This window comes from Cimex lectularius, unplaced genomic scaffold, assembly GCF_000648675.2.
Source record: "Cimex lectularius strain Harlan isolate CLEC.00 unplaced genomic scaffold, Clec_2.1 scaffold82, whole genome shotgun sequence".
NCBI classification, from domain to species: domain Eukaryota; kingdom Metazoa; phylum Arthropoda; class Insecta; order Hemiptera; family Cimicidae; genus Cimex; species Cimex lectularius.
In genome coordinates, this window is record NW_019392695.1 from 1,778,189 (window position 1) to 1,889,610 (window position 111,422).

Below are 111,422 nucleotides of genomic sequence, written 5' to 3' on the forward strand. Positions count from 1 at the left end.
ATGGATTTTCAGAGAGGTGGAAAACAGAGGAAAAGTGAGAAATGGCATTATAAAGGAACCTTAATTGAAATATTTAATATAAATATTTGGGCGTTATTATGGCACCAACGCTGTCCTTTTTTAGGACGAAAAGCTTGCAACAGCTAAGTTTGGATTGAAATTAACGTAGTCAAGTTTATTTTTTATCTCAACCAAGACCTTACAAAAAAAGAATAATTAATTGAAAGAAATAACTTGGTCAATTAGACCACTAAAACATAAATGGATTAATATTTATTTAAAAAGGTGTTTTTAACTACTAAAGTAGATTTGTTTTTCCGGGGGTTCGTAACAGCAGAGGTCATATCAACCCTCAGGGTGCCGATTTTTTTTTTTTTTTTTTTAAAGCCAATTTGTAAGTATGTCGGGTTCGAATGTAGAATTTTAATGCAGTAGGACGGAGTATAATGCGCTATCCGGCATACATGTGGGGATTTACGAGATTTGAATCGGTGGAAAAATTAAATTTATTTATTCTTTAAAAAAATATACTCCTTGCCAAAAAATACGCATGACTATTTCATTTATCACGAGAATAATACAAGCCCTTTCTTATTCTTAACCCGAGAGCTGCACCTTAAATATGTACAAAAAGTACTATTGTTACAAGTATTTCGCCTGCCAAAAATGTTGGCTAAAATAGTTAAATTCTATTATATATAGTGGTCTATTGACCAAATTACTTCTTTCAATTAATTTATCCTTTTATGTAAGGTTTTGGTCGAAACGGAAAAGCTAGTGCCACGAGCGGGATTGGAACCCACAATCTTCGGCTCAATACGCGCTGTTCTAACCACTTGAGCTATCATGATTTCAATCCACTCGGACACCAACTCATCTCAACCTACAACCGTTCGAATTTTCCGTCGTTTTTGCCATTTTTCGAGTGGATCGAAGTCACGATAGCTCAAGTGGTAGAGCAGCGGCATATTTAGCCGAAGGTCGTGGGTTCGAATCCCGCTCGTGGCACTAGCTTATTCATTTCGACCAAAACCTTACATAAAAGTATAAAATAGTTATTAATACGAACATGTTTTGGGCAAAAGATTTTAAAAATGTTTATACCAAGTATGAATTTTATTTTAGAATATATTAAAAAAAATGGGAAAAAGTACAGTTAAAATATCTGCTGGAAGCCATTAAAAAAAAATATTATAATAATTTGGAGGATAAAACTGTTCAAAATTCCACGCCCTGTACGATAGATTAAAACTTAATAGACAGAGGCGACTACAAGTCTGATAAAACCAAATTTAATTTTATGAGAGGAATACTGATGATTCGGGAACAACTGCTGGATTTAAATTTTAGAAGGAACAGCATGCTCGTACAATGTGTTATGTTGGCGCGGTGTAGATGTCGTTCATTACGTGGCGGTCTGCCATGTTCTAAACGAATAAAAGCCTTGGGGAAAAATATATTCCTACCTAATTATTATATATGAAGGAGTGAGTATCACTGTATTATTTGTATAGTTATGTATATAGTGTACGGTTTAATTATTTATTAAGGATGTTATATATCTGGTTAAATAAAGACTGTACATATTAGCTGATTACAACATTAGTTTCGCAACTCGGCAGAAGGACGTCATGTTTCACATTTTTAAGTATTTGGATTTTATTATTTTACATTGTTTCAACTACTAATGTAGTTTACATTTTCAATTGTGGTAAAATGGGTTGTTTTGTCACCATACACAAACTCTTTTTTTAAAGACTCTTGCAGGTAATGTTGTTATATGCACAGGTAGTACAGGTTTATCACAGTCACAATTTTATATTTACAAAAGCCTAATCTTCAGAACTCTTTTCTTTTCAAGTACAACATTATTCTTACACATCTTTTTTGAATAATGAGAACTGCTCCCACACACTGGCAACCCATAGCTCATAACCCCTTGGAAAAGTGCAAAGTAGACTATCCGCCGTACCTCACGCGAGATGGTATCCCGAACTTTTAATATTAGAAAACAAAGAGAAGACAACCTACTGACACTATACTTCAAGTGCTGGCACCATGATAAGTGACTATCAACAATGATCCCTAATATTTTACAAGTATTTACCTGTGGGTACCTTTTATAGTTAAGGGACACTATCATTGCTTTTTTGAGTACATTCACTGACATATAATTATTTTCAAACAATTTGGTCATGCTTTTTAAGGTGTTTACCCTTGCACAATCAAGGTTATCAATGTCATCTGCAGTTATCACCACAGGTCAATCGTCTGCGAAGTGATGGAGAGATACATTATTTTCAATTTACGTTTTAGTGATCAATTGACCAAGTTACTTCTTTGGTTGAGATAAAAAGTTAGTGTCACGAGGGGATTCGAACCCACGACCTTCGGATAAATACGCCACTGCTCTACCACTTGAGCTATCGTGACTTCGATCCTCTCGGACACCAACTCTCTATCTCAAACTACAACCGTTCGAATTTTCCCTCTTTTTGCCATGTCGTGTAATCAGGATTTGATTCTCGGCGACTTATGAATATTATTTTCGATATCAGGAGCAATGCGTTTCTTTAGATCATTTACATATATTATAAATAGGAGCGAGCCCAATTGTGAGCCTTGAGGTACACCATGTTCTATTGATAGTTTTAGTGATATTAGACCCATTTAACACACTGATATCTATCTAGGAAGTTTTTACATAAGTCAAGGGCAACACCCCTTACTCAATAAGCCTGTAACTTGTCAAACAGAACAGAATGTTTTGACACTATGTCAAAAGCTTTACTGAGATGAGTGGTCACAATTTGTACGTGTTGATTTTTTTCAAAGTTTACACATTTTATGAGGTTGGCTATCGACAATACCAATGCCATCTCGGAAACAAAATTTCTCACTAGAGCCCGATTTGAGTTATAGGTCTATAATTATTTGCCTCATTTTTACTACCACTCCCTGGTGTAACAATATACTGCGTTAGAAAATCCGGGAAATAACATTCAGAAACACAGATTAATTACACATAGTTCATTCCCGATCGCTCCTCATTACTTCACTAAATTATTGAACAACTAGTCACTAAAAAATACACACAAATAGCGTTTTTTATTAATTGATATTGAACCAATAGCTCAGTCAAATTTGGCTCTTTGGAACTTTACAAGTTTAAAATCTTATCGCACTTATCCGGGAAAAACGTTCATTCGACTGTTCAAGGGAAAAATGCGATAAATCACTATAAGAATATTACCGTGGTTTTCAAACCGTCCTTCGGCTCCTCTCCTTTTATGTACAACATAAACGGATTAATCACGCGCTCGGAACGGCCCCTACAGTAAACTGTCATAATTAAATATTCACACGTTGCAGGCTCAGGCTAAACTTGCTTAGAAGTTGAAATGGAATGAATTTCAAATGCTTACATGCTCGCGTTTACCTTGGGAGATCGGGCAAAACTGAAACAACTGATTCAATTTGAGTCGGATTCGATTAAAAAAATAAAAAAATTAATGACAAATGGTAATTCTTTCTTGAGAGGGCTTTGTTTTTTGCTCAGCAAGCGATGAAACATGTCATGGCATTTCAAGTCCATCCGGTCAGTGAGCTCATGAGGTACCAATTGAGCTTTTTGACTTTTCCAAGTTATTGAGTGTCTTGAAACTGTGCGTTTGTATTCAGATGTGCTGAGAGTCCTCTGACAGTTTGATAAGGGTTTTCTTCCAGGATAAGCTTGAAGACTAGTTGGAAAGTTTGTAGAAATTAAGGTGGGTACGGATTGGTACCACAGCTCCTTTAATTTATTCAGTCACCCTTATCTTATAGGAGTATTAGTACTGATTTTTGCTAAAGTTTTAATGCATTTGATCAGTTCCTATAAATTGTAGAGCTGATAGAAAAAGCAATTGCGAATGACTCCATCCATAGACCACCAAATCTTCTAGCTTTCTAGATCTAAAGAGAAGCCGTCTGATAATTCAAGAATTAGAATTAAATTAGAGGAAAACGCAAATCTGACAGACTCCAAGGAAGGGGTACTAATGGACGGATCAAAGATGGAGCTTTGGTAGGTGTAATGGGGAAAGGGCCGAAATTAGACGCCAGCAAAATCCTTTGGTCTAGTCCAAATCCGTGCTCAGGAGTTAATAAAGAAGAATATGAAAAGAGCGCAGATTTACTATCGGACACTCAGGCGGCTTTAAAGGCGCTAATTTAGTAAGCTTTCATTTCCGAACTACACTGCAAAAACCACATGGCCTAATGGCCCTAGGAAAACACAAGCTCACTTTAGGTCAGGAACAAAGGTACAGAAGGACAACAGACTGACCAACTAGCCAAAAAGGCGCAGCACTCTACCCGTTACCCAAGGGGCAGGGACCACAACCAGGCACACAGGAGAGTGTGTTAAAGAGCTGGTAAATTAGCTTGAGAAAGAAAAACTACTGAACAAAAGCACCAAATATGACGCAAGCTAATTCATAAATCTCTCAAAAAGAAAGCCAAAAGCACTCCTCTCTCCATCGGCGATTTACTTCAAGAATGCTGTACTAAATTGAAATAAAGGTCAACAAATCTAACATTATTTTTCTAAATATAGGTCACAAAGAACCGAAATTTAACAAGGAAAATATTGATGCTAGCGACTATCGATAATTGAGTGTATCATCCTTAACCATCCCCAAACTTTCATAGGAAAACACAATCCCTATCAGTAATGAATTGATTGGCCAACTACTCAAAGATTGTCACACACCACAGGATCTATTGGGTGAAAGTGGTTTGCTTAAGGAGCTTACCAAATGTCCGGCTGACCCCTTTTGTTTAACAAACACCTACAACTTCTCCAATCTAGTGGTATGTATAACTTGCGGTGGTAGAGTGTTTTGCACATGTTTGTAAAAAGGTTACCTACCAAGTAACCATAATTACATTATTCACTTTGATACGGTAATCGATTCCGTATCTAACCTACAATATTAACTTTCACTTGAATTATATCACAAAAAAAAGAAAATGGCGACCAAAACCATAAAGTGGATTTTCTGGGCAAAAGATCGGACATCTATGGTTGAATAAGTATGTTGTTTTCAATATTTTGGAATCCTCCGGAGCAAAAGTACGCCAAGTGGATGTGAAAATGATATAGGAAAATAAATCTTCCTTCGGTTCCCGGGCGGTAACTTCTGAAAACTTTTCTCTTTACAGAGAATTGGCTCCAGGTGCGAAATGTGATAAGATGTTTATTTAACATCTTTTTATTTAACTTTGTCAGACTGAACGCTAAGCCTAATCCAAGTTTCTGATGTATGTTTGTCTCTGCTGGTTTTTTCCGTCAAATTAACTCTTTTTAACTTCAAAATTAACCTTTTCTTAAATTTTATATTAACCTTTTTAACTTCACATTAACCATTTCATTAATACATTAATAAAAAATAAAAAAATAGGCGACGGTATGAAATATAAGCATGTAAAGTAAGATTTTCAATATAAAATAATTGAGCTGTTAGAAGACCACATAAAAATTTATTACAATTAAATATAAAAATAAAGGATTTTTCTTTTAATTTGATATCTTTTAAATAAAATAATAATAATAATTTGGCTCTTACAAGACCGCATGAAAATTTATTACAATTAAAATTAAGAATTACATAAAATAAAATATAAAAATAAAGGAATCTGTTTTGAATTTGTGAAAGAAATACGAAAAATTGTGTTTTGTAAGAGCCATTTTTTTTATATTTAAAAAATAAATTTGAAATATAATGGAATTTTACTTTATATGCTTATAATTCATACCATCTACGACATTTTAATGCTTAAAAGAAACTGTTAATTTGAAATTAAAACAGATTAATTTGAAGTTAAAAATGGTTAATTTCATATCGAAAAGGGTTAATTTGGTGCGAAAAATAGACCTAATGCTCCTAGGTTTTTAAATTATATAAAAATAAACAAAAAACATGAAAATTGATTACAATTAAAATTAAAAGATATGTAAAATTAAATATAAAAACAAATTATTATACTATTAATTTTACTTTTTTTTATTATCAAATTAATTACTTATTTATAGACTTTAATTTATATATTTTTTAAATCGCGAATTAATAGAAATATTTTTGAAGTATATTTTTTTATATTCAATTTTGACTAACCTTTAATTTTAATTAATTTTCATACGATGTTATTTATTTTTAATTTTCAAATTTTAAAAAATCGTTTTATTACATTCCATTTTTTTATACTTTTTAATTTTCATATAGCCTTCCAAGGGCCGAATTAATTTATATTTAAAAAAATCTCAAATACACAGGAACTTTACACTTATATAATTTATATACCATCTCCTAAGTTTTTTTAATGCTTTAAAGAAAGGGTTAATTTGGTATTGAAAAGGGTTATTTGGTGAGAAAAATGGCTCCTAGGTTTTTAAATTATATAAAAATAAGCTCATCTATTAATTTTACTTTTTTATTATAAAATTAATTACTTATTTATAGAGTTGAATTTATTTTTTTTTTTAACCTGGAGTTAATAGAAGTATTCTTGAAGGATAGTGTTTTATATTTAATTTTGACCAAATTTTAATTTTAATTAATTTTCATTTGATATTTTATTTGGGCACATTTATTTATTTTTTAATTTTCTCAAATTTAAAAAATCCTTTTTTACATTTAATTTTTTATACTTTTTAATTTTCATATAGTCTTCCAATTATTGTATAGTTAAAAAAATCTCAAATTACAGGAACTTTACGCCCTTTTATTTCATACCATTTCGTATTTTTTTATGTTTTATAAAAGGGTAAATTTGAAATTGAACAAAAAATAAAAGGTAAAAAGTCAGGTCCACTAGATTCGAAACAGTAGCCGTTACCTTAAAAATGGTTAATTTGACGTGGGAAAAAATATATGTATCGGCAAAAGGACTCTTCTAGTTGGCTTATAGAGCCATGTTTATGTCCTGATACGACTTCTCTACTACCGGTTATTTAATACTAAAAAATAGAAAGTAAATTAAAATTAAATCAAATTCGAGACCTGTACTTCTGGCGGAGGGTTGGATAAACCATGCTGTATGGTTTATTGGTTTATTTTTATAATTTTATAATTGTGATTTCTTTTCTAATTCAGTCGAGGGATCATAAATTATCATCTAATTAGTATAAGAATGAAAGAAAATCTGTATATCATTAATGCTGATCCGATATGCAATTTATTTTCGCTGTGATCAGGAGCATCTGTTGTGTCTTCTCTAGTTCTAATTAAGATGCGTGCAAAATCGCAGATCAATCGCACATTAATTATTACCAGTTGAAAAAAAAAGTTATGATGTTTTGAAAAGTACTGACATACTGGAGAGGTCTATCTACCTTATGGATCCTCTTTGCCAGTTCCATTTTATCAAGTATTGTTCGACTGGGCAGGTCAAGTGATACGTTTGCGCTACGCCTTCAATCACGTCGACAAAGCATGCGACTTACCTGAGGGTGTGCATGATTGAGGAGGCGGAGTGGTCGGGGTATTCCGGACGGCCGGTGAGGAGGGCGGCTCCGACCTGGAATCCTCAGGATCGACGAGAGGCGACACGGAACTCCTGGAGGACCCGGCCCCCCAACCCTCGGCGGAAGTGGCACCACCTTCTTCGAAAGATTTACTCACGAACTGCGTCAGCTGTTCCATTTGGGCGGAAGTACCGTCCTCGCGTTTCCGAATGGAATGTTCTACGGTCCCCGTTCCGCTGTATCCGTCTACCCTCGCCTTTTTCCTCTCTCCCACCTCGGCCACCGCCTGGGCGGTCCTTCCCGACACCACGCCTATCCCGATCCATGCCCCCTTCGCACTCCCCCCTCGACAAACTCAGGATTTATAGGAAACCCACCCTTACGCACCCGACTAATCGAATCACCCTCGAATTACAAGTGGTTAATCCTCCAGCCGACTCACCCCACCGTGTTACCTTTCCCTTCCATAACAATGACATTACATCATATTCCAGGACCTTTTACCCTGGTAGCTAACCGACCCTGCTCACAGACCTTTCTTCCTCCATTCTACATTTTACAACTTAACACCCTCATTGTCAGTTCGAACGTTCACATTATGGAACAAATCGAGATTATAAATCCCCACCGTCCTCATATTATTGTTATCAAATGTCAAAGGAGAAAGATAGAAACAAGAAGAACAAAAATCAAAACATTTAAATTAATATCAATTAATTTCTCTATTTAGCTGAGGTCTTGGGTAAGATGGAAAAGTTAGTGTAACGAGCGGGATTCGAACCCACGATCATCAGCTCAATACGTCGTTGCTCTGACCACTTGAGTTATCGCGACTTCGATCCACGCGCACACTAACTCTCCATCTCAACCTACAACCTTTTCAATATTCCTCTTTTTGCCATTTTTCAAAGGCCGCGGTTGGAAACCGTGACGCTAACTTTTTCATATCAACCGAGACCTTAGATAAAAAGTATAATTAATCTAAATCTGTCTTTCGCTCAGGGGTCAGTTATGGTGCTCAAATCCGGGGTTTTCAGCAGTATGAGATAATTTTTATCTAATGTCTTGGTTGAAATGTACAACCAAAGTAATAAGCCGCTGCTCTCACCACTTGAGCTATCGTGACTTCGAACCACTTGGACACCAAATCCCAAGGAGACGTGGGTTCGAAACCCGCTCGTTACACTAACTTTTTCATCTCCACCGAGACCTTAGATAAAAAGTATAATTGATTCCCTAGTTTTCGTGGTCCGCGTGACCAATTAATATCTTTCAATTAATTAAGGTTTTTATTTGAGATAAAAAAGTCAGTGTCACGAGCGGGATTCGAACCCACGACCTTCGGCTAGGTACGCCGCTGCTCTATCTCTTGAGCTATCGTAACCTCGATCCACTCGGACACCAACTCCCATCTCAACCCCACCTTTTGAATTTTCCCTCCTTTTTTGCCATTTTTCAAATATCGTGTAATCGGATTGGATTCTCGGCGACAAATGAAATGGCCACGGAGAGTTTTAGTGAAGTGTACTTCATTTTAACTTATTAAATTCCCTAGTTTTCGTGGTCCGCTTTACCAATTAATATCTTTCAATTAAGTAACTAGTGAATTTAATAAGTTAAATAATGTACATCTTCACTAATGCTCTAAAACACCATACGTACCCACACATCCATCATCATTCTCGCAGATAAATACAGTTATTCTTTATCTTTCACAATAATATATACATACATATTAAACTATTTAAAAACTGAAAATTTACAAGGTACGGGGTATTCACTATTCCGCCGATCGCCACTCCTCATTCTTACCAAACGCCTAGAACTAGAAACTAGATCACGGGCAGTCGAGATATTTGGCTACTTCGTCGACAGGCAGTTGGGCAGCAGTCCCAAGTGTGACAATGGCAGTATCTAAGGAAAAAACGTACGTGTTGTACTAAACCGTGATTTATATCTCGTATATCTCAGCTCAAATCAGAAAGAACAAATGTATTGATTTGGTTTTAGGCAAATTACAGACAGACGGGACTTCATCCGATGTCATGTTAATTAAAGCTTATTTATTTCATGTTGTTTCAGGCAAAATTCGAATGGTGGTGTCCGAGGGGATCGAAGTCGCGATAGCTCAAGTGGATAGACCAGCAGGCGTATTGAGCGGAAGGTCGTTGGTTCGAATCCCACTCGAGACATTAGCTTTTTAATCTCCACCAAGACTTTAGATATAAAGTGTCTCATATTGCTGAAAGACCCGGATGTGGGCACCATAACAGAAATACTGATCTAAATTAATTAATTATACTTCCAATTAATTAGGGTTTTTAGTTGAGATAAAAAAGTCAGTGTCACGGGCGGGATTCGAACCCACGACCTTCGGCTAGATACGCCGCTACTCTTCCACTTGAGCTATCGTAACTTCGATCCACTCGGACACCAACTTCCCATCTCAGCTTCACCTTTTGAATTTTCCACCCTTTTTGCCATTTTTCAAATGTCGTGTGATCTGTTTGATTCTCGGCGACAATTCAAATGGCCACGGAGAGGTTTCGTGAAGATATACTTCGGTTTAATTATTAAATCCATTACAGTTCGTGGTCCGATTGACCAATTAACATTTTTCAATTAATTAATATTTATGAAAGGTTTTGGTTAAGATAAAAAAATCAGCGTCACGATGGCTCGGGTGGTAGAGTAGCGGCGTATTTTGCCGAAGGTCGTGGGTTCGAATCTCGCTCGTGACTCTGACTTTTTTATCTTAACCAATACCTTTCATAAATATTCATTTATGCAGAGTATTTGTACTTTCTCAAAGTGTGCGTTTTCTGTGTAGATGTGTTAGGGTTGTGTATCGTGTTGAGAGTGTTACTGTGATATTAATGTGGTTTTTTTTATATATGTTTGATTTTGAAGAAATGGGGAAGGAAGCAGGGACAGAAATTAATTTTTATATGAGGAGTCGGCTTCTTTGAGGTGAAAGGAATCGACAATGGAAAAAGTTAATCTTTTTATGTAAGGTTTTTGGTTGAAATTAAAAAGTCAGTGTCACGAGCAAGATTCGAACCCACGACCTTCGGCTAAATACGCCGCTGTTCTACCACTTGAGCTATCGCGACTTCGATCCACTCGGACACTAACTCTCCATCGCAACCTACAACCTTTCGAATTTTCCCTCTTTTTGCCATTTTTAAATCCCGCTCGTGACACTAACTTTTTAATTCCAACCAAAAACCTTACATAAAAAGATTAACTTATTTCCTATAATAAAGATTAACTTTATGTGTTTAGGGTAGTGATTGTTATGTAGGATATGTTTGTATATCTGTATGTTGTGAAAAGATTCATGGCTCAAGGCAATAATTATGAGTAGTTTATGTTTATTATTGTAATATCCTATGTAATATCGTCTTATCTATAATGTACTGTGCCAACCTCCTCGAGATACGAGCAGGTAGGGTTAATGTGATTCAAGGTACGTTTCTGTTTAGGCAAAGTGTTGCGTAAACTTTATAACGGTGATTTTCTGGATGACGTTTAATGTATGATGAGCCCAAGTTTTGAGCTTTTTCCCCTTTCCAATGGCCTAGTTAGTTAACTGTTGTTTCTGTAATAACTGAAAGATTCTCAGCAAATTCTCGAACAGTTGTTCTGGGATTTTCATCGACCAAAGATCATATAACATCATCGTCTAGGGAAGAAGTCTCTCTAAGACCTTTTTCGTCTTCAATTAAAAAGTCTCCCTCTCGAAATTTTTGAAACCATCTCTGAACATGGTCCCACTCATGTGCCGTCGCCCCAAGCTTCATTCATGTTTCTCGTCATTTGGACACCGTTCCGTCGGAGTTTAACCTCGTAAAACGAAATTACGCGAAATCACGCATTGACACGTTATGAATTATTCTTAAGTAACGAAATCTTCTGAGATAAATAGACATTTTTGTTTGGAGGAAGATGAAAAAGTTTTGACAATCGTACAAAAGAATAATCCATCAAATGTAAACAGATTTTTATATAGAGGGGTAATTGAAAGAAAACATTTTGTATCCACAGGGTATTGGGTTGCATAAAACGAATATCGATTTCCTGGTTTAAAAAAATATATATGTGTAATTTAAATTTGAATCAAATAATTTTCACCTTAGTGTTTGGATCGTTATGAATCCCCTTTATACAATCCCCCTCGACCTAGATTATTCCTGCTATAACTTTTTATTGATGTAGCCCATCTGGCTGTAAGTGATGTTAACCGAGGAAAAAGTCAGACCGTTTAATTTAATCATAACATTTACCGGATTCACCCTAAAAGTGGTCCGTTTTTATGAAAACCACGGTCAACTCGATAGATCTTCATTTCGTGACTGACCCTCTGATCTTGCCCCTGCCAATACTGGCAGCCCCTAAGGACATATGATTCACAATCGAACGAACTGGCCACACATCCAAATATTATCCAAAGAAGAGAACTTTATATAATTTTATATTTTAACAGTTGACGATTTCAGTCGAAGTATTATTAAATCAAATCTAATTTTTATCGGGACCTTTTCCGTTAATGTTCCGCGTTCGGTGACAGAGGTCAGGTCTCTGGGCTTCCGCTCTTATCCTATGTTATTTTATGTTTTGAGTCAACGTGTATTGTTGTACACCACTGTATGATTGTACTGAAATTGTATGTATTGGTGTATTGTGTTGTATACCAGTTGTCAAAGAGTTCGGTAGTTAAATAAAAATGAACTTTCTGGCACTCTACGACGCTACCAAAACCAAGGAATCGGCAGTTCGTTCCTTCAGGAAAAGGGCCATCTTCCACTAGGTTCAGGAGGACGAGGCTGAATTTGGCAGGCGTGCAAGGCGGAAATGACGTTAAGAGTAACACATACAACTCATCAAACTGGCTCAAGACCGCCATATTCGACCATTGTGTTGTTCATATACGCTTAGGTATACTAAATAGTAAGAGTTAAATTTTGTGAAAGATAGTGAAGTATAAAGCATAACACGTTCGTTGATTGGTGCAACTGCATGCACGAAGTCTGTTCGAACTCTATTTTGCGTCTTGTGTCTATTTTCCTCCTATACAGGCTGAGATAGCTACTCGTGTGAGATGAAAAGCCAAGTCCTGAAGGATAGGCAGACCAAGATAATAGGTAGCCATCAAATTATAGATTCATAGTCCATGCAGTAGTGTATATATTGAGTACTGGATGTATATGTTGCATGATATTTATGTCTAACAGAAATCGTGGCTAATTTAAACAGTGAAGAATTTATGTCAGAGCCATACCCTGCCCATAAAAAAAACCGACCACCTGGTTTTTGCACGAAATAATAGCCAACTTTGGAAATGCATATTTTTTCAGCCTTTTAAGTCACAGACCTGCTCTAGGTCTGATTTTTTAGAAGATTAATTTTTGTACTTTCTACGAAAACATCCAATTTGAGGAATTGAGGAAATTGTCTTTGGAACGACACCATATAGCAATCGATACGAATTTTTGATATCTTTCAATTGGTCACCTTCCACTTTGCCCGATTTCTCGTCACTTTTCGAGTTATTCGCGATTTTTGCGCATAAAAGCGTGGTTTTTCACGTGGTCATGGAAAACAAACCGATCCCTCTCCCTCTCCCTCTCCCTCTCTCCCCCTCTCTCTCACCCTCTCTCTCCTCCCTCTCTCTCTCTCCTCCCTCCCTCTCTCCACCCCTCTGGCTCCTCCCTCTTACTCTCTCTCCCTCTCACCCTCTCTGTCTCCTCCCTCTCTCTCCCAATCTGTCTCCTCCCTCTCTCTCTCCCTCTACCTCTCCCTCTACCTCTCCCTCTACCTCTACCTCTCCCCCTTCCCTCTCCCCCTTCCCTCTCCCCCTCTCACCCTCTCTCCCTCACCCTCTCTCTTTCTCCCTTTCTCACCCCCTCTCTGTCTCCTCCATCTCTCGCTCCCTCTTTCTCCCCCTCTCTGTCTCCTCCCTCTCTCTCCCTCTCCCTCTCTCCCCCTCTCTCATGTTGAACCGTTATATTTTCGCAAATTTTACGCTCTACAACTTTCGTTCCGAGGACTTTAAAAAAAAAAAATGAATAGGGAAGCGACAATTCTCCCATTTTCTTACAAAACGTGGTTTTTAACGCGGGCTGCCGATAACTATTTGTAGTAAAGTGAAGAGATCAGGGATGAAGCCGTGCAGGTGAAAGAGGCAACTTGTTTTTCTGCTGTCGAACTTTCAGCTGTATTTGAAGCCTTCTTCAGGACTCTATTTAAGTACAATCAACGTTTCATTACAGATTGCATATATAAAAATTATAATGATAATTCAATCACTTACTTGAAAAAGTATTTTAAAAACTTTACAATCAGTTCGGACATTTGTCGTAATAGAAGGGACCTCATCACGACAATTCAGCTTTTACTTCAAATTTCACAGATGTTGGGGCAATTTGGCTTCGAATAACGTATATGGTAAATTGTTATCTTTTTTTTTATTCTTTTTTCTATGAGCACGTAAAAAACCACGTTTTTTTGCCCAAAACTCGCGATTGAGAAATCGGGCAAGTCTATTTTCCTCCTATGCAGGCTGAGATATCTACTCGTGTGAGATGAAAAGCCAAGTCCTGAAGGATGGACAGGGGTGTTCTTAACAAAGCATTGTGATCTGGTAAAAACCCTTAAGCTTAACGAAATGCTTTAAATAATACTGGACATTCCAGGCCAAGAACATAAAGAAGCCGACTCATTATTACCTTAAACCTTAGACTGAACTGGAACCCATGGTCCGAGTCCATCAAGGTTTTTGACGGGAAAAACTATTGTCTTTCCTCTTGGGATCGAGAAGTGAGTTTGTCCTGTTTGTAAAAGAATTCGTCATTGTTTAATACAAAAGGATCGATTAGCGGAATACTCCATTGCCGAGCGAGCTAAAAAAAACGAGACTTATAAACAATAACTTCCGACCGTTTGTCGTCTCCTTAAGGCCTGGAATGGGCGATTAATCCGAATAAAAGGGTTGACGGCCGGCAGGGCAAGGGCCCGACGATTTGTTTCCAGTCTATTGAATAAAGATTTAAGGTGTTCATTTGAATATTTGTGCCATTCGGGGGCGTCATTAGATTAATGGCCGGGCTGAGCGAAAGCAGGAGTAATTGAATTAAAATTTATATCACCACCTCTCGGCCACAGCGATTAGACACAATCGGAGCCGGGAGTTAAATGAGACGAAAAGAGCCCAAAGCAATTAGAACAAGGAAAGAGTGGCGTTGGGGGGTTTCGACCCTCCATCCTCGACCCCCTTTCATTATACAATTCAAAACAAGAGGATGGGACTTCATTCGATTACAGCTCAGGGTATAAAACTTGGACAACGGAAATTTCCCTCCAAGAATTATAACCATAGTTGCTTGTATAATCACCATTTTTACCACATTAGCTCGACTGAGAAACGACATGCCCTGCACCTTGACATATCGCCTTTAATTATTTAGACCACTAATTTGGTTTTCACTCTCAACATTCCACAACCCAGAAGGTGCTTGGCGTTGTAGACCACATATCCTCATTCTTAGAGAATAAAGAATACTGTAGACCTTCCTAGACGTGTCACAAGCATTTGACCGCCTCTGGCATGAGGGTCTTCTGTACAAAGTAAAGCGCGTTCTTCCAAATACCTTACACCTAATCCGACTACTGTCCTGTGAGTGCGGGAGTGCAACAATGTACTTTGACCACTCTCGTGTCTCCTCTACACCTCGGACACCCCAACTACAAACTCTTCACGACCACGGTGTTCTAATAACCAGGCTGAGATAGAAGACAGAACTGCGAATATCTTGACAGGCAGCCTCATTTCACTCACTATTTTACAAAATAACAAAAATTGTAGTGAAACGGCCAGGGAAATTCGACGTCATATACGCATTTTACAAGACAGAGGATGGAAAATAGCATTGCCTTGGATAAAAGCGCACGCAGGGCATGGGGGAAACGAAGAAGCATACAAACGAGCTAAAGAAGCTGTTTTTTTTTATTGGCCTTATGATCTTTGCATATTAGCCATGACGAATTTTTATACATGTTGTTCAAATTGGGGGTTATCGGGAAAAAAGGGCCAGAGGCGACGGTGGGAATCGAACCCACGGCCGCGGCGTGAGAGTCTCTCATGCTAACCACTCGGCTACCGCGGTCCTTCCCACAAAGAAGCTGTTAGGACATGGAAATTTCTTTGACAGCAATCTAGACCCAATCTACAGTTTTGGTGCCCCTTCCGCAATCATAACACCTCGGTGTATATACCTGCGGGACTATTCGGGGTTTCCTCCATGGATTTCAAACCAAATGTTCCAGGCGGATGCCAGGGAACACCTTGCTGACCATTATATGATTTTTACGGATGGTCCTCTGGTGGAAGGTAAGGCTGGGTTTGCTCTTTACGACTCAGTACGGAGGAAGAGTAAAACATTTTCTCTCCCTGCAAATAGCTCCATCTTCTCTGCCGAATCCATGGCTATTCTAAAGGCATGAGAGTATGTAAAGAAAATAGATGTTAAGAAAATTGCTATCGTGACGGATTCAAAAAGTATCGTCTCCCACATAGAGAAAATAAATACCAATTCGAAACTGGACCATGTAACAGTAAATATTTTGCTAGTGTATAGGAAACTGGTCAACAGCGACAAAATATAACTCTATGCTGGATTAGAGGGCATTCAGGGATCCGTGGGAATGAGCTGGTAGATGTGAAGGCGAAACAGGCTATCGATACAGGGGAATTCTGCGAATATAAATACACAAAAAGCGATTGTAGACGTTTACTCAATGCGAGTTGGCTATCTGAGTGGCAGGAATTTCATAATGGCTCCGCAGGCGGATCGAATCAGTCCAGATTCCCCGTGGTACCCAAGGCTCCGTGGTTTCAAGGATGCAGAGCAACTCGCGACTTCTATACAGTAATCACACGGATCAGAAGCAGCCATGGCTTATGGGGTGCTCATAAATATAAGATTGGCCTGAGAGAATTTGCCAATTGTGCTTCCTGTGATTGTACAGAGGACATGAACCATATAATTATGGAATGCCCAGAATACGAGAATATGAGACTTCTAGAATCTCATCAGTGGCATCGAATCCTTGGTTGGAGTGGCCAGACCTTTTTCATTGGAAACTTTAATTACATCTGGGAGAAGAGACATATACCATCTCATTTATTGTTTCATAAGGGAAAGTTGCATTGAGGTGTAATTCAAAGGTAGACATGTAACTTGGGGCGCGTGCTTCGGCTCGGGTCTCTTTTCACCTGCCTCGCTAAGTGGTGGTGGTATCATGTTTAAAAAAAAAATTAAAAAAAAAAAAAATATATATATATATATAATACATGGGTAATACATGATGGGGTGATACATGGGTAATATAATATCATAAACCCACACACACACAAAAAAAAAAATTTGACAAAAATTCTCATCATCTACATAAAACGAAACTGCAGGGAACAGACCGTCCATAATTGGGGAAAAATGTGGAAAACTTCATCCAAAGCTCTTCGGACTAAGGATTACTTTCCTACTAAAAGGAGTAGACTAGCCACCCCAATTACACTCAACTATAAAACAACAATGATGTTAAGCGGTCACGGCAAACATCGAGAATATCTTGCTCGATTTAACATCGTCGAGTCACACAACTGTCCATGAGCCGAGATTCAGGACGGGGATTACATCGTTTTCTCCTGCACAATGTATGACATCGAGAGAAGCATCCTAGTACGAGGAATCACCCTTGAATCAGAGGACCTTGGCCTCAAACAACTGGTTGAAAAAAATATCTTAAATATTTGTGCAAATTTCTCAATAATATAGACTTTAATGTGTGATGATTAGTGATCGTTAGTCGATGATTATTCGGAAATCGTGAGGTGCGGTCTGGTGTGATGTAGGTAGAAAAACATTTTGGTGTAACTGTGTTTGTGTTCTGCGTAATTGTGCCATTCTTGTGTGTCGTGTTGAAAGTGCCTTGTTGAGTGGGGCACACGACACGCGAAAATGGCACAATTACAACAAACACTTTGAGCCCTGAAGATGATCTAAATAAAGATCGAAACGTTGGCACGATAAAGAAAATGTTTTTCTGAAACCTACATCACACCAGACCGCATCTCACGATATCTGAATAATTATCTCTCAGCAAAACGGATCAATTAAGATTTCTACATGTAGGTGCAAAAACCCATTCCAGGAGGGGGGATCCTGAATCACCCAAAATCAGGGCATCAAGGCCTCCATTCTTGTTCCATACGCCCAAAAAGGTTACTATTTCTTAAAACCCTGCTGTCATGAAAACTGCCTGTTCATGAATGATTTACCTAATAGCATACACAATCGGGACCACATACAATTTAGCGAATGATTTCCGTGACGATCGACAAAGTTGGATTCATACTCATGAGTTTTTTCAGTATTTAAAAGGTTCCATCAATACATCCTATGACACTGGGCATGCGAGCGTCATTCTGAAAGCGGTTCACATCCACAACGTTGTCAGTCCACTTGACAATTACATGAAACAATGCTTCATCCACTGTTATCGCAAATGATCGCTGAAAATGTAAAATGTTATTTTTTTTCTTCTTTTTTTTTCTATGAGTCACGTTTTTTTGCCCAAAACTCGCAAATAACTCTAAAACGATTGAGAAATCGGGCAAGTGACAAATGGAAATCTTATTAAAATTTCCTCTGGATTTCTATAGGGCGCCGTTTCAAAGACGATTTCCTGGCTCCACAGCCCGATTTGAAATTTTCGTAAAAAGTGAAAAAATTAACACGTTCTAGAATTTTTTAATATACCGACGAATGAATGTAGGTAGGAAAACATTTGAAAAAATCTTGTTCAGCGTAAAATTTTCTAAAAAATGAGATATAGTGCAGGCCTGTGACTTAAAAGGCTGAGAAAATAAGTATGTCGAAAGTTGGCCATTTTTTCAAGCAAAAAACAGGTGGTCGGTTTTTTTATGGGCAGTGTATTTCAACCACCAGCTTATACGTGTTGAGTCGACACATCTATACCAATAGACATTCTTCGTGAATTTTAATTTTTTTCGACTTATTTAGCATTGTCGAATAGTCTGGCTTCTAAACTTGCATTTAGGATTCTCGATAGGAGATTCAAGGTAGAATTATGCGGAAAGCCGAAATTCCAAGCCCTCGTGATATCATTGCACAAATACATCGTCATTTATAAACAAAAATTTGTAAAATTTCATTTTTCTCCTGTAAAAGTAAACAAAATCCTTTGGGAGAACGATTTACTATTTATTCACATACCTATTTGCAGTCAGAAAACGCATAGATAAGTAGATGAATCATTAAAAATACCTCTCGTCAATCTCGCCCCGGAATAAAGCCGGGAACACACTTAGCCGATGAAACGCTACGCTGCGCTACATCAATTACACCTGCATGATGGTATCATCTGAGAATTTACATTTTATTAATGAGGTTAGGGAGCTTTAAGTGCTACAAGTTGTGGCGTAAAGATGAAACAGGTCCGACTGGATCAGATTCCTTTAGCAATGGTTGACCCAAAGGTGTAGTTGGTCAGAATATCAAAAAGTTATACCACAAATGTCTAGTAAAAAGGTGAACAGATCAAACAAACAGCTGTATTCTGTACTACGCTGAAACCACGCGCGAGATATTTTTTATCGAATTTTAAGCTGATAAGGAAAATTTGTCGTAATAAAAAGTTTCGGTCCCACCGAGATTCGAACTCGGATCGCTGGATTCAGAGTCCAGAGTGATAACCATTACACCATGGGGCCTTATGGTTGAAAATGTATCGTAGCAATATATATTTTTATTTATCATATGTTCATGTTTTTATTCGGGCACATCGAAAATTAATTAAACAATTTAAAGGTATCGTTTCTTCGCTTGGCTGTACTTTTTCCGGGCTTAAGCTGGGAACACGTTTACTCGATGCAACGCTATGCGACGCTACCCGATGCTACCCGACGCAAATCCAAAGTTCAATTTTCCATAAGATAGTATTACCCAGTGCACATCTGCCCGATGCCACTCAATGCTAACCTACTCTATGCTATGCGATCCCCACTGTTCAGATTTTCATCGGGTAGCATCGAATACAGTCGAAGAAAAAAGAACCGTACACTCATATTTTTATTTCAAACTAGAAAATTGATCAAAACACTGGAATACTATTTTTTGATGTAATGAATTTCACTGACAATCTATTACACGGTTTTGCTCATAAAATTTAACTAACAATTTATTTCATGGTTTTACTCATAAAATTAGGCCATTTTCGTCAAGTAGCTTCAGAACAGGACATTCGTATTTTTTGTGGTGTATTTCAAACTATGCAATTTTGTCGTTATATTAATTAAAACATTCTTATTTTAATGTAAACCAAATTAAACGATTTCAAAAATGCACGAGTTTTTATAAAAATTATTTAATTATGATGGTTAGGAAGAAAATTTATCAAAACACCGGAATAACTTTAATTATAACAATTAAATTTTATTAACAATTTATTACATGGTTGTGCTCATCAAATTTAACTAACAATTTATTTCATGGTTTTGCCCATAAAATTAAGCCATTTTCGTCAAGTAACTTCAGAACAGGACATTCGTATTTTTTGTGGTGTATTTCAAACTATGCAATTTTGTCGTTATATTAATTACAACATTCTGATTTTAGTATAAACCAAATTAAACTAGATCAAAAATTCATGAGTTTTTATAAAAATTATTTAATTATGATGGTTAGGAAGAAAATTTATCAAAACACCGGAATAACTTCAATTATAACAATTAAATTTTATGTTATTTAAATTTTTACTTACTTTTTTACTTTTACTTCACAGAATGATCACCTTAAGCCATGAATCCTTCCACCACAAAAACATAAAGATATACAAACAGATCCTCCAAAACAATCTCTACCCTAAACACATAATCAACAGAATAATCAACAATTACAACTCAACACTAACACCATCCACTATTACTAATAATACTGCATCAAATCTATCAAATATAAACAAACCAACATACATTTCCATGCTATTCATTCACGGCCTATCACATAAATTAAACACATTTCTCTCGTCCGATAACTTTAAAATAGCTTTCAAAAAGTCAAACACTTTTTTCCAAAAATTAAAGATCCCACACCAATAACAAATAAGTTTGACGTAATTTACAAAATCAATTGTTTAACTCTCGGCAACTTACATCAGAATTACATCCCAATATCTCGATAAGAGAGTAAAGCAGCATATCTACGATTGCAAAAATCCCAAACAAAATCCTACAGCACTCGCTACCCACCATTTTGAACACAAACACAATTTCGACTTCAACAATCAAAAAGTATTACACACAGAACAAAACAAACATAAACGTAATTTCTTAGAAACGGTTTATATCAACATAGATAAACACAACATCAATTACAGAACAGATACATGTAAACTCAGTCGCAGCTACGCCAATATCATTAATCAAATTCAATACAGATAACATACCTATATCATCACATTACATTCCACACATCAAATATTTTTCACATAGTCTAATTTCCCAACAATTTAGCTTTCCTTTTCCTATTTATCCCCTTTCTATATAATCCTGAAAGGATAATCGGGCCGAACCATTACCAACACATTTTTTCCCTTCGTCGGCTCTTTTCACCTCTAAGAAGCCGACCGCTTTATACAAAAATGTCTTTTCTATTCCGACATCCTTCCCCACCCCCTTCAAAATCCAAAGTAAATTAAAAAAAATATTCAAAAAATAGTAAATTGAAAATATAAACTATACTCGCCTACTTCTGTGGAAAAAAAAGTCCTTAAGTTTATTTAACCGGCTTCCTCTATTTAGTTCAGCATAGCAAAGATACTTTAGCTAAAAACAGTAGTATAAACACAAAATAGAAAAATCTCACTGGCATTCTCGACACGACACCCAAGAATGACACAAGTACACAGAAGACAAACACTTTGAGTGAGTAGAAATACTTTGATTGAATATAAAAATATATATTTTATGCATTGTATAAATTCCCTTTTTTCAACATCCTAGATGTATTTGTTAAATTTAAACAATGTTTGTATATCCCAGGCCCTGAAGATGATCTCAATAAAGATCGAAACGTTGGCACGATAAAGAAAATGTTTTTCTGAAACCTATATCACACCAGACCTCATCTCACGATTTCTAAATAAATATTTTATACAATTTTTAATTGTTTTCTCTCTATGAATCAGTATTTGAAAGGTTTAATTTAGTTTTTTTTTTTTTTTTTACTTTTCTTCTTTCTTTTTTTTTTTAATAGAATCACGTGAATGATACCCAAGCCATATATGTTTTTGTATAACTTTTCTTTATGAAAATTAGTAATTTTTCTTAATAAAGCATCATTTGTGTGTATGTCGGGTTCAAATGCAGGGCCGCTGGATTCGAACCCAGGACCTTCACCTTACAGTGATGAGCGCCGTGTCAATGCCTAAACCATTGCGGCCACCAATGCCCCAAAAGCATCATATTATTATTATTATTATGAATAGTTTTAGGACTAGCAAAGTACATTGGTCATTGCCAGCACTCTTATTCTTTGTTGTTCTTCTTTCCTTCTCATATTTTCTTCCTAGTAACTCATTTTTCTGATGTTGCGGTCAAGTTATGTCCACGTCTATTGAGCTCTGCATATTAAGGTGACTGAATTTCTTATTTCCTTCTCTTATTGACAGCTTCTTTCTACCTCATCAGTCAAGGACAAAACTTTTATTCTTTTTTCTAATAAAATTACTATCTGTATAATAATACATTTTTTAATTTTTTGGAATATCAAACATATTTACAAAACTATGTCATGAGGGGAGTTAGCAACCATTGTTGTTCGCTCAACTTTACACAAGGGCAGAGGCAGAGAGGGCCACCAGGGCCACCTTTGCTTTAGTCATCTGGTATGAATTGGGCTAATGGGTTGGGGTGAGTGGAGAATTTATCACGGAATTTAGAAAATTTGATGGAGGGTGGTACTGGAGACACAGTAGGGAGTGATGACTATGATTCTGAGGACTTTGGATTGGAAAGACTGAATTTGTTCACTGTTGTTAGGTTTAGTAGTGCCTCACAGTTCTAGTCCACGTGTCCAAATCGGTTTCAGTATGTGTAGAGTGACAGTTTGTTTTTTGTTGTAAGTAGTTTATAGAGAAGTCTTGAGTTCCTATCTTTTTATTTGTATTTGTCAGTTCCAGATTAAGCATGTTTCAAGGTATGACACAAGGTAGTGTACACAGTTGGTTTTAGGGATAAAAATGTGTTTGAGGAATATTGTGTGGGGTGTTTTGCTTCTGAAGGTAAATGTAACATGGGAGCATTTGTTTGCATTAATTTTTATCCTCCAAAGTTTGCCTCCATTCAGCTATCCATTGGACCTGTGCCTGGAGCTCCTCCGAGATGATTGCAGGATCAGGGTCAGAGGAAAGCACAGCTGTGTTGTCTAAAAAGGATGCAAGGATGCTAGAGGGTGTAGTTGAGATGTCTGAGGTGTAGAAGAGGTGCAAGTTCCACTCCCACAAAACAGTAGTCTCACTCACCTCCCTCGAGAGAACAGATATCCTAACTACACCCTCTAACCTCCTTGCATCCTAGTCTGACTAGTCTTATTAGTCCTTAGCAAACTCAAAACATTATAATAAACAAAAAATATTTATGCCCCAGTGCTCTCGGTATTCTTCAGGGTCTCTCTTTCCAAACTAATAAATTACATTCACTCAGTACATTGATACAAATGTGAACTGTTTTTTCATTCAAGCCGAGAAATAATGATGCAATTAATCTCATTCGTTCCAGTCTGACTACTCGACATTACTTGGGGATCAAAGTGTCTGACTCTTCCGTTCTTGTTAATATTTATTCTACCGTTTATGGCCCTTAGGTGTTTGATTACCGATCTGTGTCCCAGCTCATAGGTCATGCAAGGTGTCAAAGTTCTTTCTTTGCACATTTAATTCTCTGCAAACCGGCCACAACCATCTTTCAAGCCAAATTACTAGCCGTAGAAACATGTGCACATGACATAAATAACAAACATTTCCAGGATACAACAAAAGTAATACTAATTATTTAAATAATACACAAAATAATAATACTATCAGATAGCCAGGCAGCTAACGGCTCTACGAGCCTACAAGAGCAACCCAAAACTGGTTTGGAACCGCCTAGATACCCTAAAAACTAGGACTTACAATGAGGGAATTTCGGGTAACAAAGCGGCAGATATACTAGCTAAAAAGAGACTATTGTTTCAAAGGCCTATATATATTTTTTGTGGCAAATACAAAAAGCACATTAAAAACGAACTAGAATGCTGGGTAACTAGAGAATAAAACAAATAATGGGAAAATATGCCAAGCTAAAAGCAAAACTACTTGAAAAAACATTCCAATAGGAGAAAGAAAAAATCCTACTCAACAGAACGTCGTTAAAAACCATAACCTCAAGTTTGTTCAATCTGACTTTCAAAAATGTCAGTTGTGAGACAGCCCTTCTCAAAATCTCAGATGATATTTACCTAGGCATTGATTAAATAAGCGTACTATTATTGTTCTACTAGATTTTTCTAATGCATTTGGCTCCATAAATCATAATTTGTTTATTTGGAAACTGACGCGTCTTTTTGGGTTTTTTTCTACTGCTACTAATCTCATCTATCTCTCTGACAGAACTCAGAGAGTAAAAAGCTTCTAATTCTATCTCTTCTTCTCGCTCAATTTCAGCTAGTGTATTGCAAGGCTCTATTCTTGGACCTTTACTCTTTTCCATGTTTCTAAATAATGTTCTATGAATTTTTGTCCTAAAGTTAAAAATCTCGCCATTATTTTTAACTCCAACCTTACATGGCATGACCATGTGTGTTTATTTATTAAAAAGATGTTCAAGCCTCTATTCTCTTCGACGCCTTAGTTTTTTCACTCCGCAGAAAACTAGAATTCTCCTTATTAAATCTCTAATAATTCCTTTATTGTCTTATTATAGTGCTATTTTTTCATTTTCTTTAGACTCTCAATTTGCTCATCATCTTTAAATTGCTTATAATTCCTGCGTTAGACACTGTTATGATCTTAAAAACGAGATGATATTTCTTCCTATATTAATTTCTTCAGCAATCTTAACATTCTAAGCATTTATAAACTTAAGGGTTTTAATATACACATTTTAAATTAAATCAAATAAATGTCCTCAATATCTATCAACTTTTTTCCCCCAATTCTTCATCCAAACACACCAATCATATCCCAAGCCTCTCTCTTTTAACACTTTAGCCTTATCCTTCAGAATTGCAGGGTCAAAACTATGGAATTTGCTTCCCCCCGGAAGCACGTTCAGCTTCCTCGCTGGCTTGTTTCAAGTCCATACTCCATAGTATCTGAGTTTTACTAACTACATCAATCATCTCAATTTCTTCCCATTTCCTTTTATCTCTTTTTGTTTTTCTTTTGTAATGTGGTTTCATCATTCGATTATAAATAATATTTTAAAGAATATATTATTATCATTATTCAATTAATTAATCTTTATGTAAGTATTGATTGAGTTAAAAAAGTCATTGTCCGAGCGGGATTCGAACCCACGACCTTCGGCTAAATACGCCGCTGCTCGACCACTTGAGCTATCATCTCGGACACTATACGGAACGTGGAATATAAAATACCACTTGGAGACAAAAAATGTCTAGAGGAGATAGAGACAACAGAACATTCAGTAAAATTAAAGTATCCTCTATGAGAGGGAATTGCTAAATAAATAAAAAATTATTTAAAACATAATAATTTATTTGTTAGACCAACAAAAGAGAACTGGTACACTCAAGTATTTTCTCTATATTAATTACTATATCTAATTTACCACACAACTGGCAGTGCTGTAAATGTGTGGTGATTAGTGACCGTTAATCGATATTTATTTAGAAATCGTGAGACCAGACTGCATCTCACGATTTCTAAATAAAGTGCTGTAAATGTTCAATTATCATATACCTTCCTTCTTGAAAGGTTCTTGAACTGCCCTGTAATTTTATTTACACCTGTAAAGACAAAGTTGAATAATTTTTGCTCATTGTGCATATTAAAGTGATTTTCTACTGTTTTTAATAATCCTAATCCATTTTTATAACTGTAAGAACATGCATGTTTACCAGATAAGCCTAGATTCATTAATATGAAAATTATGAAACAAATTAGCTAAACAAAACATTTTCTTAATAATAGTAACATGTGATCAAATGAAAACCATCAAATATTTAGTCTTTTCATAAACAGTTGCCATAGTAATTAAATTTTGGCATTATCATTAAATTTTTGTGTCAAAATTATATTGTACCAACTTTACGTGGTAAGTTTTGTTTTTAAATTTGAATAACTTTTTTTTTCTGTAGTACTAGCAGTGTTTTTTCCTCAAGAGTCTTGTTATAAATCAGGGAAACTAGGTTTTCTACGACCCGCTGTTGAATTTACATGAAATGTTTTATTTAATGCATTTTTATGTAGCCGTTAATTTGCCTTTTAGTTTTCTGTGGGACCTTTTCAGCAAGAACCTAGAGACAAAATTCAAAGAAGGTTCCTTCTTCAGGGGAGTTCCTCAGGCAGAACAAGTACCAAGAATACACGTCAACACCATGATCTCAATGTTTTGATAAGAAATTTCAAATTAAAGTACTAAATAGGGCAGACGAGAGAAGGAATTTCAGTAAATACTGGCAATATCTCGTACCCAAATGGCTCCAACAGTGGGTCATTACTGGTGTTTACAGAAATTAAACCTTGGGCAATATGCCGCTGTATTTCAGGCGGAGACTGTGGCTATTGAACACTTTGCCAGGGAGATTAAAATGTTGGGTGATTCCAACAAAAGAATATTTATTCGGACAGTTAGGTGACGAAGGCAGTTACCTAATCAGTAAAATTCAGAGCTGTCTGGGATTGCATTAAAGACTTGGCAGACATTGGTGAAATTAATGAAATCACCCTTGTTTGGGCACCAGGGCAATGAGGAAGCCAATACGCTGGCAAAGGAAAGTTCCATCAGGCCCACAATCCTTTTGAAGCATACCAAATTACAAAAAACACAGATCAATTTAACAAAGAGTTAGTAGCATATCAAAGCACAGAGGCATGCAAAGTTCGTTGAAATACCAACAGAACTAGATTAGGACCAGAATGATAGTAAGACTGCTGATTGGACCCAGCCAACAGCCGGAAGCAAATATTAGCAGATATTGCCAGGAAGAACAGACATAACATGTTCTCTGTTGGTGAGAAGTACTATGCAAGATGTCCTACTCCTGGGAGAGAAAGCCATGGTTTGAATGCTACACATGATAGCATTTAAGAAAAGTGTTGGGTCCGTTAAAATGCCACAAGCTAAATAAATAGCTTTAGATAATGATGGGGTTGCACAATTGACCAATATTGGTTGCATTGCATAATGACATCAAGAAACCTGCTCCCAATAACCCTAGCTTTTAACATTTCAACGAAACTCCAGCATTCGGTGGTCAGAGTGGGATCTTATTTGTTTGTCTTTATAATAACCAGGTATTGCTGGAGAAAATAGCTCTTATATGTGCAAGGCTGCTTTTTCATTTCTTTTCAATTTTTGTTTTGGAATATAGAAGATAATTCGTGTTTGACATTATCAAACATGCTGTTTGGTTTTCTTTAAATTTGCATCCTTCCTGGATTGTGTGACAGAGAATTTTTACCGCTCTTATTCTGTTGTGATTATTGACTTTAATGCCTCGTATAAGAAGAAATGTTGGTAGTTTGATTGGTTATAAGGAAGATTTAATTGGTAAATAAACCTTTATTGCGACCGGTCTAATATTTCAATAAAATAATTTTGTAATTTGATACTTATCATTGGCCATCTTGGTCTGCCTATCCATGCTGGTTTGGTCTGCTCGACATGTTTCGGCATTTCGCCATCTTTGGCGTGTCTTTTGGGCATGAGATGTTTGAAGTTTAGGGGCTCATGAACATGAGCAGAGAGAGTTAATTTATCATTTGTTAAAAATCTACCCTGAAAAATAAAGATATAAGTTATAACTTGATCAATCTTATAATTTTGTTTGTGTGTTCTTACTAATATACTAAAGAGGTAAAATGCCTAGATGGAAGGATCAAATTACAGGTTCATGACCGTGCAACCAGAGGAGGAAATCTCACCAAATAATTTTGCCCTCAAATGTAATTTTTTAATTTGCAGTATGCAGAGATCTGGAATTATTTGAAAACAGCTCTGGAATTGTGGAATAGTGAATATTGTAAAATGTGTGGTGTTTAGCGACCGTTACTTAATGATTATTTGAAGGTCGTGGTACACCAGACTGCATCTCACGACTTCCAAATAATAATATTATAAAATGTTCATTATGTTTCCAACAATTTAAGTGATACAGGTGGGTACAGTGAATGACCATTCAATATATTTCTGACGTTATTAGGATATTTAGTGTGTATGAACAAAAAGTAACCATACGGTATTATTGAGATTTTGTGTTTTGTGTAGCACGAAATAACAATCTCAGATGCATTGAGGTTATCTAAACTTAAAAATCTAGAGATATTGTGCTAGAAATTAGGTTAATTTTGGCGAATGTGTGGTCAAAATTGGAAACATGGTAAGGTGGGGTCCTTAGACATTAAGAATAGTCTATGTGAACTAGTCTCTTTATGAGGTTAAGAATTTCACGACAATTATTATCCTTATTATAATAATTCTAAATAACTGAAAGTTACAATCAATTAAATCATTCACTTTAGTTTGTTTTCTATGGGCTGGTATTTTCTATATAAACAAATGGAAACTTGACAAATAAATTTATCATTGCCAAAACCATGACTTTTTGTTTAATTATTTCACAGTTATAATATAAAAAACATTCCATTTATTTTTGCTTAATAAGGTGTATACGTATATTTTAGCTGTTACTATTATTAAGTTTACAACATGACAATTATAATTAATAATAATCTTTTGTTTCAGTGAAACCATGAGCTACATAAATAAACAGCACACAAGAAACATAAATGAATCAAAGAAAACACTGCTTGATCCGACAAAATGTGTAAATCCATCCCGTGCCTTAAAGACCTCTATGGAATTCATTTCAAAAATTAAAAATTACATGTTGTCCACATCGCCTAGAATACAGTCCAATGTCAAGTATGATTTAGTTGGCCCAAATAACCCGTACAGACATATTTTGGGCAGTACATCAAACGTCAGGAATAAATTTGGACACAGTCTTATATACAAGAGGAATTCGTTCTATTTCAAGCACATCCGCCAATTAAACACGTCCACTCACGCTTATGGGAAAAAAGTCAATATAAGGGGAAGTATCCAAACCAGTAAAGCAATGAGAGATAGGTTTATACCCCCGAATAAAATTCCTGACTTTGGAAAGCCCCAAAAGCAGTTGGACGAGAGATTTACAGTTACTCCGCATGCAATATCTCTCAAACCGAAAAAGAAAGGTTTTCCCGATCCTTCTATCATGAAAGCATGGCAAAGAAGCACTATAGCTGCGAAAGCGTTACCACAACAGCGGCCTAAAGTTCCCCTGAGTTTTACACAAAAAGTTGTCATGAAAAAAGAAATAGAACAGATCAGACAAAGGAAAATACGAAGGAGGTTGACACAGGAGGATCTCGTCCCACAAATGTTTCCGAGAACATCGTTACAGATGAGAAAGTCCTTCTTGCCCCTTGAACCATGCAAGCGTGTCGATATGGCTGAAAGAAAGCAAGAAAGGGTTATGAAATTGAACGAACCCCAGCATACTGGGATATTCAGCACGATGAAGAATTTTTTAAAAACAACATTCAAGCGTTATTAAAACAAGCACCTGCCAGAACAAGCATGAAGGATTCATGTTCACGTTGTTACCTGTATACAAGATAAAGTTAAACACATGATAAAAACAGAACGTGCACAACATTATTGGTGTTTTTTAATATAATGTGGATGGAAAAAAAGACATTGGTGTTATAAAGGACAAAAATTATGTAAAAATATTCTGATATCATTCGCATCTAAATAATGATTATGATATTACCACACTGAAAAATTAACACACTACTGTTCATACTTGGCAGCATAAACAGAAGCAGACTTGTTAATATTTGATCATTTATAAAAGAATGCAATAATTGAGTGTGCTCAACTGACATCCACCCAAGAATACAAGGGCCGCCCATTTACTTAAAATAAGGAAGAATTAAACCATAATGTTATTATTGTATTGTTGATAGAAAAACTACCTACTATTGTTCTCATTAATTTTCTGTCCTGAAATGTAGTTTATTGTGTGTACAAGATGTCCTTAAAGTCTGAATAAACAATGCGCCATAATTTGTTGCTAACCACTACAATTGAACACTGGGGATAGGACAATGAACTGTCAACACTACTCATAATAAATTGACTTAAATATAAATACGTCATTCAGTCATTCATGTTTTTTCTTGCATGTTGTGTGTGTAATGTACAGACAAAATTAATACATTTTACCCTCTTATAACTTTCCTGCTAAAGAGAAAATTTTAATTTTAGCAGGCATGTTAGTTATTTCTAATTTGGCCATTATAAATCATTTTTCACAAATACACAGGCACACTGATGATGTCGAAATGCTTAAACACATCTTATAGACCAACCCTGCGAGGGACAGACAAAAATGATCAGTAATGGCCAAATTACAGGTCTGTCAGACCACAAACCACAGAAGGAAATTTACAATATTAGTTATTATAAATACAATATATACAATTATTATAAAAGTAAGAAGTAAATTAAAAAAAAAATCAAGAATTTCTTTTTTAGTACGTCAACTACACCTATTGGATATTAAAACATTAATGTGGTAAATGTTGATATCATTAATGAGTATTTTATCCAAATTCATCATTATTGCAACTTTTAAAAAGTTCTTCTTTTGGTATTTCTCTTCTTTCAGTGATATGCCAGCTGCATTTGAGTCTATAGTTTATATCATCTGATTTTTTAAAATTATTATTAATAAAGGCAAAGAACCACTAAGGGTCATAACCTGCCTTGAAAAGAAGCCGCCAGCCAGCATGAGAAGGGGGGCCCGTCAGTTATTCTATCTCACTACTTTTGCTTTTTTATTTTGGAAGCAATAAGTCAAAAAACCACCGTGGTGTCAGATAAAAGATGTGCCATCTCTACATCCGTCAAGGCCTACCTGGGGCTTCATCACAGCCCAGGTGCACCGTCTGGCACCCCTCCACCCAACCACACCAAGCCCGCCGACGGTCTCAGCCTCCACCCCATGCCTTGTCTTCTAAATTTTAGAGAGCTTACCAGTCATCCTCAAGAAATTGAATAGATTTTCTACTCTGGGTCCATTATTTGGCCAGATCTGTCCCAAACTATCCAAAATATCAGATGCACTCCTTTCTAGCTCAAATCAAGTATAGGCAGTCAGAATGTGTCTGTTAGCAGTTCCTGAAAACCTTGGCAGATTGGTGGAGGTTCTCTTGCCATGAGAAAACAATCAGTGAGTCTGCAATGGCCTATTCTGAGACAGGACTGTTTCTTCCTTAAGGGAGGTTCGAGTGGCGGTGGACTATTGTTTTACATCTTCCTTAATTTGTCTCAGCTTGTTTAGGTTCATTTCACACCAATCTTTTATTCCCACTTTTCCCAAAATTGTTCTCTTGATATGAATGAGAAAGTTTTCCTCAGAGACTCGATTTATCCACATCCCTTCCATGACCACCGCATACCACGAATGCCACAAAATCCTGGTATCCACACAAATAGGACTGTAAGATTTGAAAATGAGTTTTACCAAACTGAATTTAAAATTAGGAAAAGATGAATTGTTACATAGTCCAAGATTTCAAAAAATGGTGATAAGCATGATTAAGACCACAATCTTTTTTTTCTCATCCACTAAAAAATTAAACTAATTGACAAAGGAAAAGATTTCTTTCCACAAACTTCCTAACACAGAGCAAATTGCAATATGCTAACTAGTATTTGTTATAAAAGCTACAGTTGAATCTTCCCTTTTTCACTTTGACTGTACAAATAATTTGAATAATGACTGAATCATTTTAGTTGACATTTTAAAAAGTCCTTTTAAAACGCAGATAGAAGATAGAAGGATAGAAAGTTGGAATTTAAGGAGCAAGTGTTAATAAAAAAAGCTCTTAAAATTCTGGGTTTTCTTATAAGAATCAATCGTAATTTTCATAATCCCAATTCATCATTGACATTGTACAAAACTGTGTGGTGTTTAGTGACCGTTAGTTAATGATTATTTGGAGATCGTAAGATGCAGTCTGGTGTGACGTAGGTTTTAGAAAAATGTTTTCTTTATTGAGCCAACATTTCGATCTTTATTGGGATTATTTTCAGGGCCTGGGATTTATAAACAGTGTTTAAATTATACAAATATATGTAGGATGTGGAAAAAAATCAATTGATACAATTCTAGAAATTTTAGATTCAATCAAAGTATTTTTACTCACTACACACACCATAATGACACATCCTCCACAACAAAATGAAATAGAAGGATATACAGATTGCAGGGTAATAAACTACAATGCCCAAAATCACAATTTAAATAAGAGAGATAGACCCCCCCCCCAAAAAAAAAGTGTTACTGTGTTTTTGTTTCTTATTATTGTTAAGTAGCATTAGTTTATTTATCATATTTGAATAGAAGAATAACAGGATAACGATGAGCCTATACTCATGCTGACTCCAATAATATTATTAGCCATACAAGCCTATGGGAAATGTTTAAATTAAAGAATAGGAATACATTTTATAATTTAAAATGGGACATTTGGCTTTCCAAATTAAGAATAATTAAAAGGATAAATTAAAGCTTTGGATGGCAATAGGATAGATTAGTTTATGAATGAATGTTTGGAATCAGAGCTTTGTAGCACTCAGAAGGGATATAGTTAAGATTTGGATGTTAGGGGGGTTAGTTTGTTCTAAAAATTAATAATAATAAATATAAATGTAAAAATAAAAATTTCAGTTAACCGTTTTAGCCGTTGTTGCGTCAGCACATAGCTTCTAACCGAGGCGGTGGGCGCAATACCGGGAATCCAGCGGCGGCGAAACCTCCCCATTGTTTTCTTTCCAGTTTGAACAGTCCGCGAACCGTCGCACGATCGTCTGTTGTTTAGTCTCAGCCGGTTCGTGAGTGAATCTTCTTTTTTTTTTCAGACGGAGGTTTAGATTTTTCGAAATTAGGGACTCCACTCGTCGAAACTGTTTCGTTCCCAGTCTTTATTATCAAATCAAAACGTAAGTTATTCATATAATGCCAGTATTTTGATTTCAGAATTTCCAACTGGACCTATGTTACAAATTAGTTTTGATTATTTATGCAGCAATCCTCTCTTTAAGCTTTCATATCTGTCTAATTATGTTTTTTTTTAAGCTGTCGACTGCTTGTGACAACGTCGTATTTTAATAACGGATCGATTTCAATTGTGTACTTTTCCAGCTATTTTCTTAAAAATTTGGTCGATTTTAACGATAATTTCAAATTTCAAACATCCTGAAAAAACTTTAAAGGTTTCCAAAACTGTTAAAAGTATTTCTTTATAAAAAAAAAATTGTTCTGAACTCGTGTCTTATTTCCCATTAATAAGACATTTCACATAGAAAAGGGGTAATTTTCAATTGATATCCATGTAATAAACTTAATGACAACTCTCTTAAAAAATGATCCAAGAAGAAACTCGACAGTTGAATCCGACAGAGGTCTCAGACCTTCTGTTCAACCGGTTTGATCAAAATTTAACCTTTTGGATTTCATGTGCCTACCACGAAAACACTGGGTGATTGAATAATTTACACCTCTCCAACATCGCAACCTAATAATATTCGCAACTCGATCCTTAATTATTATCTTGAAAAGGTTCTCTTTTAAAATTTTTGGAAAAGTGGTGATGTCGTATTGTTTATTCACATACTGATAGGTGTTCTGATGTCTCTACTTCTCTACCCGCTATTTTGTTTCATCAGTGTTCCTGTGGACTAAAATCTCCCTTTATTCCACTGCGATCTAAAAGATGTGGAATTGACCCTTGTTCATTTGCAAGCCTCGAAAAGGGCTCTCCACGTATTTCTCTAGGTGTCGATTACACATTTCCGAAGAGAGTGTAATGTTTCCGGGTCGAAGCTTTGAGCCACGTAGGATATGCTGCAATGTCTGCTTCTTCATGACTGAATCGGTTGCTTTCTGACTGAGTTTTCCTATTTTTTCTTGAAGTGGTAATTAAATGGGCAATGGCCATAAAGTCGTATTATTTTCTTTAATTCTTGCCCATAGAAGAGAGGGAGGTAGATTTCAGTTTTCCTGGTTGAGATGTTGAGGAATGTCTTTGATTGTTTTGCACTCGGTTAATTCATCCAACCATTTCTTTTAGCATGCTTTGGGGCGATTCCGGTCCAACTTGAGAACGTTTGCTAGATTGTTAGCTTTTTTCAGCTTTAATCCACTCATGCCCTAGTATCTAATGGCCCTTTTATTTATTTGTTTATTTCCATTTGACTACATATTATCATAAGAAGATAGTTTTGTTTTTCAGTTCAACGTTGGCATGATAAAGAAAATGTTTTTCTAAAACCTACGTCACACCAGACCGCACCTCACGATCTCCGAATAATCATTGGCTGTCGGTCTCTAAACACCACACATTTATCCACATCATTAATCAGTTATGTTGAGGGTATTTTGCATCCGACTTACCGGGCTTGACACCACACACTGGGTGTTATGAACGATGGGCCAGATCCACTTTACACTAGGTTTTTCACATTATTTTTAATTAAAAAGCCATTGGCTATGCTGAGATTTGAGCTCAGAACCTGCTAGCTTGACCCTAACCACTCAGTCGCTGAGGTTCCCAAAACTCCACCAATTTAATGAAGGATATTCTGCATTGTTCCAAACTAGGCCCTAGTATTATTTATTACAGTAACAATGTGCTGTTGAGTAGGTTAAAAACTGTAAACCAATTTTGCGCACCAAAAATAGGTTTGGTTGTGAAAGTAAAAGTGAAAGAGAAAAAAATTAAATTCAAAACTTTAAAAAACACTTTTTTTTGTCCATCTTAATACTGAGTATTTTCACCTCTGGCTTGAATCACTTTTGTTAAACCCCTTTGCATTCTGTGGGGAAAATTTTTGATAAAATACTGAGGAATTTTTTCCTATTCATCAAGAACAACCGTTTCCCAACACTAATAGGGTGTTAGGACCTAGGTTTCGCCATCATACTCATCAATTAAGTTGGTCCTAAATGTGTTTGGGTTCAAATCTGGTCTTCGGGCTGGCCACACCAAGCATTGAATTCCAACTTCAATCAGGTAGTCATCCACAGTACATGCTCTATGGGGCCCGGCACTATCCTGTTTTAGCAAGAATCTCTCACCAATGTGGCGGGTAAATGGCACTACATGTTATTTGATTATGTCTTGTACCTCTGTGAAGTTAGAGATCTTCCTCGCACAACAACTGTCCAATGAAATGCCACCCTAGAACATCAATGACTCGCCTTGGAATACCACCTGAGGAACATACAGCATGGGGCGTACCTTTCTCCTGAGCGGCTCCATTTGAAATTACGCCCATCTGAAGATTTGTGGTCAACTTTCTCTTTGTCTGTAAAAAGAACTTGTCCCCAAACTTCCAATGTCCAATTCACATGTTCCCGTGGAATTGAAGCCAGGCCATTTTCTGAGCTGTGGTAAGACAAGGTGCATTAGACGGGTGATGAGCCCTGAGATTATTTTCATCGAGCATACTTCTTACAGTCCTGGCGGAAATCAAAATATTTTGGACTTGTCTTATCAAATTTCTTTTCTTATTTCCCATAATGCTGCGGTTTTGTAGAGCCTGACGACGAGTGAATCTGTCGTCTGTCTCTCTCTCCCCCCTCTCTCTCTCTCATCCGTAGACCTAGTTTAATCCTCTCCTGGCCTTCTAGTGTGGAGCCCTGTTTCTCTGAAGCGCCGAAGAACCTTTCCTGTTGTAGAGTGATTTACATTCAGTCTCCTGGTGACTTTGCCTTTTTCTAATCATGTTATGACCGTGACACTGTCTTGCTCACTCAAATGCCTGAATGGAGACATTGAAAAAGGTTTACGAAGAATAATAATATTAAATGAAATCAACGAAGTAGAAAGATTAACTGAAAGCGATATTTAGGCATTGCAGAATGGAAGGGTATAATGTTACTTTTTGTACAAATGGGATTCATCAGTACAAAAGTAAACAAAGCATTACTTACTATTTATTTTGACTACAATAGCTCCTAATTACCTGTACCTAACATAGAAAGATAATGGATTTATTTTTAAACTAAATAAATTGAATGGTGCATTAAATTTGTCCATCAGTGTTTTTTAAAAAATATTATTTAATATTTATTTCTTTATAATCATAGAGAATGTGCGATTAGATAGGTGTGTGTATAATTTTTTTAGAAAAAAAGTAAAACAATCTTGTCCAGATGGCTCTGAATTGCTTCGCTCCGCTCGTAGTGTAAATACATGCATGCTAATCTATGCAAAGTCAGTGACAGCTTCTTTTCCTTTCTTTGTTTTTTCAGCTTCTAGTCGGCCGATATCACATCGCAAGCAGTGTAAATGTGCTCTTAGGGAATTTTTTTATATGAAAAAAAATTGGAAAAATAATCTATTGGTTTTTCTTGTTTTTTAATTTTTTTTCTAGTTCGCTCATTGCATCTTGTTTATTTTGCAGGTTCTTTAGGAATGGTTTGTATAAAAGATATAGATTTAGAGGACAAATAAAACATGTTTAGAAAAAGTCCTGTTATCACCACTTCCATACCTTTTGACCTAGCTGTCAAAAGGAAAATGGAAACTAGTGGAGAAACTACAAAACATGATATTATATCATCACTCTTATTAGGTGAGTCAAATTATACGGCCTTTCTTTGAAAAATTAAAATAAATGGTTAAAATTTGAAAATGTATTTTGCAGATGAGGATTATGTTTGGGTGGCATCTGGATCGACCATTTACATAATGGAAAAGGACACTGGGTCGTACGTGTCTTACCACACTTTTGGAGATGAGGATAATCCAGCACTTCATCAATATGTAAGTGTTTTATAAGCGTGATTCAATAACACGATATATTCTTTGTACAATTCTTGAACTTTTTTTTCCAGATTACGTGTGTTGAACAGTATTCAGTTCCTGATTTTGATTTACCATTCATGATTATTGGTACAAATTCCATCAAGGAAGGCTTTGTATCCGTTTATAACCCTCTCAGTAGCATGATAAGAAGAACTGTTAATATCGGACGTCAGGTAAATTTAATTTGAAGTATAAAGATGTTAAGATGAAGTTTTGGAACAATTTTGCCATATGATAGTTAACACATTCGTTACGGCAATGATTTTATTTAACACAACTCTCAAAATACAGGATTTTTAAAGGAGACCGTGTCATTTTGGAATGACACCCGCAACGAAAGTGTTAACAAGAAAATGGATAAAACAAATTTTTCATCTGAAAAGTTTCCTTTTTGTAAATTGCGAGTTCTAACCATCAGCTACAAAAAGCGAATTGACACATTCACCCCACCTGTATTATTTCTATGAAAAGTTTAACAAAAGAAATAATTTAATTTGATCATTATCAATCATTCTGGTCTACCTGTCCTTACTGGGTCACCGTCCTATCCCAGACCTAATTCACTGTCAGTCTTTTTAAAAAGATAGTTCTTACTCATCGTAAGTTGTTTTCAACAATCCGGGTTTCCAGCCTACAGCTCATCATCAGGTTGAAGGAGCAAGGATGCAAGACTGAAACCCCGTCCCCTGGCCATTGCGACGTTCAAATGAGAAGCTGGTTTTTAATGCCGCTCAATTATCATGTGCAAAAATTGGGAATTATAACAATTAAATATTGACATATATAAAATAGGATCAAAATCTACCATATTATTAATGCATTTATCTCCATGTTCAATTTTACATTTTTTAATTTCAAATTTCTCAAACCAATCTAGTTCCCTCCCTTTGTTGAAACTATGTAAATTAAAATTTAATTTTTTAAATTAAATTCAATTTAAATTTAAATACAATAGTGTTAAATAGTTTCAACAACTAGATTTATTTTATTTATTAGAAACAAACTAGATTCATTTGAGAAATTTGAAATTAAAAAATGTAAAATTGGACATGGAGATATTTTAAATATGTACTGTATATACTTTTAAGTAAGTATAATATTAGACGTACAAAATAATCAAATTAATTAATTAATTTTTATTAATATTGTCATTAATTTACTAATCATTATTAAGGTATCATTTTAATTGCTATCTTTCATTAATTAATAAAAATAAATAAGTAATAACAAAAATAAATAATTAAAAAATAATGAAAATAATATAAAAATAAATAGATAAATAAATTTAACAAATAAATAAATATATATAAATTTAAAAAATTGATTACTAATTTATAATTAATTTCTTACAGAATTTATTAATATAATATTTAATTGTGTTATAATTCCCGATTTTCACATGTGATAATTGAACGGCATTAAAAACCAGCTTCTCATTTGAATGTCGCGATGGCCGGGTCACCGGTGGTTTCAGTCTTCCAATTCATGTCGATAGACATGGTTGTAGAGCTCCTTCAACCTGATGATGAGCTGTAGGCTCGAAATCCGGATTGTTGAAAACAACTTACTCTGTGTACAAAAGATTGAACGACACACTCACTACACCATTTATCTTTTCTACTCACTGTCAGTTGTTTTATCTTCATAGATGGTAAAATGTCGAAACACCTTTGACAGACCTACCCGGTGAGGATAGCCAGACCAAAATTGTAGGTTCACAGGGACATCTCATAAACGAAAATTGCTTTATTTTAATTTAAATGTACCATTTTTTACATAGTGGTATGGACCAATTTTGAATTAAGCTACAAATTTATTACATTTCTTTATATTTATGTTAAAAATGCCTTTTATCAAATGATTGTTGATATAATCAAATACTCTGCAATAAAATAATTTGCTTCTAATAGACCATTCTTTGCATTTCTTTTAATTTTTACCTATTACTTACGGGGATATATGAAAGAGGATTGTTTTTTCTTACTGCAGAAAGTTTCTAGTGAAAAAATGTTCCATTTTATGTTATTTGTTTATACATAATTAAATATGAAATAAGAAAGTAAAGTATAAGAAATTAATTTTTAAACAAATTAGGTTAAGAGAAATATCTCATTAAATTGAGGTCAACTTTTGGAGTCAAACACATATTTTTATTATTTTTTTTTGTGTGTTTTAGGTCAGTTGTGTTTCTATCATTGATGATGGAGTATCAGAGGTAAGCCCGTTTCCGGGCTTACTTTCAGAAGTAATGCTGGGAATCTTGGCCGTCGGGTGTGTTGACGGTAGTTTGATTTTGATGGATTTAAGAAGGGATTTATTTTTAAAAGGTAAAGTATACTTACAGAACAGAATTATATCCACTACATGTTTTAAAATAGAAAAATTTCATTATAAAACTTTTTATTTATTTCAGGCGAGTCACAGCCTTTTCCGCCAGAATGTGAAATTGCCGACCTCCATTATATTGATGAACCGTTCAATAAAATGGAAGTTAAAAACAATTTTGATTTGTGCATTCACAGTAAAAATAGTCTTGCTGTGTTGATGATAGGTAAGATTTTGTCAATTACATACTAAATAGGGACCCAGTCACTTTATATAATTATATATAACATATATATAACAACAATAATTAGGGGCGTCAGTGGCCGCAACGGTTTAGGCATTGACACGGCGCTCATCAGTGTAAGGTAAAGGTCCTGGGTTCGAATGCAAGGCTGCTGGATTTGAACCCGACATACTTACAAATGAGCTTTTTTTCAAAAACACCAGTACTCCGAGGTTGATATAACCTCTGCTGTTGCGAACCCTCGTAAAAAAAAGTCTTTAAAGTCTTTATAAAATCATGATAGGATTGAAGTTATAAATTACAATTTTATTTTATTTTAATTATAATTATTATTATTAAGTATTATTAAATTATTAATTTTAAAGAGAACAAATTTCTCTCACAACTATGTTTATTTTGCAACTTTTTGCCACTAATCAAGTCTGTTAGCAATTTAATCTTTCATCTAATTATTTAATTCAATTTACATAAAGATGTCCACAGCTTTTTCAAGCTCCTTCTCTGACCAACAATCAGTCAACTTATTGGTTGTTATTTATTAAAAAAGGCTTTTAATGTATGATATGTTTATTGTGATGAGATTTGTTGCTTTTGAATTTTCTTACATTCTTCTTCCTTCATATCAAAGCCAACACAAGTCAAGCATGTTTAAATTAGTGAACAACAAAGTATCAAAATTTTATATCTTGAATGGTTATATGCTTAAATGCTCTTCTAAAATTTTAGGTCAATATTAATAAAATCAATAATGTACTGATTTTTGCGTATTGTGTTTTAGAAGGGAAAGAGGAATACCAAGGGGTTTCAGCTCTTTACTTTTCCAAGGAGACTTCATGTTTATTCATCGGCTTTGGAACTGGTTCCTGGGAAATGCGAAGTATGCACGACTTCAGATTACTGTAAGTAAAGCTGCTGGGTATCTTGTAATTCTATGTTTTAAGTTACACAATTCGAATGAGACTAATTAAGATATGCATTAATTTCAAATTGGTTCAAAAAGATCGGTTGTTGAAACGATATCGGGTTGTCTGAAAAATAATGCAGGTTATCATGTTTTCTTTGTATTAACTCTCTGTGGAATAAACTCTTTACATTTTATATATTATTTTTTGTACGGATGTCAACACTTTTTAATCCTCTTACAAACAAAAATGCTTCTAAATCGGACGACACACAATAATGATACATCTACACAGAAAACAAACACTTTGAGCTAGTACAAATACTTTGATTGAATCTAAAATTTCTAGCATTGTATAAATTCACTTTTTTTCCACATCCTACATATATTTGTATAATTTAAACAATGTTTATAAATCCCAGGCCCTGAAGATGATCTCAATGAAGATCAAAAGTTGACATGATAAAGAAAATGTTTTTCTAAAACCTACGTCACACCAGACCACACCTCACGATCTCCAAATAATCATAATTGATTTATTTATAAATTACAAATAATTATTTATTATTAATAATTTATTTATTAATACATTTTAAATATATTTATAATTATTGTTTTTACATTATAACCATAAATGTGCATTATTTTCCAGACAATCCAATAGAATGAATTTATTCTCAAACCATTGTTTTATTTATGAAATTGAACATAGTTCATGACTTAATTAAAAATAAATTGGTTTTTAAATTTATTAACCAATTGCTTGAGATTCTGTTAACATCATTTTAAAAAAAATTAACCATCTGTTAAACCAAGCGTACCTGGCCACTAATAGCGATTATGACATTATTAAATTTATTTAATTTGGTAAAATTTTGCACCTCTCTTTTTTAGTTATTCTACAGCAGAATGTGAATACCCAATTTATGGTTTTGTTCAACTTGAACCTTGCGATGATCCAAAACATATGCTTTATCTTTGGGTAACTTATCAGACAGTGAATGGAAATATTCCATTTATGTCTTTGTATAACCTTTCATTTGTTACCAAAGAAGAAGACCCAAACTATGGAAGATATTACAAGGTAGTACAGAAATAATTAAAATAATCAACAGAAAAATTTATAACAATGAATAATTCCAGGGCTTCAGGAGTTGCACTATGTCGTTTGAGTTCTTCCCGGACCTAATTGTTAAAGACGCAGGAAATAGTAAGGTGGTATCTTGCACATCTCTGCCTAGAAAAATTGCAAATTCACATCCAAGGCCTTATTGTAAAGGTACCCATACGGCTTTTTTTTTTCTGAAAATTTCCAAAAAGAGTTCTGGTTTTCCAATAGTTTTTGTTAATTTCTCTACGGGCAGGGAATAACATTAAATTTTTTATTATTGTTGACTGGAGAAAGATAGAAAAGTAAGAGCACTTCTTACAGACATGGAAGAATGTTAAACTGGTCGTAGGAAGGAATAAAAAAATCAGTAAATAATAAGATCATTTGCAAGATAATCACTGAAATGTGGCCAGTGCGTAAAACTGTGAAAATTGAAAGTGAAATTTATTTTTGGCGAGGAAAGGAACTTAAAACAAAAAACTTTGTAGTTTTTAGAAAGTTTATAATTTGTTTTGTCATTTCTCTTTCAGTAATGATGTTTAGAGTTAACCATTACGTGTCACATGAAAATACTGCTCTTTTTGGAAATCCATTTATTTATTATTAATATTTAATGTAAGTTAGTTGTATGTTCATAATTTAATTTGCCTTTCATTTAGTTGATGAACCTCACACGTTGGCTTTTACTGGATTGTGGGTAGAGAAATCGAATGCTAGCTGTTCGTATCTGATTGTTTTTGATCTTGACCAATGGTATAAAAGTCAAATGCCGACGTCGAGTATCGCAGTATCACCATACCTGGATGTCGTCACCATTACCGACAAGCATGTAGACGGAGTGAACATAATCCGCTCATCTTTAAAAATGGAAAATAAAGGCTCATTTGAAGTTTATTTCTATCCACAGTCTCTTGACTATGGTAATTTTTCTATTGCTCTTCTTGAAATTCACATAATTTTGTAAGTGTTATAAATATTTAAAACTTTTTTTTTAGAAATTCTTTGTACTTGTGAATCAGAATTTATTAAAGTGAAGAAACATAGTCTGCAATCGATTTGGACAGAGAAAATTAAATCTACAGGAGTTACATCATTGGTATTTCCTACGAAAATGTGTAAGGAAGCAGTTTATGCCGGTCTTATTCCAAAATTCCTTGACCCAATCAATGTCACCCAATGTACAGAGGTATAATTTATTGAACTATCGACAAATATTTTGATACAATTTAAACCATCTTGCATTCATTATAGGAACAAAAACGAGCGTTTTTACTGTCCATATTAATGGAACTGAATTTAACATACATAATATCGGATGCCGTTAACGTATGGAAAGAGGGCCATCAAATATCAAATGGTTGCAGTTTAGAGTTTATCGTTGACTGGATGTGGAATACTGTTTCTAGTGTTTGGGATAAAGCTAATTCTATATGTAAGTTTTATCATGGTTATATTTAACATAAAAATAAAAAATTTCGTTCTGGATATATGTTAATGCTTTTTCATTCAAATTAAACGTTTTTAACTTCAATTTTTTTAATAACCTTTTTCAATTTAAACATAACCTACAATTTAAAACTTTTTTAATTTTAAATTAACCCTTTCTTTAAAGCATTAAGAAAACTCTCAATACTGTATGAATATAAGCATGCGAAGTAAAATTCCTGTATATTTGTAAATTTAAAAAAAATAAATATAAATCAATTATATTTAGCGTCTTATGGAGCAAATTACTTCTTTCATTTAATTTTTTTTATGTAAGGTTTTTTCATTTCAACCAAAAAAACCTTACATAAAAAATGTTAATTAATTGAAAGAAAAAATATAAAGTGCTATCTTACATAAAATTTCTTATGTAAAAAATTTAATGACAATTAAAATTAAAAGTTATAAAATTAAATATAAAAATAAATCATTTTCCTATTAATTAGAGATCACTGTAAAGTGAAGTGACCACGAAATTAGTGAATTTAATGAATTAAAATGAAGTATACATCACCAAAGCTCTCTGTGGCCATTTCATTTGTCACAGAGAATCAAATTGATTGCACAACATTTGAAAAATGGCAAAAAGGAGGGAAAACTCAAAAGGTGGGGTTGAGATGGGAAGTTGATGTCCAAATGGATCGAGGTCACGATAGCTCAAGTGGTAGAGCAGCGGCGTATCTAGCCGAAGAATATGGGTTTGAATCCCGCTCGTGCCATTGACTTTTTTTATCTCAACTAAAAACCTTTATTAATTGTAATTGTTATTAATTATCATATGGCCTTATTTATTATAAGTGCATGGTTGTTTTGCATTTTAAAATAATTCTCATATATATAGGAAGTTTATTTTACTTGCTTGCTTATATTTAATACCATCTCCTAAGTTATTTTTAATGCTTAAAAAAAGGGTTAATTTGAAATTAAAAAGGGTTTGGCTTGTTGGAAAAAAGCTTACATACTTGTTGACTTAATCAATAGATTACAGTGTTGATCTTGTTTTTAAGGTTCACAACTTTACAACGGTTCTGGCACTAGCATAGAATTCATTAACGTGGATTATTTATATTATTCAAACAAGACAATAAATTCATTTGAAACATTATTCAGTGGTTTGTTAGAGCAGTTGAAACTTTATCTCCCTAAAGGTAAATACTTTGTTTTGTCATTTAATATTTTATTTTTTAACAAATTAACTTTGGTCTTTATAGAAAAAATAGGCAGTGAAATGACTTTTTCTGGTTTACTTAAGGTTAATTTTTTTCCTTTCCTTTCCAGAGGATCTAGATCATAAGTATAATGCAATGTGTGTTATACAATTGTATTTGAGATACGTATGCATTTTTTCTGGAGAGAATTTACTGCCAGAAAAAAATAGCGATGGATTACCAGAATCGTCGATTTATTATGATTACCAGGGATTGAAAGCTAACTATGAAAAACTGTAAGTCGCTATTATGTTTTATCGCTTCATTTACCAGACATAACTAAAAAATCATGTATTTCTTATCACTCTGGTGTGAACCCGACGTTTTGTAGATTCTTATTTTTTTACCAATTGGGAATATTTTTGTTTTAGAAAAAAGGAGACGAAAATCAGGTGCATGGATAATTTGAATAAAAGTGGTCAGCCGGATCATAGCCTTTATTTATTGGATTATGTTATTGGACAACATAAGCCTGCAATTGGCACTCAATGGGAACAGGAAGGTGGTACGACTTCATACCCACCTCCCTCGATTCAAAGTCTTCTTCGCACATGTCTCATCCAGGGTGTACCTCAGCCTGTTATCCATTGCATTTTTCACTATTTTATACTTGACCTTATTGATCTACTTCAACAAAAGAAGTATACATTCTACTTTAATGCATTTTGGGTTATGCAGTATTTATATTTAATTAAACTTTCAGTTGCAGAGATTCGGTTCAAAAGCTTAAAGAACTCGAGGCGAAAGAATTTTCCAACTACAAAGATTATTATATAATGAAAGGTTTATGGATGATAGACCACTTACAGTTTGAGGTATCTATTTCTCAATCTTCTTCTTGCTTTTTTTGTATTCCTGTACTTTTATTTATTTTATATTAGGATGGTTTGAATTGTCTTATTATACAAGATTCTCTGATGTATACCCTTCCTGTCGAAACACACAGGGCGATACTGCAAACATTTCTTTCGAATAATCAAGGAAATTTGGCTTATAAGTTAGTGGCACTCGATGACGGCAATAAGTTTACTCAGTTGGATGATATTAAGTGAGTGCACAGTATATACAATTAGTACATATGTGGTATACAATATACTAAATAATTAAAAGTAATTTTATCGTGAGCTTTGGTTCTCAAACATGTCTATTAAAACAACCATAAAAAATGTTTAATTGTTTTTTAGATTGGAGATGAGTATTCTCATTTCCAATGGGCCTCCTAAAGATGCGTACAACTTTCAGAACAAATTCAGTGAACACAAAGAGAAGCTTTTTATGCAGTTTTTGGAAGGTAGGAATGTTAATTTGAAGAAGATATTTTCCAGTATAATTACCCTATTTATCCCTTTCCTTTTATAATCCAATAAAAACCTGGAGTCTCCCAAGGAAGCATCCTTGGCTTGATACTTTTTACAATAGACACTTCCAATGACACAGCTCTCTCTTCTCCAATCCATCATTGCAAGCTATCTTTAAAACCAATTAGAAGACTGGTACTGAACGGAGGTTCAAAAAGATTAAAATGAAATGCGTTCAAGTCACTTTTGCAGTAAGAAAGTCACTCTGCCCTCCAATATGACTGAATGATGTACAATACGTGGGAATTACTTTATTCATTCAATATTCTTCCATAAAAAATAAAAATAAATAAAATAAACTAATTTGGTGTCTCCATGTTCATTGATGATTATATTAATTAATATCCATTATTGGGGCAACTTATTTGCAAGTATTATTTGACATTTTGATATACAATTAATTAAGGTTTTTAAGTTGAGATAAAAAAGTCAGTGTGACGAGCGGGATTCGAACCCACGACCTTCGGCTTGACACGCCGCTACTCTACCACTTGAGCTATCGTGACTTCAATCCCCTCGGGCACTAACTTCCCATCTCAACCCCATCTTTTGAGTTTTCCCTCCTTTTTGCCATTTTTCAAATGTCGTTTAATCGGGTTGGAAAAAGGAGGGAAAATTCAAAAGTTGGGGTTGAGATTTGGAAGTTTGTGCCCAAGGGGATCGAAGTCATGATAGCTCAAGTGGTAGAGTAGCGGCGTATCAAGCCGAAGGTCGTGGGTTCGAATCCCGCTCGTCACACTGACTTTTTTATCTCAATTTAAAAACCTTAATTAATTGAATGTTATGAAGTGGTCAAGTGGACCACGAAAAATAGTGAATTTATTTTGATATACATTGCCAACCAGAACAATCTTTCTCCTTGCTTTTGACAAAGTCTGTTCTCTCCTGACAGGTTGAATTCCTCTTGTCAAGAGACATCCTATATTTCCAACCTTTCTAAATTTTCAATCCGCTCTCTCAATTCCAAACTTAGTTACTGCATAACGAACTTATTCTATGTTGATTGCTTGATTGTTACAGAATTTGGTTTAATTTTTTACAGGTTGCCTCCATTCTGCAGACTTGAGAAACTTTTTATTTAAGTTAAATTTGGATCCCGAAGAAGAACGTCTGTGTGAACTCTTCTTCAATACAAACAAAACCCCTTTAGCAGTAAAGTTTCACTTACTGTATTTAATACATCATAGAAGGTAAATTTAGATGATTATAAAGTTCCCCTTTCCATTTTTTAACGTTTTTTCTGCATTTTAATATGTCCAATTTTAATATATTAAAAATTTAAAACATTTCAGGTATTTTGAAGCTGATGAAATAAGAAAACGGCATTCAGAGGGTAAAGCAAATTTGTTAGGCGAAAGAATAGTAAAAGGGCTAGTTTCAGTGTTGCCTCCAATTGCCAAGCAAACAAAACTATGCGCCCACTCAGCAAAACAAGACATTTTGCAACATTCTGCAGCCCAATGTAAGCCTCATCTATTGTTACATTTATGATTGTCTATTTGTTCATTTATTATAAATTAACCTTATACAGGCTTAAAACCGAAACCACTCTCAGTATTTATAAAATCATCCAAACATAACGTCAAATCAATTAAAGATTTGATAATCGCAAACATGGCAAGTACATGGCGGATGAAAAATGTTAATACAAATCAGGCTGTGACATCAAATGTGCAGCCACCTTCAAAGTACGTAGATAATATATACATTGTGAATGTTTTTTTGTTGTTTATATTACGCTTATACTCATGTTTTAGTATGTTTAAAAAGAAGACAAAGCAAGAAATAAACGAGGCAGAAGTTGAAAAAGAACCCGTTGCTAGTCAGTCCACAAGCTATGTCAATATTAGTAAGTTTTCTCCAATGGAAATAGATCTGTCGAGTTCACATTTGCCGGCGACATCAAGTATAAATAAAAGAAAAGTTCGCCGTTGGGAAAAGGCCGAAGTCAAGAGGAGAAAAGTTACAATTCCTGACTCTACTGAGAAAACTCCGGATAAACAGTTTGGAATTCCGAATAAACTGTTTGGAACTCCATTGGTAAAGAAGCAAACACACAATTCATCAAACGATCACGCCGTAACACCAATTCTTAAGGTAAATATTTGTAAAATGTGAGATTTTTAGATGCGTAATCTCTGAGTATACTTTGAAAAATCCAGTTTACACACTAAAGTCTAATTTTAACAATAAAATAAGTTTAAAATCATTGTTATTTCATTGTCATAAAGGTAAATAAAAAGAAAGAACAGGTAATTTTGCGTGAAAATCTAAAAATCAAAGTTAGGGGGTGTCTTCGAGGTCGTGTGTTTTGACTAATTATCATTCACAGGAAAAATATATGGGGCAATTATGTGATTCTCAACTTCTGTCTTGAAAGCTCGATGAAAGAATTTAGTGTTTTTTCTCTTTCAAATTTGCCTTATTCCTGATCTTTTTTTATATATAAGCGTTGACAGCATGTATTTAAACTTGAAAGACTAAGATGTACAAATCCTGTTCCAAAGAGACAATAGAATGGTTTAAAAAACATTAAATTTGGGCTAAAGGGTTGATATAGAAATCATTTCATACAATCATCTGGAACATTTATTTGTTGTCGATTATTATGTGTATTTGTGCTTGTATCTCAAGGGATAAAATTCAGAGTTAAGCACCAATCACATACAATTTTAAAACCATCTAGGCTTTTTTTTTTTTTTTTTTTTTTTTTTTCCAGTCAGGGAAGACGACTCCTGTGGCCATTGCAAAACCAGGAAATAGTTTCTTTCAAAGTGATTTGGGCACACCTAAGAAATCAATTAGATTCAATGTCCCAGAAGAAAGGTTAGTGTCAGTTACGAACGAAAATAATCCCAACTAAGTACATTTCCGACATTTTTTCCCCAAATTCCAGCCCACAAGATGATACACAGACTAATGACGCTAAAGAAGAGGTTAGCAATGAGGAGCAGAAATTATCCTTTTTAGAGAAAGTTTCGAGGGATGTTTTCAAAAATGAAGCTGGTATAAGTGAAACGGAGGAGTTATCAGACAGAGAAGAGGGTATGTTTAATTTTTATTAACACCATAACCTCTTTGTTGAATTTATATTCAATGTCTTTTATTCTAATCAATCTTCCTTTTGAGCCAATTAAATTTTTTAAGTACTTGTTGATATCTAAATAAAAAATCAATATTATTTTTTGATAGTTTGGTGCTGTCTTTATTCCGTTGAAATGAAAAGTACAAAAAAAAGTATTATTGTTTATCAAGGGATTTTTCTTTCACTAAATATCCATATTTTTATGTTTTATACAAATTATTTATAAATGGAGTGTAAATTAAAATAATTAATATTTTTCCAGAAGTCGAGTGTGAAGAAGTGGAAGAGGAGGTCAATAACGGTAAGAGAAATATTATAAAATGTAAACTCTTAGTATACAATTATACTATTACCAGAACTGAATGTTGATCGATCTTCTTGTACGTAAAACATCCTCATTTATTTTATAATATTTGCTCAACTTTTTAGAAAAATATAACAAGTGACTTAAGAATCATAATTGACAGTCAGTTTTAGCTTTAATGTTTGTTAACAACCATCACCACAACACTCTCGATTTACGCTATTAAAAAAAATGCCTAAACATTTTATTTTTTATTACAGACAATTCGCCATTTGAATCTGAAGCTGAAGCTCAGTTCGATGAAATCGGTAGGTCACAAATCATGTATATTGAGTAGATTAGAATTTTAGCCATTTCAGTAGACTTCAGTAGGTTGATAAATATTAGTTGACAAAAAAAAATTGAATGAAAGATAACAGCTTTTGATAAATTAATTTTTGGTATAATTAATCTTACCGTCTAAGAGCCCAATTATTTTATATTAAAAAAAATCACAAATAAATAGCAATTTTACTTAACATGCACATATTTCATATCATAAGTTCTTTTTAATGCTTTAAAGTAATATTTTATTTGAAGTTAAAAAAGGTTAATTTGAACTTTTAAAAAAAGTTAATTTGAAGTTAACAAGGGTTAATTTGGTGTTAATTTGTTGGGAAAAATGTATATAGTACAGATTTCTTGTTTTGTATCCGCTTTTGTGTATATTGAGAGTGAATGTATCTATTAGCGTGTGTGTGGTCTTTAGTGACCATTAATTAATGATTATTTGGAGATGAGAGAGGTCTGATGTGACGTAGGTTTAGAAAAACGTTTACTTTATCGTGCCAACGTTTCGATCTTTATTGAGATCATCTTCAGAGCCTGGGATTTATAAACATTGTTTAAGTTCATAAGTAATAAGTCATTATTGTGTGTCATGTTGAGAGTGCCAGAGAGATATTAATGTTTTTTGTTTGTTGGATTTTGAAGGAGTGGGAAGGAAGTAGGGATAGAAATCCATTTTTCTATGAGGAGTCAGCTTCTTTCAGGTGAAAGAATCCAAAAATATTACACACAGAACAAAACAAACATAAACGTAACTTTTTAGGAAAAGGTTTACATCAACATAAGTAAACACATCAATTACAGAACAGATACACGTAAACTCAGTTGCAGCTACACTAATTTCATTAATCAAATTCAATATCATTAACATACATATAAACCCAAAACATATAAAACAATTATTACATTCCACACATCAAACATTTCTACATAGTTTAATTCTTCTACAATTTGTCTCTCCTTTCCCTAATTATCCCCATCTGAAATGCTAATCAGGCCGAACCGTTACCCATTTTTTCTCATTGTCGGCTCTTTCACCTCAAAGAAGCCGATTCCTCATATAAAAATGTTTTTCCATCCCTAATTCCTTCCCCACTCTTCAAAATCCAATGTATAAAAACATAAAACATCAATATCTCATTGGCACTCTTAACACGACACAGAGTAGTGACACATCTACACAGAAAACAAACACTTTGAGTGAGTACAAATACTTTGAGTCTAAAATTTCTAGCACTGTATAAATTCACCTTTTTACACATCCTACATGTATTGGTAAAATTTAAACAATGTTTATAAATCCCAGGCCCTGAAGATGATCTCAAATCCAATAAGATCGAAACGTTGGCACGATAAAGAAAATGTTTTTCTAAAACCTACGTCACACCAAACTGTATCTCACAATCTCCAAATAATCGAATCTATTAGCGTGCATGTTTAGAGTTAATATTGAGTACCTAATCGACCCTCAATTAGATTAGAGTTGAATAGTGATGGCAGAATATCAAGAACCGTTTCACCACCCAGCTTTAGTAAATGATATCTAAATACTTAACTCTGCATAAATTTGTATGTACATTTGCAGAATTCACTAATTTTGTGGTCTGCTTGACCAATTAATTAATTTTATCTCAACTGATTATTATTAATCATTAGTTAAATCAATCTCAAATTTGTTTAACAATTAATTTAATCAATCTCAAATTTGATTAATGATTAACGATTAATTTAATCATCAGCAGCTCGATTAACGATTAACCACTAATCGTTTATCAAATTTGAGATTGATTAAATTAATTGTTAATCAAATTTGAGATTGATTTAACTAATCATTAATCATTACTGTATTAGGATTTTATCAGATCCTTTTATATTAGCTATGGTCTGAAAATAATGAATCTTTGTAGTTTTGCAACTTTCATTTTGGTTGTTATCTAAAATGAAAAATTAATACAATTAATTAAGGTTTTTAGTTGAGATAAAATTAATTAATTGGTCAAGCGGACCACGAAATTAGTGAATTTAATGAAAAATTAATGTTCAGAGGATTTTGGTTGTATTGTAATATGAATAATATTTAGTCGTGCATTGCATGACGAATAAAGTATTATTCTATGATTATAATCAAAACATAAGTCAAATCAGAATCCTTACTCTCCGCTAAACATTATTCCTTAGTATTATTATTATTATTATTATTATTATTATTATTATTATTAAAATACCAAACTATTAATGGTTTTACCTAGAAAAACAATTTATTTTTAATCATGATTAACTATACAGATCGTAAATATTTAACGAATGTTGTACTTTTTTGTTGTCAAAAATTATATGAGTAAAAGCTCGGTGCGGCATTGTTATGTAAATAATTACATTGAATGACAATTGTTTAATCTGATTAACGATTAATGATTAACTTTTTAATCATGAATAGTTTGACAATTAATTAATCATTAATTATGATTAAAAAATTAATCGATTATGCCCAACTCTGATATACGTGGTAGTCACCTCGTCGTGTTAGGTGACAGTACATCTAAAGTGGAGTAGAATGCCGTAAACCTCGTGGTTTGCATATTTACATGGTACCGTGTTTAATATTAAAACTATTTTTTATGTCCCTAGATGACATATACAAATAATTTAAACCTCTATTTTACATGTATATGTATTTGTTTCTAGAAGAGTCAAGGAGGCTTGTTAAAGAATCAGCAGATTTTTCATATTCAGATGGTGAGTAGTGTAAATAATTTGACTTATAGCCGATAAGGATGTATCAAAAGAAAATATTTCAGTTCCTTACTTGTTGGAATGGGTAGTTCTGTTTTCAAACTATGTCTACAAAATCAGCTGTTCTTTGGGGAAAAAGAACTATAAAAAATTTTGTGAATAGAACTATCCTTTTCAACCAGTGAATTGATGTACAACCTAAATTATTTCTTTCAATCTTAATTGTTGTTTGTTTTATTTTTAACAATGTTATCATCTGTGCAGATTCTTCCATCGAAGTGATAGAAATACGCGATAACTCTCCAGAAAGTAAGCACTTTTAAAATATATGCTATTTGTAGTCTTAGTAAAATATATATAAATTTTTTCTGAAATTAGCCTAAAAACAACAATAAATCTTATTCATTATGTTAAAACTCAAATTTAATAATGATTATGACAAAATAAATTTAAAAAATATATAGTAATAATTATATCTTTAACATACAATATTTATTGAAGTACTTTAAGCTTAGTTAATTTATTAATTTTTCATTTTTATAGAATCCCCAATGTTTGGAGAAGATCAAGAAGGATCTGCAACTAGTAAGTTTTGTAGCATATTCTATTTCATTTAACTTAATACTGAAGTATTTTGATGGAAAAAGCTTCAATTTTTCGTTTCCACCATTTACAAGCCAGTAGTAGAACTGTCTTCTACCAATCCATTGGAATCAGTTAATCATTAAATCCAATTCTAAATTAGAAAAAAACCAGCATCTCCTTATGTCATATCATCCCATCACTTTGCTGCCTTTATTTGGAAAAATAGTTGAAAAACTCCTGAAACACTTAATTTTCATCCTTGAAAGCTTTGGAACATTAATCCCATCAATCTGGAAATACAAAATTGAACTGTGGGGTTCAACCAAGTGATCCAATTTCTAAAGTGAAAAAAGTTAATAATATAGCCAGTAGTAATGACAAAATTTTATAACCATGTTGAAAAACAATAACGATTTTCCTTTTTAGGGCATTTTGCGACCATTTATGACGATGACAACTCACTAAAAGGTAGGATTTGTTTTTATTATATCACTTTATAATTGAATGTCTGGATTATCAGTAGCTTATTTGTACATTTGATATTAGCAATCAGATAATAAAAAGTAATAATTTAGAAAAAGAATACGTTAAGTATAGGCGATGAAGATTTAAAAAAAAAATTAATAGTAAATTTTATTTGATTGTGTAGAAGAGTCTCCAATGCTGGGAGAAGATGAAGATCCTGCAAGGCGTAAGTTTTTTTTTTTTTTAATTGGTACATTAGGCCAAAAAACTCCCCAAAACAAAGCACAGATGAACTAGAGTGCCATAAAACAATTGTCAACTTTCGAAAAAATAAAAAAATAAAAAATAAAATAAAATACATTGAAACAAAAATTTAGAATACAAGTCGTTTTAATGGTTTACATCTCCCAATAAAAGGCACACTAGTGAATAAACTCCGAAAGTAACCTCATGAAAAGACATACCCTATAAGTGTATGGTCACTTACCAAAGAGAGCGTACGATATTGATACATAGTTTTAATTATTTGAATATTGATCAAATTCACTATGTTTTATGAGGTTCTTCTTTCTTTCCTCTTCTTTTTCTTTTTTCACTCCTACTTAGAATTTTAATCCTAGAAGTTCTTTGTTTGTCAAAGGCTGTAGTTTGAATTCAATCAATTTGATGATGGATTCTTCATGTCTCCCTAATCAGCTCAGCTGAATGATATTCACTTTCTTTCAAAAAATTTTTTATTTCAGACTACACCTGACCAGTTTTTGTTTTGTTTCCTCCTGCTTGTCTGAATCTTTTTAAAGAATTAATTGTCCAAATGTGCTTTACTTGCTAAATTCAAAATATAATTATTAAATTTATGATGATAAGTACATAAACATTATTAGTTCTATGTATGTATATGTAATTAATGTTTTCTTTAAAAAAATATATATAGCGAATCTGTGTTATTATGAAGGGTTGTGCTAAACAGCGTAAGCCTGTCATTGTATCTACAGTTACTACTTATTCAACCGAAAAGAAATTTTTACTAATTAATTTAATGTTACCATGTTTGATGTTATAATTATTGCAATTTATTTCAGTAGGTATCAATATTGCTGATGAAGATTTCATTCAAAACTCAGAAGAAGGTAATAACTATAATTTTATGTAGAAGGATATTTAAAAAAACTGCTAAAATTAATTACGAAATCAATTATTCTGTTGTAGGTCTGGATATGAACCTCGGGGATGATGCAGAAAGCAATTCTAAATGTAATTTTCTAATTGAACAATTTCATCAGCATTACAAATTAATAAAGATATAAAGATTATTATAATTTGTCGGTGTGATTTTTGTAGGGTTTCCGAAATTCAACATCCAGGAAAGTAAAGAGGATTCAAATTTTTCAGAAGGTAATCCTTGAATATACTTGATAGCAATGATTTGAAACTTACAGGCTGTACATATGATTTAATATAAACACAAACTTCACTATACAGGGTGACTTGCTACTCGTGCTACAAACTTCACCAGTAGATTCTTGACCCTAAAATGAACAAAAAAGTTCATATTGACCATGGTCCGATTCTCAACCATTTCAGAGTAATTTCGCTTTTTATCGATTTTGAAAGATATCACGTCCTGGCGTCGGAAAATCGTGATATCTTTTAATCTAAACATTTCTCTGAAAATCTAATAGCACCGTTGAAATTCCCGTTAATTTTTCAATAAGAAGATGACGGTGGCAAAATGTTTGGGCTAATTTTTTGTGTTTTATTTCAGCCAGAACTACAAAAAGAGTGGAAAATTGTGTAAATCGGAAAGTGTATAAAGTAATCCAGAGTTTCTAATTTTAGTCTCAGAAGGCAGCAAATTTGAGGAAAACTACCTGATTTAATAACGCTTCCAACGCACTCGTCATTTTCTTATTTAGTGGTTGTGAGACCAAGATGTTGATGACAAAAAGAGAAAAAATGGTGGTTCAAGGATTGCTAATGTTTGAGAGTGACTTGCTACTCGTGCTACAAACTTCACCAGTAGATTCTTGACCCTAAAATGAACAAAAAAGTTCATATTGACCATGGTCCGATTCTCAACCATTTCAGAGTAATTTCGCTTTTTATCGATTTTGAAAGATATCACGTCCTGGCGTCGGAAAATCGTGATATCTTTTAATCTAAACATTTCTCTTAAAATCTATAAGCACCGTTGAAATCCCCGTTAATTTTTCAATAAGAAGATGAAGGTGGCAAAACGTTTGGGTCTTTCTTCCTTGACCTTCTAGCTGTTTGTAAACTTCTTAAGCATTACATACTAAATGGGCATTAAATTAAATTAAAAAATTTCAATGGAATTATGATTTTGATTCTCTCTAAAAATTAACGGGGATTTCAACGGTGCTTATAGATTTTAAGAGAAATGTTTAGATTAAAAGATATCACGATTTTCCAACGCCAGGACGTGATATCTTTCAAAATCGATAAAAAGCGAAATTACTCTGAAATGGTTGAGAATCGGACCATGGTCAATATGAACTTTTTTGTTCATTTTAGGGTCAAGAATCTACTGGTGAAGTTTGTAGCACGAGTAGCAAGTCACTCTCAAACATTAGCAATCCTTGAACCACCATTTTTTCTCTTTTTGTCATCAACATCTTGGTCTCACAACCACTAAATAAGAAAATGACGAGTGCGTTGGAAGCGTTATTAAATCAGGTAGTTTTCCTCAAATTTGCTGCCTTCTGAGACTAAAATTAGAAACTCTGGATTACTTTATACACTTTCCGATTTACACAATTTTCCACTCTTTTTGTAGTTCTGGCTGAAATAAAACACAAAAAATTAGCCCAAACATTTTGCCACCGTCATCTTCTTATTGAAAAATTAACGGGAATTTCAACGGTGCTATTAGATTTTCAGAGAAATGTTTAGATTAAAAGATATCACGATTTTCCGACGCCAGGACGTGATATCTTTCAAAATCGATAAAAAGCGAAATTACTCTGAAATGGTTGAGAATCGGACCATGGACAATATGAACTTTTTTGTTCATTTTAGGGTGAAGAATCTACTGGAGAAGTTTGTAGCACGAGTAGCAATTCACCCTGTATATTCAATTAATAAACTTGATTGTTGTATTTTTATTTTCAGACTCACCATTGGTTGTAGAAGAAATTCATGGCTCTTCGAAAGGTAATTTTATTAAAATAGTTCTATTAAGTACAAACTAAAAGCTCAACTCTTGTTGATATTGTAATACTTCCCTTTAACATATTGGTAAAAGGGGATAAAATGATGGCCCAACAGGTGGAAATCATTTTATTGCCAAGCATTTTGTTAATAAACAATTACTAGGAAAAAATAAATAAAATAACAATTATAAATTTTAACGTTTACTTTATTTTTGAAAATGTTGAAAATCCTATTTGGTCGTTTCTAATTATCTTGGTTGGCTCATCCTTGCTATTTTTGTCTGCAGACAAATCCACAGTTTGGCAGACTAGGATGATTAGAGAAGATCAACCTATTTATTGAACTGTTATAAATATAAATTGTACGAATATGGTGTTTAATCTAGAAATAAAAAAGTGACAACATGCATTAGATACATTTCAATTTTTAAGTTGTTAACAAATGTTATTCTTTTTTCACAAAGTTACACGTATATAAAACAATCAACTCATGAATGATTTTAACTATAAAATTGTTTTCTAGAACCACTTGGTAGTATTTATGATGATAAAACTTCAATAAAAGGTAACTTTCATGAATAGATTAAATTTTTTTTAATACAATTATTTTATTGCATTACATATGTTTATTTACTATAGGTTCCCCATTGCTCGAAGAAGATGAATACTCATCAATGGGTAAGTGTTACCATTTTGTCTGAAAATATTGTTAAATTAAGGATATTGTTTTGATTAAGTACTATTAAAAACTTAGAATTACATTAACCCTTCAATGCCCGTAGTAAGAATAAAGTTTATGATTATTTTTGTATATTTTCCATTTCTTTGGCACACTAATAGTATAATAAACTAACAGTTTTAATCAAAAAAGCTATATACTTATTCTGTATATGTATAAATGTATATATAAAAGGGGAATAATATGTATATAACCTACAGGTTATATACATACTATTCCCCTTTTTTAAAGCTTTTTTTTAAACTAGGAGATGGTATAAAATATTGTATAGTAAAATTCCTCTTTTGCTGTAATTTGTTTTTAAATATTTAAAAAAAATTATCAATACAAAATAATTGGGCTCTTAGAAGAACCTATGAAAATTAATAACAATTAAAATTATATATAAACTAAATATAAAAATTAAGGATTCTTCTTTTAATTTGAGATTTTTTAAAAATACAAACTGGGTTCTTATATAAAATACAACGTGAAAATTTATTACCATTAAAATTAAAAATTATGTCAAATTAAATATCAAAACAAATGTTTCTTCTATTAATTTTAAAATTTATAAAAATATACAATAATTATTTTATAAACCAATTATTTTGTATTTAAAAAAGCTTCAATTAATAGAAGAATCATTTGTTTTGATATTTAATTTTATATTTTTGTAATTTTAAAACATAGCCTTCTTGATTAGAATCTAATTAACGCTACAGTAATAAAATATTCACTAATTTATTTCAGATATAGAAACAATGAGCTTCAAAACAAAATATGACTCTCAGTCTAAAGAAGGTAATATTTTTTCATAATAAGAACTGATTTTTATAATTAAAATTATACGATTTTTAGTGCACTAACCAACACTTTTTCTTTGTAGTTTTTGACATTTTTATTTTATTTTTACAGTATCTTCAGTAAAAACGGATGAAACAAGAGGTGGTAAGTGATCGACTGCGTAATGAAGTGTAGTTTTATTTGGCTTTTAAATAAAAATTTTAAATTTCATTTTTTATAAACTGATATTGTAATTTGTATTGCAGAATCATTAGACGTAAATATAGGAAGTGAAGATTTCATTCAAAACTCTCGAGAAGGTGAGAATATCAATTTTGTCATGTTATCTAAATGATTTGTGTCTTTTTAAAAATTCTCTTTATCCATTGTAGGTTTTGTTGCGGACTTAGAAGAAGAAGTAGACAGCAATTCCAAATGTAAGAACGGCTAGATGTTAAAAATGAGGGATTTTCATAAAAACACAACAGTCACATAATCTTTTAGTTTATAAATTAAAAGTTACCTTTTTTTACTAAACAACTTCAAATTATATATTTTGTAATTTAAATAACTTGCCCGAAATATTTACTTTTGAATTAATACGATCAGTGGTCGGTTATCACATTATAAAACAATTTTTTTAAACTTGTATAATGTTCAATTGTGTGATTTCTTCATGTAACTATGATTATTTTATTATCTTCAGGTCAGCAAAGTGAGGATCATTAGACCACAATTATCGACAACTACTAAGTTGTAAAATGTCGAAATTGCTTGGCTTCTAATTGAAATGATAGTTTTTTTTCCATTTGTGCTGTACTTTAAAATGTAAAATCTCAAAATTGTTCAATTACTGTGCGTTGTGTCTTTGTGGAATTTACCATATGTCTATTTAAAAAATATATAAATATACATATATTTTATTTTTATACGTTATGAATGTTACAGGGTCCCCTAAATTCAACATAGAAGAGAATAAAGAAGAATCTAGCTCATCAGAAGGTAATATCTGAATTTACATTCACTTATAGTATTTGTGTGTTTTAGGATTATTTCATGTAATAAATAATTATATATCAGTTAATATTGTCTTAAATTGATGATTTAATATATTGCCACATTTCACTCTTTCAGACTCGAGAATGAATGAAGAAGAGATGCACAGTTCCTCAAAAGGTATTATTATTATTATTATTAATTTTTAAGGGCGTTTTAACGGCTAAGGTCATTTCACGCCCTAACATCCCAAACCTTCTATCTTAGTTTAGCTATATCCCTTCTGAGTGCTATAAAGCTCTGATTCCAAATATTCACTCGTAAACTAATTTATCCTATCGCCATCTAAGCTTTAATTTATCCTTTTTAAAATTCTTAAATTGGAAGGCCATATTATTATTATTAGTTTAGTTTACACATTAAAAGTTATATAATTTTTCTAGCAATTTCTTAGCAGTTAAAGGTGGTTTTCAATTTATATTTGTTACTAGTATTATAAAAATTACATAAATGTTTCTTATTGTCTCTGAAAGTTAAATGTTAAAAGAGTCTATTGTGCAGCAATTTTTTTTATACATATTACATACTTTTATACATTTAGTTGTATAACGGGTGAATTTAAAAACCTTAACCTAACTCTAGCCCTAGCCCTAGCCCTAACCCTAACCTAACCTAACCTAACATAAACCTACCTAAGGACCCCCCCTAACCCTAACCATCCTTAGCCGAACCTAACCTAAACCTACATAAGGTTACCCCCCCTAACCCTAACCATACCTAAGGTTAAGGTTTAAAAGGAGTCTATTGAGTAGTATGTTTTTTAATCTTTTGTAAATTTAAAAACCTTAACCCCAACCCTGCAAAACCTAACCCTTTCATAATCCTACCTAAGTTTAAGTTAAAACGAGTCAACCTTTTTATGATCTTGTGCTCTGTGACCAATATTGGCTTATTGTGCATCCTCCATTTTAGTCTATTTGTTAAGATTTTTAGCAGATCCCAAAGCTTTGTTAAGGGCGTTGTGTGTATCCTCATAGGCCTCCGCATCGACAGTGGACATGTTCTTCTCTGTTTCTTCTTCTTCCTTGCAATATCTGCACAGGCTCGTTTTTGCTGCTTTGGTCTAATAATAATGATAATATACTTTTAGTCTACATACCTCCAGAGTCAGTTGTCCTTTCATCCTAGTCCTAACACTTACTATACTTAGAACTTATTCTTAACTAATCGTTCGATGTTTTTGACAGTTTTGGTCTTTTTTTGCTATAAAAGGTTTCAGGGCTGATGTCCTGGCTGAACTTATATTGGCCTTTCGGCCTACTCTTCACTGTATGTCCTGATATGCAAACAAGAGTGATTTTGTTAATTTACTCAATGTCTTACAGAATTAAATGTTTGAACTATACATGTTAAAATATTCAACTATAGAAAAGTGAAAACATTAACTGCTAAAATGCTTTAGGGTATCGATAACTCAGTAAATTTTGATTATCAATTGTAAAAAAATTAAAATTTTCTTTTTGTATTTTAGATGCAGATAATGCAAATACCGTATTACTTGATGGAGACTTTCTACTTGAAAAAGGTATGTGCATCATTGAATTACATCCTTGTAGAATTTTATATTTAAAAAAAAAAAAGAAGGAAATATATTGATTTATAAACTTAATTTCTTTCCTCTCTGATACCATTGAACATTTTCCATCCATTTTTCTCCCTATGTTTAGACTAAATGTCTTATTATTTCCTATTATATTAACATGAAATGCTTACTATTTATTTATTTGTAATGTTTAGGGCCACCTGCAAATATCGTTGAAGAGATCGAGATGTCTCCTGGAGGTAATTTTTCATCTTTTGCCATTTTACATTTGAAAATTTATATATGCTTATTTTTCTTTTTAAAGGATCACCAGATAACATCGCCGAGGAGATAGAGGTTTCACCAACAGGTGCGTTTTAAAAATACCATATAATAAGAAATAAATGGAGTACACAACTTAACTTTTTATCTTCATAACAAAGTATAATTGTTATTATTGAATAGGATTTTAAGAGTTTTATATAGTGAATTATCAGCTCGTAATACAGGGCACACAGTAAGCAAATTATTAAAGACAAACTTCGACAAGACTGCCCAATTAGAAAAAAACAAAAACACAATATATATATAATATATTACACATTTACCATCCTGATTTTCAAGGGATAAAAGGAGGAGTATAAAATAACTTTATTTACTGATGTTAAATCAGTANTAACATAAATGACAGGATGAGAAATTAAAAGCAGATACAGGGAATGTATCTAATCATTTAGGGACAATGACAGAAATCGAATTTCATGATTCACGTAGTAGAAAACAACCATGAACCATCGACAATACAAACAAGCATGAAACTACTAAATAAAGTACCAAAAATGAACATACTCGAATCCATTAAAAACACCAACAAACAATATAACAAACCCAAGGATAATTGATCCGGTAGTCCTAAGTGGAACGAAATAGTTTGAACTTGTTATATTCTATTATAATTTCATTATTAAATTAACATAATTTAATAATACAAGATATAAATTTATAGGATCACCATTTAAGTCAATTGAAGAAATACTGAACACTGAAAAAGGTACTTTGACACTTCACATTAGCCGGCTTCGAAATTGTTTGAAATAAATTGTAATTGAACTGTGTTTTTGCTTAGAATCGTCCTTTCACTTTGTAAAGGATACAGACAGTTGTCAGAAGAGTAAGTATTATATTAAAACGTTTGATATGGAAATTTATGTTCAGTGTATTTTTTTTGTGCAATGGTCACCAATAGTTTATCATGTTTTGTGAAATTATTAAGTGAATATTTAAGCAGTAGTTTTATGTGACACCTTTTTCACTAGTAATGGACTATGGACGTGTGATGAATGATTTCAGTTTTTGTTTTTGGTGATACTAGGTAAAAAACATATTAGATGTCTGGGTGTTCTTGTCAATAGGCCTTAGGAGCTGAGAAAAAAAAATGTATTTAGTGTTCTTAGAGGGTGCAGCCAAGAAATATCAATTTTGCTTTTGGTAAAAAGTTATAGTAAAAGTAGTAGGTTAAAATAGAGTAAAAAATCGCAAAATTAAATAAAACAAAAAGTAAACAAATAAATTAAGAATAAATACAAAACAATATGTTAATTTTTTCAGCAAGAAACAAGTTGATATTTAAAAAAAATAATAATAACAAAAATGGTGGATGCTCAAATGGCGATGCCAAAAAAAAGTTGATATTGATTTTTTGCACCCTAAAAATTTCCCTGAATACAAATTTTTCTTCTCTCTTTTCTTCTCAAATTGTTTGTCTTTTAAACACCTCCCATTGTTTTCAAAAATAACAAAAATTATGATAGCTTTGAAAGGAGTCACTGATCCACTGGAATTTATACATGGTTTTAGAATTCTATAAACTACACATAATACACAAACTTGATTTTCTTTAATAAATTAGAACCAGTGATATAAAATGAAACGTTGAAAAATTTTTTGTTTATTTCATCCTTATATTTCTCACTTATAATAGCATAGTCTAAACCATGTTGAGGTAGGCTGAAAGAATAGAAATTAAGCTTTCTAACGGTTGTAATAATGAATTTGGATGAAATACAGAGGTTTTGTCGTTTTTTAAGTGAAACACACAGTGGACAGTCAAAACAAAACAAAATTCCCTGACTGATCCAGTTGAAAAATGTATATTTTTTCTTTGCTATGAAAATGTGTATTTATGGAATTTGAAAGGTACAAAGTTGTGACACTCAAGAATTATATTGGCTATTTTTTTTAAGTATTCGGAGGCAATGAAAAGTATTACTGGTTAATATGAGAAATATATAAACAACTGATAGGAAGAGCCAAAAATCCTGGCTCATGGCAATATTATTGATGATAAATTTTATTTTCCCTCCCTGATGTTTTTCAATTTAACATACATTTATTGATGAAAAATAATAAAATATGTTGTAAAATGTATAACATTTACAGCATTAGCATAATTATTTTTGAAATTTTCACAAATTTATTTCTCCATAGATGCTGATATGTTTGCAAAGGATTGGGATAGCTCGTCAAAGAGTGAGTATTTTTAAAATTAAAAATTAGTTTCTTTGCATTGTACATGTGGATTAGTAACGCCCCTTTTTATTTTTATTTTAGATTCATCTTCTCAGTCATCGGAACGCAGTTTGTATACTTCCACAGCTGGTAATTTCCAATATTTTTATTTTTTTGTTTTTGTTAGAACGTAACTTCATAATTATGTTTATCAGTGTAAGACTGTTTTGTATATACATTACATTATTTGTTTAAATTGGAGTCGAGAGCACCCTTGAGATGTTTATTATGTACTTTATGTGCTCATGTTTCTATAGCTAGCGATCAGGCTTGTAATCGGCCCATCTTTGAGCCACATCTCTATACAAGTTCAACTATTTTTTTTTTTACATTCCGGTTCGCTCTGTTTTCAATAATTATGTTGAATGATAAGTCCAAGATAGTTTTAGCCTTGTCTTTTATTTTAACTTTTTTGTAAAATTAGTTTTTTATTTGGTATTTATTTCCACCGTCTGACAAGTTCTCAATTACTCAATTGACCATGTTCATACTTAATTCATAATAGTCAATGAATAAATAACGTAATATTAATTAATATGTGAAGCAAAATTGAAATTTTCACTAGATAATTTTTTTAAAATTTATTTTATTTTTAGAAGATAGCTCTAACAAGACCACACCATTGCAAGGCAGTGCAGAACGTAGGCTTTATTTAATTCCACTTATTGTGAATTAAAATACATTTATACGCATTAATGTTTTATTTCTTAATTCGCCAGATTCACCGATTCGCTTTGAAGAAGTTTCCAGTTCTGTTGAAAGTAAGTTAAGTGGTTATTTATTTTGTGACATAATAACATAATTCATACAGAATACTTTCAATGACTTATTCTGATTTTTAGAAACATATTTTCAATTTTCAGAAGATGCTCAAGAACATTCAGAAAGTAAGTTTTTCAATCAATATCAAATCTGTTGTGAATTTAAGTCACTTTTAAAAATCTTCTTGCTTAAATTTGTTATATTAATTTTATGTATTTTTTCATTTTAGAATCAGAGATCATACCAAAGGAACAACCTACCGGAACAAAAGAGCGTAAGTAATAACAAGTTGTAAATATAAAATATCTTCGATTGTATACAAATTTTCACTGTTATAAGTATGATTAAACAAATTCCAGAAGATTCTGAATTCGAGTCAATTTCGACATTTTTGTGTATTAAATATCTTGTTTTGCTTGTAGAATCTTTTGTACAACTGCCAGAAGTCTCCAGCTCTCCAGACAGTATGTCAATCAATTATTTTCTGTTTGATATGTGCATGCCTACCTTAACAGCTTTATACAGTGAAGTATCATTTCATCATACATAGAAAATTCATAATAAGTTTTAATTATGACAAACATTCAATTTCCATAATTAAGTCTAATAATATGAAATTTGCCTTGAAATCTGTTATATTTTAACACAGAACACAAATATAGACTAAACCATCCAACCAGTAGCCCCAAAGGGAATATAATTTTTTTTAACCTGTTATATTCTGATATATGTTTATTATCTAATTTTCATAAAATGACACGTTCTTTCTTGATCCGCTACAATTTGATGGGCTAATTCAATTTCACTTACTTGTTTATACGCTTTCTATTTCTTACTTTAGTTGATTATAATAGTTTTGTATCCTCTGGGCCTATAGCTTGGGAAGTGTTGTTATTCCAGCGGCTTCTTTGTTCTACGCGTGCATGTAAATAAATTTTAAACATGCATGTAAATAAATTGCACATGTGCATGTAAATTGTAAATAAAAACTGTATAATGGTTTAAAAAAATGTACTTAATTTATTCAGCGACTGCTTGGTAGTAATTTTCTTTCTGGTTTGTTCCAAGAAACGCCCAGGGAACCTGAAGAACCACAAATGCCCACTGAGAGGGCAGGTAAGTCTATCGATTAAATTCTTAGAACATTCTTGTTACTTTTTTTTTTAACTTCTAACTATTCATTCCAGTGACATCTGATATAGAAGAGAAAGATGATCATCTACCAAGTAAGTAAAAACCAAAAGTAAAGTAAATGTGACAATATACTTTAATCAATTTTCATTATGCCAAAAAGTCTATTACAGCATGATTGTTCTAGTATCAACAAAATGTACTAATTTGTTAAGTATCAGACTACACGCTATAAAATTTATAATTGATTTATCTACTTGTTATTTATTGTTATATTATTATTAAAAATGCAAAAAAGTTAATATTATGATAATTTTTAGATTTACCTGTCAGTGAAAATAGTGAAACTGAGATCACTCTTAAAAGTAAATCAAGTTTAAGCCCTAAGATATATATATGGGGTATATATACGCATATAAATAACTATATAATTATAAATACTAATTAAAAATTATAAATGTATTGTTAACCAACATGTTTGATTATTTATTAACAGGACCACCGATTCAATCCAAAGACGATTTTGCTTCTGAGTGCGATGAAGTTATGCCAGGTGATTTTTTTAACCTAGATATGTTTTTGGACTTTTTACATCGGTTAAGAAAATAACATGCAAAGTCATATTACAAAATATAAAAAGTTACAAGAACCAAACACACTTTCAGTAAAGTAGGCCAATAAAATTTTATTTTAAAAAAAGCACAATTCTTATTCGTTTTAAGCCCCCTTTAAAAGCCCTTAATTCAAAATTTTTATGGCAAACAAAAAATACAAATGTTTGTGGTCTAACAGCTGGGGTATTTTTTTAAGCCAATGTTCAGCATTCTACTTAAAATATTGTTAACCAATGTGTTCGTTTATTTGTTAACAGGATCACCGATTCAATCCACAGATGATTTTACTTCTAATGAGTGCGATGAAGTTATATCAGGTAATTTTTTTTAACCTAGATATGTTTTTGGAACATCGGATAAGAAAATAACATGCGAAGTCATATTAAACGGGTAAAATGTATAAAAAGTTACAAGAACCAAACACTTTAAGTAAAGTAGGCCGATAAAAATTTATTTTTTAAAAGCACAATTCTTATTCGTTTTAAGCCCCCTTTAAAAGCCCTTAATTTCAAATTTTTATGGCAAACAAAAAATACAAATGTTTGTGGTGTAACAGCTGGGGTATTTTTTTAAGCCAATGTTCAGCATTCCACTTAAAATATTATTAACCAATGGGTTCATTTATTTGTTAACAGGATCAACGATTCAATCCACAGACGATATTACTTCTAATAAGTGCGATGAAGTTATGCCAGGTAATTTTTTTAACCTAGATATGTTTTTGGGCTTTTTACGTCGGATAAGAAAATAACATGCAAGGTCATATTAAACGGGTAAAATATATAAAAAGTTACAAGAACCAAACACACTTTCAGTAAAGTAGGCCAATAAAAATTTTCTTTTTTAAAAGCACAATTCTTATTTGTTATAAGCCCCATTTAAAAGCCCTTAATTCCAAATTTTGATGGCAAACAAAAAATACAAATGTTTGTGGTGTAACAGCTGGGGTATTTTTTTAAGCCAATGTTCAGCATTCCGCTTAAAATATTATTAACCAATGTGTTCATTTATTTGTTAACAGGATCACCGATTCAATACCCAGATGATTTTTCTTCCAAAGAGTGCAATGAGGATCTGATAGGTAATTTGTTTAAACTTACATAGTTATGTGTTTGGGCTGGATACATTTTCTGTGTATGTGTGTGATATGTGTGATCATTATCACATTATTTGGGAGTGCGAATGGGTTGGGTTGGGTTAATTGTAGGGTTAGGGTTAGGGATGGATTAGGTTGGGTTCAGTAGGGGTAGAATTAAGGTTGGGTTACCATTGGTTATACGGTGTTTACACTGACTGCAATGCAATGTTTTAGGAAACACAAATTGCAAACCGAATTGATGTGAATGAGCATGTGATGCAACAGGCAGGTTGAGTAGAGTTAAAAACAGGTTAAGTTACATATTTGCTTCAGTGTTTCTCTGTGAAGTAAATAAAGTATGCCAATACTGAACAAACTTCAGTTCTCCTTTCTAAAGTTTTGTTTTTGAACGAATTAGTTTTTTTCACTTTAGGCAACACGGTTTGCCTGACATACATGATTATTAATAATTCAATAAACAATACAGACTGTCCAAAATGTCAGTCAAGGACATTACTAATTTCTTTGAAAACCAAAAATTGTTCAAATGGTTGTCAGATTTTCAGTAATTTAATTAATTGGTTAATGTATTTCACACTTATTTCCTTGAGAAACTTGTCTTTATTTGTAAATCATTTTTTAATACAATGGGAGGCTACGTCTGTTGGATCACCGATTCAAATTGTGAAACTTTTTTGGTGGTAATAGGTTGAACATGTGTCTGAGCTTTCTTGCCAAGCCCTAGGAGCCGAGAGAGGAAAAATATTGTAATTTAATTCAATTAATTAAGGTTTTAAGTCAAGATAAAAAAGTCAGTGTCACGAGCGGGATTCGAACCCACGACCTTTGGCTTGATACGCCGCTGCTCTACCACTTGAGCTATCGTGACTTCGAAGGTCGTGAGTTTGAATCCCACTCGTGACACTGACTTTTTTATCTCAACTTAAAACCTTAATTAATTGAATGAAATTAATTGGTCGAGCGGACCACGAAAAATAGTGAATTTAATGAATTAAAATGAAGTATACTTCACTAACGCTCTCCGTGGCCATTTCATATGTCATCGAGAATCCAGTCCGATTACACGACATTTGAAAAATGGCAAAAAGGAGGGAAAATTCAAAAGGTGTGGTCGAGATGGGAAGTTAGTGTCCGAGTGGATCGAAGTTACGATAGCTCAAGTGGAAGAGCAGCGGTGTATCAAGCCGAAGGTCGTGGGTTCGAGTCCCGCTTGTGACACTGACTTTTTTATCTCAACTTAAAACCTTAATTAATTGAATGAAATTAATTGGTCAAGTGGACCACGAAAAATAGTGAATTGTAATTTAAATACTTTCTTGTAAATTTTTTTATAATGGTTCTATGTCTTTCATGTTAGCCAAGATATGAAATGATTTTATTTTTGGTGGGGGGGAAGGGGGAGTGTTCAGAAATTCCTGGGGCGACAGTGGGAATTGAACTGACGACCATGTGGTCTATGAGCCTTGAGCGTGAGTCTTCGTTGTACATGTATTTCAAGGTTATTTTATCTCAGTCAATTCATTTTTTTCTAACAGGGTAAGAAAGTCATAGTAAAATGGTAAATTAAAAAAAAATATACAAAACCCAAAACTCTCAGTAAAGCAGACAAAAAACAAAATTTAAACACTATTCTTATTTGTTTAAAGCACTCTTAAAGCCCTTAAACAGAAATTGTTATAGTAAACAAAAAATATAATTTTTTTTTGTTAGCTCAGCCAGTGCAATTTTTTCTCTGATGTCAACTGTTCCTTTTAAAAACATTAACTCCCCTTGATTTTATCCAAATTCAACATTGTTACAACCAATTAAGGTATTTAGTCAAGATGAACAAAAGTTAATGGCACGAGAGGGATTCGAACCCACGACCTTCGGCTAGATACGCCGCTGCTCTGCCACCTGAGCTATCGTGACTTTGATCCACTCGGACACTAACTTCCCATCTCAACCTCACCTTATGAGTTTTCCCTCCTTTTGCCATTTTTTTCATCTCAACTAAATACCTTAATTAATTGTCATGTATTAATTGGTCAAGCGAACCATGAAAGTAGTGAATTATTGTTACAACCTTTGGAAAGCTTAATTCCTATCCTTTCAGCCTAGGAGATCACAGTAGTCACTGTGATAGACTCTCAGCTCATATACCCCATGGTTGTGGATTCAATTCTCATCATTGCCCCTGGCCTTTGTTTTCATGCTCCCCTTTCCCCCAAAAAACATAATTCAACAATACGATTGATTTGTGCTCTGGTCAACAAAATAGGCTATAAAAAACAGAAAAAAAATTTAAAAACTCAGACTATGTCAACTTGGTGTTATTGGTGTTAAAACTTCGTAAAAGTATGTTTCTTTTCCGATTGTTCGATTTTGAACCCCCCGGTGGAGGGAGTTGCGAGTTAGCGAATGTAGCCTGTCGACTAGTTCAACTTGATCTCGTGTATCAATCTTGTTAAAATTTGGTCAAAATATCTAGAAAAACTTTATAAAACTAAGGAAATATCAAAAGTCATTAGACCATGACTGTGTCATTAGAAGTGAGGAAAATAAGGATAAAATAAACAAAAATTCTTTATTTTCAGTATAAGAAGTATCGACCACTTTCTGGATGAAGATATGGTTAGGGAGGTTAGGGTTTTTCTTTTTTTGAAGGTTCCAGGCCTTGTAAACTTTCCTGTAGATCGGTGGTGTTATTTCAAAGTTATCACCATTTTTGTGGTTTTCGGAGAAACTTACAGGCATTTGGAAAGTGAAAAATTTGAGAGAAAATTTATATTTCGATTTTTTCTTCTTTTTTTTGAGGTGTAAGAAATGAATATAACTTTATTTCTTCCTGTAAATTTTTTTTAACCTACTTTCAACCTGCGGGCAAGCAACTTTGACCCATCCATTGAATTACAATACATAAATTGTGACTGAGCGACGTAGCAAGAATGGCCTGACATGTTAATATTTTTTGACCTAGTATTAAAAATGTTTCATTGAAATTCTTGATCCAATAAAATAATACATTTTCTGTTGATATAAACCTTATTTGAAACTAACCAAAATTTTCACTGTTTAACTACTGCCTGTTTCATTAGGGTATTATATTAGTTAGAAACAATTTAATTTACAATTTTTTTTAGCAGAATTTAAAAACAAATTTATTTAGTTATTAATGTTGTTTGTTTCTAGAATCTCCTGCTCAACATGAAGCATCTATTTATGTCGAGAGAGACAGTAAGCCTTCTCCTTTTGATATCTTGCAATTATAATTATAAAACTAATGTTTTGATGTTTTGCAGTGTCTTTTGAGGAGAAGAACAGCTCTTGGCCGAGTAAGTATTTTTGTACACCTGTGTCAGGATTCTTTTATTTTAGTACCATTGTACTATTCTGAACCAATTTCTTTATCTATTAACAGTTGAAAGCAAAGACACTTTGACCTCTATGGAATTCAGCGATACTCAACCAAGTAAGTATGCCGTAAATTGTTCTTGTAAGTATGTATGCATGATTAGAAGCAAAGGAAAATAATGCATATAAACAAATATAATTGGTGGCATAAAAGCAATACTTTTGACAGATAAGATTTGAGGGTGTTTTAAAGAGAAACTTTTACAATTTCAATACAATCAACTCGTCAATATTTTTTTTTTATCACAGTAAAGATTAATTATGTTTTCTGGTGTATTTATTTAAAATTATGCTATTTCAAACTGTTTCTAATATTATTGGAAATGCTATAGAGTCTCCTAGTGAACTTACAGACAGCAAAGCCTCTCTACACAAAGTAAATCAGGGAATAGATGTTATCAATGACAACAAAATATTTTTTTTTAAATTTTTTTATTTAGGGCCTCCAGAAAGGAAGCATTCAACACCAAGTTTTGTTCTGTTGATTTAAAATTTTAATCATTGAGCTTTTCTATATTTCAAATAGAAGACAGGGAGAAGCATAAATATCAGAGTTTACTTAGGTTATACAAATTGTGAGATTCTTGTTGTTTTCGATCATCATATCATAATGTCGTTGATTAGAAGCTTTTTATCAATATAATTTTTAAGGTTTTTTTTAAAGTCAATATTACATGAGAAACCTCACAAACCTTTATCTTTCAGACATACCTGCTGATCTTCCAAAGGAATGTGATACAACTGTGCCACGTAAGTTAAACTAAAATAAGACTTCGCCAGTAAAAACTTTTAATTTTGTGTTAATGATTCAGCCTTTAATGGATAATCTTGAGGTCTTTTTAAGAACAGCTTTCGGCACTTTTTATTGTCATCTTCAGGGCCAGGGCTCCTGTATCAGAGATCATACTTATGTTCATATAATGATTTTTTTTAATGCTATAAAAGTTTTAATGCCTATTCTATTTACTGTATTTTTCCGAGCTTAGTCCTAGTACCAGGTTTGTTAAAAAATTTAGTAGTTCATTTCAGCAATTGTTTTTTTAAAAAGTCCCCAAGATGGTATATTCTGAGTCATTAGACATCAACTGTTGATATTGAAAAATCTTAATTTGTTTTGGTTTTAGAATCTATTCAAGTCAAGGAGACACGTCTAGCAGATGAAAGTAAGATTGTGAATTACTATTTCTTAATAATATAAATAATGTGCTATATATTAAATTAAAAGTAATTTCCAATTTGTCAGCATATTTCCACTTTAAAAAGTTGCCTTATTGAAGATTTGAAGTAGACTAGTGATATGTAATTTTATGAGTTGATTTAAACTATAAATTGTTATTATTTTAAATTAGCGATTTGCTTTATTTTATGAATGTTATTTTGTTAATAGATGTGCCAGTTAATATCCCAAAAACATTTGAATCAAGCGAAAGCCATGAGACACCTCCAAGTTAGTATTTTATATATATATACATATACATATACATACATATATATATATAAAATATATATATATCTCTTTCAAGTTTTATTTATTAGATAATGTTAATGATAAGTTTATTTTATTTGAACAATTCAATGTTATAAATCATTTGGAATAATTATGTTTTTAATAAATTTAAAACCATCTTTTTAAAAATTGTTTTTTTACATTGTTTTTAGGATCACCAAAGGAATTGAGTAAACCAGATCAAACTGCAGAAGGTAAACCTTATATTATAGACAAATACCCAAGGATAGTGTATAAAATGAATTTTGTTTATTTGTTTTAGAATCAAAGTTAGAAGTTAAACTTAGAGAAGAATGTGATGCTTCTTCATGTAAGTTTTGTTTATATTTTATACTTGTTTTAATTCCGTCCTTACAAATTTAAAACAATTTGTTTCTATCTCTTAAAATAATTGTTTACCTTAAATGTTCTTTTCTTAACACATTCAACTCGGCAGCCATCTATTTACCGATGTTGAGGACTCCAGCTTGAATATAATATTATTTAAAATTTTACCCCTTACCACTGACTCTTAATTTTTTTCCATAAATAATTTAACCACATAAAATAATCCCTGCTAGAGGGGGTTAGTTAGTTGACTGCGCCTGGGGAAAAGTGTAAAAGTGTGCACAAATGGCTACAGTGAAGCTAAGTTTCTATTCCCTTCTAACTCTTCTCAGCTACCTGCTGAAAAGGCAAGTTCAAGGTTTAGAGGTAGGTTAGGTTAATTAGGGTTCAGACAGTTTATGATTAGTGCTACAGAAGGTTAGGTTAGGTACAGTTAAGGTTAATACTAGCCCTAGATAGGGGTTAGGTTAAGTACTCTTTGGGATGTGTTCAATTCAGGTACCACTTGGATTATAGTTAGGCTTAGTGAGGGGGGCTATGCTTAAAGACAAGTAATGAAATGGTTAGGTTAGTAGTAGTGTGCAGTTAGTGTTAAGCTGAGAGACAGGTTAAGGATGGTTAGGTTTAGGGGATGGGTGAGGTTAGGGGGCTAAGGTTAGTGTTTGGGTTAGTGGCTGGCCAGGTAGGATGAGGGTTGGGTTTATGGATGGGTTATGTATTTGCATATCCACAACTCACTGTTTTTTCTAGAAGAAATATATCAAACTAATATAGATTTATTTTTTCCCGATTTAGCTTTTGTCGATGAACAGCCAGCTGAAGCAGATGGCTCATCAAAGAGTAAGTCACTGAAAATCGTTCAGCAAGTTGCATACTAACGAAAAACTTTGGTTTCAGTGTTTTCAGTTGAAATGGAGATGGAAGAGGAGAAGGACGATGCCAAATCTCAAAGTGAGTATTTTTACTAAACACATTTGCCTGGTTGTTCATTTGTTAAAGAAATATTTAGTGTATTGAGTCCCTTGTACCTGCACTTTATATTTTATATTAATTATTTCTAATTTTTTAACATTTCGATTTGTAGAATCTCATTTTGATCTTAAATTAACTCTAATAATAACTCTATTAAATAACTAACCTGAGAGTAAGTTTTGTATATCTAACGAGGCTAATTTATGTCAGGCATAATGATTGACCAGCTGTTGTAATATTGATGTTTTCGGATCAGGGAATGGTCCAAGAATGAAAATTATTGCACTACCGCCAAGCTTCTGGCTATTATTATGCCTTCCTGAGGGCTCTACATTCATAAACAGTAATTAATATAAATATATAGTGAAAATTGGACTTAAATAGTTCTTTTTTTTTGTTTTATTTACTTACTTAGGTCTAGTTAGTTCAGTTATTAAATTCATATATAAGTTACACTATTAAATCTTTTTTTGAATCTTACAATACTCTTCTAATACATTGTGTCTATAAATAAATAATTAAATAAATGAATACTATAAATTCATACACATTAAAAATGTTTGGTTTTTTTAGTGTCATCGTTTACATCTATGGAAATGGACAGTACTTTGAGTAAGTGTTAATTTTTGTTTATTAATAATGCACAAGTTTTATATAAATATATCAGCATTTTTGTCATAACATAAAGATTATATCTGCATAATTTTCTTAGAACAAAACAATAAATAAATAAAATTGCTATCTGTTATTTTTTGGATAGAACTATTTCCAATGTAGATTGTAATAAAGTCTATTTTTTCAGCAATCCCTGGTGTACATTTCAAAAAGGTTTCAGAAGAAGGTATGATTATTATTTGTGATTATTTATTTAATAAAAAAAAGAGCCCTAGTTTCTTGCCTATAAACTAGGTTAGTTGAACTACCCAAACGGACACAATATATAGATAAGAGGTTTCTCGGTTAGTTTTCACATTGAGATGGTGACATAGAATCAGAGAAGAGGTTGAAAAAATTTTCTTTCTATCAGAGAAATGATCAAAGTCATATAAGTCAATGAGTAAGAGAAAATTAGTGACTGTGCTCTCCCCTCTTATATAACAGGCCAAAATCCCATTCATGATTAGTGATCAATTATGGGAAGTTTGACTGTATCTGTTTTTATTTTTTTTAGTAATTAATATAAATATATAATGAAAATTGGACTTAAATAGTTCTTTTTTTTAGTTTTATTTCTGGCCAAACTATCAATCTGGCCAAACTATCAACTAGCAATCTGGCCAAACTATTACCAACATATTGTTTCCCCTTTGTCGGCTTATTTCACTTCAAAGAAACACAAGAAATACACAAAAATGTCTTTTCGATACCGACTTCCTTCCCCACCCCTTCAACACCAAACATATATAAACATAAAACCAATTCATACCTAAGTTTCACTATTAAAACTTTTTTTGGATCTTACAATACTCTTCTAATACATTGTGTCTATAAATAAATAATTAAATAAATGAATACTATAAATACATACACATTAAAAATGTTTCGTTTTTTTAGTGTCATCGCTTACATCTATGGAAATGGACAATTCTTTGGGTAAGTATTAATTTTTGTTTATTAATAATGCACAAGTTTTATATAAATCTATCAGCATTTTTATCGTAACATAAAGATTATATCTGCATAATTTTCTTAGAACAAAAAAATAAATAAATAAAATTGGTATCTGTTATTTTTTGGATAGATCTTATTTCCAATGTAGATTGTAATAAAGTCTATTTTTTCAGTAATCCCTGGTGTACATTTCAAAAAAGTTTCAGAAGAAGGTATGATTATTATTTGTTATTATTTATTTAATAAAAAAGAGCCCTAGTTTCTAGCTTGACTGTATTTGTTTTTTTAAATAATTATTTTACCTAATTAATTATTCAATTAATTCATTCATTTAATTGTTGCTTACAGATGCACACAGCAACGTTGTAGAAGAAGATCCCAAATTTACAGATCGTAAGCTCTTCTTATGCACAATATTCCCAAGACTCATGGCACTGTTTAATTTTAAATTTATTATTAATGTTTATATGTAATTTATATATAATAGCTGATTTGAATTTTAAGCAAAACCCAATCTATTTACTAGGATGGATTGATTTTATACATTTTATTTTTTAAACAAGTACTAACTTGTTTATTGTTGTTATGCACGTACATTCTGATGAGCATAAGTTTCACTTTGAAAGAAAGTCGCTATATGGAAAAATACAATTTTATTAACTATAACACATTAGCACTGTTAAAATTATTACATTTTATCATTTATTTTTAGAATTGACATCTGTAAAGGAGAAGGAAGAAACTCAAACTGAAGAAAAAGGTAATTTTCTACTCTGTTTTAAATAAACTGATGGTCAAAATTAACGCACCCCCCTTAAATTTGAATTTATTTAGGTTTATTCATAATTTGCATACCAAAAATAGGTTTGGTTGTAAGGTCAAGACATTTAAAAAGCAACCGTTTATTACCTAATTTAAAAAAAAAAATTTTGTTTCCTTCAATATTCATTCTTTCAAAATTCATTCCCAACTCTTCTGGCCATTGCATTCCTAGGAAACATCTGGTAAAATCCTGAAGAATTCTTGCCCATTCATCAAGAACAGCCATTTCCAACACTTCTAGGGTGTTAGAAAACCTGGCTGCCATACTCATCACTTAAGTTAGTCCCAAATGTGTTCGATGGTTCAAATCTAGCTATACCAAGCACTCAATTTCATCCACATTTAGGTAGTCATCCACAATAACTGCTCTATACAAATAAATAAGAATAAAATCAATGAAGGAAAAGGATTAACCGAAACCAACCTTTATGCATATAATAATGAAAGGGTATAATGCTACTTATTTTGCAAATGGGATTAATCAGTTCAAAAGTAAACAAAGGAAGTAAAGCATTATTTACTGTTTATTTTGACTACGATAGCTTCTAATTACTTGTAACTAATGTAGAAAGATAATGAATTTAATTTTAACTAAATAAATTGAGTGGTGTATTAAATTTGTCTATCAGTATATATTGGGTTGTAAAATAAGTCTAGTGTTTTTCAATAATTGGATTTTATCCCTCTTGTCTTTTGAAGCAATGTTTATTTAGCAATTCATTTTTTTTTCATTTCTGCCAAGGGAAAACTGTAGCTTAAAGAGCTAGAAACATTTATGTGTATGATAATAACAATTTAGAACAAAGCACCATCCGTAAATTAGTTTGCTCGATTCAGAAGTGAAAAGTTTGATTTAGAAGGCGCAAATCGCTCTGGTCCTTCAATCGTTTATAATGAACAAATTCATGCTTTTGCCACAAATGCACAGAGACAACATATCTCATACAAGTGTAACAACCCAGCTGGATATGCTTGTCAGAGCGATGGTTCCTCACATTTTGGCAGAAGAATTTATTGGATTTTTAATGCAAAACTCTCTTAATGAGTCCCATTTCAGTTCACTTGTGGCTGTAGAAAACACATTTCTAAAAAAGTCCATTCAAAATAAATTCTTTGTGTTGCATGTATCCTTTTTGTTGTTTTAATTTTAAATTTTAATCGTTGAGCAAAAGCATGCAGCATTGCTGCAAAATAGCATTAAAAGCATTGAAAAATGCTTCTATTTAAAATAGAAGACAGGGAGAAATATACAATATCAGAGTTTAATTAGATTGTACAAATTGTGAGTTTCTTGTTTTTGATCATCATATCTTTGATTAGAAGATTTGTATCAATATAATTTTTAAGTCCATTATATTTCGTGGTCCGATTGACCAAATAACATCTTCCAATTAATTAATATTTATGTAAAGTATTGGTTGAGATAAAGATTAATCATTTTTAAGGTTACTTCTTAAATCATTATTACATGAGAAACCTCACAAACCTTTATCTTTCAGACATACCTGCTGATCTTCCAAAGGAATGTGATACAACTGTGCCACGTAAGTTAAATTAAAATAAGACTTCGCCAGTAAAAACTTTTAATTTTGTGTTAATGATTCAGCCTTTAATGGATAATCTTGAGGTCTTTTTAAGAACAGCTTTCGGCACTTTTTATTGCCATGGCCAGGGCTCCTGTATCAGAGATCATACTTATGTTCATATAATGATTTTTTTTAATGCTATAAAAGTTTTAATGCCTATTCTATTTACTGTATTTTTCCGAGCTTAGTCCTAGTACCAGGTTTGTTAAAAAATTTAGTAGTTCATTTCAGCAATTGTTTTTTAAAAAGCCCCCAAGATGATATATTCTGAGTTATTAGACATCAACTGTTGATATTAAAAAATCTTAATTTGTTTTGGCTTTAGAATCTATTCAAGTCGAGGAGACATGTCTAGCAGATGAAAGTAAGACTGTGAATTACTATTTCTTAATAATATAAATAATGTGCTATAGCTGTTTTATATATTAAATTAAAAGTAATTTCAAATTTTGTCAGCATATTTCCACTTTAAAAAGTTGCCTTATTGAAGATTTGAAGTAGACTAGTGATATGTAATTTTATGAATTGATTTAAAGTATAAATCTGTTATTATTTTAAATTAGCTATTGGCTTTATTTTATTAATGTTATTTTGTTAGTAGATATGCCAGTTAATTTCCCAAAACCACTTGAATCTATCGAAAGCCATGACACACCACCAAGTTAGTATTTAAAAAAATCTATATAAATCTTCCAAGCTTTATTTATTTGATAAATTTAATGATATGTTTATTTCATTTGAACAATTCAATGTTATAAATCATTTGGAATAATTATGTTTTTAATCAATTTAAAATCATCTTTTAAAAAAATGTTTTTTCTCGTTGTTTTTAGGATCGCCGAAGGAATTGAATAAACCAGATGATACTACGAAAGGTAAGTCTTATACTACACACAAATACCCAAGGATAATGTATAAAATCCATTTTGTTTCTTTGTTTTAGAGGAAATATTAGAAGTTAAACATAGAGAAGAATGTGACACTTCTTCATGTAAGTTTTGTTTGTATTTTATACTTGTTTTAATTCCGTCCTCTTCCTCCAACAGTCAGCCATGAATTTTTTTGTTTTCACTTGATCATTCTTTACACATGTCTTTCATTAGTTTCAGTGTTGTTCGCTCAACCTTCATAATTTTATTTGACCATCTTAGAAATTTAAAACAATTGGTTTCTATCTTATAAAATAATTGTTTACCCTTAAATCTATTTTTCTTAACACATTCAGCTGGGCAGCCATCTATTTACCAATATTGGGAACTCTGGCTTGAATATAATATTATTTAAAATTTTACCCCTTACCACTGACTTAATTTTTTTCATAAATAATCTAATTACATATTAAAATAATACCTGCTAGAGGGGGTTTGGTTAAGTAGGGTTATGGTTCATCACTGTGTTAACACGTTGACAGCACACGAGGAAAAGTGTAAACTTTTTCTAAATATTGAATTAATGTTTTTCCTTTGTTTTACCTATCTTTTTTTTAATAATTGCTGAAAGTGTACAAATGGCGTTTGATCTTGGTGGATGGCTGAATTAGTATCGGGAGGGTCTCTTCTATGTGATTGCAAAACCAGAAATGCCTATATTGAAGCTAAGAGTTTCTATACCCTTCTAACCTTGCTCAGCTACCCGCTGAATAGACTACAGCAGTAGCGTGAGGGAAGGGACCCAAGTAGCAGTCAACTGTTAAAGACAAGTTAGGAAGGGTTAAGGTTAGTTTAAGGTTTAGAGGTGGGCTAGTTTAGTTAGAGTTGAGACAAGTAATGGTTAGTGGTATGGAAGGTTAGGTTATGTACACTTAGGGATTTGTTCGGTAAGGTAGGACTGTGATTATATTTAGGCTCAGTGAGGGTGGTTATGCTTAAAGACAAGTAAGGAAAGGGTTAGGCTAGAATTAGTGTGCCATTTAGTGTTAAGCTGAGAGTCAGGTTATGAAAGGTTAGGGTTATGGTTAGTTTAAGGTTTAGAGATGGGATTAGGTTATTCTTATGCTTAGAAACAGGTTAATGCTACGCCTAGAGAATGGTTAGGCTTAGGGGATGGGTTAGGTCAGGTAGAGGGATAAGGTTAGTGTTATGCTTGAAGGTAGGTCAGGTAGGTAAATATATAGTGAAAATTGGACTTAAATAGTTCTTTTTGTAGTTTTATTTACTTTCTTAGGTCTAGTTAGTTCAGTTATTAAATTCATAAGTTACACTATTAAAACTTTTTTTTGGATCTTGCAATACTCTTTTAATACATTGTGTCTATAAATAAATAATTAAATAAATGAATACTATAAATACATACACATTAAAAATGTTTGGTTTTTTTAGTGTCATCGTTTACATCTATGGAAATGGACAGTACTTTGAGTAAGTGTTAATTTTTGTTTATTAATAATGCACAAGTTTTATATAAATATATCAGCATTTTTGATGTAACATAAAGATTATATCTGCATAATTTTCTTTAGAACAGAAAAAAAAAATAAAATAAAATTGGTATCTGTTATTTTTAGGATAGAATTATTTCCAATGTATATTGTAATAATAAAGTCTATTTTTTCAGCAATCCCTGGTGTACATTTCAAAAAGGTTTCGGAAGAAGGTATGATTATTATATGTAATTATTTATTTAATAAAAAAGAGCCCTAGTTTCTTGCCTATAAACTAATATACAGTTGAAGTACCCAAACGGACACATATATAGATAAGAGGTTTCTCGGTTAGTTTTGACATTGAGATTGTGACATAGATTCAGAGAAGAGGTTGAAAAAATTTTCTTTCTATCAGAGAAATGGTCAACGTCATATAAGTCAATGAGTAAGAGAAAATTAGTGACTGTGCTCTCCCCTCTTATATAACAGGCCAAAATCCCATTCATGATTAGTGTTCAATTATGTGAAGTTTGACTGTATCTGTTTTTATTTTTTTTAGTAATTAATATAAATATATAGTGAAAATTGGACTTAAATAGTTCTTTTTTTAGTTTTATTTACTTAATTAGGTCCTAGTTAGTTCAGTTATTAAATTTATACATAAGTTACACTATTAAAACTTTTGTTTTTGTTTTTTACAATACTCTTCTAATAGGTTGTGTCTATACATAAATAGCATGAACAAATTCATGCTTTTGCTGGATATGTTTGTCAGAGCAATGGTTTCCTCATATTTTGGCAGAAGAATTGATTGAAATTTTAATGCAAAACTCTCTTAATGAGACACATTTTAGTTCACTTGGGACTACAGATACGCTAGATACGCCGCTGCTCTCCCACTTGAGTTATCGTGACCTCGATCCATTTGGACACCAACTTCCCATCTCAACCGCACCTTTTGAATTTTCCCTCCTTTTTGCCATTTTTCAAAATCAACAATTCATCAAAAAACCTTAATTAATTGTAATATAATAATTAGTCAAGCGGACAACGAAATTAGTGAATTTAATGATTAAAAATGAAGTATACTTCACTAAAGCTCTCCGTGGCCATTTCATTTTTCGTCGAGATACAACCCGATTACACGATATTTGAAAAATGGCAAAAAGGCGGGAAAATTCAAAAGGTGGTGAGGTTGAGATGGGAAGTTGATGTCCAAGTGGATCGAGGTCATGATAGCTCAAGTGGTAGAGCAGCGGCGTATCTAGCCGAAGATTGTGGGTTCGAATCCCGCTCGTGCCATTGACTTTTTTATCTCAACTAAAAACCTTAATTAATTGAAATAAAAAATAAATTTAGGTTGTATTCATTACTTATATTTTTATTTTTTGGTCTAGTCGCAGATGATAACGATGTTGCAACACCCGTGCAAAGATCGAAACGCAGAAAATACAAGAAGACCCCGGGAAAAGCCTTGAAGTTATCAGATGAATCTGATTCGTCATATGGTTTGTTGGATTTAGGAATGTTGGAAGAAACACAAATTACGAAAGGTTTTTATTTAATTTATATTATTATTAATAAACTTAAATTGTACTTGCTAATTGGAAAAAAATAATTATAGTACTGCATAGAATAAAACTAAAATGATATTGTTTGATGATTAGGATATTAGGAAGCCCCTGCTTGTCCTCATCATCATACATAATAGTGTTAGTTTTATTCTATGTGGTATGCCCAAAATACTGCAGTTTTTAAATTAAATTTTCATTTTGTTTTTAAGGTACTGAAATTACTGAAAATCACCCTCATAAATTGAAACCAACCCCTGGACGTGTATTAAGATCTACTACATTAGTCGATTATTCATATAGCGTCCTCGACACTGCTATGTTGAATAATGAGCCTTCTGAAGTTTTGGAAACTATCAGTGCAAAGCGTACTGCTGGCAGTCGGAAGCGGAGATCTTCTTCACTTGAGCCAACTAATACAAAAGCTGGAGGCTATTCTAAGGTCCGAACTGTGTCTGAAAGTCAAGATGATAAAGAAGAGAAACATACACGACCGAGGAGAAGAGCGGCTTCTCTTGAGCCCGAGCCAGTCGGCGAAAAAGTAATCAAGGTGCCTAAGACCAAAGTAAGCTCAAGGAAAAAGTCCCAAAACATGCCTGTTTTATCGTTAACTCCAAGTACGTCGGAAGAGAACGCTCCTACAGTCAGTAGAGCCCCTAGCACTTCTTCAACTAGTAAAACAAGCTGTTTCAAAAAATTGAATTTCACCAATCTAGAAGCTGAGCCGATCAGCCCTAAAAAACCCACCACAGGGAAAAAACGTGCTAGTTCTGTGAAGTCTTATTTTAAATCAGACAGTGTGCCAAATGAAGAAGGTCATATTTCACAAAGATTGCGAAAGCGGAGTTCCTCTTTCACAACTCTTTCTTCCTTAAACAAAGTCAAACCAAAACTGAGTAATCTGGAAAATATCATTGAAGATGAAGAGGAAGAAGATAAAGAAATAAATAAACCATCGGCCGAAGTCAAGAAGAAGAAAATAAAAGTTAAACAGTTCACTTACAACGATTGGCTTAAACTAGAACATTCGAAAACTGACATGTTAAAAAGAGTCAGTATGATGTTTCCAGATTGTACTCAGGAACCAAAATCTCCGCAAAAAGGGCCAGGGAAAGTCTTGCGTTCTGGAAAAGTGGTGGAGGGCGTATCAGCAGATTTGGTAAATACATTTTTACATATATTACGTTCTTAATTATAATCAAAGCTTGAATTGAATATTTAATCCCATCCAGCAATAATTCTTAAAATAATATTATTATAATAAATATTGGTTTGGCAAAAAAGTTTGCTAAGTTTTTATGTGCGGAATTAAAGAAATTTTATGTAATATTATATACAACATAATAATCAAGTATGTATTGACCTATTGTCCGTTTTTATTATGATCTCTACTGCCTCCTTTGTGTTTTTAACTTCAAATTAACTTTTTTTAAGCATTAAATGATCGTATGATAAGCATGTAAAGTAAAATTCCTAATTGGTTTGTAAAATAATGATAAAATAATTGAGCTCTTAGAAGATAATTTTATGAAAAATAGAAAATTTCGTACCTAAAGTAACATATAAAAAATTAATTAAAATTAAAATTAAANTATGAAATTAATTACAATTAAAATTAAAAAGATATAAAATTAAATATAAAAATAAAGGATTATTCTTTTAATTTGAGAATTTTTTAAAAATATATAATTACCTCTTACCTAAAATAACAGATGAAAATTAATTAGTTTAAAAGTAAAACTTTTCTATTTTAAAAAAGCTCAAATTAATAGAATAATTTGTTTTTGTATTTAATAAGATTTACACTGAATGATTTTGCCACAAATGTTTTCAGCACAAAATGAAAAATATTTTCCTATAAATAGGGTGATCTTTTTATCTGTTTTGCTATCTATGGTTATGCTTTTGCTTTTGTTATACCTCCACATTTTAAAGGACACAACTACTCTGGGCTTATGTTGAACCGGCACATGGCCACTTACTGGGTCTGTTTCCACTCACGGGTTTTTTGTTTGAGTTATTCAAACGTGAAGAGTCCCTCACTGATGATGGCATAATGCCGAAACTATCTTAAATCCAAGAATTCTTTATTTTTATATCATTTTTAATTTTGATTGTAATTAATTTTCATATTGTCTTCTAAGAACCCCAATTATTTCATATTTAAAAAACATTTTGAAAATGTACACAAATTTTAACTTTACATGTTTATGATATGTTTGGATTAATATGTTGTTTTGTGTTTCGTTATTTTTTCTTAATAATGTGTAGATGGTGTTTTTCTTATTTTTTTTGTTTGCTATTTTTTATAGTTTGTAGTTCTTTGTTATAGTTTTCAGTCTATGGATTTGCAATTTTGTGTTCGTACGGGTGGCGTGATTGCGCATTTATGATGATGTTGATTCTGGATGGTTGTAGGATATGTTTAATTACTGATGCAAATTCCTGCTCTGTTATTTCTTTCACAACACTCAAATCAACCTCGATTGGTTGGTCCACTCTATTTCCTTCCATTATGAAAAATTTGCTACACTCGACTGAAAACATCATCTTTCAGTTGTGCCACGGTGTTGGTAGAAACCGGACAAACTTATTTGCCATCTCATTATTTGTATTATTATGTAAAATTAAAATTTAAAAAAACTTGTCAGTTAGATGGAAGCTTAATTTATGTCATTTCCAGTAGTTCTGCCTGACAAATTAGTCAAAAGTTGTGATCAGGAAATTCAGCAATTACTCAAGACGATTATTTTCATTTTTTAAAATTTATGTGTAGGATAATAAAATGGAAAATAAGGAAATTGAGGCAGTTGTAGCGGAGTATTCTCAGCACCGCAGGGTTACTAGAAATCAAGTTTCTGCGTTGAGAAGATCCTTGTTGATGGACTCTGAAGATGATATGTTGATATTCACACCGCCAGAAAAGTAATTATATTTTATTTATATCAAAGAATGAAATTTAAAAATTAACCTTTCTAGGTCAAAGGAAGATAAACAAGCGAAAACTTTGAGCAAGGGGGAGGCTTCTCAGGCTTCTTCAGTCAACCAGCCGGCCGAGGAGGTAACAGAGAAAAAAGAGAAAAAAAAGAAGAAGAAAGCACCTCGTCCATAGCCTGGCCGGTCGAACACTGCTGTTAATATGAATACATCTCACCCTGAGATTTTCCTTTCCATTATGAAATGATGTTTTTTTTTGTTTTTTTTTTGTATAAACTTGAGCATTACTCAAGTTTGATTTGTTTGCAATTAAAGTATACCACGGTTAAATTAAATTTGTTTCTAATTCAGTACATGAGGGAAAAAATGTAAATAATTTACTGTTACCCTATGATTTAGTTTATATTCTTGTTTATATGCAAATAAAATTGAATTTTACTAAAAAAAAGTAATGTGTTTAATTAACTGATTTAAAACTCCAATAATAAATTAAAAAATTGTATCATTTTGTGTGAACACACAGAAGCGTTACGAGGAAGTTGGAATGCCATAGTTCTGGTTTGAAACTGAAACTTGAAAAATTATCTCTGGAGGATTGGAGTTAAATGTGTGGGCTATTATTTTTGCGTGGGTGCTTCAGGTGCCGAGATGTGGCGCAACGGTTAGATGGTTGACAATCATTACTGATCTTGCTTGAATTAAACGAACACTTAAAACTTACTACTAAATTTTATGAGCTTCTATTAATTATATAAATACTCAATTAATTATACACAATTTTTTTCAAAATGAAAAATTTGTGTCACATGCGGGATTCGAACTCACGACTTCGGCTTATAATTAGAATAAAATCGGGTAATTGAAATGATAAGTTTGTGGCATGGGCGATCGAAGTCACGGTAGCTCAAGTGGTAGAGAGGCAGCATATTTAGCCGAAAGTCGTGGGTTCGAATCCCGCCTGTGACACAAATTTTTCATTTAGAAAAAAATGGTGTATAATTAATTGAGTATTTATATAATTAATAGAAGCTGATAAAATGTAGTATTAATCTAGAATCACACCTGTGAATCGTACACAGTCCCGCTAATCTAGTATAATCGTTAATAAAAAGTGTTTCTATATGAAGCCGCGATTTGCTTATAATTAGAATAAAATCGGGTAGTCGAAATGAGAAGTTTGTGGCATGGGTGATCGAAGTCACGGTAGCTCAAGTGGTAGAGCAGTGGCGTATCCAGCCAAAAGTCGTGGGTTCGAATCCCGCCTGTGACACAAATTTTTCATTTCGAAAAAAATTGTGTATAATTAATTGAGTACTTATATACTTAAAACTTACGTTAAAATTAAGTGCACATAAAACATGGAATAACTACTTATGTATTCAGATAAAAACTTACTTTTCAAACTGACGCTATTATCACCACCTATGCGGACGACACCGCAATCCTATCCTGTAACTCGAATCCTGTCCAAGCTACCTCCAACATCCAAGAACACCTTGAGCTTATCGAAGACTGGTGTAAAAAATGGAGGACAAGACTGAATGAAGAATAATGCACTCAGTGTCTTTTACGCCGAAAAAGCAGTCTTGCCCTCCATTGTACATCAACAACAAAGAGATACCAGTTTCCACCCGTCAAATACCTGGGACTATATCTCAACAGCAGACTGATGTGGAATCCCCACACAAGACTTAAAAAACAGCAACTTAATACAAGACTTGGACTACTACGAAGACTTTTAAGACCAAAATCGACTTTGACAAGACAAAACTAACACTATACAAGACTTTACTAAGACCAATATGGACATACGGAGTGGGACTGTGGGGTACTGCCAAGCCTTCCAATATCCAGCGCATCCAGTCCTTCCAATCGAAAGTCCTTTGACAAATTGTCAAAGCACCTTATTATGTCACTAATCTCACTATCCACAAAGACCTCAACATAACTTTTGCCAACGAACTAATCCGGTCCAGATTCCAAACATTCCATACCAACCTTTCAAACCATCCTAACCATACTGCTCGAGCCCTATCCACTCATTTCCATCCTGACAACCCACCACGTTGCCTTAACCGACGATGGCCTCAGGACCTCCTTGATACCTAGTCATGCATAATGAGTGCCAGCAATGGCTGGCTCCTCAAAGCATGTGTTCTACCGGTGCAGTGCTGGCATTAGTGCTAGTGTTGTGCTGTGTGATTTATCATTCATGTGTACATATTTGTATAGTATACAATTCTGTATAGGTAACAAATAAATTAAAAAAAAAACAACCAAACTTTTTAAAAACAAATGATACAAAATAGGTGAATAATTAGACATTTGAGCACAATAAATGTTTATTTTAAATACTGGTATTTAATAATTAATTATAAATAAATTATTTAACGCAACTCAAACCCAAATCTTTAGACAACACAAGAACCTCAAATGTAACTACAAGACAAACTGACTAGAATCGTTACTACAATATCGCACAAAAAAAAAATTACAAATTACACTTAGCGTTAATATCAGGTATGCAAAATAGTTGAGCTCTAATGCCCTTCCTGAAAATATTTTCTCAAATGTAAGTACTTAAAGAGTAGTTTGGCCACAGTATTATAACCTACAACCAGTTAAGGTGCCCTTAAATTTTTAGATACCGAATAGTCTTTTGACTTTGGCACTAGCATCAGTTCTAATTTTCAGTTCGACATACAACGTTCAATGTATCGGTTAATGTAAAATTGTACAATATAAATTTTTTTGCCAAAAAAAAAAAAAAGTTTCATTTTCAACGTGTGCTGCACTGTCAATAATTTATATTGAAGAGGATAATTATGATGGTAAATAAGCAAATGCCGGTTTGTTGAACAACACAAAAAACACCACCATACAGAAATAAATATACAAAAATAACACTAATCAACGTTAAAAAGCAGTGAATCCATCAAATCAGACCGCTGGAAGCCAAAATCAAACCAATCCGAGAAAAACAAAAAAACCCAGAGAATGGGATCAAAACTAACCAACAAAACCAAAACTACCACAAGAAAAAAAGAAAATGATAAAACATACAACTGTAGACGGCTAATACAAAAAAATAAAGCTAAAAATTAATTCTTCAAGAAATGAAAGACACCGAAAAAGAAGAAAAAGCTAATAAAATCAAAACGACACAAAAAAGAAGAACGCGGAATCGAATCACACTCCAAACACTAGCTTAATAATCGAAATAAAAAAGACTGGAGTGAGAGAAGAAAACAATATTCAAAAAAAATAGCACAAAATCAAACAAAGATAAAATCAACCAGCAGAAGCACAAACCTACAACTCACAAAAAGGAAAAAAAGCACATTCAAAATGAAGATAAAAGGTAGAATGGAAATACACAGGCACGAAAAAAATTCATTGCATTTGTCATTGTATAAGTTAAGTTTGTAATCTTATGTAAGAGATTTGATAATTGAAATTATGTATAAAGTATTTCTTGTATTTAACAAATCTGGAAAAAATAATTTATCTGACAATGCATCTTTTTTCCATCAAATTTACTTTTTAACTTTTCAGTTAACTGTTTTTAACTTCAAAATTAACCCTTGTTAACTTTAACTTAATAATTTACTACTCCCAATTAGCCCTTTTTAATTTGAAATTAATCTTATCTTTCAAAAAATAAAAAAATCCAGGGGTTGGTATGAAATTTAAGCTTGTAAAGTAAAATTCCTGCATTAAAAAAATAATATTAATCCTTTATGTTTAGTGGTCTAATTGACCAAATTACTTCTTTCAATTAATTGTTCTTTTTATGTAAGGCTCAGTCGAGATGAAAAAGCTAGTATCATGAGTAGGATTCGAACCTGAAGGTCGTGGGTTCGAATCCCGCTCGTGACACTAGCTTTTTCATTGAAATGATAAATGGTGTTTTTCAATTTTTTTAAACAATAGTTCCTACTCATAGTAAGTTGTTTTCAATGATCCGGATTTCGAGACTACAGCTCATCATCAGGTTGTACGCTCCTTCGACCTGATGATGAGCTGTAGGCTTGAAATCCGGATGGTTGAAAACAACTTGCTCTGAATAGGAACTATCTTTTTAAAAAGACTAGCTTTTTCACCTCAACCAAAACCTTACATAAAAACGATAATTAATTGAAAGAAATAATAACAATAATTTGGCTCTGAAAAAAATTGTATAAAAATTAATTAAAATTACCGATTACTGATGTAGTACATAAGCTCAAATCTGTGCATGCATATGCACACACGAGTACAGAGTTGATGACGTTACTTAGATGACTTAGTGCTCATGCTCTACCTTGGTAAGCACTCCACACAACGGACACCTACATGGTCCCCCCCCCCTTAGAAAATGTCTGTGTATGATCTTGATATGACCTCTGCACAACCTGGTATGATCTTTTCCCTTCTAGACCCAGCCTCTGCAGGCCAGGGACTGATGTCTTTTTTTCATTTGTGTAAACTATATGTTTCTTTCATTCCAGTGGATTTTCCATTTATTTTTTATATCGTTCTTTATAAATCTGCTGGATGTATGCGTGGGTGGGGTCATATGGTCTCGTCATAGCTAACTTTGCCTTATCTTCTTGTTTCTTCTCGATTATACCAATGTGACTGGGAACCTATGCCAGGACAATCCTTTTCCCACTGACATTGATCCCTTGTTCATTTTACGTTTTTTGTTTTCAAAATCTTTAGTGCGAGGGATGATAAGGCTTTCAGTTCCACCATGTGTGTACTTGCTGATTGGGGAGTGATACTGTTTCTATCTTACTCTCCATACAAGCGTCGACACCCCCAGCGTCATCTGTGTAGATGGATGTGGCTCCACTGTGTTTTGTTCAACCAGTTCTTTTATGATGTCTTCTCTTGTATATGAAGGATTTTGGCACTTTCTTTAAAATTATTTTGGGATTATATCTTTTTTGTTCTATTATTGTCAGTCCCAATTCTTTAATTTCATCGCGCTCGCCTAGTAATCCTTTTTGTTCTGCCTTTTCAATTGTTATTGCTACTTTGTTTTCTCCTGCGTTTCTCATGCTCATTTATCCTAAATCCACATTTTATTGGGTTCACATTTTTTTGCATGTCTTGTTTTATTTCAGTTGAATTTTTGGTAGCATGTTCTACAAAAATTATCTCTTGTAGTTTGGGAAAGGCGATACTTTCCTCACGTGTTGTCATACTATTTATTCTATTTCTTGTCCTCTTATTCGTGGTTATTTTGAATGTATCATCTTCTTTTCCTTCTTCATTTTGTGAATTCCTTGTTTCTGTTATATTTGGTTCTTGTCTCCCATTTGTGTTTGTCTTGTTTGTGCATGATTTTTATGTATATTGTTTTTCACTAAGATTTGTATGTTTCATTTAGCTGTCTTGTTGTTGTTTCATTGGTTATTTTATTTATTCTTTCTTCTTTCATTTCTTTCAGTGTTTTTGATAGATATTCTATTTTTTCATCTTGTTTCTCTAGTAGTTTCATGATTAGGATTCTTTTTTGGGTTGATTCTTGTTATTTACATGTGATCGCGTATGTATTTTGTTTTCCAATTGTTTAATTTTTTCGGTATATTCCTTAATCGTATTTTCGTATTTTTGGTCTGTTTCTTTTATAAATTCCATACTTTTTTCAACCGTTCCTCCTGCATATGCGATTTTATCTTTAATTTTTGCTTTTAAGGTTTCCTTAATTAGATCCCATTATTGATTGTAGTTTATTCTGGTATATTTGGGGGGGGGGATCTGGTTTTCTTCATTTTGCCATATCCCATCAGATGAATTAAGGGGAGTGTGCACGGTGGGTTTTCAGGAGGTATTTCCTTTTCCACTCTGTCAAGGGTTAGTACTCTTGGCACAAGTATTTCTTTGGCATTTATGGCCAAAGGTCTCATCCATGTATTTTGTGCAGGAGGTCCGGCTTCGTCCATTTGCTCACATAGTATTTGAGGCTCCTCTTTTCTCTTTTAAAAGTCGGGGGTAGGACTCGTACCTCTACACAGATACTGTTGAGCGGGCTTATGCCGAACGTGCCATGGTTAGTCGCAGTCCTTGCATGTATATGTTATTTAACCGTCTTCCCCTTGCCGAACCGTAGGCCATACATCCTATTCTTTTAATTTGAGAAATGGAGATTTCAGAGCTCCATTATTTTATATTAAAAAAAAAATCAAATTAAAAGAAGATCGCTTTATTTTTATATAATTTTCAATTTTAATTGTAATTAATTTTCATATGGTCTTCTAAAAGCCCAATTATTTCATATTTAATTTTTTTTTTTTCAAATGCAAGAATTTTACTTTATGTCGTTACATTTCATACCACTCCTAGGATTTTTGATGTTTTAGAGAAAAGGTTAATCTCTATTGATAGATTGAAAAATTCCAAGATCTCCGTGGTTGAAAACTTTTATTCAATTTAGTAAATTACATGGACGTTTCGGGTTCCTGACCAGTTTCAGATTGTGAATTATACCATGAGATTTCTCTATGTTTAGTTGCTGATGATGGGCCAGGAGCCTGAAACATCCATGTAATTTACTAAATTGAATAAAAGTTTTCAACCACGGAGATCTTGAAATTTTTCAACATATCAATAGAGAAGATATGAACTGTAGAGTTGATAATATATAAAATAAGAAAAGGTTAACGTGAAATGTAAAAGTAGTTAATTTAAGGTAATGAACACGCAGACATACTGGCCAAATGATAATCTGCAAGACCATATATAAGCCACCTATACTTGGGATAACAAGATCGAATACAGACTGTGTTTTTGAAATTGATAAAATGAAAGTTGTGTAAGCTTGAGTCAGTTGTAATGTTAAAAATTTGTGAAATAGTTACCTGAAGCACTTTCGTCTTTAACCATGTATTCGACTTCCACTTGTCGATCGATCCCGTTGAGAATGTCTGTGGCCACTCTCACCAATGTTGGGTCGTTGTTCGTTGAAAAGTTGGCCGATTCGTTGCTATTGTTGTCCAGCATAATGCTCCTTGTTGCTAGTTCCAATTCCTCCTCCTCCCTTTTTTGTATAATTTTACGTTTCCTCTCTTCCCTCGATCCTTTCTTCTGTTCTTGCTAAGAACAGTAAGAAATTTCAACTTGAATATTATTGTATTTTTATATTTATGAGAAAGCAGGTTATTTTATGGATTTTTTATCTGATAAAAAATAACTATGAGACTGTTACGCTCCAATGTATAGTCACTATCCTGCTTTAGGAAATAAGACAATAAACATGCGATTTTTTTTTTTTTAATGATTTTAAATGGAAATTAGGATAGAATTTAAACTCAGGTACTGTTTGCAATACTCAGCTATATGGAATTGAAATATTTATAATAATTATTTATTACAACACACCCAACGCTTGAATTGATCATCGTATTCTTTATTCAGCGTCCAGAAATGGCCTCCGTTGTTACATCTTTCCCCTTTTCTAAACTGAGGATTTATGCTTAGGTTGTGACGTATTGAGTTCTTCCATCTTCCATCGTGCTTCTTATAATAAGGATAATTGCTGCTGTAAAATAGAAAAACAAATAGTTTAAAATGCCAATCATTACAACACTTTTGAAACAAATAAACCTGCCGTTGTATATAGAAAAATCAGGTGATAAGGAGAATTTGAAAGAAAGAAAAACACTCAGCCCCTTTTTCAAGCTTTTGAGGAATGTGTGATTACATACATTCGCTATATTTTTTACCAAAACTTGTATGGACTAGGCAAGATGAACAGTATCTTAAGGATAAGGTAAATTACAATTTTGCAAAGAGAAAATTTGTCGAGTCGCAAAGGAGATGAACGCATTGTTACTTTTATAAAAGGAGCTGCTTATCAATGTAAAACTCAAACACCAAACACAAAACCGACAAATTCGCCAAAACACAAATGGTTTGACGAGTGCAGAAAAAAGGTTTTTGCATTTTTAAGATTTTTAAAAAGGTGACTGAAGGATAGCTCATCTGGGTATGCTATATTATAAACAACAAATCAAGAATAGGGCCTAAATTCGCTAATTTATAAATCTATCATAAGGCCTCTTGTCAAGATGGGTGTGAAGTATGGAGGGCTACGTCTTAAGTATTACAAAATATACTAGCATAAATGGCAATAAATGCCGAGTGGTGAGGAAGAACTAAATACATAAAGGACAACAACTCTTGACTATACAAGAAACAATTCACGAGCGATTCAATTTTGTTCCATTCTGGACTTGGTAAAGTCAAAGGCGCTGTCCACTTCCAACTAGGAGGAAAGAAGGCAATACATCTGAAAGCCACATATACTACAAGACACATGTAAATCATGTAAAAACATATGTAATAGTGTGATAATAATTTATTTGAAAATGATATTTATTAAGTGACAATTTCTTCTGTAGTGAATACCGTGATAAAACCAAGTGGTCAGTATGTCAAATTGTTAAATGTCAAATATTTCTATACATGCACCAATGTAAAACCCTTTGTCTGTAATTGGGCTACATACAATTTGTGATTTTATTAAAAAAAAAAAAAAGTTTAGGAAAGGAAATAACGACTGAAATACAGAAGAATATCTATTGAAAAAAAGAGAATATAATCTACTTTATAAATAGAAAAATTTAAGAGAGTGAGAGTAAGATTTCTGGAACATGTCAAAATATTTCCGACAACACAAGTTCATTGAAGATTCTGATATTTCAAATGAAGAATGGATTAAATATTTCAATGCTTTGTATAACCCTAAACTTTCGTCCTCCCCAATAAACCCATATTAAGAAAAACAAAAACAGAACAAGCTCCTGGTCTGTATTATGTGCCTTGTGAGTCTTTTAAAAACAGTACAAAATCATATTAAGAAGCATTATTAAATTTTTAATTTATATTTTTCAAATTGGCAAAGAACTAGAAGTTTTTGAAAAATCATACACCCACATTACAAGACAGGTGATGTCAACGAAACAAAAATTTATGGGGTATCTCATTTCTTTAAATAGATTGTACAGCAGAAATATTCACTGGGCTGTTGCTTTTAAGGTTGGAAAACTGGGTGGAAGTAGAAAAAATTCTTAACGAGTTTCAGTTAAGTTTTAATAAAGGGTATTCGACTTTCTTTTTTCTTCTCCTGATATCCGGTGTTTCATTTCAAAAATTTGCAACTCCTCCGGATCTTATCCAAATTCAACGGAAATTGTTAACTGTTCAATTCAAATTCAAACTCTCACTGGTTTTACAACCAAACCTATTTTGGGTATGCAAAATATGAATAAACCATAACCTAAATGCACTAAAATTTAAGGGAATACTTCAATTTTGTCCATCAATGTATTTCACCTTCTTCAGGATCTACAGAGAAATCTTAAAAAATTAATTTAAAAAAAAATTAATTTTACATTCATATAAATCATAGGACACTATCAGATAGCAATACTAGGATGCAGGCGTTCTTCCTAGTATTGCAATCAGCACTCGCCCCCTCCAGAGCAACTTAAGTGTTATATTATTCATTCCAAAGGATTCGTTCCTAGCTTAGCTACCAGTGAGAGTATATCATTGCTAGGATAAACTTATTGTTCAAATAAAGTGACCAAGAGAAGTGAATAAATGAGACCAAGTGAATAAACTGGCGCAGTCGGTAGGACAGCACGGTTTTCAATGGCATATGTGAGACCACTGTATCAACAGTTGATTTGCTCTTCAAAATTTCAATTTTTCAACTTCAACTGCATCGACATACTTTCAATCAGTCTAAGAAGAACGAAGAACTTGAATCGAGCAGGGTGGATGTGTACCAGAACCTTTTTGAAAACAGTGGCATTAGTGTCTGAAGGCTGAGCTGCCCTACTTGTATCTGGTCTCTGCGTTGCTTCATCCGGTGTTGGCTCTTCATCGAATCGGGAAATTTTGTTCCCAGGCTGTGGATTTTCCATAAGTGAGTGTGCTAATATTATAATCATTCGTCAATACGTTACTACATGACTGTTCATTGCTTATAATTTGTTATTTGTTATCATTGTCAATTGTTGCTTGTTGGATTGTGTTATGTATAAATTATGTTGTCGTTTAAATTGTTATCATTACAATGTAGAGGTTCTTAGGTTTTACATTACTTATAATTATTTATAACAATTTCTTAAAGCTTTGTTAAAACTTTGTATTTATTTGCCCTTCAGACCCTGAATGCATCCACGAAAGGAAGAGAGACATGGTATATCGTTGCATTAATATTGTAAATCAGAAACCCTTTTATTATAATGATTTTAACAAGTTACAAGTAATTAAGTATAAACAAAAGTATTTTTGAAGTTTAATAACAACGATTCGTTATATCGTTTAATAAGAAAATCGAATTTGTATAAAAACAATTTTTTTGTAAAATTTCTTCGAATAGAATTCAGGAATAATCCAATGGTAATTCAAGCCACTCTAAATTAAATTCTGAAATTATATTTATTATTAGTGCATTAAATCCCGCATTAACAGAGTATATAATATGACATAGAAGTTTTATCAATTAATTAATCTTTAAGTAAGGTATTGGTTGAAATGAAAAAGTCAGTGTCAAGAGCGGGATTCGAACTCACGACCTTCGGCTAGATACGCCGCTGCTCTACCACTTGAGCTATCGTGACCTCGATCCACTCGGACACCAACTTCCTATCTCAACTCCACCTTTTGAGTTTTCCCTCCTTTTTGCCATTTTTTTCGAATCCCGCTCGTGCCATTGATTTTTATATCTCAACTAAAAACCTTAATTAATTGGTCAAGCGGACCACGAAATTAGTGAATTTAACTCTCTTCTAGTATCAGAATAATCTACTCTCGGGGTGTCGGTGTTTTTGAAAAAAAGCCCATTTGTAAGTATGTCGGGTTCGAATGCAGGGCCGCTGGATTCGAACCCGGAACTTTTACCTCACAATGATGAGCGCCTTGTCAACGACTAAACCGGCCACCGACGCCCCCCAGTTTTATTGTTAGGGATAAAATCAAAAATCGTGAGTAAAGGAAGGGAACAAACAAAAACTCGAACATTTCGGACATGGGACGAACTAAAACAATACTTATTGACTAGTTTCCAGGAAACTTCGAATTCGAAACGGTAACGAATGAAATAGTGTACCTACAATTACAATCCGTACAAATTATTCGAAGGCACGTAGGACAAACATCTTGAATTTAAAGGTAGGTTGCGTCTCGAACCCTACGATGATCGTCAACAAAACGAGATAAGTGAAATACACTGATGGGCAAAATTAACGCAACACCCTTAAATTATAATGTATTCAGGTTTATTCATATTTTGTATACCAAAAATAGATTTGGTTGTCAAAATAAGACAGTTAAAAAGAAAATGCTTATTGCCTAATTCAAACGAATTATTCAGTAAAGAACGAAAAAACGGAAAATTCGAAAACAAATGAAAATGTAAAAAACTTTTTTGTCCACTTTAATACCCTGGCACAATCACGTTCGTTAAATCTTTGCATTCCTTGGAAAAGATTTCTGATAAAATCCAGAGAAATATTTTTCCATTCAACAAGAACAGCAGTTTCCAACTTTTCTGGGGTGTTGGGGTCTGGGTTTCGCCCACGTACACATGGCTTAAGTTGGTCCCAAATGTGTTCGGACGGGTTCAAATCTGGCCACACCAAGCAGTCAAGTTCGACCTTATTCAGGTAGTCATTCAAATTACGTGCCCTATGGGGCCTGGCGTTATCCTGCATTCCGTCATTAGAAAGATCTCTCACTGATGTGGGGGGGGGGGGCAAATGGCAGTACACGTTCTTCTTCGTAAGTACCTCTGTGAAGTTAGAGATCTTCCTCGCACGACAACCAATGCCACCCCAGTACACTAATGACCTACCATGGAATGCCACCTGAGGAACCATACAGCATGGGGCCTTTACCTTCCTCCTGACCGTCTCCATATGAAATTACCCCCATCTGAAGATGTGAGGCCAACTTTCACCTCATCCGTAAAGAGAACTCGTCCTGGATCTTGCATTGTCGAATTCACATGTTCCCGTGCGAATTGAAGCCAGGTTATTTTATGAGCTGTGGTAAGAAGAGGTCCAGGAGTCCTGGACTATTTTCACCGAGCCTCTTCTTACCGTCCTTGAGGAAATAGAAACATTTCGGACTTGTCTTATCAATTTTTTTTCTCATTTCCCATAACCCTGCTTTTTCGTTGAGCCTGATGACGGATGAATCTATCGACTCTCTCGCGTATAAAAACAAAAATTCGACAACATTATCATAGATATTAAGGCTAACCAAAATTAATGTATTCCTTAAATAATTAATTAATTAGTAATTTCAATGAACTGTCTAAATTCGTTAATAGAACAGCGAAGAAAAAAATCAAATACTACGCGGAAATAACTGAAATCAAATATGCATTTAACCAACGACAAATCTTCTTTGAATTGCTCCTGAATTCATCATGACGTTCAAAATTTTATAACATTTTGTAAATTGAAAGTCATGCATTCAAGCATAATAAGCACTCATAAATTATTTCAAAAATTGAAACATTTTTTAATCTATCTAAAACCTCAATTATTATTAGAAGCAATTTATGAAAATGTACCAAATTTTGAGAGTATATTGAAAGTCCATAGTAAAATTAAAGATCCATTATAAAAAAATTCTCAGATTAAACGATTTTTTGCATATGTGTTTTTATATTTAATTGTAGATAGTTTTTTAATTTTAATATTTAATTTTTTAAATTAATTTTTATATGGTCATCTCAGAGCTCAGTTATTTTATAATTCAAAAAATTCTCAAATATATTATCTCCTAAATTTTGTTTTATGCTTTAAAGAAAGGTTAATTTTGAAATTAAAAGGATTAATTTAAAGTTTAAAATGGTTAATTTGGTGGGAAAAATGATTAATTTTTAAATAAAAAAAATAAAAAAATGGTGTGAATGTTTTTTAATGTAAAAAGGTGTTATTTTGTCTAATAAAATTTTCACATTAAAACACATTTGTTTGCATATTTTATTTTAGATCATTTTTAATTTTAACCGTAATTACAATAATTTTTATATGGTCTAAGACTCCAATTATTTTATTTGAAAAATACGCAAGAATTTTATTTTACTTGCTTATATTTTATACTATGTCCTGTTTTTTATTTCTTTAAAGAATGGGTTAATTTAAAAAGGTTTAATTTATTCTTAAAAAGAGTTATTTTGAAATTGAAAAGGTTAATTTGTTGTAATAAATTGCATATAAATAAAATCACGTAAAAAAACCCTAAATTTTACTGCTCCTAGGGCCCCGTTTACAAAAACTTTCGGACACGTGTCTAATATTTTTCGTCCTTGTTGCCAATGAAGTTTCCTTAAAATTGAGAATCCCAAGTCCCTTGTTACCCGTTTCTTTATTTAGTTGTAAAAATACTTGTTGATGTTTCCATTTATCGTTGCGTTTTGTGTTAAAAGTAAAAACTTACACGGGGGGGGGACTTAATAATCATATAATTTTTATAATCTTCATCTCTCGGAAAACAAGTACCCGTTGTAAAGGAGTCGTTAACTGATGATGCGGCCGAGTTCGGTCACAGAGGCGGTAGGCTTTCACCAGGTTTGACACATGTGACGTTCAATTCTCTAAGACTCATCCCAGTCTTTTAATTAATATTTGGTACAGTAAAGAAAAAAAAACTCACAAAGGAAAATCGGCCATGATTGATAGAAATCTTTTATATGGATTGGACCTGTTGGATAGGTATGCTCTTAAATGAATATTTTAAATTTTTTGTATAGTGAAAGCCGTTTTGCTATTTATATGTCACTACATCATAATTAATTAACAATCTTATAAGTTAACTGGATAAGCTTCTCGTCGATTAAGGGGTTAAGGGGTTAGTGATATTTTTTTTGGACAACTGGTTATTTTTTCTATTTCTTTTGCTTAAGTACACTTCCAATCGACGTATTTTGATTTTCGTTTTTCTTCTCGGAAGAGTGAACTTTCTTTTTAAGCGACAAACTCTAAACTTTTGCATTTAGTCCAAAGAGACACCAAAAGGATGCCGTTTTTCGCTACCATTTTGTCAAAATCAAATCAAATCTATTTGGCCAGTTACAGCCAATCTTTTGTATTAATTTTCTTCTTTCGCTTGGAATGCTTTGAAAATTGTACCTATGGCTTTATATATCTAGATCTTCGCAACGACCTAAATTTGTGACAAAATGTTACACCTTTTTTATGGAGAAAAAATTATTTCTCCGCTCCTTGGTGTTTTTTTTTTAAACATTACTCCCTACAATTATTTCCCTATTTATTGCTCTAGAAAATGAAGAAAGGATCTTTTCAATACCATGAAAAATTATGGAGAAAAGTGTTCCAAAGATGGAAAAATACACCTTTCCAAGAAATGCGATTTTCTCACCAAGCGCGAATATTTCCTTGCCAGTTTAAGTCATAAAACTTTCGTCTTGCAAAAGGTAGTTGATAAGTTGGGAAGGTAGTTTTTTTGACACGGAATTTACAAAAAAGACGATAATCTTCGAACAGCAATGGCGAATTGCAAGTTCAAGGCGTGACGCGAGGTTTTCTCGTCAAATTAGCCCTTTTTAATTTTAAATTAATCATTTTTCGCACCAAATTAACCCCTTTTTCAATTTCAAACTTTAAATTAACCCTTATTCATTTCAAATTAACCCTTTCTTTAAAGCATAAAATAAAACTTAGGAGTTGGTACGAAATATAAGCATATAAAGTAAATAGTGATAGAAAAGTAAACATTTGAGAATTTTTTTTGATTCTTAGTTTTCTAAGTTCTTAGATTTATGTGAAAATTAATTACGATTAAAATTAAAAATGATCTAAAATTAAATATATATAATATATAATAACAAATATACAAAAAATCTTTTAATGTGAGAATTGTTTTACTAAAATTTACCCCTTTGTACATAAAAAATAATGGTCTAGTATCCACTTCTAAATAGTCATAGGTGTGTGTAGTATTCTATGTATTATAGCTTTTTTCAGGTAAATTCCGTCAAAGTATTTTTGCATTTTTTACAAAAATTAACCCCTTTGTACATAAAAAACCAAAAAAAAAGTATCCGGGTGTAAATAGGCATAAGTATGTATAGTAAGTACACTATGTATTATAGCTTTTTCTTATATGAAATAAAAGATTAAGTCCCCCCCCCCGTGTAAGTTTTTACTTTTAACACAAAACGCAACGATAAATGGAAACATCAACAAGTATTTTTACAACTAAATAAAGAAACGGGTAACAAGGGACTTGGGATTCTCAATTTTAAGGAAACTTCATTGGCAACAAGGACGAAAAATATTAGACACGTGTCCGAAAGTTTTTGAAAACGGGGCCCTAAGAGCAGAAAAGTTTAGGGTTTTTTACATGAATTTATTTATATGCAAGTTATTACAACAAATTAACCTTTTCAATTTCAAAATGACGCTTTTTAAGAATAAATTAAACCTTTTTAATTTTAAATTCACTCATTCTTTAAAGCAATAAAAAACAGGAGACGGTTTTTCAAATAAAATAATTGGAGTCTTAGACCATATAAAAATGATTGTAATTACGGTTAAAATTAAAAATGATCTAAAATAAAATATACAAACAAATGTGTTTTAATGTAAAAATTTTATTAGACAAAATAACACCTTTTTACATTAAAAAACATTCACACAATTTTTTTTTAATTTAATTTTTTTTTAATTTAAAAATTAATCATTTTCCCACTAAATTAACCATTTTAAACTTTAAATTAATCCTTTTAATTTCAAAATAACCTTTCTTTAAAGCATATAACAAAATTTGGGAGGTAATAGATTTGAGAATTTTTTGAATTATAAAATAACTGAGCTCTTAGATGACCATATAAAAATTAATTTAAAAAATTAAATATTAAAATTAAAAAACTACCTACAATTAAATATAAAAACACATATGCAAAAACCTTTTAATCTGAGAATCTTTTTACCAAAATTAACTTCAAAGTATTTTTGCCTTTTTTACCAAAATTAATCCCTTTTTACATAAAAAAACTATGGTTTAGTTTCCGGTTCTAAATAGGCATAGGTATGTATATATTATAGCTTTTTTCCGTCAAACTACTCAAAGTATTTTTGCCCCGTCAAAATAACCCTTTGTAATATAAAATGAACCTTTTTTAAATTACAAATTAAACCATCTTTAAATAGAAATTAACCTATTCTTTAAAGCACCAAAAATTTGTATATTTAAGATTTTTTTGACATGAAAAATAATTGAGCTCTTAAATGGCCATATCAGAATTAATTACAATTGAGATAGCAATAAAACAAATGATTCTTCTTTTAGTTTTAGTTTTTTTATTATAAAATAATTGGCCCTTAAAACCCATATGAAAACTAATTACAATTAAAATTAAAATTATATACAATTTCTTCTTTTGATTTGAGAAAGAAATGTGAGAATTGTACTTTTTTGAAAGTGTAATTAATAAATGGTCTCCTAAAAGCGCAGTTATTTTATTTTTTTTTTCAAATTGAGGAGTTAATTTGATATTAAAAAGGTCTAATTATAATTTAGAAATGTTTGAAATTAAAAGGTCAATTTTGTCGAAAATAGCTGTATTCCAGAACACTCGATTCGGAATTTGTAAAAAATTATTTCAAGCACTTTTAAAGTTCGGAATCTCCTGTGACCGGCGTCATTTTGTGCAACAAAGGTTTTAGTTTAACAAACAAAAATAAAAATGGCATTTTTTAAGTCTGAAAAACGGTCGCTACCCCATTAAAAATTTGGTATGAGATTTTTGCACTTAGCCGATTTCTTATATTTATTTCCTTGACCCAGGCTCGAAGTCCACACACCTATCAGAGATCGAAGTAATGCCATCTTAGAAGAATAAAGCGCCCGGTAAAAGCGATCGATGCTGTAGACAAGGCACAGGGTGTCACTGTCGTAACTCAACCGCCCGAACAGATTACAAAAAAAAAAATCTCACCCCTACTCAAAAACCGATTCGGATAAAAATAAAACCTTTGAATACTTACTATATCCATTTATATATTTCAGATACGGTCAGCTCTCCTTTTTCTTTTAGCGCTTTTTCTATCAATTCCGTGTAAGTCAGGCCCGGCTTCGCGTTCTGCGACGTGTCCACGTATTCCAAACGGCCATCATCTAAAACCAAAATTTTCCAGTCCATATTTACTACGTATTTACTACGTAACTTAATAAAATCATCCCTGAATAATGAAGAGTGAGTGTAATTTACTTATTTTTGACTTATACACAAGGAGCTTTATTTTAATTTACAGAATTAAGAAATGTGAAGGTGTGCTTAATGCTAAGATTTACAGCCTTCACACGATTGCAAATTGTTGTGAGATTTGATCGATTTACGATTATACATGAGGTTAAATTTGCTTACATTCTCTGAGCGGCAATGGGTCTGTCGTGTTGCGAAAAAGAGATGCCGCACTGAGGTTGACGAGCCAGGACAGGCTCGCGGGTTCTTCCTCGTTTTTGACAGTCTGATCTTTAGGGGTGATCTTGATGGATTCGGCTTTCTGAGAGTAGCCGTTGAACAAATCGTTTCCACTGAGGGCGACCATGTCGATCCGCTGGACGAAATCCTTGACCAAGCCGGCGTTTTCCGTTTTCCTCTTTTTTCTCAGACCGTTTTCCATCGCAGGTACTAGTTCGTGCATTGGCGCGCTAAAAACGAGCGTGTGCGCGAGACAAAACAAAACCACGGAAGAAAAACGTTAACGCTATTGAATACCGCGTTCCCTCGGTCCACAGTTCATACGGGTCAATCGAAAGTACAGAATCCCGTTTTAGTTTTAAAACGTCCTGTTGTTTATCGTTGAGCTTTTTCAACACTGACAACAACCGGGGTTGGACGGCTGTATCGGTCGGAATAAGGGACTGACGTGCGAGCGGTGTTATACCTTTGGTCGTACTTGGCGGTACCATTCTAAGTGCACCCCCTTCTACATCTTCGCACTCTGCCATCGTCATTCATGCATGCGTTCACAACAAACAATTACATCAACCAAACGCGGCCTAATTCATAAAATGTTAACGTTTCTACGTGACGACTGCCCCTAAAAATTATTCGTACCGACAAGTGTAAGAATACTGTTGTGATTTGTCTGAACAATCTTCCATGCTTTCTCTCACTATCATCCCCTTTATTAAATTTTGATGAAAACATTTTTTTAACACGGCAAATTACTCCAAAGTTCTAGATCTAATAACTTAATTATATTGCCGATATAATTACTGATCAACCTTCAACATTATAATTACATACGTCGATTAGGGCAATTGGAAAGAAAACATTCAATTTCTTCCTTGTTTTTTATGGAATGTATATATTTCACCAGGACTGTAACGATTGAATTATTTATTTAAAAGATCCAGAAAAATCAGCTTACAATTTTAACTGGTTTATAGATTTTTCCCGCCAAATTAACCATTTTTTTAAAACCAAATTAACCCCTTTTAATTTCAAAATAACCATTTTTAGCTTTAAACCAACCTTTATGTAAGGTGTTGGTTGAAATGAAAAAGCTAGTGTCACGAGCGGGATTCGAACCACGACCTTCGGCTAAATAAACCGCTGCTCTACCACTTGAGCCATCGTGATTCGATCCACTCGGGCACCAACTCTACATCTCAACCTACAACCTTTCGAATTTTCCCTCCAACCACGAACCAGTGGTTAGAGCAGCGGCGTATTGAGCCGAAGGTCGTGGGTTCGAATCTCGCTCGTGACACTGGCTTTTTCATTTCAACCAATACCTTACATAAAGATTAATTAATTGATAGAAATTTTTTGTTCAATCCGACCACGAAATATAATAGATTATAATTATACTAAAGCCCCTTCCTTGTACTTGAAAAACAGGTTATAAGTCTGAATATTTTATTTATTACAATTTATTAAGGTTTTTTGTTGAGATAAAAAAGTCAATGGCATGAGCGGGATTCGAACCCACGATCTTCGGCGAGATGCGCCGCTGTTCTACTACTTGAACTATCGTGACCTCGATCCACTCGGGCATCAACTTCCTATCTCAACCGCACCTTTTGAATTTTCCCTCCTTTTTGCCATTTTTCAAATGTCGTGTAATCGGATTGGATTCTCGACGACATATGAAATGGCCACGGAGAGCTTTAGTGATGTATACTTCATTTTAAATCATTAAATTCACTAATTTCGTGGTCCGCTTGACCAACTAATATATTACAATTAATTAAGGTTTTTTGTTGAATTGTTGATTTTGAAAAATGGCAAAAAGGAGGGAAAATTCAAAAGGTGCGGTTGAGATGGGAAGTTGGTGTCCGAGTGGGTTGAGGTCACGATAGCTCAAGTAGTAGAACAGCGGCGCATCTCGCCGAAGATCGTGGGTTCGAATCCCGCTTGTGTCATTGACTTTTTTATCTCATCAAAAAACCTTAATTAATTGTAATATATTAATTGGTCAAGCGGACCACGAAATTAGTGAATTTAATTATTTATTACTTGACTTTACATGTCGTCAGCCGAATCTGACGATGTACCTGAGTACAGGTACGCTTGGCAGTCTGGACGATTTCCGCAGTTGATTGATCGATCAGGCGATGACCAAACGCTTTCAAACAGATACGGATTCTTTGGTTCTGCAGGAGAGAAGAGCACCTTTTCCTTGTCAAGCACCCATAGTAGCATATGAGATGTACTGAGGTATCCTCTTCGTTTTAGCAGAACCTTTACATTTTCTGCCCATCCCAATATTTTCAAGTCAATATTGATTCCGGTTAAGAGACCAATGATCTTGAGTTTTGTCGAGTTGCAAGTTTGCTGTAAGTTTAGACGAGACTTTAACGACGTCTTGTTCTCTGTTCTGGGATGTTGTTCCACCAGATTTTTAACATGATCTATTTGGCAATTTCACCTTTTTTACAGTGACAACCTCTCACCTGATAACGTGATAAACACAATTTTCTAGTCAAACGCCTGTGATATTTATTTACCTAAAGAATACTAATTGTTAAGTAATTGCTACTGTTTTAAAAAATGCATATATATGTAAGAGGCTATTAAGAAGAGGTTTTTATTTATTTATTATATATGTATTGTAGTATATTATATATGTATTTAGTATATATGTATATAACAATATAGTTTGCATATATACATATCGTGAAATGTGTAATGTGTTTAAGTTATGACTGTATCTGTAAGTAACAACAAACCGACAAAATAATTTATAACTATTTAAATGATTATGCCCCCATGTCTCTGTAGATCCCCTGAAGAAGGCAATAAAACTTGTCGAAAGATTGGGCGTTGATATAATAGCATTGTATGTTTGAAGACCACAATCCGAATCCCAATCAACATCGTATGTATGTTTATTTACAGTGTGCTTTCGCGTGCGTGTTTTGCTTGATATTTGCTTTAATTTTGTATTTTCTTTCAAAAGTTTTCAGCATGATGGCCAACATGAGTTGATTAAAAAGAATGAAGCCCCTCGGGACTTTTTTCCACGCATAACGAGGTGTCTATGATATGTTTGCTTTTCGCTCCCCTCTCTCTGTATTTATGTATCTCTATTTCGTTTTCTGCTCTTCTCTTGCCGACCGCTGTGTCACTCTTGTTTGAAGACCCCCCCGCCGTCAACAATGTTTGAAGAGTAGACTCCTTTTTCAAGTGGCCTATAACAATGTATGCTCTTGACGGCTAATCGGGACGTTAAAGTTCGACTTGGTGATTTACGGCCTATCGCACATGAACGGCGTCCACGGTCGTGCGATTCATCCCGTGAAAGAAGTATTTTTGCCATTTTAATTTATTTGTCCTGTAATCATCGGTTTAGTACGACAGCAACGAGACTGGCTTAGTATGTACTCTGGTGGACGTAAAGGTTTATTTAGAAAAGTCAGGGTGGATGCTAACATACACTATATTCATTTACAGAAACGAAGTTCGTCATCGATGATACATACCTCACGCAAATGCATCCAACGTCCCCGTCTGGAGATGGCTGAACTTAAAATATAATATTTTTGCGTAATTTTATAATTTTTCATAAAATACGAAATGTACAAAATACGAGTTATTTTATAGCTTTTTTCGTCAAATCAACCCTTTTTAATTTAAAATTAACCCCCTTTTACCGTCAAATTAACCTTTTTGCATCAAATTAACACTTTTCATTTCAAATTAGTTTTTCTTCACCAGTATATGTTAACCATTTTTAATTTCAAATTAACTATTTATAATTTAAATTTAAAGTTTTACCTTCAAATTAACCGTTTTTAATTTCAAATGAATCCTTTTTCACATCAAATTAATCTTTTATAATTTCAAATTAGTTTTTATAACATTAAATGAATCTTTGTTGAATTTCAAATTAACTATTTATCAGTCAAATTTAACTGTCTAGCTTCAAATAAAGCTTTTTAATTTCAAGTTAACAGTTTTTACTATTAAATTAACCATTTTTCCATTAAATTAACCTTTTATCATTTCAAATGAGCTTTTTTAAACTATTAAATTAACCCTTTTTAATTTCAAATTACTAGTTTTGAATTCAAGTTAATCCTTTTAAATTTAAAATTAACCATTACGCACTTTAAAATTAACTTTTTTACCTTCAAATTACAGTTTTTAATTTCAAATTACTAGTTTTATCTTTAAATCAACCATTTTTGCATCAAATTAACCCTATATCATTTCAAATTAGGTTTTTTTAAACCATTAAATTAACCCTGGTTAATTTCAAATTGCTAGTTTTGACTTGAAGTTAACCTTTTTCAATTTTAAATTTACCATTTCTAATTTAACATCAACTTTTTACCTTCAAATTAACACTTTTTAATTTCAAATTACTAGTTTTAACTTCAAGTTAACCTTTTAAATTTCAAATTAACCATTGCTAATTTAAAATTAACTTTTTATCTCCAAATTAAACCCTTTTTAATTTCACATTATTGGTCTTAATTAGGTCATGTTAACTCTTTTAAATTTCAACTTCATAATTTCTAATTTAATATTAACATTTTTACCTCCAAATTAAGCCTTTTTTCAGATCAGGACTCGACCTCTAGGGATAAGCTCCGGGACAGCTCCGCCCTGTGTCCTTCCGGCCGTACTCGTCAAGGATGATCTCGCTGTTTTAGCCAAGAAGGTCAACTGTGCCATTCCTTTATCTAGCTAAATTCATGGAACTTAGGGTCTGGATCGGTGAGGGTGTGACGTGCGTATTATGAGGGCACATCCTCTCATTTACACCTCGTGTGCATCGACACCGTCAGTCTCCAAGACGGGTTCTCGGTCGAGATTCTCGGTGTGCTCTTGATGGAGAGATACTGGTTGTTCTCTGGATACCCGATACATAGGTCTGGAGGGAAGGAAAAGGCCGGCACTTAACCACCGCGATCCGCCTTAAAATGCAATAAAAAACATTATTAACAAAATGTAGCAGCGTCGAAGGGCTGGGTCTGCAGAAGAAGAATATCAAGATCACTGTCGATAGGTGCCACTCGGAGGACCTAACTCCTAGAAGAAGCGTCATCCTCATCCGACTAAGAATAGGCCATGCGACACACGGACACATGATTTTGGGACAAAGCCAGAGAAAGGACCAGAAAAGACCTCCCACCTAATCGAAGAGTGCAATTTTTTGGCTAGAAAGTGCGAGAGAATGCTACATAACATGAGAATTTTGCTTGAGCCCGGCAGGGAGGATTTAGCTCCCGTGTTCCGATTCTTGGAGAAAACGGGTTGTTTCATTTTATAATGTGCTGATGTAATGTTTTGTTTTTAGGGTGTGTTGAGAATGAATGTATTTATTGGTGTGAATGTGTAATGTGGAATTCCTCAACTCTGTACATACAAAAAAAATTGAAAAAATGGCAAAAAGGAGGGAAAATTCAAAAAGGTGGGGTTGAGATGGGAAGTTGGTGTCCGAGTGGATCGAGGTCACGATAGCTCAAGTGGTAGAGCAGCGGCGTATCTAGCCGAAGATCGTGGGTTCGAATCCCGCTCGTGCCATTGACTTTTTTTATCTCAACTAAAAAACCTTAATTAATTGTAATATATTAATTGGTCAAGCGGACCACGAAATTAGTGAATCTGTACACACAATTCACACCATGTGCGGATTTGAGCTTACATAAATCCAAAATGGTGGTCTAAGAGTCTCATCATTTTATATTTTAAAACATCGTAAACATACAGGGAATTTACTTTACGTGCTTACATGTCATACCTTCTCCTAAGTTTTTCTAATGCTGTAAAGAAAGGGTTAATTTCAAATAAAAAACTGTTAATAAGAGGGGGAAAAGTTTTATATTTACATTTTCAGTTATATACAGTTCTTCAGATTGAATAATTTGCCTGTGGCTGACTTACGTTTTCACCAGGCGTCACAACTACTTCGACAATGCTTCCACCATCCACATATGACCCATGTGTTGACAATCGCAAGTGCATTTTCCAAACTTATGGAGGATTTCTAGGACATATGTTCATGCCGACCAGTTTACACATCTTTTGATCTTCGTTATCGTGTAGATGGAGGCTAATGGTCAAACAACATGTTTAAAGCCCTGTTAGACAAAATTGCAACACTATATCTCGAACATGATGATCCTGTACTAAATGCACTTTACCAAGCAAAAAAGATACAGCCAAAATTAGATATCAAAATAATGATTGACTGGCATCGAGCTCAGCGTTGTCGTATTTTTGTCGACATTCCATGACAAGCAAGTATTTTTTGTATCTGGTTCTGTGGCTGGCTGCACAACCTCATTCATGTCCACTGATGGCCACCTCTTTCTGAAAGTTGTTGACTGCTTACAGAAAGTTTCCTTCACCTTCGAAAATGCTTGCGCTTTCCTAACAGTAACGGTTATTTCGTAACCGCCATCTTTTTAGACTTGATTTGACCAAGGCTTTATTGAGAAGAGAATTAACTTATTTGCCGTCCTTGAAATTAGTGCATATGGTAAAACTGTCAATTTTTTATGTAGAGACGAACTTTGAAATCTTCAATTGTGCCGAGCTTAAAAGTCACGACAGTCGGCTGGCTCATCAGGAACACCGGCCCACGCGCACTGTACAAACGGATGTAAAAAAAGCCTTGTTGACTGAATGACCTGATGAGGAAAGGGAGCTACCTCTCGAAACATGTTTACATAACAGGCTAATAAGTATTGACTTGGCAAGAATATAACAATTTTTTGTTTGTTTTTCATTTCCTCAGAGTAGAACCGGCGGCCCATTTATCGGGGTTTTCTGAACCCGATGGAAATGGAAAAGCCGCGGGCAAAAGGCAGAATGTAAAAAGTAAGAGATATCAAATTAGAGCCTCTCCCAGCCTCAGGCCGAACGGGTAATTTGCATTCCACCTACACTTTTAACTTTAAGATAAACAGTGAACATTAAAGGGAAGAATATATCACAATGGGGCGTCCACGATATAGCCAAGTCCGGCATAGCAATTTAATAATTGTATGTTATTTATTAAATTATATATAAGAGGGATTTGTTGTATCCTGTATTGGAGAGAACAGAAGAAATGCGAAATAAAGGACGCATGCATTATTTTATTATTAATTTCCATAGATTAGATGATTACTTTCTTATAAAACGGACTCAAAAAGTTTCCCATATTTCACCCATTTTTCAAGATCATTTAGTAAATAAAACGGAGGCGAAAAGATTGCCATTTTCTCAAAACATGTTTTTCCTATTTTTTCGTTTTATTTTGCTTAATATTCTACGAAATTCATAGTTTTCTTTAATCCTTTTTATTTAGTGGTCTGATTGTCCAAATTATTTCTTTCAATTAATTAATTTTTTATGTAAGGTTTTGGTTGATATGAAAAAGTTAGTGTCATGAGGGGGATTCGAACCCACGACCTTCGGCTCAATACGCCGCTACTCTAACCTCTTGAGTGTCACGATAGGCGATTTTGAAAAGAATTTTTATGATCATCAAGTAGACGTTTTAGAATAATTATATTTAAGGAATTGTAAATATAATGTATAGTTTTATTAAAAAGAAAAATGTCCAGTAAGAAAAAAACCGATAATTTTTTTCCAAATTTCCAATTCTATTCATATTAGAACTACTAACTTTAGGATAATTACAATCTATTATATTTCGTGGTCCGATTGACCAAATAACTACTTTCAATTAATTAATTTTTATGTAAGGTATTGGTTGAAATGAAAAAGTTAGTGTCACGAGCGGGATTCGAACCCACGACCTTCGGCTCAATACGCCGCTGCTCTAACCAGAGCAACCACGAACCAGTGGTAAGAGCAGCGGCGTATTGAGCCGAAGGTCGTGGGTTCGAATCCCGCTCGTGACAGTACCTTGTTCATTTCAAACAAAACTTTACATAAAGGTTTTTTTCCATTGTGAATTGTAACTTTTTGGCAACAACCTAAAGCTGTGACAAAATATTATATCTTTTCGTATTTTATTTTTTTATTTCCACATACGTGATTTTTTATTTATTTTTTAATAAATGGTACGATTGTTTGGCGATTATTAATCTACAAAATAAAAAAAATCCTTTTATTTATTTAATGGGTGGGGACCGTTTTTCGTACTTGGTTAGTTTTTCCAAATTTTTCTGTTTAACTCGATTTCGAGGCATTCCTTGCTAATCCAAGTTTGTAATTTTTTTTAAGCGTCAAACTCTAAAATCGTACCGTGTTTCAACAATTTATCTAGGCTATTTTGTTGTTCAAAGAAAGGCCGAATGTTGCCATTTTTCAGTACCATTTTCTAAATATCTAATTCGGTCTATTACAACCAGTTAGTTTTATTATACAAATAGCTGTAGCCAGGTTTTTTTTTCAAATAAGGAATCGTTAGTTTTTTTTTGTAACAATCTAAATTTGTGACAAAATTGTACAGCTTTTTTTTATACAAAAACATTAGTTTTTCTTGGATAGTTTTTAATAAATGGCTTGCTACGATTTTTTGTCTACTATAACTCAACAAAATAAAACGATTATAGTTTCACTTTGATAGTGTTTTCGAATAAAAAAACGTACCGAACTTGAAAAAAATACAACTTTTCAGGGGAAGCGATCGAATTTTTCCCGTTGCCGTCCAATTTTCGCCATAAAACCCTTACACACCGTTTTCTCTTGCACTAAAGACCAATTTTTTAGTTTTGAAGGTAGTTTTTGAAACAACACACACACATATATATATGTTCAAAAAATAAAAATGTACCAACAATTTAAATTTGTGACAAAACTGTACACCTTTTTTTATACGAAAAAATTTGTTATCCTTTGAAGTTTTTAATAAATAAATAACTTGCGACGATTATTTGTTTTTTATTACTAAAAAACGTACCGAACCTTTAACAAAAAATACAATTTTTCATGGGAAGCGATCTAATTTTTCCCGTTGTTTACGCCATAAAATCCTTACACGCCGATTCCTTTCGCAGTAAGGACGAATTTTTTAGTTTTGAAGGTAGTTTTCGACACAGAATATTCATGAAATATATGCTTTGAGAAGTTTAAGGGATTGAGATTTGCAAGTTCATCAAGGCGAGATACATCCAAGAAACTTTATTCGCAACTTTCAAAAAAGTTATATGAAGCACTTCTAAAGGAATCTCATGGTATTAGTTTCAATTTGTGCGTAGAAGGTAGTGGTCTAATAAATAAAAATATACATTAACGAAATTCATTTTTGGGTTCGAAATAGCGGTCGCTACCCCACAAAGTCGCGATGGACCATGCTCCATCCTGTATAATTAAAAAAAAATAAATAAATAAATACGGTTCTGGCAAATACCTGTATTACGTTTGTACTCATTTTTTTATTGCTTTTGTTTCATTTCTATCTTTATGTTCTGTTTTTATATATTTTTTATTATAATAATATCTTATTTTCTTAATTTAATTCTTCTTAGTTTTCTTAATTCTTAATTAATCTTAATTTAATCTAATTTATTATATTAATATCTTGTATTTTAAATAATTTCGTAAAGCCTTAGTAGGTAAGTTAATAGATAAATACAGTTAAGTGTTTTCATTTTCAAATTAACCCTTTTTTATCTTAAAGTTAACTTCTTCTAAAATTGACCAATTTTGTTTCAAAATAGTTGAACACAGTTAGTTTTTTACTTGAAACTAATCCGTTACAGTTTCAAATTAACTTTTTTAACTTTAAAATTTACCCGTTTTTCCTTCAAAATAAATCTTTTTAATTTCAAATTATATCATTTTAATTTCGAACAACCCTTTTTAATTTGAAATGAATCCATTCTTTAAAGAGTTAATAGTTTAAACTCAGGAGATAGTATTAAAATTCGTGTATATTTGTCTCTTAGAAAACTGTATGAAAATTCATTAACAATTGTATTAAATAGGAAAACAAATGATTCTTCTTTTTATTTGAGGTTTTTGTTAAATAGAAAATAATTGGCCTCTTCGAAGACCATAACATGAAAACTGATACTACTTAAATTAAAAATAGTGTAATATTAAATAGTAAAACAAATGAGTCTTTTTTTATTTTTTAACTACTTTAATTTCAAATTATCTTTTTGTTTAAAGCATTCAAAAAAACTTACGAGATGGTACGTAAAGTTGTTATCTATTTGTCTCTTAGAAGACTGTATGAAAATTAATTACAATTAAAATTAAAAATTATATAATATTAAACAGGAAAACAAATGATTCTTCTTTTACGTTTTAACTACTTTTTTAAGTATATACTAATTGGATTTTTAATAGCAAATTAACTTTTTTTTAAGGATTAAAAAAAAACTTACGAGATGGTACGTGAAATTGTTATCTATTTGTCTCTTAGAAGACTGTATGAACATTAATTACAATTAAAATTAAAAATTGTATTAAATAGGAAAAGAAATGATTCTTCTTTTAATCTGAGATTTTTTAAGTGTAGAATAATTTAAGTAAAATTCTTATATATTTGTTTCTTAGAAGACTGTGTGAATTTTAATTACCATTAAAATTAAAAATTATGTATTAAATAGGAAAACAAAAGATTC

General features: G+C 32.8%; 4 protein-coding genes and 2 non-coding genes across 26 annotated transcripts in view; 2 read left to right on the top strand and 4 right to left on the bottom strand.

Moving 5' to 3' along the window:
- LOC106664105 overlaps positions 1-7,819 on the bottom strand; it is a 61,373-nt gene extending 53,554 nt beyond the window's left edge. Inside the window, exon 1 of the mRNA XM_014389524.2 lies at positions 7,487-7,819. Within this exon, the coding sequence (XP_014245010.1) occupies positions 7,487-7,685 (199 nt within the window). The 5' untranslated portion in view covers positions 7,686-7,819. The remainder of the gene's footprint in view (positions 1-7,486) is intronic.
- An 11,410-nt stretch (positions 7,820-19,229) lies between these two features.
- Positions 19,230-19,301, bottom strand: Trnaq-cug. Its single transcript has one exon. It is a non-coding gene; the product is annotated as a tRNA-Gln (tRNA).
- Positions 19,302-25,818: 6,517 nt separating this feature from the next.
- Positions 25,819-30,030, top strand: LOC106664156. The gene is made up of 2 exons (XM_014389609.1): positions 25,819-25,907; positions 28,560-30,030. Exon 2 carries the CDS (start codon positions 28,567-28,569, stop codon positions 29,413-29,415), a length of 849 nt encoding a protein of 282 aa, XP_014245095.1. The 5' UTR covers positions 25,819-25,907; positions 28,560-28,566; the 3' UTR covers positions 29,416-30,030.
- A 2,693-nt stretch (positions 30,031-32,723) lies between these two features.
- LOC106664052 (protein ELYS) lies at positions 32,724-83,689 on the top strand. Of its 21 annotated transcripts, none has more exons than XM_024225993.1 (89): positions 32,724-32,873; positions 36,342-36,512; positions 36,585-36,703; positions 36,775-36,918; positions 38,922-39,072; positions 39,159-39,296; positions 40,093-40,213; positions 41,110-41,299; positions 41,359-41,494; positions 41,986-42,246; positions 42,322-42,512; positions 42,578-42,758; positions 43,819-43,959; positions 44,090-44,255; positions 44,391-44,660; positions 44,723-44,834; positions 44,901-45,067; positions 45,204-45,310; positions 46,420-46,567; positions 46,670-46,839; positions 46,909-47,065; positions 47,135-47,474; positions 48,097-48,203; positions 48,274-48,422; positions 48,725-48,763; positions 49,027-49,074; positions 51,779-51,829; positions 52,091-52,135; positions 52,370-52,411; positions 52,838-52,879; positions 53,061-53,102; positions 53,959-54,006; positions 54,086-54,130; positions 54,218-54,271; positions 56,009-56,050; positions 56,573-56,614; positions 56,689-56,727; positions 57,521-57,571; positions 57,686-57,718; positions 57,820-57,873; positions 57,946-57,990; positions 58,502-58,555; positions 58,688-58,729; positions 60,081-60,134; positions 60,347-60,391; positions 60,457-60,501; positions 61,138-61,182; positions 61,258-61,302; positions 62,619-62,660; positions 62,742-62,789; positions 63,296-63,340; positions 63,419-63,460; positions 63,542-63,586; positions 63,691-63,735; positions 63,884-63,985; positions 64,530-64,577; positions 64,649-64,687; positions 64,913-64,993; positions 65,089-65,145; positions 65,464-65,523; positions 65,842-65,901; positions 66,228-66,287; positions 69,477-69,521; positions 69,587-69,619; positions 69,706-69,756; positions 70,404-70,448; positions 70,823-70,861; positions 71,086-71,145; positions 71,358-71,399; positions 71,468-71,515; positions 72,328-72,372; positions 72,430-72,483; positions 73,078-73,116; positions 73,307-73,345; positions 74,059-74,097; positions 74,289-74,327; positions 74,464-74,508; positions 74,828-74,875; positions 76,437-76,481; positions 76,849-76,887; positions 77,122-77,184; positions 77,357-77,398; positions 77,467-77,514; positions 78,842-78,880; positions 79,077-79,115; positions 80,283-80,438; positions 80,669-81,615; positions 83,233-83,381; positions 83,436-83,689. In XM_024225993.1, the coding sequence occupies exons 2-89, from the start codon at positions 36,395-36,397 to the stop codon at positions 83,566-83,568; spliced, it is 8,061 nt and encodes a 2,686-aa protein (XP_024081761.1). In that variant the 5' UTR covers positions 32,724-32,873; positions 36,342-36,394; the 3' UTR covers positions 83,569-83,689. The 21 variants fall into 21 exon arrangements, with proteins under 21 accessions (XP_024081761.1, XP_024081757.1, XP_024081763.1 ...); XM_024225989.1 differs by having other exon boundaries at positions 73,307-73,344; positions 74,049-74,097; XM_024225995.1 differs by having other exon boundaries at positions 73,307-73,344; positions 74,049-74,097; positions 77,357-77,388; positions 77,505-77,514.
- Positions 45,811-45,883, bottom strand: Trnad-guc. Its single transcript has one exon. It is a non-coding gene; the product is annotated as a tRNA-Asp (tRNA).
- Positions 83,690-90,067: 6,378 nt separating the features above from the next.
- LOC106664053 (defective pharyngeal development protein 4-like) lies at positions 90,068-101,462 on the bottom strand. The gene is made up of 5 exons (XM_014389426.2): positions 100,798-101,462; positions 100,418-100,547; positions 90,762-90,921; positions 90,242-90,476; positions 90,068-90,162 (listed from the first exon to the last, which is right to left on the bottom strand). The coding sequence occupies exons 1-5, from the start codon at positions 101,075-101,077 to the stop codon at positions 90,068-90,070; spliced, it is 900 nt and encodes a 299-aa protein (XP_014244912.1). The 5' UTR covers positions 101,078-101,462.
- Between the last annotated feature and the right edge of the window lie 9,960 nt (positions 101,463-111,422).

Bases quoted from the DNA above. Each gene is read 5' to 3' on its own strand.
- LOC106664156 (XM_014389609.1), top strand. From the start codon at position 28,567: ATGAGCTACATAAATAAACAGCACACAAGAAACATAAATGAATCAAAG.
- LOC106664052 (XM_024225989.1), top strand. From the start codon at position 36,395: ATGTTTAGAAAAAGTCCTGTTATCACCACTTCCATACCTTTTGACCTA. The intron at 42,759-43,818 runs GTAAGTTTTATC...CTTGTTTTTAAG, and splicing joins GGATAAAGCTAATTCTATAT to GTTCACAACTTTACAACGGT. The intron at 77,185-77,356 runs GTTAGTATTTAA...CGTTGTTTTTAG, and splicing joins AAGCCATGACACACCACCAA to GATCGCCGAAGGAATTGAAT.
- LOC106664053 (XM_014389426.2), bottom strand. From the start codon at position 101,077: ATGCACGAACTAGTACCTGCGATGGAAAACGGTCTGAGAAAAAAGAGG. The intron at 100,548-100,797 runs GTAAGCAAATTT...TTTTGGTTTTAG, and splicing joins CCCATTGCCGCTCAGAGAAT to ATGATGGCCGTTTGGAATAC. The intron at 90,163-90,241 runs GTAACTATTTCA...TCAAAAACACAG, and splicing joins TAAAGACGAAAGTGCTTCAG to TCTGTATTCGATCTTGTTAT.